At 45.2% G+C, this 144,179-nt stretch overlaps 1 protein-coding gene and 1 long non-coding RNA gene across 2 annotated transcripts; both read left to right on the forward strand.

The window, feature by feature from the left end:
• Positions 1 to 9,954: 9,954 nt before the first annotated feature.
• Positions 9,955 to 113,575, forward strand: cd109 (CD109 molecule). Its single transcript, XM_078557540.1, has 25 exons — positions 9,955 to 10,066; positions 14,717 to 14,745; positions 15,719 to 15,943; positions 19,640 to 19,765; positions 20,995 to 21,034; positions 25,317 to 25,404; positions 26,819 to 26,906; positions 37,645 to 37,821; positions 38,519 to 38,671; positions 40,831 to 40,886; positions 50,082 to 50,199; positions 53,756 to 53,869; positions 54,735 to 54,953; positions 58,247 to 58,388; positions 73,273 to 73,449; positions 77,007 to 77,088; positions 81,594 to 81,822; positions 84,112 to 84,283; positions 89,026 to 89,222; positions 90,026 to 90,181; positions 91,879 to 91,944; positions 101,463 to 101,605; positions 109,006 to 109,162; positions 109,336 to 109,438; positions 112,708 to 113,575. Exons 1-25 carry the CDS (start codon positions 9,955 to 9,957, stop codon positions 112,899 to 112,901), a joined length of 3,363 nt encoding a protein of 1,120 aa, XP_078413666.1. The 3' UTR covers positions 112,902 to 113,575.
• On the forward strand, positions 34,394 to 36,376 carry LOC144690172 (uncharacterized). The gene is made up of 3 exons (XR_013578782.1): positions 34,394 to 34,524; positions 36,118 to 36,219; positions 36,320 to 36,376. It is a non-coding gene; the product is annotated as an uncharacterized LOC144690172 (long non-coding RNA).
• Positions 113,576 to 144,179: the final 30,604 nt, after the last annotated feature.

Consider the following 144,179-nt stretch of genomic DNA (forward strand, 5'->3'; position numbering starts at 1 on the left):
CTGACTAGGCCAGCATTTATTGCTCATCCCCAATTGCCCTTGAGAAGGTGGTGGTGAGCTGCCTTCTTGAACCGCTGCAGTCCAAGTGGTGTAGGTACACCCGCAGTGCTGTTAGGGAGGGAGTGCCAGGATTTTGAACCAGCAACAGTGAAGGAACGGCGATATATTTCCAAGTCAGGATGGTGGATGGCTTAGAGAGGAACTTCGAGGTGGCTGTGTTCCCATGTGTCTGCTGCCCTTGTCCTTCTAGATGGTAGTGGTCGTGGGTTTGCAAGGTGCTGCCTAAGGAGCCTTGGTGAGTTCATGCAGTGCATCTTGTAGATGGTACACACTGCTGCCATTGTATGTTGGTGGTGGAAGTAATGAATGTTTGTGGAAAGGGTGCCAATGATGTGGGCATCTTTGTCCTGGATGTTGTCAAGAGTGTTGCTGGAGCTGCACTCATCCAGGCAAGTGGAAAGTATTCCATCACATTCCTGACTTATGCCTTGTAGATTGTGGACAGGCTTTGGTGAGTCAGGGGGTGAGTTACTCACTACAGGACTCCGAGCCTCTGACCTGCTCTTGTAGCCACAGTATTTATATGGCTAGTCCAGTTCAGTTTCTGGTCAATGGATCCCCAGGAGGTTGATAGGGGGTTTTAGCGATGGTAATGCCATTAAATGTCACTTGCCACTTGTCAGCCCAGGCCTGGATATTGCCCAGGTCATGCTGCATTTGGACATGGACTGCTTTAGAATCTGAGGAGTTGCGAATGATGCTGAACATTGTGCAATCATCAGCGAACATCCCGGCTTCTGACCTTATGATGGAAGGAGGGTCATTGATGATGCAGCTGAAGATGGTTGGGCCTAGGACACTACCCTGGGGAACTTCTGTAGTGATGTCCTAGAACTGAGATGATTGACCCACAACCATTTTCCTTTTTGCTAGGTATGACTTCAACGAGTGGAGAGTCTTCCACCAATTCCCATTGACTTCAGTTTTGCTAGGGCTCCTTGATGCCATTCTCAGTTAAATGTTGCCTTTATGTCAAGGGCAGTCACTCTCACCTCACCCCTGGAGTTCAACTCTTTTGTCCATGTTTGAAACAAGGCTGTAATGAGGTCAGGAGCTGAATGACCCTGGCAGAACCCAAACTGAGTATCAGTAAGCAGGTTATTGCTAAGTAAGTGCCACTTGATAGCAGTTGATGACCTTTTCCATTACTTTACTGAAAATCAAGAGTAGACTGATGGGCAGTAATTGGCCGGGTTGGATTCGCCCTGTATTTTTTTCTGTGTGTACAGGACATACCTGGCAATTTTCCAAATTGCTGGGTAGATGCCAGTGTTGTAGCTGTACTGGAAATCTTGGTTAGGGGCGCGGCAATTGTGGAGCACAAGTCTTAAGTACTATTGCCAGACTGTTGCCAGGGCTCATTGTCTTTGCAGTATCCAATGCCTAAAGCCATTTCTTGATATCACGTGGAGTGAATCGAATTGGCTGAAGACTGGCATCTGTGACGCTGCAGACCTCCGGAGGAGGCCGAGATGGATCATCCACTCAGCACTTCTGGCTGAAGATTGTTGCAAATGCTTCAGCCTTATCTTCTGCATTGATGTGCTGGGCTCCCCCATCATTGAGGATGGGGATATTTGTGGACTCTTCTTCTCCAATGAGTTGTTTAATTGTCCACCACCATTCACAACTGGATGTGGCAGGTCTGCACAGCTTAGATCTGATCCATTGGTTATAGACTTGTTTAGCTCTGTCTATCACTTGCTGCTTATGCTGTTTGGAATGTAAGTAATCCTGTGTTGTAGCTTCACCAGGTTGATACCTCATTTTTAGGTATGCCAGGTGCTGCTCCTGGCATACCCTCCTGCACTCTTCATTGAACCAGGGTTGATCCCCTAGCTTGGCGGTAAAGGTAGAGTGGGAGCTATGCTAGGCCATGAGGTTACAGATTATAGTCGAGTACAATTCTGCTACTGCTGATGGCCCACAGCACCTCATGGTTGCCCAGCCTAGATCTATCTATGAAATCTATCCCATTTAGCACGGTAGTAGTGCCACACAGTGCAGTATGTAGGTCACTGATTGAGACATGAGAGGCACGGGATGCTGCAAGAACAGACATTAGCCTTTGTTGAGGCATTGCTCTCTATTCACAACAGTTTACATGTTTGAATGAACAAAAATGTATTAGGAAACCGAATCTAATGAGGCTATCTCACATTCATCACAACCTATTTTATAAATAAAACCAGTGTCCTCTTTAGCTTCAGGTGAAGAAGTTGGGATGCCTTGCCTAAGTCAGTGCTCAGCAATGTTGGCGTGGCTTTAAAGAGAATGCATCAACATCCCTTTGCTTTGTTGCGTCAACCAGTATTGAAGCCCTGCTCCTGCGGAACCAAATCCAGTGGAAGGGCCATTGCGCCCAGATGCCTGAAAACTGCCTCCCTCCGCAGGTTCTCTTCTCACAGCTCTCCACTGGCCAACGCTCAAAGAGCAACCAAAGGAAAAGTATCAGGATACACTCAAGGTCCCCCTAAAGCACGGCGGCATTAACACCACTGACTGGGTGGAGAATGCTGCCCTTCGCTTGGCATGGCACCTCCTGGTGCATCAAGGCGCAAGCGACTCGACAGCGAGGCAGAACGGTGGCGTCCGAGGGAGGAGAAGGAAGCCAACCCAGGCCTGCGATTTACATCCCCCCCCTGCGCAACAACGTATCCCCACTGCAGAAGAACATGTGGATATAGAATTGGGCTCCTCGGTCATCTGAAGTCTCACCAAGCCTGACGGACATCATCCTCGATTCCGAGAGACCGCTGATGATGACGAAACTGGAAATCAAATTCAACAGGGGTCATTTTAACTTTACGCAGTGGGAATGAATGAGTGCTGTTGAGTCGGCTGCCTGCCTGTTATACACCCCACGTTACTTTCTTGCTCCCTTCCAATTCTGGCCTCTTGCACATTCTCCTGATTTTAATTTCACCACCACTGGGGATTGTGCCTTCAGCTGCCTGGGCTGTAAGCCCTGGAATTAAACCTCTCCACCTCCTTTATGTCACTGCTTAAAAACTACCCTTGACCAGGCCTTTGATCACCAGCCCTAATACCTCCTTAAGTGGCTCCATGTCAAATTTTGTCTGATAATTGCTCCTGTGAAGCACCTTGGGAGGTTTCATTGCACTAAAGGCAATATATCAATGCAAGTTGTCGCGGTGGTGTATAACAGGCAGCTAATCCAATATTATTCAACGTTCATATCCATTCCCCATCTGCCACCCAACTATCCACTTGTTTCATCCTTCCCAATTCTGTCACATTGTAAAGCAACTTTATTTCCCCTCTTGAGTAGCCTGACCGTGAGTGAATTCGCACAATTCTGGGCTGTGCAGATGCTCTTTGTTGGCAGCAACTCTTCTGGGGTTTTGATGCGTTGACTGTCAAAAGGAACAACCCTAGAACCCGGATGACAAGGGAACTGGGAGGTGCAATTGGTTAGGCACGGACCTTTTCCCTCAGTGGAACTGACTTTATATCCCTCCCTGACTAACGGGACGGAGGCCTATCTGTGGATTCACTCCTCATAACGTGCAGAATCTTCCCGGTCCCGCTGAGCGGGTTTGAAGGTTGGACCGGGAGCAAGCTGGAAGATTAGAGCATCGGATCGGCGCCCGATGTGTCTCCACCTCCAGTCTCAGGATAAGGGGCCAATTATTTAGGACTGAGATGAGCAAAAATTACTTCTCTCAAAGGGTTGTGAGTTTTTGGAATCCTTTACCCCAGAGGGTTGTGGGTGCTCCATCATTGAACACATTTAAGGCTGGGATGGGCAGATTTTTGGTCGCTCAGGGAATTAAGGGACCTGGGGAGTGGGTGGGAAAATGGAGTTGAAGCCCAAGATCAGCCATGATCATTTTAATGACGGAGCAGGCTCAATGGGCCATGTGGTCACCTCCTGCTCCTATTTCTTGTGCTCTTGTAGCCCTGCAAGCGCCCATCCAGCTTCCCTCATCACCCCTGGCTTTGTGAAAGCCTCCTTGCCTCTGAGCCAGAAGCTCATGTGTTCAAACTCAATCTCGACGACATTTAATCTAGGCGGACATTACGGTTCCAGAATGTCAGAGGTGTCATCCTTTAGAGGATGACCAGCCTGTCCTCTCAGTCGACAGGGAAGATCCCAGCAAACTAATCCAACAGGAGTTGCTGAATTCTCTCTGGTGTCTTGGCCAACATTTATCCCTTAACCAAAATCACTTGCCATTATATGAACCATTGTTTCAGTGCTGTTCGCGGGATCTGTTTGTGCATCAAACTCTGGATAATTAGGGGATGGGTAATAAATGCTGGCCCTGCCAGCGATGCCCACATCACAAGAATGAATAAGAAAAGAAGAGGGCAGTTAGCATTGCCTTGTGGGCAGGACACATGTTCTGGTTACACAGGTTCTCATTTCTTCCTCATTGTTTGTCACGCTGCATATTGACACTGAATCAGGGCAGCACCAATTCACCCGACCCCAGTGGGTGTAATTTAAGAACTCGCTCATAAACACTAGGAGGGGTCAACTGTGAAGGAAAGGGAGAGAACAAAAGTTGTACTTTGTTCTACTTTAATGTTCTTACTGTTCAAATGCGTTCATTAAAAAAAAAAATTGTTGGTAAGAACACAAGGGTGCAGAATGAGAGAAAGGTCATTCGGCCCATCAGACTCATTCAGGGCTGCTCAGGATTTGTTCTGCGCCCATCTACCTGACCCGGCCAGTCAATCCTGGAAGAAGGATTCTGCAAACTGCCTCAGCAAAAGGAAATCAAGCAGGACTGCGGAACATCTGCACCATAGAAAAGAACTTGCATTTATGTAGCACCTTTCACAGCCCCAAGACCTTGCAAAGTGCCTTACGGCCAATGGAATACCTCTCCGAAGAGTATTCGTTGTAATATGGGAAACATGGCAGCTAATTTTAAATATCTCAAAACACTTAAATGAACTTCATAAAGGATGTAAACGTATATATTTGTCACAATTTTTAGGATACATACGTGCAAGCCTTTGTTTCTAAAGGTGCATTGAGAGGAATAGATTTCCTGACAATGTAAGCTCTGTGATAAGATTCATTTCCATATAAGTCATTGATGCTTATTCCCACACTGCTCTCTGTGTGCGTTCCACTGAAAGGGGAGGAAGAAATGGTGGCCACAAGCATAATGGCCTGCACTAAAGGAAAGAAAACTACAACCCTGCACTCATCTCAATAACTTCTTAATTCACTCTGGAGACTGAAAGGCTGCAACAGAGAAGGAGAGAAAATTAGAGAGGGTGCAATAGAGGAGAGAAAGAGAGCGATTGTGCCATAGATAGTGAACGTGTTCCATAGGAAGAGAGATTGCAATAGAGAGAGAGTGAGAGCCAGAGAAAGAGAAAAATGGTGCCACAGAAGAAGGAGAGAGACAGAGAGTGCCAAACTGTATTGGAGAGAGAAACTGTACCATAGAGGGAGAGAGAGAGGGATCCAGAGAGAGAGGGAAACTGTCCCATTGAGGAAGGGAGAGAGACAGAGAGAATGAGAGAAACTGTACATTAGAGAGAGAAAGAGAGAGAGAGACTGTGCCTTAGGAGACAGACTATAGAGAAACAGGTGGTTTCATAGAGGGTGTGGCAGAGTGAGAGAGAGCCTGTGTCATGGAGTTAGAGATTGAGAGACTATGCCAGAGAGAAGGTGTGCTACAGAGATTCTCCCACAAAGTGAGACAGCCTGTACTGCAGAGTGTGCCACTGTTAGGTAGCATAACCGTGAGAGCAACACATCTCACTGAGACCTACACCATGACACCTCTTACCTGGACACTCTCAGTGTCTGTCCAGGTGCTCCTCAGTCTCCTCTCCACCTGCAATGCCAGCAGGTAAGTCCCAGCTTAAAGTGGTACTGTTTAGAATAAAGTATTGCTGCTTTTTAAAATAATGCTTATATCTGTTTAACCGTTTAAGAGTAACTCCACCCTGCTATTCATGCAGGCAGAGAATGAGGACAGAATCTGTAAGTACTTTTGCAATAACTTTTGGAAATTTCTGTTAAAATGTGTGTTGTCTACAGTTAGTGAACTGCGCAGTCAGTGTGAATATTAATTAACTCCCATCTATTCCCGAAACTGTCAGAGACTGAATGGTCACTTTGTGTTTCTCCTGGAATGTAATTATCTAAATACCTGTCTGTATGGACAGGACATTGCCTTTAATGTACAATATGAGATTTCGGAAAATGATTCAAGTGCTACTCGCACCTTTCCCCGTCTTTAGAAAGTTGTGTACTTTAAAATATTTTCTAACCATGCTTCTTGCCTACCTGTCTTGGTATTATGAAGAGATTAAGACGTGTAATGTGCCTAATTGGACACCATAAAATATATAACAACGTTTGAAATAGAATAAATGTTACAAGTTTACATAGAGAAAGACAACTTGTGGATCTATCCACCTTATTAAGGAATGTGAGATTTTGTGTGTTGTGTGTGTAATATTTATATATAGAACCATAGAACACTACAGCACAGAAAACAGGCCATTCGGCCCTTCTAGTCTGTGCCGAAATATTATTCCGCTAGTCCCATTGACCTGCACCTAGTCCATAACCCTCCAGACCTCTCCCATCCATGTATCTATCTAATTTATTCTTAAAACTTAAGAGTGAGCCCGCATTTACCACGTCCGATGGTAGCTCGTTCCACACTCTCACCACTCTCTGAGTGAAGAAGTTCCCCCTAATGTTCCCCCTAAACCTTTCCCCTTTCACCCTAAAGCCAAGTCCTCTTGTGTTTATTTCTCCTAATCTAAGTGGAAAGAGCCTACTCGCGTTTACTCTGTCTATACCCCTCACAATTTTGTAAACTTCTATCAAATCTCCCCTCATTCTTCTACGCTCCAAGGAATAAAGTCCTAACCTGTTTAATCTTTCCCTGTAACTCAACTCCTTAAAACCCGGCAACATCCTAGTAAATCTTCTCTGCACTCTCTCAATCTTACTGATATCCTTCCTGTAGTTAGGCAACCAGAACTGCACACAATACTCCAAAGTTGGCCTCACCAATGTCTTATACAACCTCACCATAACATCCCAACTCCTATACTCAATACTTTGATTTATGAAGGCCAGTATGCCAAAAGCTTTCTTTACAACCTTGTCTACCTGTGACGCCACTTTCAGGAAATTATGTATCTGAACTCCCTATATAATAGATATTAATATATATAATAATAAACTATATAATAGATCTGTTTCTGTTTTTCTCTGTTCCAATATTTTTCAATCATGAGGCTAAATTTTCCAAATCAATGCTCCATCTTTGCTGGTTTACTGCATCAACGTGAATATTACTATTTATATCACAACAAGCTCGAAAACATTCATTAACGAACACAAACTGATCAGGTAACTACTCTGACACAAACAAGCAACTGGATATGTGCTCCCATGCGGAAAGGTGGAAAATGCTATCTAGACGTCCCTACCCACCTCCCATTGCCACTGACCCTTGCCACAATCACACAAAAGCAATTGTGCGATGGAATTAAGGAGAAAAGACACCATTCCACAAATGATGCTTGCATGAAGAGACTATGAGACAACCCAATCCCCTACCATATAAAACTCATAAATAGCAAGTGAACGATTGAGAATTTAATGAACTCAACCTGCCAATGTACGATTTATGGACTTCAATACAAAACACAGAGTATACTGTGAATGAAAGAGACCTCTATTTTGCAATATATCGTAATTATTTGTATACTGAAATGTTCATAATTGTGCAATTCTTTTATTATTTTATACTTTATTTTTTAATGACTGTCTGTAGCTTTTATGAATTACGATTACTTTTTGATTTGCATTGTCATCACAATTCGGCACTTGCTGCCATAGACTCATAGAAATTTACAGCACAGTAGGAGGCCATTTGGCCCATCGTGTCCGCGCTGGTCAGCAAAGATCTTGCTACACTAATCCCATTTTCCAGCGCTTGGCCCATAGCCCTGGAGGCTATGGCAATGCAAATGAATACCTAAATACTTCTTAAATGTTGAGTTTCTGAATCAACCACCCTTTCAGGCAGTGAGTTCCAGATTCCCAATGCCCTCTGGTTGAAAAATATTCTCCTCAACTCCCCTCTAAGCCTTCTACATCTTACTTTAAATCTATGCCCCTGGTTATTGACCACTCTACCAATGGAAAAAGTGCCTTCCTATCCACCCTATCTATGCTCCTCATAATCTTACACACCCCTGTCAAGTCCCCTCTCAACCTTTGCTGCTCCAAGGAAAACAATCCCAGCCTATCCAATCTCCTCATAACTCAGACCCTCCAGCCCAGGCAGCATCCTGGTAAATCTCCTCTGTACCCTCTCCAGTGCAATCACATCCTTCCTATAATGTGTTGACCAGAACTGCATGCAGCACTCCAGTTGTGGCCTAACCAGCGTTTATACAGTTCTAGCATAACCTCCCTGCTCATATATTCTATGCCTTGGCAAATAAAGGCAAGTATCCCATATGCCTTCTTAACCACCTTAACTACCTGCTTGCTACCTTCAGGGCCCTTTGGATATGCACACCAAGATCCCTCTGATCTTCAGTACTTTCCAGGATCCTATCATTCATAGTGTTATTCTTTGCCTTGTTAGCCCTCCCCAAGTGCATTACCTCACACTTTTCCAGGTTGAATTCCATTTGCCACTGCTCTGCCCACCTGACCAGTCCATTGATATCCTCCTGCAGTTTACAGCTATCCTCCTCACTATTTACCACCCTACTAATTTTCGTGTCATCCACGAACTTCTTGATCATACCCCCTACATTTAAGTCCAAATCATTTATGTACACCACAAACAGCAAGGGACCCAGCACCGAGCCCTGCAGAAACAGACTTCCAGTCACAGACTGTACCATCACCCTCTGCCTCCTGCATCTCAGCCAATTTTGGATCCAACGTGCCACTTTGCCTTGGATCCCATGGGCTCTTACTTTCTTGACCAGTCTGCCATGAGGGACCTTATCAAAAGCCTTGCTAAGGTCCATGTAGACCACATTAAATACATTACCCTCATCAACACTTCTGGTTACCTCCTCAGAAGCAGGGGAACTAACAGTTTTCAACAAAGGAGGGAAGAACAAAATTAGCCAGGGTTCCTGCTCTTCATCATCATCATCATCTCATGACTCCTGGTGGAGAGTGTGGAAGGGAACCTTTAGATGATAAGATGGCTGCACTCAGTTCAAATGGCTCGCTCACTGACCTGTCTCACACAGACAGGGACATCAGAAGAGGTCATTCAGCCCCTTGAGTGTGGCCCGGCATTTAATTAGCTCATGGCTGATCTGCATCTTGTCTTTATCCATCCACTGTTGTTTTATGCCTCAGTACACTTGCTTCATACAAATCTCTGAATGTCCGATTTGCAATTTTCCATTGGCCCCAGTCTCAAAAGCTTTTTGAGGGAGAGGTTCCAGATTTCCAGTACCTTTTCGGTGAAGTAGTGCTCCCTGACATCACCCTTAAGTAAGCCTAGCTCTAACTTTACCCCTTGTCCTAGACTCCCTCCCACAGAGGAAGTAATTTTTCTTGCTACCCGTTCAAACCCTTTGGTCACTTCAGGCACCTCGATCTAGCATAAGTCTGCCCCTTTGGAGGAGTCTGGAAGGATGTGGGGTGGGGATGATAGGGAATAACAATCAGGTGTATGGAATTAGGTCAAAATCCTGGAACTCCCTCCCTAACAGCACTATGGGTTTATGCCTACGTCACTGGACTGTAGCAGTTCCACCTTCTCAAGGGCAATTAGGGATAGCCAATAAATGCTGATGAAAGAATAAAAAAAATTAAATGAGTAACCCTCTTTCTTTTTTATATGTTGAAGACCGACTTATATCATCACGGCGCCAAGAAGAGTTTTCCCCAGGCTTAACATGACATTCACAGTGTGTCCGCTGCAGGACAGACAGCCCCCTCTGAGAATAACAGCGCAGATCAGTAAGGACGGACAGAATCTGAGCAGCGCTGAAGGCACCTTCCCCCCAGGTAAGATAATCATTGTTAAAAGGAGGGTAAATATCCCTCCTGCATTACCAGGAGAAACGTGGCAGAGGTTTAAATTTCTTAGCATCACTCACACCTCCCTGAGACAGAAAGTCAAGAGTTTCTGTCCCGCTCCAGAGACCTGAGCACAGAATTTAGCCTGTCATTCAGGAGGTGCTGTCTTTCAGATGAAATGTCTGCCCTCATAGGTGAACATAAAGATCCCATGGTGCTATTTCAAAAAAATGGGATGGGACTTCTCCCCAGTATCCTAGCCAATACTTATCCCTCAAGCAACATCACTAAGGTAGTTTATCTATTCATTATTACAGTGATATTTGTGGGGACCTGCTGTGCATAACATTTCCTGCATTACAGCAATGAATACACTGTGGCTCAAAAGTGTTTTGGGATGTTCTGAGGTTGTGAAAGGAGCCATGTAAATGCAAGCCTTTCTTTTAAGCTGGTATCCTTTGGCATTGCTCACCACCTATCTGGAGGGGGCACGATGTTGGTCTTTGTCTGCCAACCTAATCGTGCCCTGTTAAAGCCTGTACTCAGGTTCCCCTTGTGGGGAACTGGTCAAAAGGGATCAATTAGAGTGACAGCAGTTGTCCACTATATTGGAAACTTAAGTTTCCTTTGGAGAACCAAATGGGTTTTTATGGTAATCCAGTAGGTAGATGGTCAGAATTACTGATGCTGACTTATTATCCCTGATTTATTTATGAACTGAATTTTAAATTCCCCAATGGTTATGGTGGGCTTTGAACACACATCTAGATCATTAATCTATATGGATTACAAGTCCGGTTAGAGAACCAATATGGTGCAGTTCCCTTTTGCCCTTTCCAACTTCTATTTGAACAAGGGATGTTTGCAAATCAGACTCAAGTGACATTGTAATGACTTATTATGAAATAAATAATAAAGTTACATTGAACAGAGACGGAAATGATTAACCATCAAATTGAAGCCATTTTTTTAATAGGTAAAAAGAAATTTCATGCCGGTTTGGAATTTCATCAATTCACCCAATCTGTTGATTTAAAAGATCACATAGCAACTAATTAAAAAAAAGTCTAACATAATATCACTTTCTGTTTGTTATAGTCCTTTTGAAATGAGTTTGTGACTGAAATGTATTCCATATTTATGGTCAGTCATGAATCACCTTACCAAACCAACAAAACAAAGCTTGTGTTTGCAATTCGATAACGTCTATGATTGTGTAACTTCCACTTGCCGCTCCACACAGTGCTCACCCACCTCCCATCCAGTGACAAATCAGGTATTTAATAGGTCGGTTCTTCATGTCAACTAATGGACTTGTTGCCAAATTGCATCACTTAAACTTTAGTTGCCTTGAAAACTGACCATGTCAGTGAATGGGAATAGCTTAATTTGCTTCCGCATTATTTGGTTTTGTCCAATTGTACCAATAGCAGAGGTATGATATGTTGCTATTGTGGGAACATTCCAAAAGAAAAGAAGGCTAGGAGATTGTCTGAATGGTTGGGTATTATTGGGCGTGGTCATGTGAGAGATCAAATGTTAAGAACTCGATAGTCTGATCCTCTCCCTGTTGATGGAACTGCCTTTTCTAGGTAATTTCTCAGGTGTAATTGGAGTCTTTTTATAAAAGCCATTGTAAAAAATCTAATCAACTCCCACAAATTGAGTCTGTTCTCCTCCTTCGGGGAATGGGTGGTGCACATTATCCTTTCATGGTTCAGTGCAACATTCTCACCCCTGAGACAGAAGGTTGTGGGTTCAAGTCCCACTCCAGAGACTTGAGCACATAATCCAGGCTGACTCTTCCAGTGCAGTACTGATGGAGTGCGGCATTGCTGTCTTTCAGTTGTGAGTTTAAATTGAGACCCTGTCTGGGTGTAAAAGATTCCGTGGCACTATTTCAAAGAAAGGCAGGAAAGTTCTATTCATTCCTCAACCGATATCACGAAAGAAGATTATCTGGACATGAAACCTATTATCTTAAGGATCATAAAATGCCTTTAATGAAAACCGCCCCCCCCAAGGTGATTCACAGGAGTGTAAATCAGAGAGAAATTGACACTGAGCCAAAGAAGGCGATGTTAGGCCAGGCAACTAAATGCTTGGTCAAAGAGGTAGTTGTTAATCAGACTGGAGAGAAGGTGCCCAAGGGAGGTAGAGAGAGGGAATGGAAAAACGCGATTGGAGTAATGGGCTCTGGTTCAGAGAGGTAGCCAAGATGCAAATACCAATGGGATAACTATTGACCAAGACAACTGGAAAAATCTCCCTGCTCTTCTTTGAATAGCTCCATCTGGTCATCCAGCTGAAAGGGCAGGGCAGAGCCTTTTAACGGTTTAAACAACTCATCCAGAAGACAGCACCTTCAACAGGGCAGCACTTCCTCAGTATTGCAATGAAGTTTGATCCTCAATTTCATGCTCAAATTACTGGATTGCAACTCGAACTCATAACTCTCTGACTCAGAGGCAATTGTGCTGCCCACTGACCCACAGCTGGGGACACAGTAACTCTAAGGAATTCCACAGTGAACATGTCCTGACTTGCTTTGATTAGTAGGCACAATGAGATACTTAATCACCCTGTTGTAAAACAGTTATTAATTTAACCATTGTTAAAATCATCTCAGAGAATCTGGTCTTCCTGTTTTGTATCAAACATTTATTTTGCAAATAAGAACTCTTAACACAGACACAATGGGCCAAATGGTCTACTTTTGTGTTATATCATTCTATGAATAGCTCTAAATGGCAAGTCCATCCAAACCTTGTGTGCTGCTCACCAAACCCAGAGAGGCCATCATACCACAGATGGGATGCAAGGAAGGATTTTGTCGTCTCAAAGGGCTCCCCCTCACCTATTGCCTCCAATATCAGAGCAGGATAAATCTTTGGAATTCTCTACCCCAGGGGGCTGTGAAGGCTCGGTCATTCACAGCAGATTTGATGGATTTCTATATACCAATGACATTAAGAGATACAGGGATAGTATGGGAAAATGGCATTGAGGTCGAAGATCAGCCATGAACTAGTTAAATGGAGGAGCAGGCTCAAGGGGCCGAATGGCCTACTCTTGCTCCTATGTTCCAATGTTCCTATGCTCCGAACCTCACTCTTTCACTGTTATTGTCTGTCTCTATTATCCTGAGACAATGGTCATTGCTTCTCTGAAATGTTTTGCCTTCTTCCTTCAGACCTCTGAATGCTCTCTACTTCGCGCACTTTCTCAAATCCACCTTTGCTGTCGTCACCGCTCAGGCCTCGTCCTCTGAACTCATTCATTCTCAAAACTGTGGCACTATTTACTTCCCCCAAGCCTTCTCTTCCGTTAAGAGCTTTCGGCGCTGAATAATCACTATTTCTGGATTTGATGTTTTACCATCTAGAAATTTCGACCTTATGACAGGAACCCTGTGAGCTCACGATTGAATCATTTCCTTGCCATTTTGGATGGTGATTGGCTGCAAAATAAGGGAGTTCTCTTAATATGGTCATACAATAATGGGCATTTATTTTGTGCCCTTAATGTTATAAGACATCCCAAGGTGTCTCAGAGGAGACCAATCAAACAAAATTAGACACCTCGTAGAGGAGATAATTGGGCTGCCCATTCAAATGCCAAAGAGGTAGGTTTTAAGGAAAGTCTTAAAAGAGGAAAATGAGGTGGAGAGAGGGAGAGGTTTAGAGTGAGGATTCCAGAGCTTGGGGGCCAGGTGGAGAGATGGAGAGGTTTAGAGGGAAGATTCCAGAGCTTAGGGCCCAGGCCACTCAATAGTGGAGCAATTGAACTTGGGGATGCTCAAGAGGCCAGGATTAGAGAAGCGCAGATATCTTGGAGGGCTGTGGGGATCAAAGAGATTACAGAGATAGGGAGGTGCAAGACCGTGGAGGGATTTGAAAAGAAGGATGAGAATTTTAAAATCAGGGTGGCACAGATGCATTTCAGGAGCATTGAGTACAGTATTAGTCTCCTTATTTAAGAAAGAATGTAAATGCGTTGGAAGCAGCTCAAGAAGGTTTACCCGACTAAAACCAGGAATGCGCGGTTGTCTTATGAGGAAAAGGATGGACAGGCTAGGCTTATATCCACTGGAGTTTAGAAGAGTAAGAGGTGGCTTAATTGAAACATATAAGGCCGTGAGAGGTCTGGACAGGGTGGATGTGGAGAGGATGTTTCCTCTTGTGGGAGAATCTAGAATTAGGGGGTCACAGTTTAAAAATAAGGAGTCGTTCATTTAAGACAGAGATGAGGAGAATTTTTTTCTCTCAGGAGGTTGTGAGTCTTTGGAACTCTCTTCCTGAAAAGGCGGTGGAAGCAGAGTCTTTGAATATTTTTAAGGCAAAGGTAGATAGACGTTTGATAAGCAAGGGGGTGAAAGGTTATCGGAGGGTAGGCGGGAATATAGAGTTGAGGTTAAAATCAGGTCAGCCATGATCTTATTGAATGGCAGAGCAGGCTCGAGGGGCCGAGTGACCTACTCCTGCTCCTAATTCATGTGTTCGTGTGTAGCTTCAGTTCTGCATTCAGGAGATTTCCTTTGACTGTTCAAAAAGAATGAAACAATATTATGTTTCATTCTTTATCACTTTTTTAAAGCTGCTGAATAATCAAGGTTATTCCCTGTGTTGTGTATTTCAGGTACCATAGGAACCTTGATCCTTCCAACAGTAAGTACTTTACTATAATAAAGAAGATGTTAAGATTAGGTTTAGCATAGGGCTTGATGACACATGGCTTCCTCACACTGGCTACTGAAGCAGGTTCACAATCCTGCAGGATGGTCCGAGAGTCTCCAAGAATTGTAGATTAATCTGCAGGACACAGCTGGACACAATCCTGAGGGAAAGAGTCCAGGAAATATTATGTTTTTTTTTATTCTCTTTGAACCATCATTCACTAGTTATTAAACTATCCGACATTGATTTTCTCAGAAGTTATCTGTAGCAAAGCTGCCACCAGCGAGCATTGGAAAGTTGCCCTGATGGGAGACAAGGGGCCTGATTTTAACTCCTTGCAAGCGGACGAATTTTGATCGGGTTAAAATTGGGTTTGAGGCCTTGGGTTAAACCTACTCTTCGAAGCCTTCACGCAAAAGCCAAGTGCTGCCAGATGCTGGAAACTTGAAAGAAAACCAGAAAACGCTGGGAATACTCAGCATCTGTGGAGAAGGGAACAGGGCTAATGTTTCAGGTCAATGACCTATCATCGGAACTGGAAAATGTTAGAGATTCAACCGGTTTTAAGTGAGAAGAAAAAGTGGGGCTGAGGCAGGGAGGCAAGAACCAAAGGGAACAAAAAACAGAAACAGAAATACCTGGAAAAACTCAGCAGGTCTGGCAGCATCGGCGGAGAAGAGCACAGTTGACGTTTCGTCAACTGTGCTCTTCTCCGCCGATGCTGCCAGACCTGCTGAGTTTTTCCAGGTATTTCTGTTTCTGTTTTTGTTTTGGATTTCCAGCATCCGCAGTTTTTTGTTTTTATTTTTAAGAACCAAAGGGAGGTGTGTGATAGGGTGAGAGGCTGGATTAAACGACAGAAGGGACACAAGGTAAACTTCTCGATGTATACTTCTGACCATTTCTCAGAGTAAGAACAGTTTTTGTGATTTCACGTTTTTGGTTTCTCTCTCTCAACCTCTAGGAAGGCTTGTCAGTGAGTCGCTATCAGTTGGCGGTACAGGGATATGCAGAGCAAATGTTGCTGTTTTCCAACTGGACTGATGTGGATGTTGTTACAGAAGATGTCTCCATCTTGATCCAGACAGACAAGGCTATATACAAACCAGGACAGACAGTGAAAATGCGGGCCATCTGCATTTACCCTGATCTCAAACCATACCTCGGGAAAATAAGTGTCATCATTCGTGTGAGTACTACTTAAGATTTCTTACAAGTGTCACAAGGTTGTGTTTCTTTGCTCCCTTTTCCTGCAGAATCGTAACTACAAGCCTAGAGTTTTTTTTTCATTTGTTCATGGGGTGTGAGTGTTGCTGGCTGGGCCAGCATTTGTTGCCCATCCCTAATTGCCCTTGAGAAGGTGGTGGTGAGCTGCCTCCTTGAACCGCTGTAGCCCATGTGGTGTAGGTACAACCACAGTGCTGTTGGGGAGCGAGTTCCAGGATTTTGAGCCAGTGACAGTGAAGGAACGGGCAAGATATTTGCACGTCAGAATGGTGTGTGGCTTGGAGGGCTTGCAGGTGGTGGTGCTGCCCTCATCTTTCTGGGTGGTAGAGGTCGCAGGTTTGGAAGGTGCTGTCGAAGTAGCCTTGGTGAGTTGTTGCAAATGTAGATGGTACACACTGCCACCATTTGCGTCGGTGGTGGAGGGAGCAAATGTTTAAGGTGGTGGATGGGGTGCTAATCAAACAAGCTGCTTTGTCCTGGATGGCATTGAGCTCCTTCAGTGTTGTGGGAGCTGCACTCATCCAGGCAAGTGGAGAGTATTCCATCACACTCCTGGCTTGTGCCTTGTAGATGGTGGAGAGGTTTTGGAGAGTCAGGAGGTGAGTTACTCAGCTCCACATAATTCCCAGTCTTTGACCTGCTCTTGTAGCCACAGCATTTATAGGGCTAGTCCAGCTCAGTTTCTGGTCAATGGTAACCCCCAGGATGTGGATGGTGGGGATTCAGCAATGGTAATGTCATTGAACATCAAGGGGATATGGTTAGATTCTCTCTTGCTGGAGGAGATGATCATTTCCTGGATATGACTTGCAGTGACATTAGTCTGCCCACTCTTAACTTGATAATAGGTTTGATATTTTAATCATTCCATTTTGTCTAAACTAGCAGAATGACACTGGGACTAAAAGGGTTAAATTGTGAGACCAGTTGCACAGATTGGCTTCTCTTCTCTTAAATTTAGGAAATGTAGGGGTGATTGAATTGAGGCGTTTAAGATGATTACTGGGTTTGATAGGGTAAATAGAGAGAAACTATTTCTTCTGGATGGGGGAGTCCAGAACAAGGGGATGAACTGGAGTTAGGCTGTTTAAGGGTGATGTCAGGAAGCACTTCTTCACAAAAAGGGTAGAGGAAAGCTAGAAATTTCTATCCCAAAGAGCTGTTGAGGCTGGGGGGTCAATTGAAAATTGAATGACTGTGATCAATAGATTTTTGCCAGTAAGTGTATTAGGCTTCACTTAAGGTAACTAATACGGTTAAATAATGTTTTCACTCCAATCAGCCATGATCTAACTGACTGATGTCAGATGGCCAACTGAGAAATAACAAATTAAGTTTATCTTTGAAGTGTGACACAGAAAGTTAAGTGCAGAATTTAAAGTGTGATAAACAGGAGTAGAGGAGTTGCCACATAGTAAACAAAGGACTGGCAAATTAGAGCATTAAACACGCATTATTGTTACCAAAAGGGGATTTTATTTTCTTTTGTCTCATTGATTTTTTCATGCTGCCAGGGCCTTAAACTCATGACATTCCCTCTCTGCCTCTCTACCTCTCTTTCCTCCTTTAAGATCCTTCTCAAAACCTATCTCTTTGACCAAGCTTTTGATCACCTGCCCTAATATTTCCTTAACAAAAACAAAAATACCTGGAAAAACTCAGCAGGTCTGACAGAATTTGTGGAGAGGGCTACAGTTGACGTTTCGAGTCCGTATGACCCTTCATCATACGGACTCGAAACGTCAACTGTATCCCTCTCCGCAGATGCTGTCAGGCTTGCTGAGTTTTTCCAGGTATTTTTGTTTTTCTTCTAGATTTCCAGCATCCGCAGTATTTTGCCTTTATCCTAATATTTCCTTATGTGGCTTGGTGTCAAATATTGTCTGATAATGCTCCTGTGAAGTGCCACGATGCGGTTTACTATACTATAAAGGTGTAATGCGAATGCAAGTTGTTAATGTTGAAGAAAATTTCTGATTTTCCTTCTTGAGGAACTATCCTTAAAATTCGGGATTAGTGCGTAGCATTATCAATAGAAGCTCACTATCCATAACACATCATCATGGGATTTACATGAGTGCTCTGAGTGAAATTAAATCGAGAATTTAAATTGTGAGCTTTAGGGGGGTAAGGCCACTTGAGACTGTTAATGAGCAGGGTGTTGTGTATTCCGCACCCTCACAACGCTGTGAACTGAATGAGCCTCTTTGTCTCAATTGTTGCCTGCTCAGGGACAAATTTAGAAACTAAAGCTGAAACCCAGTCCTTGGCCAGGGATTGTTTACTGGTTTCTTTACTCTCCGTGTCAACCAGCATGCCGAGTCATTCAGCTGAGGTTGTTTGCCCAATCCCGTGGCTCAGGTGGGTGTTAAAGATCCCACGGCACTTTTCATAAAAGAGAAAGGGAGTCATCTCAGCATCTTGGCCGGCACCCAAATCTCCACCACAAAACGAGACCTGATTCGATCTCACAGCTCTTTGTGAGCACTCGCTACATGGAAAGTAGCTGCCAAGAGGGCAGCAGTGTGTACACCTCTAAAATGCTTCATTGGCTGTAAAGCACTTTGAGGCATCTGATGGTTGTGTGAAGCGCTAGGTCAATGCAAGTCATTCTTTCTTTATAAGATAACGTCTTTCTTTATCTGCTTTATAAAAGTAGCTCATTTTCATGAAGCCTGTTGAGGTGTAATAGTGGACATATTTTTTTACATTTCTCACACCATTACCAAAAGAGACCCTGACCCCCAGGTCATATCCAATAGCACAATAGGGTTATCTAATAGGTGGCCACTAAAGAATGGAAGAACTTGCATTTATATAGCACCTGTTGTGACTTCAGGATGTCCCGATTAAGCAACGTTGAAGTGCATTGGAAGAAATAAGTGCACAGCAGGATCCCACAAATGGATTATGATAATAACTGGATATTCTGTGTTTATGATGTTGTTTTTTTTTATTCTTTCATGGGATGTGGGTGCCACAGGCAAGGCCAGAATTTAGTGCCCATCCCTAATTGCTCTTGAACTTAATGGCTTGCTAGGCCATTTCAGAGGGCAGTTAGGAGCCAGCTACATTACAGTGGGTCTGGAGTCACATGTAGGCCAGACCAGGTAAGGACGGCAAATTTCCTTCCCTAAAGGACATTAGTGAACCAGATGGGTTTTTACAACAAATGATTACAGTTGTCATAGTCACAATTACTGGGACTAGCTTTCAAATCCAGATTTATTAATTGAATTTACATTCCACCAGCTACAATAGTGGGATTTGAACATATGTCCGCAGAGCATTGGCCTGGGCCTCTGGGTTACTAGTCCTCTGATATTATTACTACATCACTGTATCCCCATTGAGGTATAAATATTGGTCAGGATGCTGAGGATAACTCCCCTGCTCTTCTTTCAATAGTGCCATGGGATCTTTTATGTCCAGCCATGAGGGCAGGTTATGTCTGGTGTGAAAGGCAACAGCTTTAACAGTTAACATTCCCTCAGTGCTGCACTGGAGTGTCAGTCTTGATTCTTGTGCTCAAGACTACATCAATGCAAATTGTTGGCGTGTTACCATTGAAGTCTACAGCTTCTGCATAAAACATTACAGAACCAATTGAGCTGAACAATAATTATGCTAAAATGAAATGCATATCTTATTCCAACAGAGCCCACGGAAGTCTGTGATCCAACAGTGGCTGGATTTGGAAACTACATTAGGCGTCGTTTCTAAGGAATTTCCACTGTCCCCTAACTCCCTGCTAGGCAACTGGTACATACAGGTGACATCCAATGTGAGTACTATCAATTCTACTGCACGGTTTGTTAAAACTCATCGCTGACAAAAGCAGTAAACTAAGTCGTGTAGAATGTACAGGAACAGGCTATTTGGCCCAACTGGTCCATGCTGGAGTTCAGCACCCCTTCCACCCCTCTTCATCTCACCCTATCAACATATCCTTCTATTTCTTTCTCCCTCCTGTATTTACCCCACTTCCCTTTAAATGTATCTATGCTATTCACCTGAACCATTCCCTGTGGTGGTGAGTTTCACTTTCTCAGCATTCTCTGGGTGAAAAGGTTTCTCCTGAATTCCCGATTGGAGTTATTTTGTAACTATCTTATATTTATGACCTCTAGTTTTGGTCTCTTCCCACGAGGGGAAACATTTCTCTACGTCTACCCTATTGAGCTCCTTCATAATCTTGAAGACTTCTCACCCTCAGCTTCCTCTTTTCTAAAGAGAAGAGTCCGTTCAATCTTTCCTGATTCTAATAACCTCTCAGTTCTGGTTTCACCCTTGCAAATCATTTTTGCACCTTCTCCCTTGTCTCTTTCATGTTTCTCTGGAGACCGGAGCTGTGCGGAATAAACTCACTGCTCTGCTTGAATGCTTTCATGACCTTGTTAGGACTTAATGCTGAACATCTAATTTTACACCCATGAGATGGGTTTCCACAGACAAACTTAAATGGGTTTCTGCAATCCCTAGATGTGGGTGACCATCATCTTTTCTACATGTGCTGCTCTCCCCTCCAGCCAACACAAAAATACATAGTTGCTGGGTCAAAATCCTGGAACTCCCTTCCTAAAAGCACTATGGGTACACCACATGGACTGCAATGTTCAAGAAGGTGGGCTCACCGCCTGAAAAGCAGTTTTACCAGGTTTAACCTGTACATACTGTCTCCATGTGCCAAAAGGCACACTGGTGAAACCCTAACTAAACCTCCCAGTTCTAACTGATTCAGCCCAGTCAATCAGCCTTTATCCCCGATCTCCAATATTTTTATAGCTAACAAAACCAAAGTGCTTAAAAAAACACTCTCTAAGTGCTCTGTAATAATTTTACTCCTCGGTGTAGTGTCCAAGTGTCTAGGTCAATCCTGGAGTTTTGGTAACCTTCTGTTAACAGTGGGTAAATATTATTTTGTGGTGGGAGATAGAATCTGGCATTATGTAATTTTAAGATTCTTCTGAAAAATCTCATACTGGACATGCTAACTTTGTTATTCTGTTACAGGGTCTACAGAAGGAAAAGACTTTCACTGTTGCTGAGTATGGTGAGAAACTTGTCGTCTTTTTGCGCAGAGATTGTACGGTTTACCCTATTATATGTAAAGTCTAGAAGGATGAGGTTAGCAGGCACTTGGGAACACTACCACTTGCAAATTCTCTTCCAAGTCGCACACTATCCTGACTTGGAAATATATCGGCCATTCCTTCACTGTCGCTGGGTCAAAATCCTGGAACTCCCTCCCTAACAGCACTGTGGGTGTACCTACACCACATGGACTGCAGCGGTTCAAAAAGGCAGCTCACCACCTCCTCCTCAAGGGCAACTAGGGATGGGCAATAAATGCTGGCCTTGACTGTGACGCTTCCATTAAGTGCATCTATGCTATTTGCCCCAACTACTCCATGTGGTAGTGAGTTCCAACATTCTCATCACTCTCTGGGTGGGTGCAGAGGAGGTTTTCCAGAACGGTTCCAGGGACGGGGGATCTTAGCTACAAGGTTAAGTTGGAGAAGCTGGGGTTGTCCTTGGAACAAAAGAGAATGAAGGGTGATTTGATAGAGGTGTATAAGATTATGACAGGTTTAGACAAGGTAGACAAGGGTGGTACAAGGACTAGGCAACATCAGATCTAAGGTTTGGGGCGAGATATGCAAGGGGGGAATGTGAGGAGGGAAGTCTTCACGCAGTGAGTGACAATGACCTGGAACTTGCTGCCAATGAGGGTGGTGGAGATGTTCAATTATTTCAAAAGGAAATTGGATGGGCACAGGAAGGAAATAAACTCTCAGGGCTATGAGTGGGGCAATGGAACTGACTGGGTGCTCCACAGAGAAACAACATGGACTCAATGAGCTAAATGGGCTCCTTCTGTTCCTTTAATGACTTTATGGGCGGAATTTAATTTAGGCGATGGGTGTCTTGTCCAGCTGGAGATCCCTGTGGCACCTGTTTGGGGAAGGCCCACCACATTAGGGATTTGCCCTATTAAGTGGCCACTGTCGGACCTTCCCCACGATCAAGGACCCTGGGGGTGGAAATCCTGCATCTGCCCCCACAGCTGCCAGCCAATCAGAGGTCAGCAGCTCCCTAATGCAGGCTGTGTTGCCAGGGGAGTGGTGACAGTTGCTGGTGATGGACCCAAAAGTGATCCGGGATCAGCGAGGGATCCCAGGCTACAGGTGATTGAGGGTAGGTTAGGGGTCACAGGGAGGGGGGGTCACTAGTTAGGGGATTGCAAGGGGAGGGGGTGAAGAAAGGGTCTTCAGCACCCTGCCCCCTTCCCCCGCTTCCTGATGGCAGGTCCCTCAATCATGCACTAAGTGCCTGGCAATGAGGGACCCCCCCACCATTGGCGCCTGCAAGCAAACTTGACAAGGTTTGCTTTTTGGGTTCCCGCGTGGTGATTGCTCCACCTGCATCTGAGTTACCGCCAGGGCAGTGGATTGAGGCCCATGACTGAGCATTAATTGCTCACTTCAGAGCCTCAATTGGCATTGGAGTGGGTAGACCATACATGAGGCTTCCAGCCCTGGTCTTTATTGGGGCAGAGGCAGGAAAGTGGCAGGGTTCCCACCGGGCACCCTCCCACAAGATTAAATGCGCCTTTGCCTTCAAATACACCTGAGGGGAGGTATTAAATTCTGCCCTATATGGCTCCTTGGCTAAAGAAATTTCTCCTGAATTCCCTATTGGATTTATTGGTGACTACCTTATAATCACGATCCCCAGTTTGGATTGCTCGACATGAATGATTCTTGCAGTAGTGAGCACTGTTCACCTATCCTGAAAGGTAGAATTACTGACCTTCAGTTAAAATAGTTGTTGGCCTACCCCTGCTCTGACCTTTACCCCTGTGTGAGCAGAGACGATGCATTTACACTTGGCGCGCTCACCTGTATTTGGGTACAGGTAATTGAAGTCTGTCCATGCATGATCAAACGTGGACCAAGTGCAACATGCTATACCTTAAACTAATTTCTAGCAACATAGAACAGGAGGAGGCCATTCAGCCCTCCAGGGCTATCCCATCAGTCAATTAGATCATGGCTGCTCTGTATCTTAACTCCATCTACCCGCATTGATTCAATAATCCTTAATACCTTTACCAAGTAAAAATCTATCAATAAGAATTTCAATTTACTCCCTGCCCCCCCCCAACAAGCCTTGCTAGTTTGGTTGCTAAATTGGTTGGTGGCACAAAGATGGGTAGGAAAGCAGGTTGTGAAGGGGGCATAAGAAAATTGCAAAGGGACATAGGCTAAGTGAGGAGGCAAAAATTTGGTAGATGAAATATAACATGGAAAAATGTGAACTTGTCGACTTTGGCAGTAAGAATAGAAAAGCAGCAAATTATTTAAATGGAGAGAGATTGTAGAGCCCGGCAGTACAGAGGAATGTTGGTACATGAATCACAAAAAGTTAGTATGTAGGTTCAGTAAGTCATTAGGAAGGCAAATGGAATTTTGTTGTTCATTGCAAGGGGAATGGAATATAAACGTAGGGAAGTTTTGCCTCAGAGTTACAGGGTATTGGTGAGACCACATTTGGAGCACTGTGTACAGCTTTGGTCTCCTTATTTAAGATAGGCTATATATGCGTTAGAAGCAGTACAGGAAAGGTTCCCTGCTTCCTGGGATGAAGGGGTTGAATCATGAGGAAAGGTTAGACCGGCTGAGCTTGTATCCATTGGAGTTTAGAAGAGTGAGAGGTGATCTTATTGAAACATATAAGATCCTGAGAGGACTTGACAGGATGGATGCTGAAAGGACGTTTCCCCTTGTGTGAGAGACTGGAGCTAGGGGACACAGGTTAACAATAAGGGGTCTCCCTTATTCTATGGAGGCTGGGTCATGGAATATTTTAAGGCTGATTCGAATAGACATGGGAGTCAAAGAGTATAGGGGTGGACAGGAAAGTAGAGTTGAGGCACAATCAGATCAGCCATGGTCTTATTGACTGGTGAGCAGGCTTGAGGGGCCAAAAGGCCTACTTCTGCTCCTAACTCATATGCATGTATGTTTTTTTATAATTCGTTCATGTGATGTGGGCATCGCTGGTTATGCCAGCATTTATTGCCCATCTCTAATTGCCCTTGTTCAAGAGGTCATTTTAAGAGTCAACCACACTGCTGTGGGTCAGGAATCACATATAAGTCAGGCCAGATAAGAATGGAAGATTTCCTTCCCTAAAGGGCATCAGCATTGATTTTGTGGTCATCATCAGACTTTTAATTCCAGGTTTTTATTGAATTCAAATTTCACCATCTGCTGTAGTGTGATTTGAACCTGGGGTTATATAGACTCGAAACGTTAACTCTGTTTATCTCTCCACAGGTGCTATCAGACCTCCATGTCCTCGCCCCTGCTATCAGACCTGCTGAGTTTTTCCAGCATTTTCTGTTTTTTTTTTCAGATTTCCAGCATCCGCAGTATTTTGCTTTTAACCCCAGAGCGTTACCCTGGGTCTCTGGAATACTAGTCCAGTGACAATACCACTATGCCACCCCCTCCCCCCCCAGGGAGGGAATTCCAGATCTTCATCGCTCTTTGTGTGAAAGAGGGAGGTAGAGAGGTAGAGCAGTGTAAGGTGGAATTCCAGAACTTGGGGTCTAGGCAACTGAAGGTACAGCCACCAATGATGGAGCAATTATGAATGGGGCTGCACAAGAGGCCAGGATTAGAGGAGTGCAGATATCTCGGAGTATTACGAGGCTAGAGGAGGTACAGTGATATAGAGGGGCGAGGACATGGAGGGATTGGAAAACAAGGATGAGAATGGACTGGCACTGATTTTAAGGTTCCGCCCCCCTATTCTTGACTTCTCACCAGCTGAAACATTTTCTCTCTATCCACCTGATCAACTCATTTAACCTTCTTAAACACAGCAGCTAGATCACCCCATAATCTTCTCTACTCAAGGGGATACAAGCCTAGTCTACGCAATCTGTTCTAATAACTTAACCCATTTAGCTCATTCTGGTGAATCTGCGCTGCACCTCCTCCAAGGCTAATATATCTTTCCTGAGTTAATCCAAGGAATCAGACAGCTTTTGAAGTGGAGTGACTGTTGTAATGTAGGAAACGGGGATGCCAATTTACGCACAGCAAATCCTGCGAACTGTAATGAGATAATGACCAGATAACCTGCCCTTGTGATGTCGATTGAGGGGTAAATATAAGCCATGGCGCTGGGCTGAACCCTGCTCTTCTTCTTTGAATTGTGCTGTGGGGTCCTTTGCATCCACCTCGGAGCAAGGCAGTTGCTGTTTTCCTCGGGTTTCTGTGCTAGTTGAGCTCAATTCACTGTTTGCTGATTTCCATTTTCAGTGTTGTCCCGATTTGAAGTTTTGATCAACACATCGTCTGTTTATCTTCCACTCGATCAAATGAGCATAACCGGAACTGTTACCGGACGGTGAGTCATTCAGGGTGTGAAAATGGATGCAGGAATGTTGTGTGGTAATTAAGAGATAACGTAATGAAATAATAATGGATCATTTGGCTAGGCCTAGGTCAATGGTTAGACTACAGCCATTCAAGGAGAAAGCTCACAGCATCTCCTCCTTGGAGAAACTAGGGAAGGTAATAAATGTGGCCTATTCTCCCACATTCTATACTCCATAATCTTGAGGGCATCCAAAACTCTGCTGCCCGTATCTTAACTCATGCCAAGTCCCCTTCTCCATCACCCCCTGTGCTCACTGACCTACATTGGCCCACAGAAATGCAATATCTTGATTTTAAAATTCTCATCCTTGTTTTCAAAGCCCTCCATGGCCTTGCCCCTCTCTATCTCTATCTACCTCACAACTATCTAAGATAGCTAGGCTCCTCTAACCCTGGCCTCTTGTGCATCCCCAAACATAATTGCTCCACCACTGGTGGCCGTATCTTCTGTTGCCTCGACCCCAAGTTCTGGAATTCCTGCCTTACACCTCCCTCCCTCTCTAACTCACTTTCCTCCTTTAAGACACTTCTTAAAACCTACCTCTTTGATCAAGCTTTTGGTCATCTGGCCGAATAGTTCCTTTTGTGACTCAGTGTCATTAGTTAGTTTTATACTGATCCTGTGAAGCAGCTTGGGACGTTTCATTGCATTAAAGGCACTATATAAATATAAGCTGTTGCTGTTGCTGTAGTGTCTCGCCAGCATTGCCCATGTGCTGAGAACCAATGGAAGAACAAGCCTGCATGTAGACAGTATTGTATATTTCATATACCTCAGAGCAATGCAGAGATGACACCAAGTGTGCAACAGGTTTATCTACAGGAGTTTTAAAATACGTCTGCAATCACAAAACATTTGCACTCATGCTTACAGCTCAGCTTCTAACAGCTTCTGTAGTGTCTGTTTTCTTTGCTCTAACTCCACCCCTAGGCTTAAGGAATCAAGCACAATGAGCATAGATCAGTTACCAGACTCACATAATAAAACACAGATCAATTAAACCATTGAACACCACAGAGAGCAGCGGGCTTGCTCTGTGATTGCACAGGCAGTGGGAGACCTTGCCGATACGTGCTAATAATGATTGCCTGAGCAATGCGGGGAGAGTGCTCAACAGTACCTCAGTCTGGAGGTCACACTTTAGTGAAATGGTTGGAAAAAACCTTTCACCAAAAATTACCCCTTTAATCTAAGGAGTTGTCATGGCGGAAGCTCGTTTAACAATCTGTGTGATTGTGAGCCGCTTCGACATTTTAAAAATTTGTTCTTGGGTTGTGGCATCATTGGCAAGGGCAGCATTTATTACCAATCCCTCTGATGAGTTTAGAGGTTATTCTCACAGGACTTGTGTGTGCATTCTGCATATCTTGTCTCTTTTCAGATACCTGTATGGAAAACCTGTGAAAGGAAATGTGACGGTCACCATATCCTTCCCATACATCTCATCAACGATAAACAAAACTTTTGAGGTACGTTTGGAATTTTATTACTTCCTGTCCCTCCTCCCGATGCCTTTAAATCCCTGCTCAGTCAGTTGACTCTTCATAACTTACTCAAAAAGGCATCTCAATACAAGTTGGTTTCTTTTTTAGACTCCAACAAAATGGTCATTAGAGAGAATTACATGGAATGTATAGCCCAGAAACAGGCCATTCGGCCCGGCTGCTATATGTTGGTGTTTATGCTCTACATAATTTCTCTCCCACTCTAATTCATCTCAATCTATCTGTATACCCTCGTATTCCTTTCTCCCTCATGTGTTCATCCAGCTTCCCCTTAAATGCATCTATACTATTTGCTTCAACCCCTCCATCTATAATAAAATAAGAATTGGGGGCAGGAGGAGGCCATTTGGCCCCTTGAGCCCACTCTGCCATTCAATATGATCATGGCTGATCTAATGTGGCCTTAACTCTACTTTCCTATCTACCCCTCCATAACCCTTGACCCCCTTGTCGATCAAAAATCTGTCTAACTCAGCCTTGAATATATTCAATGACCCAGCCTCCACTGCTCTCTGGGGAAGAAAATTCCAAACACTAAAGACCCTCTGAGAGAAGAAATTCCCTGCTATCTCCATCTTAAATGGACGACCCCTTATTTTTAAACTGTGCCCCCTATTTTTGGATTCTCCCACGTGGGGAAACACCCTCTCAGCATCTACCCTGTCACTCCCTCTCAGAATCTTATATGTTTCAATAAGATCGCTTCTCATTCTTCTGAACCCCAATGAGCATAGGCCCAACCTGCTCAACCTTTCATCATAAGACAACCCCTTTGTCCAAGGAATCAGCCTGGTTCCACATTCTCACCACCCTCTGGGTAAAGAAGTTTCTCCTGAATTCACTATTGGATTTATCAGTGACTATCTAACATAGTGCAGGACCCTAGGGGTGTTCTCTCCTTATCCTTCAAGTGTGAGCAGATCATCAAAAGACAGTAAACCACCTCAAAGTGATCCCTTATTCCTATAATATGCCAGCACAGCCTCATTTTCGTTATTCTTTCATGGAATGAGGGCATCACTGGCAAGACCAGCATTCATTGCCCATCCCTAGTTGCCCTTGAACTGAGTGGCTTGCTAGACCATTTCAGAGAGCAGTTAAGAGTCAACCACATTGCTCTGCAGTCATGTAGGCCAGGTAAGGATGGCAGATTTCCTCTCCTAAAGGGGCATTAGTGAACTAGGTGGGCCTTTATGACAATTGCTAATAGCTTCATGGCCACCATTACAGACACTAGCTTTCAATTCCAGATTTTATCAATTGAATTTAAATTCCATCAGGGGTTTGAACCTGTATCCCCAGCATTAGCCTGGGCTTGAAGATTACCAGTTCAGTGATGTTACCATGACACCACCATCTCCCACCCCAACGTACCTCACAATAAGGCCCATTGTGCTTGGAAAGAAACAAAGAAAGAAAGACTTGCATTTATACAGCGCCTCTCATGACCTCAGGACTTTAGGGCTGCAGCATTTCAAGAAGGCAGCTCACCACCACCTTCTCAAGGGCAATTAGGGATGGGCAATAAACGCTGGCCTAGTCAGTGACTCCCACGTCACATAAATGAATAAAAAAAGGATGTTCCAAAACACTTGACAACCGATGAAGTACTTTTGAAGTGTAGTCACTGTTGAAATGTACGAAACATAGCAGCCAATTTGTGCACAGCAAGCTCCCACACACAGCAATGAGATAATGACTAGATAACCTGTATTTTTTAGCTATTGGCCAGGGCACTAGGGAAAACTCCCCAGCTCTATTTCGGAATAGTGCCACGGGATCTTTTACATCCACATGAGGGGGCAGACCAGGTCTGGGCTTAACATCTCACCTGAAAGGCAGCACCTCGGGCAGTGCAGTACCCCCTCAGCACCAAATTGCACAAACCTGTATGGAGACCTTTCACATGCGCCGGAGAAGGCAGTCTTGGCATTGGGCAGTGGGGGTATGGAACTAATTGGATGGTTCTTGCAAAGCAACCAACACAACCACAGTGGGCCAAATGGCCTCCTTTTCTGGTGTGTGATTCTGAGATGAAAACTCTAGTGAGCTTTTGTTTTTAAGAAATTAACCTCCCCAGTGAATGTCGGAATAAATGCTGAATCTCCCCACCAACAATATCCTGGGGGTTACCTTTGGCGAGAAACTGAACTGGACCAGCCACATAAATACTGTGGCTTCAAGTGTAGATCGGAGGCTGGGAATTCTGTGGTGAGTAACTCACCTCCTGACTCCCCAAAGCCTGCCCACCATCTACAAGGCACAAGTCAGGAGTGTGATGGAATACTCCCCACTTGCCTGGGTGAGTGCAGCTCCAACAACACTCAGGAAGCTCAACACCATCCAGGACAAAGCAGCCCCGCTTGATTGGCAGCCCATCCACTCCCTCCGCCACTGACGCACAGTAGCAGCAGTGTGTACCACCTACAAGGTGCACTGCAGGAATTCACCAAGGCTCCTTAGGCAGCGCATTCCAAACCTGCAACCTCTACCACCTGGAAGGACAAGGGCAGCAGATGCATGGGAACACCACCATCTCCAAGCCACGCACCATCCTGAGTTGGAACTATATCGCTGTTCCTTCACTGTTGTTGGGTCAAAATCCTGGAACTCCCTTCTTAACAGCACTGTGGGGGTACCCGAAGCACATGGACTGCAATTAGGGATGGGCAATAATAATGTTTGCCTAGCCAGCGACACCCACATCCCATGAATGAATAAAAGTAATTGTGAATTCCCTGTGAATGATTCCCTAACTCTATTTACCAAGTAAAAATACCATGACATTTCAGCAGAGTCTAAAATGCTGTTTCATCCCAAGATGATTCGTCATTGAGTTAGTAACAAAGCGATGATGTGCAAATGTACTTCAGCGGGCATTAACTCTCTCTACATCTTCTTCCGCAGACCAATGGAACTGTCCAGTTCATCATTCCTCCCACTGAGCTTCAGGAGTTCTTTCTGAATATGTATGGAAGGTTGCTTGGGTTAAGTGATTCATTCCTGGTAAACCAGTCATTCGAATTGCTGATGAACAATACTTTTGAACCGTACAAAAATTATGCGTTCTCAATGAGAATCAAAGCTGCTGTGACAGAATCACTCACAGGTAAGGTGTGACCACCAAATGACACCATTTACTGTGTATAACCTTTGAAACCCCGTGAGGTTATTAGCTGCTTTTAACTTGGATGTCACTTGACCTCTAAGCGTGTCAGCTGAATTACTATCCAGCCACCTAGGTGACCAATGGGAACGGTAGGACTCTCCCCAACACCCAAAGGAGCACCTCTATTCCCACAAAGGTCTCAGGCTTCACTTATATTACCCAGAAAATTTAATTCTAAGTAACGGCCCAGATGAAGTGTTCCTGATCTTATTGGCCAACAGTTCTGCTCTCAGACACCTCATTTACAGGATGAAAGACCCACATTTCTCCAGTCCTTCCTACTCATCCTGCCCAGCCTTGGGTGCAGTTCATAGAATTTAACAGCATAGAAGGAGGCCATTCAGCCCATCATGCCTGTTGTCACAATCCCAGCTGATGTTAATATTGGACAAGTCAGATCCCAGAGTGAAACCTGGCTTGCTAGATCCTAACTCTTTTTTTAGAAGCCATGGAGGAATGTTACTGAACAAATTCACAGGAGTCTGCGATGAATTTTTAATACAAAGAATAAAATATTTATTAAAACAAGACAATATTACACCCGATAAAAGGGTTGGAAGGACTGCAATTCAAACACAAGAAACTAATACAAATTCCCACTTTTCCTTTACCCAGCAATACCTTTACAGACACATAAACCAGTGACGAGTTACCACTAGCTTGACCACAAACGCTTTGCGCTTGGGACCAGCACCTTGCAAATGGTTTTCCCCTGGTGAATTCCTGAGCATTCACTTGTGCTTCTCACCCAACCCATCTCTCCCTGAGACACACACAAAAAAAACGCACTCTAAACTCACTGTTTCTTCAACTTCAGAGCAAACCCATGAGCTCCCTGAACTCAGTCTTCCAGTAGCACCTCTGCTAAACTGATCACTTCTTGAGCCCTATAACTGATTATTCAGTTAACCCCTGTCCCACTAGCTTTGCAGGTTTTCTTCTCAGAGCTTCAAACCCCTGCCTTCTCTCTGACACACATACTGAACTTCCCCTCTATTCCTGTCTTTTTTCAGAGTGGGTCACTGGATCACTGTCGCTAGGCAACAGTAAAGTTTTTCTATTTTTCTCTTTTTTTCCCACTGAACATTCAACCTCTTTTAACCCATCTCTTTAACTTCAGGGGTTTTAAAACCTCATTAAAAATGTCCATACACAAACAAACCCAAAAGAGCAGAAACTCTTTAGCCACAAGTTCAGACTCTCAGGCACCAAGCTTCATAAATAAAACCTAACTGAAACTGAAACCATTTTAACCTCACAACTAATAATAAAAAATCGACTTCAAATTATACGTTGTTCATAACACTGTGCAGGCTCTTTGAATGAGTATCCGATTTAGTCCCATTCTAAGAATATATACAGTCCACCCCTACAAATTTTCTCCCTTTCAAGTATTTATCCAATTTCCTATTGAAAGCTACCATTGAATCTGTATTCATCACTTTATCAGGCAGTGAATTGAAAATTCTAATCACGTGATGCATTAATAAGTTTTTCTCCATGCCTCTGGTTCTTTTGTAATGTAGGGAAATGTGATCACAAATTTTTGCATAGCACGCAAAAACTGTACATGAGGTAGATGACCAGATAATTGGGTTACAATCTGCAACTGCACAAATCAGGCATAACTATCGAGTTGAACTTGTTCTTAGTAGTCTGATATGAAACCCCATTTTTCAGTGCATTTTGTTAACCTGTTAAAAGTAAATGGATAGATTTTAGCCTGGAGTCCCTGCGGGTTAAAGCGCTCACAATATTCAGTTGTGGATCTTGGTTTGTATCTGCCTAATGCTATGACTGAGTTGGAATGTTAATAGATATTAAACTGTTAAAGCTTTTGATTGTGCACTCATCAGGACAGATGCAAGAATGCCAAATTTCAAAGGAAGCAACAATTTATACTGCATGAGAAAACGGTGCTGATTGGTTGGCAAGTCAACACTGATTGGTTGAGGTGTTGCCATGGAGAATGCACCAGGGCACTATTGTCCCCCGAGCTTTTGTTGAACCCAGAAAAGGCGCAATGCCTGAACATGTCCCTTTTGCCTGCAGGTCCCTGTAATAAAATAAAAACCAAAAATGCTGGAAAAACTCAGCAGGTCTGACAGCATCTGTGGAGAGGGAAACAGAGTTAACATTTCAAGTCTGTATGACCCTTCTTCAGTGCTCTTCAGAGCTTCAGAGCTTTTTAGCTCTGAGGGAGGGTCATACAGACTCGAAACGTTAACTCTGTTTCTCTCTCCACAGATGCTGTCAGACCTGTTGAGTTTTTCCAGCATTTTCTGTTTTCATTTCAGGTTTCCAGCATCCTCAGCATTTTGCTTTTACCCCTGTGTAAAAATATGTGTAGCGTTGAGTGGGGAGATGGCAGTATAGTGGTAATGTCATTGTACTAGAAATCTGGCGGGCCAGAAATACGCTCTGGGTGTGTGGGTTCAAATCCCACACAGCAACTGGTGGAGTTTGAGTCCAATAAATCTGGATGAAAGCTAGTCTCAGTGATGGTGACCATTACCTCTGTCACTGAATGTTGTGAAAACACATCTGGTTCACCAACACCCTTTAGGGAAGGAAACCTGCCGTCCTTACCCGGTCTGGTCTACACGTGACTCCAGACCCATAACAATGTGTTTGACTCTTAACTGCCCTCTGGAATGGCCCAGCAAACCACTCAGTTCAAGGGCAATTAGGGATGGGCAACAAATGCTGGCCTTGCCAGTGATGCCCACATCCCATGAAAATATAAAGGAGAAAGTGTAAGTGAGCCACCAATCAGAGTCTCTTTTTTCAACAACATTCACGTTCTGTACTAACAAGCGATGGATAGATATTAAGCTGAGTGATTTCATCCCTGATCGCTGGATCAACTCAATGTTTATCTGTGAATAAAACTCCTGTTTTACAATCACAGGTGTGATGCAGTCCACAGATGTAAATGTCACTGTTTCATTCTTGAAGTACAAGCTGGAGATTCTCAACCATCAGCAAACCCTAAAGCCGCCTCTCAACTTCACGGCCAATGTAAGCCCTTACTGAGAACCGATGTAACAGCGGCAGCCCGATTCTAACCGGGCCGGAGGGGGAGGGGAGGAGCTGGTGCTGGCAGAAAGGGGAAAGGGGGTATGTGAGGGGGGAGGGGGAGGGGTGGGGTGAGGTGGAGAAGGGGAGGGTGGGTAGATGGGGAAGGGGGGAGGTGGACAGAGAGGGAGAGGGGAAGGGGAGTGTGAAGGAGAGGCAGAGATGGAGGGGGAGATGGATGGGAAAGGAGAGGGGTGGGGGAGGGAGTGCGAGGGAGAAGGGGAGGTGGAGAGGGGTGTGTGAGAGGAAGCGGAGGTCAGGTAGACAGGGATGGGGAGGAATGGGAGGTGGAGTGGAGGAGCGGGTGAGAGGCGATGGGGGAATGAGGGAATGGTGGAGGTGGGAGGTAGAGGAGAGTAAGGGTGAGGGTGCGTGACAGGAAAGAGGTTGGGAGAGGGGTTGAGCGCGGAAGGGGTGTAGGACTCTTTGCCACTTAACCTGTTCTGTTGGCTCCACTTCCTCCCACACCTTGCCCCCCCGATTCCTCATCCATAATTCCGGCTCTGTTACTGCATCGATTCACACCAAGTAACTCAGCAACAAATTGGAGATCCACCCAGATCAAACTGGTCTGTTTGGATCAATGTCACATCAGGCAGTTCTTCGAGAAAGAGCTTGGATTTTTATTTCTTGCGCCCTGGTCATCGCTGGCAAGACTGGCGCTTTTTACCCAACCCTTTACTTTCCCTGAGAAGCCTGGGCTTTATCTAGAACTTTATTGGGTTTTCAGGACATCACCGCACTTCACAGGGTTGGTTTATGTTTGACGTGCAATTACTGCTATTATGTAAGGCATTTTGTGGCAGCCATTTTGTGCACAGCAGAATTCCACAAACAGCAAATGAGATTCATGACTAGATATCTTTTGAGAAGATAAATTTAGTTTAACGTCTCACCAGGGCCATAAGATTTAATTTTAACTTGCTTTTTGTGCTTTATTGATGAAAATAATAGTGGCAAGAATTGCTAATTTTACTAAATATATTCCTCCAAATGAATCCAAGGATCCTGCTCATGTCAATTTTATTATTGCTTTGGTTTCGGTTGAATGGGCTAAATGCTTCTCTTCTTCATTTCAAGGTTCAAGTTTCTCGTATCGATCACAGAAAACTGACAGCAGAAGACAGAGAGAACACTCTGATTGTCTATGTAACACAAACCTCAAACCAGCCATCTGATCCAAAACCAGAATATGCCACTGAACTGTTAAAGTACAGCCATCTTGTTAGCAATGCCTGGGGCACCTCGTACACCATCAAGATCACTGTTCCTGAGAGTGGATTTGTTAAGATTCAGTTTCCGTTGCTGCCAAACACTGTGCGCTTATCAATGAAGGTAGATGCTAGACCTTCTTAAAGAAGCTCTCTCTCTCACACACACACACACAAGTGCTCACACACATACACAAACACACACACTCACCCTTACACACAAACACACAGGCATACACACGCACTCACCTTAAACACACATACACTTACATACACTCACATTTACACTCACTCGCATATACGCACACTCACACTTGCACACACTCACATACACGCACACATACACTCTCACACTTACACACACACTTACATACACACACACACACTCACCCTTACACACACACACTCACCCTTACACACCCTTACACACACACACACACACTTACACACGCACACACACTCACTCACCCTTTCACGCACATGCACACACACACACTTACACACACATACACACACACACCCATTCTCATACTTATACACACACAGGCACTCTGTCACACAGACACACAAATACACGCACACACACACACACACACACACTCACACTTGCACACACACACTCGCACACACACTCATACACACACACGCAAGTTCACTCACACACACACTCACGCAAACATGCCCACTCATACACACACCCACTTTCACAGAAAAATGCTTACTCACACACTTGCTCACTAACACACACAAACATGCGCATACACACATACACTCACACTCACATATATACTCACTTACACTTGCACGCTCACAGACTCACTCACACGCATGCTCACACACACACTCCCACTCACTCCCACTCACTTCCACTCACTCCCACTCACTCTCACTCACGGTCTCACTCAAAAACACACTCAGACACAAACGTACACACTCACACACGCACAACTCGTAAATACACGCTCAAACTTCCACAAGCATTCACTCCCACTTACACAGAAGTTTTCTCAATCCCTCAAACACAAAGGACGAAATTTTATGGTCCCATCATGGTGGGTCGGGACACAAAATGCGGCGAGCCGTTTAAAGGTCTATTGACTGTGGTGGGACGGGAAGATCCCACCGGCATTGGGTGGGTGGGGCGTAAAATTCCACCCGAAGACAAATGCACAGAGACACAGACAGACACACTCAGACTAATACAGTTACACAGACTGACACACAGGCAGACTGATATGTATACAGACTGACACACCTGCGCACAGACAGACACACAAACACAGTCTAACTCACACACAGGCTCAGAAACACACATATGCACACGCAATACAGCTGTGTGGAGGCACACAAGGGAGGCACAGAGCATTTCTAAATAATGTTTGCCTTTCTTAATGATTAAAGTGGATTGTAAATGAAGTTACATTCAAATTTGCAAAACTTTATCCGAATCTTCAGGTAAGAAATTACCCAAAGACACCGCACCCTCTCCTTGCTATTAATTTGAAGCTGTTAGAAGCTAACACTCTATATTGTGCATTCCTCAGTCATAAGCCAGACAATTCCAAGCCAAGGATTGTCTGATGTAATATCCTCCACGTTGGTCAGTTCATTAATTCATTCAGTAAAGAATCAAATGGCGTCAGTAGAATTTGGGGCTTTAGACACAGGTAGAACCTGTACACACTGTGACTGACTGCGGTGTTGAAATTCCCAACAGATTACATTTGAGAAAATGATGAAATATATTTCGGTGAACAGTAATGCCCAGTTGTCCAGGAGACCATTCATCCAGCTTCAGATGGAGAGTTCTCTTGTCAAGGTAATATTCCTAACCATTCATAATCATTGGAGAGAAATACTTCCAGTTAATCTCTGCATCGTAATTTTAAAGTGCGTTAATGGACTTTATTTATTTCTAGGTGGGGCTGCCATTTGAAGTTGCCATTGAAAGTTCAGAAGTATTGAACGAGACTAACTACCAGGTGATTTGATCAGTAACTTAGAATTTAAAGGGAAGGTTCATTTGTGCAGCAAGGTATCACACCTCTTAGGGAGATCTCAATAGTCAACAAATATTGTTAATGTGCACTATGTTAACAAACATGGTGACCGTTGACAATGATGTGGTAAATACCTGGATAATCTAAATTTGGTGATGTTAGTCGAAGTGTGAAAGTTAGATAACCTTTGGTTTGTTCAGAATTGTGCAGAGCATAGACCATACTCAACCAGCCCGGGCTGGAAAAACCCAAAACAAAAAGTCTACTGTTCGATGTGATCCCGCGATCGGGCAGCACTTGCTGAACAATCCTGAGTGCGCTAATAGCTACACTAACGACCAATTTAAGATATTCAGTTGAGCTAATAATGTGGTTTATTTAAGCTTCCTGGAAGTGACATACATTCACACTCAAGGACTCATTCTCTGCAAACAAAAGGAATATGTTCAAGCGCTGCAACTTTTTTGAATTACACCAGAACTTGTTCCAGGGACCCGGGTTCGATCCTGACCTCGGGTGTCTGTCTGTGTGCACGTTCTCCCCGTGTCTGGGTGGGTTTCCGTCGTCTGCTCCGGTTTCCTCCCACCATCCAAAGACATGCTGCTTAGGTGGATTGGTTACAGTTAAACTGTCCCTCTGTGTGTGTATGTGTGTGTGTGTGTGTGTGTGTGCGTGCCCTGTGATGGACTGGCATCCCGTCTTGAGTGTACCCCGCCAAGTGCCCATTGCCTATCGGATAGTCTCTGACTCCCTGCGATCATGAATTAGTTGAAGTGGTTTTGGAAAAGTCAGTGAGTGAGTGAGAGCTTGTGGAGTCAATAGTTCTATGTTGCGTTCTTCGTTAAAGGTGCTATATGAATGCAAGTTGTTGTTGCTGCACTGGGGTCTCCCTGCAGCCTGAGAATTAGCAATTCCTGATTTAGGAAATCTCTAACCCCACTCAATCCACGTTGGCTTCAGTAATGAGCCAGGTGGTAATTCTGCCCTTGAGGAAGATCCCAGAAATTGCATTGCTTTGCCCCCCGTCCCATTCATTTCCTGACCGATTTATTTCCAGGAGACAGCGGAACTCGGAGAGGAATTTCAAGGACCCCTGTTGTTTAGTGCTGAATTATAAAACATTTGGCGTGAGTTGTAAATTGGTGGAATGCAGATAAACATTTGTCAGCCCCTTTGTAATCTTGAGCCTGAAGTGTATTGGGGGTAAGCCTATCTACCTATGCTTTTCCTGCCTGCTCCCTCAGGTGGTATCAAGAGGGCAGGTGGTATTCGCAGGCAAAAGTCAGCTCACCACAGTTGAGCTGACGCCGGAACTTTCTTGGGCACCTTCGGCCAGCCTCATCGCCTACTATATTACAGAAGATGGTCAGATTGTTAGCGATGCTTTGGATCTGAATGTGGAAGGCATCTTTGCAAATAAGGTGAGACATTTGATTTATGTTTAAACTTATTCTCGGGAGCTGGACAGCAGTTATTGTCCCTCAGCTCGGCAGTGATTCCACTGTTGGTCAGTTCTCAGCTAATCTGGTCACTTCAGTTGCCTGTATCCCATCCTGCGACAAGTCACCCGGGACATTGTCTGAGCAGCACTTCACCAGCTTTGCGTTCCCCGTATCTCTGTGGGTCCAGGCTGTGAAAGATATTCCAACTGTTTCCATTCTTGGAATGTGCCTAGACCATCTCGGTTGTCTTTCTGGCATTTAATTACATTAAATACTTAGGAGACTTTGCACATCCAGAGACGCATGAGGCAGATGAAGCATGTGCTTACGATTGTTTTCATAGCTAGTTTTCCCTGGAACAGGTCACTAGACTGTTGCCAGAGGCTATCGCTTGAGAGGTGTCACTCCACATCAAGCACGACTGACCTGGAGTCTCACCCAGCCTTACTGCTGCCACAGGTGCGGAAGGATTTGCAGGTTGACAATCAACCTGTTGGCCACGTTATGAACACACCTTCCGTAGCCACAGTCCCGGAGCGGGACTCAAACCCGGAGCTTTTGGCTCAGAGGCAGGGACACTACCCACTGCAAAACAAGACCTCCATCTACATTAAAGGTGATAGATAAATGCAAATTGTTCTCTCTGATACTTTAACGATTATTTCAATCGGTACAGGTCTCATTGTCCTGGAGCAAGGATCAAGTCAAGCCAGCTGATAATGTCTCACTCAGTGTATCCACCAGTGAAGACCAGTCCTTTATCGGGGTCTTAGTGGTGGACAAGAGTGTTCAACTCCTCAAGGGAGGGAATGACCTCACAGAGGCAATGGTAAGTGCTGATTAAAATAACTTTGAGAAAGCCGTGATCTACAAATATTTGACAGAGACTAAGCAATAGCTTAGCAATAACTGTTAGCCTTTCTGCAGTCAATTTACCTGAAACAGGAAATCACTATTCACTTCTGGGTTACAGGTCAAGGATTTTCAGAATAAGTCCCATTTCCTTTTTTTTTACTGGATGGGATTCTCTTCAGTGTTTTTGGGAATCGCCTTCCACTATCCTGTTTGTTTTTCCATGAAAACCACAAAACAATGACTAGTAATTATAGAGAAACATATCTTCATCATTCCCATATCTGCAAGAGCCTTCCGCATCATCAAGTGGAAAAGAACAGGCAGTTTACAATGATTGTTGTAGGTTAATATAGGTATGCCTAAAAAGTGGAGCAAGCATTGTACCTGTACAAATGCTAAGAAGCCACACGGTATGGCATCACCATTAACACAGCCAAACGTGTTGCAAAATCTTAATATTAGAGCCAGACCATTCAAGGGTGATGTCAGGAAGCACTTCTTCACACAAAGGGGAATTTTTCTTCATTCATTCATGGGATGTGGGCTTCGCTGGCTGGGCCAGCATTTATTGCCCATCTCTAGTTGCCCTTGAGAAGGTGGTGGTGAGCTGCCTCCTTGAACCACTGCAGTCCATGTGGTGTGGGTACACCCACAGTGCTGTTAGGGAGGGAGTTCCAGGATTTTGACCCGGCGACAGTGAAGGACAGTGGGACTCTCTCCCCCAAAGAGCTGTTGAGGATGGGAGTTAATTTAAAATTGCCTAACTTGAGAGTGATAGTTTTTTCTGTTATGCACGGCCAGCAAGGGTTATAGAACGAAGATGGATAAATGGAGTTATGATACAGATCAGCCCTGATCTAACTGAATGGTGGAACAGGCTTGAGGGGCTGAATGGTCTTCTCCTGCTCTTATAATGTACAAGCGACATGGACTGAAAACAGCCGAGGGTACTTTGCAAACTACGTTATGAAAATGACTCTTGAGTGATCAAATCAGAAAGAAATTAATGCACAGCAAAGTAATTTGGAAGAACTGAAGGAAGATAGAAATGTAGGAGTTTCTAAGCCAGTGGAAGGGGAGGGGGCAGCAGGAAGAACAAAAGCGAAGCTCAGTGATAGGGCGGAGGGATTAACGAACAAAAGGCTTCATGATGCAACAGACAAAGAGAGTGGTGATGGGTATAGTAAAGAAACAAAAGGCTGTGTCCAGATGAAGTGGGGATGGCTACACAGCAGCTGCCTGAAATGCAGTTTGAAGGGACAAAGAAAGAAACAAGCCAGCAAACCCACCCCCTACCCCCCCAAAAAAAACACATAGAACAAGATGGAGGCAGATGTTATTGTCTAAAGTTGTTGAATTTTGTGTTGAGTCCGGAAGGCTGTAGAATGCCGAGACGGAAGATGAGGTATTGTTCCTCAAGCTGACATTGAGCTTCATTGGAACATTGCAGCAGGCCAAGGACAGGAAGGTCAGAGTGGGAGCAAAGTGGAGAATTCAAATGACAAGTGACAGGAAGCTCAGGGTCACGCTTGCAGACTGAACGGAGGGGGTTCCCCAAAGCGGCCGCCCAGTCTGCATTTGGTCTCTCCAATGTAGAGGAGACCACATCGTAAACAGTGAATACAGTAGACCAAATTGAAAGGGGTACAAATAAACCGCTGTTTCACCTGGAAGGAATGTTTGGGGCCTTGGACCGTGAGAAAGGAGGAGGTGAAAGTATAGGTGTTGCATCTCCTGCGTTTGCACGCAAAGATGCCATAGGGAAGGGAGCGGCTGTCGGGGGTGACTGAGGAGTGGATCGGGGTATCTGGAGGGAACACTCTCTTTGGAATTCTGAAATGGGGAGATGTGTTTGACGAGGCAAAATTACATGAGGCAAAACAGAAGGTGGGCAACATCCAAAGCTGAGATTCGGTCAACTGACCTTCGAGAATGGGATCTTCCTTTGTAGAAGGGGTCAGGATGTCAGAGTGTGTCGTCTCAGGTTGCTGTGGACCTCCTAGTGGCCAGATGGAGTATGGCTGAAGAAGATCGAAGAGCAGCTGTACGGACAGAAGGTGCAAAGTGAATTTATTCTTTAATGAGGAGTGGGCTATGATGATAATATACATCTCTGTTCCCTTTGAATTGCAGGTTATTCAGGAGTTAAAAGGTGCTGCTAAAGACAACATAGCATTTGCTAATGGATGGTATCCCGATTTCAACGTATTTCAGGTGTGGAGAGGAGTGGGGAGAGTTTCAGGGAGTGTACGGAGGTGTATAAGGAGGGTATGGAGGGACATGGAGAGGGGGATGGGGAGGACTGTGGGGAGGAGCGAGGGAGGGCTCAGAATAAGGCAGGGAGGACATGAGGAGGGTGCGAGGAGGATGTGAGAAGGGTGGGGAGAGTGGTGATGGTGGGTAGGGCGTGGGGAGAGTGTGGGGGGAGTTGGGAAGGTGGGGGGAGGGTGGAGAGGGTGTGGGGAGAGTGGGGACGTTATGGGAAGGGGTTGGGGAGAGTGGGGAGGGTGTGGAGAGGGAGGGGAGGGCATGGTGAGAGTGGGGAGGGTAGGAGGAGAGGGTGGGGGGGGGTGTATGGAAGGTGTGGAGGGTGTGGTGAGAGTATGGGGAGTGGTGGTTCGGGTGGGGAGGGTATGGAGACAGTGAGGAGGAAGTGGGGAGGGTGTAGTGGGAAGCAGGAGATGGTGAGGGTGGGAAGGCTATGGAGGATCATGGTGGATTGTGGAAACCTTGGCACCACCGAGGATGGGATCAGTGAAATTTGAGGGTTATTTTACTCTCCCAACATTCACCTTCCTTACCTTGAAGATTACAAAATTCACAACTATAAAAATGCTAACTGAAACCTTCTCTGACCTTTCATTAATAGGACAATGGTTTAATCGTGTTAACAGATGCTTCTATTCCTTACAGTGAGCTGCTCTGTAAGTATGAATATTGAAACATTTCAGAGAAAACCCAGTTTGTTGGGAAACGGAGCTTTACTTAAAAGTGTACTCAAAGATGTCCAAGAAAGGCTCTGTTGTTGCTTTACTGCACACAGCCGATCAAACTGATCTTTCATTAGTTGCTCATTTTATACTGCGCCCAATAAACACCACTGAGAAGGAAATTCCACGCTCTCCGAGAGATCTCTGCACTCCTCAAATTCTGGCCTTGTATGCATCCCCAATTTCCTTCACTCTGTCATTGGCAGCTGTGTCTAAAGCCATCAAACTCTAAGCTCTGGAATGCCCTCCCTAAGCATCTCCTCCTCTCGCTCCGCCTTTGAGATGCTCCTTAAAACCTACCTCTGCGACCCTTATCTCCTAACGGTTGCTTCTTTGGTTAATTGTCATTGTTTTTATTTTGTCTAAATGTGCTCCAGTTGTGTACGGCACAGTTAGATATGGGGCAAAATGTTCCAGTCCTGTAGATCTCAGGCATAACCTGAGATCAGCACCCACCCCAACACCTATGTGGCATTTTTCCACTGTCTGACAAACATCCCTAAGTGAGATTGACAAATTAGGAGCCGGTTTGGACTGTTGACCTATGCATCTTACCTCAGACTCTGTGTGGGTGGAACTGGTCTCCACCAATGGTCTCACTAAGAAACGTACTCATGGTGAGTTGGTTTTACTGTAACAATAGCATGTGCTTATGTAAGTGCTTTTAACAAAGACAAAATGACTCAAAGCACTTCACCAAACCAGAAGGAGATGGGCGGCATAGCGGTAATGTCAACGGGCTGGTGATCCAGAGATAAAAGCAAATACTGCGGATGCTGGAAATCTGAAATAAAAACAGGAAAATGTTGGAAAAGCTCAGCAGGTCTGGCAGCGTCTGTGGAGAGGGAAACAGAGTTAACGTTTTGAATCTGTATGAGTATTCTACAGGGCAGTAATTCAGAGGCCCAGGCTAATTCTCTGGGCAGATGGGTTCAAATTTAAATTCAATTAATAAATCTGGAGTTGAAAACTAGTTTTGGTAATGGTGACCATGACCATGATGTTTGTAAAAACCCATCTGCTTCACTAATGTCCTTTAGGGAAGGAAATCTTGCAAATGGCCTAGCAATCCACTCAGTTCAAAGGCAGTTAGGCATGGACAACAAATGCTGGCATCCCATCCCATGAAAGGCTAAAGAAAAAAAGGACTACAATTTGACTCCAAGCTACATAAAGAGATTTTAGAGGTGACCAAAGGCTTGGTCAAAGATGTTGGATTTAAGGAGTGTCTTAAATCAGGGAATCAGAGAAATGGAGGGGTTTAGCGAGGGTATGGGAGGGGGGGGGGGAAATTCCAAAACTTGGGGCCTTGAAACCTGAAGGCACGGCTGCCAATGGTGGAGAGATGGAAATCGAGCATACGCAAGAAGCCTGAGTTGGGGAAAGTGCAGCTATCTCATGAAGGAGGTTAAAGGGACAGGTCGCGGTGAGGCCATGGATGGAGTCCAACACAAGAATGGGAATTTTACATTTGTGGCATTGCTGAATTGGGAACAATATAGGTCGTCGAGCTGTGGAATGAGATCCTTCTTCTCCGGGTAGCATCTTCGATTATTTGAGGGTTGCTGAACCACAGTTTATGCCATGATTTATGCGACAGGGCAGGTTGAAGAGGCAGGCCCCAAGTCTACCTCAGCCAGAATTGGGATTGAGCTGCGTGCTGTTGACATCGTTCTGAACCACGTGCTAACTCCCTAGCTAGCTGGAGCTAACCAACCTCCATGGAATGAAATTAATTTATTCATATTTGGGTTTTATAAAGGAAGTATTTCATTTTTAAAGTAGTTCTCTTGAAGAGTTTTGGAACTTATCATTTGCATAATAAACAACTTTTATACAATGAATTCAATAAGTCAGTTTGTGGTGTTTAATTCCCTTTGCTACAGCACTGGTAAATGCATCTATCTAACAGTGTAACCTATTTTTAACAGTCATTAACCTTTTTATTTGAACGCTCTGGACAAGGAGTGGATATTAAACCTGTCTGCTTGTGTAAATAATGCGACTGAGTTGCGGAAATACAGATTCTCTCCTCATCCGAAAAAGTAATATTGAGCTTTTAAAGATAGTTGAAATATTTGGCCTTTAGATGCTTTTCTGTAGTTTCTCCCCTATGTTAGGAGAGTAAGCATAACGTAGAGGTTAGTATTGTCTGTGCATTGTGAAGGAATGAGCTGAATACAATTTTCTCGTTTCACACAGTTTCAATTTGATGATGATTTAGTTTTGTGTTTTATATTATTTGGAAAATAACTCATGGGGGAGGTTTTTCCCTTGTCAGGCCAGCTGCACCTAGATTTGACCTATTCAAACAATTTCCAGCCAGAGTGTATTTTATTGCTTTTGACTCTCCTTTTGCGCTGTCAGATTCTGTACAACATTTCAGGTGTGACGTTAGCCTGAGGTCCTCCTCTTGGCCGGACATAAAAGGTAGCATTTTGAGAGGAACAGGGGAGTTCTTCTAGTGTTCTGGCCAACAGATATATACACGAGGGAAAACGGAATAGCAGGATATGAAGCAGGGTGGGAGGAGGCACGTGTGGGACATAAATACCAGCATAGACCCGTCGGGCCGAATGGCCCGTTTCTGTGCTGAAAATACCATGAAAGTCGTCATGGGGACTGTAACAGATAATTACAAAATGCTTTTACACACTATTTGAATAAAGGGACATTTTAAATGGAGTTTGCATATTAAAATATCAGCAGGATTTCCTATGAACCAGTGAGGGAAGTTGTCGTTGATGCTACATTGTGTATCCCAGGCAACTGAGAAAAAAAAAACAGGTACTGCAGTGAGACTGCTAAAAGTGGTTGTAACATGGTCAAGGAGGTGAATTTGGTACTTGTGAGTGTAGAATAATTTTTAAAAAAATCTGAGATTGAGTTAAAGTCTGGGTGACCCAGGTGTAGCTAACGGTTTGACAGTACAAACTACAGATCTAAATGTCCACATTGTCAAGCTCATTAATGTGATATTATCACATTGCCGGCATTTCCTCTATTTTCATTCACTTGGGGTAGAATTGCACTGTGCATTGTTATTCTAATCATGAAGGTGTCCATATAGCTCAGTGGCTAAGAGTCTCACCACTGAGTCAGAAGCTCATGGGTTCCAGTCACAACTCCAGAGAGTTGAGCAATAAACCTGGATTGGCATCCCCGGCCCGGTACTGAGGGTGTGCTGCACTGCCGTGGCTGCCACCTTTTAGACGAGGCACCAAATGGATTCCGTGGCCCGAATTTTTCAGACGATGGGGGTCTCCCTCCTGAGTCCCCGCTGACTTCGAATGCCCCGCATCCATTTCGTGCTCGCTCGAGCACGCGGAACTTCCGCCCCTCACTCAGGAGGAATTCCCGTCTTAGGGAGCTGCTTGCCAATCTGATTAGTGGGCAGCTCTCTAGCCCCCGCAGGGACAAAAGAGGAGCTTCATGAAGATGTCAGAGCCTAAGTCCGGGGAGCGGAGGCCAGAGTATGTTGAAGGGGTCATAGGGCAGGGTGGATAGGAAAGGGCTGGGGGGAGGGCGCAAAGGGGGAAGATCAGGTCTCGGGGGAGAAGCGGGGGAGGACGGATAGGTCTGGAGGCCACCAGACCTTAAGGGAGGGTGGGGGAGGGCGCCCGAAGTCAGAACTCAACAGGATTAGTTTATTTGCCCACACTCAAACACGGGAGGAAGGTTGCAACGTAGCTCCCTGTGCATTCGTACAATAAAAGAGGGAGATAGAGAAAGAAAGATTTACAGGGCAAAGACTGCCTGAGATGTAACTCTGCTCTCATGGCTAAAATTTTAAAACTGGACAATGAACTTTTAAAATGACTGAAACCATGTCTACCTGTGACTTGCAAACAATAAGAGCTAATCTGGCAGTATCAAAGAAATTTGCACCTCAATACCTCTGAAGAGATGTTAATAACCCTGCGTAATGCATAATAATGTGGGCTGCAGAGCCTAAATTCAAAGGGAATTATACAAAGGCCATCGACATCCCATAAGCCAGCCCTGGCCACTGGAGTCTACTAGTCTGCTAGGATAAAGGATCCTGCAACCTTTCTTTCAACTTCTTAATAGTTGGAACATTAAAAAAAACCTTCGGAACCCAGACAAAGGAATATACACCCTTTGTCAAAGTCAAAATGGAGAAGTGGGAGCCTTGTGGCATGACCCCCCCCTCCCCCTCCCGCCAGCTGGGAGAACCAGTTTGCTGTATTGCAAATCAGTCTCCAACTTCCAACTGCCAAGCAGCAGCTTTGAAAAGAGGCTTTGTCCAGGGTTGAATGCCTGTCCCCATCTACAGTGTTTCTACTAGAATCTCTGAACCTCTGTGCCATCACCTATAAGACTGATCCATCTCTGCGTGCCTATCACATTGTGGAAGTCATCGCTACTGGATAAAGTGAATTATCCAACACCAGTTTTCACCCTGCCGACCTCAGTGAAGGAGTACACCATTGGACTTTGATTCTGGACACACCTGAAACAACAGTTCTTTATTCTGTGGTCTTAGCCCTGTAAATCTTGCTTTCTCTATCTCCCTCTTTTATGGTACGAACGCACAGGGGACTATGTTGCAACCCTCCTTCCGTGTCTGAGTGTGGGCAGATAAACTAATCCCGTGGAGTTCATCCTATTCTCAAGTCCGCTGTGGGATTATTAATAGAAATTGGATCACGTGGGAAACCGAGGGGTTGGGAAATACGCCACTGCTTACAAAGGGGGAAATCAAAATCAAAACGCCTCTCTGTTTTCAGACGGGTGGTGAGAAGAGGAATCAGGGCTATTTAAATTAACCCCCCACCCCAACCCCCCCACCCCTCCCCACCCCCCCATCCCCCCACCCCCCACTCCGGCTTCCTGACTGTAACAGGTTTTATACATAGGAATTTCGTGTTAGCGTTGCTGTACTTCATTACCGTAAATACTGAACAATGTGAGTGCTGCATTACCGTAAATACTGAACAATGTGTGTGCTGCATTACCGTAAATACTGAACAATGTGTGTGCTGCATTACCGTAAATACTGAACAATGTGTGTGCTGCATTACCGTAAATACTGAACAATGTGTGTGCTGCATTACCGTAAATACTGAACAATGTGTGTGCTGCATTACCGTAAATACTGAACAATGTGTGTGCTGCATTACCGTAAATACTGAACAATGTGTACAGTGAGCTTTGTTAACCTAATGAATCTATCTTCACAGACATACCCCAGATGATGGCCGAAGTTAACTTTAAGACCACGATCTCTTCGGCTAAGCAAAAACAAGAAGAACAGAAAGTCAGAATGTATTTTCCAGAGACCTGGATATGGTCGGACATGTTGACTGGGTAGGACTTCCAAGAACAGCACTGAGCACGATACCCTCACTACCTGACAGTAGGAAGCCGATTTAGAGAAATGTTGAATTAGACAGCCTTGGTCCAAACATGGACAAAAGAGTTGAACTCAAGAGATGAGATGAGATGAGATGGCTGCCCTTAACATCAAGGCAGCATTTGACAGACTGTGGCATCAAAGAGTCCAAGCAAAGTTGAAGTTGACGAGAATGAGATAAGGGAAAGCTCCACTGGTTGGAGTCATAATTAGCATAAATGAAGGTGGCTGTAGCTGTTGGAAGCCAAGCATCTCAGCCACAAGACATCACTGCAGGGCCTCCTGTGGGTAACGTCCAGGCTAAACCATCTTCAGCTACTTTATCAGCGACCTCCCCTCCACCGTCAGGTCAGAAGTGGAGATGTTCACTGATGATTGCACAGCATTCAGTCTCACTCACAACTCTTCAGAGACTCATGCAGTCCATGTCCATATGCAGCAAAACATGGACAACATTCAGTCTTGGACTGATAAATGGAAAATAACATTCATGCCATACAAATGCCAGGCAATGACCATCTTCAACAAGATAGAATATAACCATCTGCTCTTGACATTTAATGCCATTAACATCACTGAATTCTCCAATATCAGTATGCTAGGGGTTACCATTGACCAGAAACTGAACTGGATCTGCCATATAAATACTGTGACTGCAAGAGCAGGTCAGAGGCTGGGAACTCTGCGGCGAGTCACTCACCCCCTGACTCCCCAAAGCCTGTCCACTATCTCCAAGGCACAAGTCAGGAGTGTGATGGAATAATCTCCACTTACCTGGATGAGTGTAGCTCTAACAACACTTATGAAGTTTGACACCATCCAGGACAAAGCAGCCCATTTTATGGCACCCCAACTACCACTTTATTCCTCCACTACCAATGCACAGTGGCAGCAGTGTGTATCATCTTGTTGATGCAGTGCAGCAACTCACCAAGGCCCCTTTGACAGTAGCACCTGCAGGTACCCTTCAAGCCACACACCATCCAGACTTGGAACCATATTCCCATTCCATTACTGTTGTTGAGTCAAAATCCTGGAATTCCCTCCCTGAGAACACTGTGGGTGAACTGCAGCGGTTCAAGAAGGCATCACACCACCGACTTCTCAAGGGCAATTAGGGATGGGCAATAAATGATGCCCTTGCCAGTGATGCCTACATCCCCGGAAAGAATAAATATTTTAAAAAATATTCATTTTTCCAGCACTGAACACTCACCCCTCTGTAATGAGGGTGAAATTTACGGAAGTGAAATCTGAATTGTTTGAATGGTTGGGTAGTTTAAATTGCAGGAATACTAATCAGAATCATGTGGTTGTGAGTGGCTTGACTTGTTTAAAAAAAACTCATTCTGGGGATGTGGGCATTCTGGCAGAGTCAGCGTTTATTGTCCATGTCTAGGTGCCCTTGTGTGGATGGTGGTGAACCTTCTTGAATCGCTAGAGTCTAAGTGCAGCCACGCTCCTGTGATGGTGTTCAGGAGTTCCTGGAATTTAACCCAATGATGATGTATTTTTGGGGGAGGGGCAGAGGTATAAATGTTAATGATCAGCAACATCTAAATACAGGAAAAACCCATTTTCATTTATACCTGGAAGCCCACCTCGCAGATACAACAGTAGATGCTCAATGTCAATCGTAACAAGGTCATGAATGCTTTCAAGCGAAGTAATGAGTTCATTCTCCAGAATTCAGATCGCCACATCATAAAAAGGATGTAGAAGCAGTGGAGAAGGGGGAAAAATGATTTACAAGGATGATGCCAGGGTAGACTGAAAGGTTTGATAGGATAAACATAAAGGGGACGTTTCTGCTAGTGGTGGAATCCAAAACAGGGGTCATCAATATAAGATGGTCACTAATAAGCCCAATAGGCAATTCAAGAAAAACCTCTTTACCCAGAAAGTGGTGAGAATGTGGAACTTGCTACCACAGGGAGTACTTGAGCTGAACAGCCTTTCAGGGAAAGTAAAGAGTGGGGATACCCCCATTCTGCTGTTAGGCAGGGAGTTTTGACTCACTGATGATGAAGGGTATATGCCCAAGTCAAGATGGTGAGCGGCTTGTAGGTGGTGGTGTTCTCATGCATCTGCTGCCTTTGTCCTTCTAGGTAGAGATCACAGGTTAGGCTATTCAGGAGCAAAATAAGAAGGCACTCTTTCACCCAAAGGTTAGTAGAAGTTTGGAAAACCTTCCCTGCAGGAAGCTATGGATTCTAGGACAATTGGAGCTTTCGGGCCATATTTTCGTAGAGTCAGGGCATGGGTTGGCATGGAGGCTATGAGGGTCCATTGAGGATGGTTGGAGGGGCATGAGTTGGCATGGAAGTGGATGGGGATATGATGGGGTGTAGGCGTGAGGGCTAGAGGGATTAATGTTTAACAACACAACTGGGACGATGCCCTAGAGGACTGAGCCCACCTTTTAACCAGCCCGCCTTGACACTCGGCAGCCCCTTTGGCCGCCTCCAATCTGCATTCAGGGTCTGCCTCCAGCACACGCCCACACCGCCCCACTGGAAGGAAAATTGAGTCATCCGAGGCACTATTTCCTGAGGCAGGTGTGCCAGGATAGAAAATTTCCCGACTCCCGCTACCCACCTCAAAGGCGGAAATCCAGCCCTATAGGACTGAGATCCGTTGATTTTTATGGGTAATACCGTCAAGGAAAAATGTGGGCAAGTAGGGCTGGGGTATAAATCAGCCATGATCTAATTGGTTAGTGGAGCAGGTTCAAGGGGCTGAATAGCCTCCTCCTGTTCCTAATGCTCCTAGTTCCTGTGGGTTGGGATGCCCTGAGAGAATTGCTATATCAACATGATTTTGTTTGTTGTTTGTCTTCATTGGGGAACTACTGTCCTTGACAATAGTTCTAAAGAATAGATTGTTCACGGCTATTTTTGGTGATTAAATTATAATATTTAATGTTCTACAGGCAGTAGAATCAATACTTCCAACTGATAGGCCGGTCATATCTGCACTTTATGATCATTATTCTAATGTTCTTTTCTTTCGGTTAGTTCAAGCTCAACAGTTACCTTGCAGAGAACAGTTCCAGATTCCCTCACCACCTGGATTGCCAGTGCTTTTGCGATTTCCAAGAACCAAGGGCTTCAATTGGCCACGACACCTGCTGAGGTAAGTGTTCCCTGCCTTACAGTCTCAGGATTAGAGGCCGATCAGGGCTGAGATGAGGAGAAACTCCTTCCCTCAGAGGGTTGTGAATCTTTGGGATTTGCTACCACAGAGAGTTGTGGATGCTCCATCATTGACTCTATTTAAGGCTGAGATAGACAGATCTTTGGACTCTCGGGGAATCAAGGGATATGGGGAGTGGGTGGGAAAGTGGGAGTTGAAGCCCAAGATCAGCCATGGTCGTATTGAATGGCGGAACAGGCTCAACAGGCTGCAAGGTTTTTTTTTGCCTGTTCCTAACCCTTGTGTTTCAACAATCTATTTCAATGGCCTAGTGACAGTTATCTCAGTGCGACAGACTAGGGAAGACCCGTGCATAAACCATATAAGAGTAGAAATAGACTGGATTTGGGACCATGTCTCTTGCCAGAGAGCAGTGAGCTTTGGGAATATGTTCCCAGCTGCTGTGGTGGACGTGTTGACGCTCTGCATTGCCTTCAAGAGGGTCCACAGCAACAGTTCAATAAGACAGCCCTCCACCACCACTGCCTCCAGAGGTTGGGGGAGGAGAATAAACGCCAGCCTTGCCAGTGACTCCCACGCCCCTGAGAGTGAACAATAAAACATTAGCTAATCAAACCTTTCCCTTACATATACTATGCACAATCTGGAGGATAGATGGTGTTTGTGGAATTATATGTGAGGGCAAATCATCAAGTTAAAGACAGCATTGGAAAAGAAAGGCTGGATTCATCATTTTCCAGCTTTAAATGGCAAAATACTCAGTACTGGTGAGATTTCTAAAGAGGCTTTATACCTTATACCATAAAATTAAGAAGAAGCTTTCCATTGCAAGTACGTTGATTCTCTCTCCATTTTTATCAATGTGATCAGTTTTCCCTCTGGTTGCTAAGTGATAAAAATGTCGGCTTACATACTCCTTGTCCTACCCGCCTTATGGAAAACTCCCCTTAATCATGTACTGCTTCAGTTTTATCATTCCAAAGGAACTCGATAACCATAGGTGCTCATTCACCTTTCCACTCACTCATTTAAACATGCTCAGTGCTGTCGAACCCACTACGTTTGATCGGTGTTGCCTTGTGGTCCTCCTTGCTTCCAGTTTTGGTTATAACCTGCCCTAGAGCACTAGGTCATTTACATTAGAAAGGCACCTGGACACCAAGGGTTAACTTAAAAGGATTAAAAACTACGGTTCTTTTCCCTGGAATTTAGAAGATTAAGGGTCGCTTTGATCAAAGTTTTCAACATATTAAGGGGAAACAGATAGGATAGATAGAGAGAAAGGATTTCTGCTGGTTGGGCAATCGAGGATTAGGGGGTATTGTTATGGCAGGTGGACGGTAGATGCCAAGCTGCCCAAAACCCAGATAGAAACTTGAAGCAGCTACCACAACTATCTTTGCAATTTGTATTTATTTCGAGATGCAGGCTTCAAATTCAGTAAAAGGAAGGCCACCAAGTCTTATAGGTTCCTTACAAAACTAAATTAAACCTTTATTTATAGGAGAAATGGTTTTTAGCACATTTATAGATCTACAAATTACTACTATGTTAACTTCTAAATCTCCTGATTAATCTAAACCCCAGTTACATCACCGTTAAGGCAACAGTGAGACACTTAGGTTTTTAAAAACCCCAGGCAAAGTAACATACGATACCCTGGACAGTTGAATTCAAAGTGAGGTTTTCTCAGCTTTAGTTTCTTGTAGACAGCAGCTTGAGGCTTAGAGGCTGGAGGCATCTTTCACACTTGTTAGATCTTAGAATACCTGCCCTTACACACAGGCTTCTCTCCTTTATACACATTTTCCCCTTTGAATGCAAATTCCCATTGTTTCACTATGTCTTTGGACTTTTACCTCTCTAATAATAAAGTCTATCATAGGGCCAATTTTACCAGTAATCTTTGGGAGAAAATAAACATATGGTTTCTTAACTTCTGGTTAGGTGTAATATTTCACTCCTTCTTTTGAATTCAAGCTAGTCTGGTTTATTTAAAAATGTAAATGTTCCCTTTATGCCTATGTTTATATACTTAACATTTTAAACCGAGCTTACCTTCTGTTACATCAAAGCCTTCAGACCAGCTGCTTTTAATTCAATTCAGTCCCCCGCCATACACACACATATAGACACAGACCCCACTCTTACTCTACAATAAATTCCAATAACATTATGAAAATTATTATAATCGCCCTGACAGGTATAGTCTAAACATTAGAGCCAGATCTTTCGGAGTGAAACACTTTGAAGGCTAGTTGAAGTTTTGAACTCCTCTTCTGTCAACATCAGTTAATGCTAAGTCAGTTGTTATTTCAATTGCAAGATTGACTGATCTTTGTTAACCAAAGATATTAAGAGCTAATGGGCAAAGACAGGTATATGGAGTTAGGTCATAGGACAGTCACGATCTCAGTGAATGGTGGAATTGGCTTGAGGGGCTGTTTTCTTATGTTTAGTTTCTTATTTAAGGGCAGAATGTGAAGTTCAAAGATAACCACTAGATGGCTCCAGAGAAAAGGGTATGGAGGAAAATATCCATTCTCAAGACATTTCGCATGAACGCGTTTGTCGCATTCATTTATTTATAACACGTACAGACTTTCATTCCATTTACAGAATAAATCACAATAGCTTGGCTGTTCAAACCGTCTGCTGAGTGGGGTGAGAAAAGGAGACATTTCTTGTGGTTCTTGTTTGCTTTCAAATTGCTTCCTGGTTTGACTCAGTTGTACCCTGGAACCTTCTCCTGCCTTATATCCCTACCATGCTCTCTGTCGTCCTCTAACCCTGACGCTTCCTCATGATTGTTGACTGCTCATTCCACTGACGCACTCCTGGAGCTCTGGAGAACCGCTTAAGTTCTTGAAAGGGAAAAAAAATTGCACAGCTATGGGGAAAAGAGCAGGGGGATGGGACTATCTGGTTCACTCCACCAAAGGGCCAGTACAGGCACAATGGACCGAATGGCCAGCTGTAACCAGAAGGGGAAGACTCCCTCTGGTCTGTGTGTATTAGTGGAAAGAGACACGGCACTGTTAATGCTTGGATGGGACGCTGAGCCTCATATGTGTGGCAGTACTGAAGATATAAGATCCCATGGCATTATTAAAACCAGCAGGAAGAGTTGGTGTCCAGGCCATCATTCCTCTCTCGACCAGCATCACCAAATACAGACCATTTCACTGCTGCCTGGAAGATCATGTTGAATGCACATTGGCTATTGCTTTTCCCTATCTAGCAAGTATGGATGCAGCTCCAAAGTAATCTATTAATTTTAAAAGACCTTGGGATAGCCCAAAAGCACTAAATTAATGCACGCTATTTCATTTTTTCTAAGTCAGTGCTATTATAACTATCTCCACTAATAGAGAGAGAGAGAGACCAGAGTGAATCTCCACTCATTGACACATTGAAACTTTACATGCCTGTAAATTACTTGAAAGATGCCTTTGACAGAGTCTTTCATCACCACGTCAATGGCCCATGTCCCTGTGTCTGTGTTAACACCAGTTTGTTCTTTTTGATTTAACAGCTGGAGGTTTTCAAATCTTTCTTCCTGGAAATGAACCTCCCATACTCTATAACCAGAGGGGAACAACTCATCCTGGAAATAAATATCTTCAACTACCTGCAACAGACACTGGAGGTAGTGCTTCTTACAGTTTTGATCTCTCCCAAGATTAGCTTTAATATTTTGGAGTTGCAAAAAAAGCATGTAGGCTTTCTAATGTCTACGAAGCTTTTGGGATCATTTCAGCCTGTCTTAGTGTTATATATTAGTGACCTACACACTTCAGCAACCAGGGAGCACAGGTTGTAACCATCGGTATGAGGACAGAGTGCAGGAGATTAAAGGGGCAGAAGTCGATCATCATTCAGTCCCAACCAGGTCTGATAAACGTTCCCAGTGCCAAACCGACCTCGGATGCTTTTCGAGGAAATGGCTTGGTGGGTCTCAGAAGTCAACATTACACAAGTTTCACAGGCAGTCACCTTAAAATGGACAGTGGGTGTCCTGTAAATGCTGGGAAGGGATTAACACCATCTCTAGCTCCCCATTGATGCCCCTGATGAATTGGGTATTCTGAATGGAGCAAGTGCTAAGCCTGACCTACTCATGCCTTGAAAAACTATTCCTCCATATCTGATAAAAGCAAAATACAGCGGACACTGGAAATCTGAAATAAAAACAGAAAATGCTGGGAAAACTCAGCAGGCCTGACAGCACCTGTGAAAAGAGAGTTAATGTTTCGAGCCCACATGACTCTTCTTCAGAGCTATCTTTGGTCTTGTCCCTACTCTTCATTTAATCGTATCTCCCTCCAGTCTAGTGGTCATGTTACTGGACTATGAATCCAGAGGTCGGGATTAATATTCCTAGCAGAATGTGTGTTCAAATCCCAATGTGGTCAGTTTCAGGATTTTGGATTCAGTTTCACTGAAATAAATAAATCTGGGAATAAAAAGCCGACAGCCAGATGAATGACTACCTATTTTTTTTAAATGCACAGGTTTGGGTGACAGTTGAGTTGAACGATTTATTTGATTTCATCATCGTACCAGACGAGAAGGATGCTGCCCCCAACAAACAGAAAGGTTCGGTGTTGAGTCAAGACTCCCGTGTGTTTTATTTCCCCATTAAACTGAAGGGCCTGGGAAAGGTTCCTGTCACAGTCAAGGCCACGTCTGAAGTCGCATTCGATGCTGTCACCAAGTACATTTTAGTGAAGGTATAGTTTTGATTTGATAAGTTTTTTTTTTCTCGCTTTTACTCTTTCTACGGTAAACACAGTAGGTTAAGAAGATTAGAAATAGGGGCAGGCATAGGCCATGCATCCTCTCAAGCCTTCTCCATCATTCAACAAGTGCATCATTCAGCTTCCGCCTCAAGTCCGTTCGCCCGCCCTGTCCGCATAATCCCTTGATTCCGTTGCACAGACACAAATCTCTGAAGGTGCCGGGGACACGTGGAGAAGGCCATTAATAAACATATAGGATATTTTGTGCTTTATATGGAAAGGAACATAATGCAAAAGCGAAGAGGTTGTGCTAAACTGTTATGTAATTACTGGTTAGGCCCCAGTCGGGGTATTGTGTCCAATTCTGGGCACTGCATTTTAGGAAGGGTGTTAAGGCCTTGGAGAGAGAGTGCAGTGGTGATTTACTAGAATAGTGACCAGGGATCGAGGGTCTTCATGTGTGGAGAGACAGGAGAAGCTGGGGTTGTTCTCCTTGGAGCAGTGAACACTAAGGGGAAATTTAATAGAGGTGTTTGTAAATTAAGAGGGGTTTTGATAGGTAAGTAAAGAGAAACTTAAAAGTTGTTTGAAGATTTTCATGGTGAGAGTAGTAACAATGAGGGGGACAAATTTACGGTTCAGTTTTACACGGTATAACTGTAAATTTGTCTTCCACAATGTTAAAACTATTTCCAATGGGAAGGGGCTTGGTGACCAGAAGATACAGATTTAAGATAATTGGCAAACGAAGCCAAGGGGAGATAAGAATTTTGAAAAGAAGATATTTCTTCACTGTAACTACTGCTGTAATGTAAGGAATATAGCAGGCCATTTAAGAGCAAGCTCTCACAATTAACAGTGAGATAATGACCATCTGTTTTTGTGATGTTGGTTGAGGGCCAGGACACATGAGTGAACTCCCCTGCTCCTTTTTGAAACAGTGCTACAGGACCTATTATGTCCACAAGAGGGCAGATGGGACCACAGTTTAATGTCTCGTCGCACAGACGTCACCTCTGACAGTGCGGCATTCCCTCAGTGCTGCAGTGCCTAGATTACGTGCTCAAGTCTCAGGAGGGCTATGTGAACCCATGACCTTCCAACTCAGAGGGGATGGGACCTACCAGCTGAGCCATGAGGAACACTGAGCAACCTTCAGCTCATTGGAGCTCATTGAACCTGAAGCTCCGACCAGGATTTTGGAATTCCTGCCATTAATGCTTTGGAATTTGGATTTCCTGGCTGCACATTTAGATTCCACGGACCGTGCCGAATGCAGTACAGATCTTTGCTGCTGTATTTACCTAAAAGGGGCAACAATGAGGAGGTTGAGTTGATCCAAATTTTGCAAATGTGTTACAGATGTTGCATGGCGCAAATCCCCTAATAAACTCAGAGAGTTTCAGATAATGTAGACATAAGCCTGTTGTTTAAGTTAGAGCATGAGCGCTAGCCTAGGTCTAAATTTATAAGTAGCCTCAAGCGACCCTAGAGATTAGGGCTAATCCCTTAACCCAGACTAGTGGATATGTGGGAAAAACTGCCAGTGTAACTCTTTCAAAGCAAGACTGGATGAGCATCTGGTTATAAACCTTTTATTAAAGTTCGAAAATCCAGGTGTAAGAGCCAAAATCTGGTTTCCAGTAAAGGGGAAATATCGGAGGAAGAAAGGAGTAGAAGGATATGTTGATGGGAGGGTATGAGGAGGGCAGAGAAGGGGCTTGAATGAAGCATAAACACTGGGCCCAATGGCCTCTTTCCTTGCTGGAGACTCAATGTAAGATGGCTAAAGAGAAATAGAGGAATAAATCAGGATGTTGTGATTGAATAACAAGCAACTTGAGGTTTGAAAGCTGGAAGATTATTGGAAGACAAGGGTGGTAAGAGGCTCTACATTTCTGAGGTCAGTTACGATCTGGTTAGAAACCAGTAACTTTCTGTTTAAAGCAGACAAAGTTTGAAATTCCAGTTACCCACTAGGAGGGTAAAGCCACAAGATTCCATAGTTTCAAGTAAACATCTAATTACCAGCACAATTGCAGCTCTTTCTCAGACTACCAGCCTTACTAAGCTGACACTGCCCCTGGGCTTCTCTGAGCTCCGGTCTCCTAGCTGCACCGAGCTATTAATGGCCCCCATTCTCTTAGCCCTGCCTAGCGTGGAACCAGTCACCCACCTCCACCTTCTCAGCTCCCCTGGGCTTCTCTGAGCCCCAACTGCCTAGAACCTAATAACAGGAGTGCTTCTGTGGCACCCTGCTGTTGAATACTCTTCTAAATTGAAACCAGGGAAACTTCTTAAGCTCTGCCCATCCCATGATGATGTAACCTTTCAAGGTTCACTGAATGCTTTTGAACTAATTTAGCTCTACCTCCTGAAACAAAACATCTCTCTGGACTGCACTTCTTTGTAAGCAGTGTAGACACCATGTCTCCATCTCTTCAGCTAAGTAAGTCCACCTGCTGTTTCATGGCTCTTACCTTTCTAGCTGTTAACCCCTTAAGTCAAGATGGCCCCAACCTTTTAAATGTAATAGACTCCAAGCTGCTTTAGTTGCATTTATCCAATTTTCTACAATTAAACTTCAATCTTCCCAGATCTAAAAATTACCTCTAACATATTAACATGAACCCTGACCTCAATATTCTTCACAAACTTTAGACAGGAATGGGTTAGAGCAGGAAACAGTACCATGTACCTCGATCAGTCTTGACCTGATTTAAAGTTAAGAAGAGATTTGACAAGCCTTGTTTAAAACCATGAGTGACTTTGATAGAGTAAATAAGGAGAAACTGTTTGCAGTGGGTTGGTAGCCAGAAGAACTCAAGTTTTAAGCTCACTTGGTAAAACAACCAGTCATGGGATAAGGTCAGTATTTTTACACAGCGAGTTGTTGCAACCTGGAATGAACAGTCTGAAAAATGCGCAGGAAGCAGATTCAAACTTTCAAAAGGGAATTGGATAAATACTTGAAGAGGGAAAAAATACAGGGTGAAGGAGAAGGAGCAGATGTGGCAGTGGGAGGGGTGGTGGGGGGGTGGGTGGGGGGGTGGGGGGAGTTGTGGGCGCAGGGCCAGACAAACTGGATAACTCTACCCAAGAACTGGCACAGGCCAAACAGCCTCCTGCTGTTCTATATTGTCCTTTGCTCTATAAACATCATCGACCCTTTGATTTGCTTATTAGACCAAAAGTCTCCCTTTTCTTTATTATTCTAGATTTGCAGAGTGCAGCTTATCCTTACCTGAAAGTGTTTAACCATGCACTTCCCTGTCTGTCTCTAGGCGGAAGGAATACAGCAGTCATTCTCTCAGTCACTCTTTGTGGCCCCAAAAGCCAGTGGACAGCTTTGGTCCAAGGAGGTGGAGTTTACCTTTCCGGATAATGTGGTGGACGGCAGCGAAACTGCTCACGTCACTGTGATTGGTAAGAAGCTCTGGCTGCTTTACTTAACCAAACATCCTCTGGATCTCCTCCAGCATTGCTCACGGTGAGGCAGAGAATAAACTAGAAGTGTAACAAACTAGTGAAGGCCATTCAGCCCCTCAAGCCCATTCTGCCATTCAATCAGACCAAACCCTGATTTGTACCTCAACTCCATTTACCTGCTTTAGCTCCATATCCCTCGACACCGTTAACCAACAAAACTCTATCAATAGTAAATGCAAAACACTGCGGACGCTGGAAATCTGAAACAAAAACAGGACATGCTGGAAAAACTCAGCAGACCCGGCAGCATCTGTAGCGAGTGAAACAAATGGTGGGATTTTCCACACTTGCCAGCCACTGGGATCTTCCTGTCCCCGCCGCAAGTCAATGGGCTTCTGGCTGGGGGTGCCGCCACACCCACAACGGGTCCCGTCCGCAACGGGCCTGGAAAATCCCGCCCAACATTAACGTTTGGAGTCCAATATGACCCTTCTTCTGAAATCTATCAATCTCATTCCTGACCCCCAGCATCTCCAGTCTTTTGGTGGGGGCGGTGGGGGGGAGTTCCAGGCTCCCACTATCCTTAGTGTGGAATAAGTGCCTATTTTAAGATTATGTTCCCTTGTTCTTGATTCCCCCGCCAAAGGAAATAGTTTTTCCATCTCTACCCAATTGAACCGTTTTAACACTTTAAATACATTGATCAGATCTCCCCTCATAATTTATCTATTCACAGGTCTGGTAACATACTGGTTACTTTACTAGACTAGTGATCAAGCGCCCTGTACTATTATAATAATAATAATAAGATAAAAACAAAAATAAAAACAAAAAACTGCGGATGCTGGAAATCCAAAACAAAAACAGAAATACCTGGAAAAACTCAGCAGGTCTGGCAGCATCGGCGGAGAGGAACACAGTTGACGTTTCGAGTCCGAAGGGTCACGAGGACTCGAAACGTCAACTCTTTTCTTCTCCGCCGACGCTGCCAGACCTGCTGAGTTTTTCCAGGTATTTCTGTTTTTGCCCTGTACTATTAGTCTAGAGATGCATGTTCAAATCACACTCGGTCAGTAGGTTAATTTGAATTCAATTAATCAAGTAAACAAAAAAACAAATCTGGACTTAAAAAGCTAGCATCAGTAATAGTGAGCATGAAGCTCTCAAAGTGCTGAAAACCCAAATGGTTCTTTGGGGAAGAAAATCTGCCATCTTTATCCAGTGTGGTCAGCATTTGAGTCAGGCCCCGCACCGATGTAGCTGACTCTTGCCCTCTGAAATGACACTAGCAAGCCACTCAGATGTGCCTTTGGAGGGTCATGCTCCTGCAGGATAAAAGTGACTGAAGGTTGAGACTGGGGGTTGATTATGTACCAACCAAGGTGGACGAGAGGAGAAGCTGTTGAAAGCTGCAGAGAACTCGAAGAGGAATAATGAACCACAAATATGATTTCCATTAAGTCCAATCAAATCTATGTCAAGGGCAGAAGCCTGGTTGAGGATTCAAACACTTAAAGTTGGACCTGTGTTTTGTAAGGAGAAGTTTGGGACAGTTTTGGAGTCTTCAAGGGCAAAATAGGCTGGGGCTTTTTTTCTCTAGAAAAGAATAGATTAAGAGGTAACTGAATAGAAGTCAATAAAATTATTGAAGGTGTTTGATAGGGTAGACAGAGAGCAGTCGTTTCCATTTGCAGTGGCAGAACCAGGTCACTATAAGATAGCCATTAATAAATACAGTGCTGAATTCAGGCATAACTTTTTTACCGAGAGAGTGGTGAGAATATGGAACTTGCCACCACAGGGAGTAGTCGAGGTCAACAGAATAGAAGCATTTAAGGGGAAGCTAGATAAACACATGACAGAGAAAGGAATGGAAGGATATACTGATAGGGTCAGATAAAGTAGAATGGGAGGAGGCTCGTGTGGAGTATAAACACCAGCATAAATCAGTTGGGTTGAAAGGGCTGTTTCTGTGCCATAAATACTGTGTAACGGGTTGGGGGTAGTTTTTTGAAGAGGGAATGTCAACGGTGTTGAAAGGGAAGGTGATAATACTTATGGAGTGGGAATCTGCCACAATGCCAACTAACACCATCCATTGTTGTCCGTCCCCTGAATGGTGGGAACAGTTGAAATCAAAGCCAGCATTGTTGACAAGTTCATGACACAAAAAGAGCGTACAACAACAGAGTCAGGCATAAGAGGGAAGAGTCTCAACAGATTACTGATAGATCTAGTGTCTAATTTACTTGGCTTCATCTTCTAATCACCAGCAGCACTTCCTGTTTCAAGGAGCATGTGTTTTTCATCTGCATATCCTTCTCAAACTAACAGGTCTATTTTGGGTGAAATAATTTATTGTTACAAAGAAACATTTTTTCTTCCTTCTGAATTCAATGTTTTTGCGAGACACATCTGTGTCTAATCTATTTCATTTCAAAACAATCATTTTATTTAGACTGTGGTGGCCAGATGCAGAACATTTTTCAGTCTATTTTCTATTCATTTTGTCTGTCACTGTTCCCTGTCCTCACCTGATGGCATTGTTTCTTGCTCGGCTGCAGTTCAACGAATGGTGCTTGTCCCTCTCTAGTACTCTGCTCAAATGGCCCTTCTTTGTAATTCAACTGTGGGGGCATCACAGCAGCACCTGATCCTGATGCCTACACACGTGGGTGCAATATCCAGCAAGGGTAACTGGACAGCCAGCGGGAGTGGGAACCCTGGTCAATTTTCCCAATCCCTGGCTCAGGAATGTTGAAGCCAGTTATTGTGCCCACATCTCCACCTCGAGATCAGTTTACGCAGCACCAGGGCTTCAAGGCTTAACTCTTGTGAACAGGTTTCATGAAGTTTCCTGGCAGTCCCTTGAGTATAGAAGATTGAGGGGTGATCTGAAGGCAGTGTTAATAATTAACATGTTGAAAGGATTCGATGGGGTAGATGCAGAGAAATGTTTTCTTCTCTTAAGATGTTCAGACCAAGGTGCACAATCTTAAAATTAGAACCAGCCAGTTCGGTGGTGATGTCAGGAAGTACTTCCAAACACAAAGAATAGTAGAAACCTGGAACTTTTAAAGAATTCTTTCACAGGATGTGGGCGTTGCTAGCTGGGCCAGCATTTATTGCCCATCCCTAATTGCCCTTGAGAAGGTCTTCTTGAACCATTGCAGTCCATGTGGTGTAGGTACACCCTGAATGCTGTTAGGGAGGGAGTGCCAGGATTTTGACCCAGCGACAGTGAAGGAACGGTGATATATTTCCAAGTCAGGATGGTGTGGGGCTTGGAGGGGAACTTCCAGGTGCTGGTGTTCCTACTTGCCTGCTGCCCTTGTCCTTATAGGTGGTAGATGGCATGGGTTTGGAAGGTGCTGCCTAAGGAGCCTTGGTGAGTTGCTGCAGTGCATCTTGTAGATGCTGCCACTGTGCATTGGTGGTGGAGGGAATGGATGTTTGTGGGTGGGATGCCAATCAAGTGGGCTGCTTTGTCCTGGATGGTGTCAAGCTTCTTGAGTGTTGTTGGAGCTGCACTCATCCAGGCAAGTGGAGAGTATTCCATCACACTCCTGACTTGTGCCTTGTAGATGGTGGACAGGCTTTGGGGAGTCAGGAGATGAGTTCTCTCTGCAAAATTCCCAGCGCCTGAGCTGCTCTTATAGGCACAGTATTTATAAGGCTGGTCCAGTTCAATTTCTGATTAACAGTAGCCCTCAGGTTGTTGATAGTGGGACATCTGGTGATGGTAATGCCAATGAGTGTCAATGGGAGATTGTTAGATTCTCTTTTGTTGGAGATGCTCACCGCCTGGCACTTGAGTGGCGCAAATGTTACTCTTTCCCCCAATAGGATGCTGGGTCAATTGGAGATTTCAAGATTGAGATTTTTGCCGGGTTAGGGCATCAAAAACAGCAACAACAACTGATGTTTACATAGTGCTTCTAATGTAATAAAACATCCCAAGGGGCTTCACAGGATCAATTTTTTTAAAATGACACCGAGTCACATCAGGAGATATTGGGCCAGACTTTCACTCCTAAGGCGGGTAGCTTGAGTTGGGAAATTTCCCGGGTGCCACACCTCCCTCGGGAAAAGGTGCCCCGTCAGACCTGAATTTTGTTTGGGGGCGGGATAGAGTGGCGTTGTCATTCCCGGATGCAGATCGGAGGTAGTCGCAGGGGCTACTGAGTGATGAGGTGGGCCATTTAAAAGGCCTGCCTCAGTTCCCCGAGATCGTCCCAGTTATTTTGTTAAATATCAGGCCCACTATAGGCCTCACACCCACTCACCACCCCCCCGCCCCACCCATTTCCAATGCCATATGTGGCAATTCATGCCAAACCATGGCCATACTCACACATGGCCCTTTATAGTCACTTTACCAACTTAATGTCAATTGATGCCAATCGGTGCCCCAATCTCTATGCCCTAATAGACCCCATGCCAAATTAATGGCAACTTATGCCAACCCATATCCCAGCCACCACCCTTTACCCTTACACCTCCATGCCAACTCACCCAATAGCAGCATGGGCAGACCTCAGGAGCTATGTTGAGATGGAATAGAATAAAGGTCTAAATATCTATAACAGCCTTCGTTATAATAAAAAAAACTGCCATTCATGAAAGCCCATAAAAAATTTTAAAAAGCCACTCAAATACTTAATGCCTTATCTGAACAAACAGACTTGTATTCATAACCTCACATCAAAGACAGCTAATCATTTAACAACCTCTTTAAACTGTTAATCAAACTGTGAACTTACAACACCCTGCTGGGATAATTGTAGGTTGCGGAAATCAGCCAACTGTTAATAATGATATAATGATGGCCCTTGGGATGTCAACAAATAGCTATTGTAACTGCTAAAACAAATGTTTTCAAATCTTAGTGACACAGGCTGGCTGTTTTTATTTCAAATTTTTAAAGGGATGGGGATTGAAATAATTTGACAGCTTCACAGACTGGATGCAGGGATGATATTTCATCTGGCTGGGTGTTCTAGAACAAGGGGTCACAGACTCAGGATACGGGGTAGACCAATTAGGATTGAGATGAGGAGAAATCTCTTCACTCAGAGGGTGGTGAACCTATAGAATTCTGTACCATAGACGGCTGTGGAGGCCAAGTCACTGAATATATTTAAGAAGGAAATGGATATATTTCTGGACTTTAAATGTGTCAAGGGGTATGGAGAGAGCACGGGAGTATGGCATTGAGATAGTGGATCAGCTATGATCATATTGAATGGCGGAACAGGCTTGAGGGGCAGAATGACCTACTCCAGTTCCTATTTTCTATGTTTCTATGTTTCTCCGTACCTTATCCAACCTTCCAGATCCTTTATGTTAGCTCCATAAATTCGTGACTCCCACACTGCGGGTTAAGGCCCTTGCTCCAGTAAAATGGGGTCAGCTTGAACACAGCACTGAGGTCAGATGGCCCTGTTGAATTTGTGATTCCCTCCATGTTTGAGTCATGCACCACACCCTTTCACTCACCGGCAAAAATGGGATCTGTCAGAAACGGGCAGGGGACCTCTGGATCTGGGTCCCATCTTCCATTCAAAACCAGCCCAATAGGAAACATGACTAAAAGCTTGGTCAAAGAGGTAGGTTTAAAGCAGGAAAGAGAGCTAGAGAGGCGGAGAAGGGTAGGGAGGGAACTCCAGAACTTGGGACCCAGGCAGCTGAAGGCTTGGTCACCAATGATGGAACAATTAAAATTGGAGATGCTCAAAAGGCCAGAATGAGATGACTGTGGATACCTTGGAGGATTGTAAGGATGGGGGCAATTAAGAGATAGGGAGGGGCGAGATATGGAGGGGCTTGAAAATGAGGATGAGGATTTAAAATCAAGATGTTGCTTGACTGGGAGCTAATGGAGGTCAATGAGCACAGGAATGATATGTAAACAGGTTTTGGTAAGAGTTAAGCCACAGGTAGCACAGTCTGGATGACACCAAGTTTAGAGAGGGTGGAATGTGGGGACCAGTCAGGAGTTTGTTGGAATAGTCAAGTCTAGATCTAAGAGAGGCATGAATGAGAATTTCTGCAGCAGGGGCAAAGGTGAGCGATGTTAGGGAGGTGGAAGTAGACATCTTAGTGATGATAGGAATTTGAGGTCAGAAGCTCATTTCAGGACCAAATGTTACACTAAGGTTGCGAGCAGACTGGCTTAATGTTGCCAGGGAGAGGGATGGTGTTGGTTGTTAGGGAAGCTCATCCCAGAGTCAAATATGCAGCAAGGGATATGGAACAATGGTTGGTAAACGGATCTGAGATACAGATCAGTCCTGATCTAACTTGAATGGCGAAGCAGGCCAGAGGAGCTGGATGGTCTCCGCCTGGTTCTATGTTCAAACTAGAACTTCCAGTTCGGCGGAGCATAATTGCACATTGAGAGTGCACCTTAACCAGGCAAGCATTCCGACAATCCAGAGGAAGTCATCAGGGAATATGGGGTAAAGGCAGATATATGGAGTTAGGTGCTTAAGTAAATACTTAAACTCTGAAAGTCCAGATGGGCAGGCAGTGGTGTGGGGGTAATGTCAGAGGACTAGTAATCCAAAGGCCCAGCTAATGGTCGGGGCACATGGGTTTGAATCCCATCATGGCAGCTGGTGGAATTTAAATTCAATTAATAAATCTGGAATTCAAAGCTGGTCTAATGGTGACCATGAAACCATTGTCGATTGTCGTGAAAACCCATCGGGTTCACTAACACCCTCAGGGAAGGAAACCTGCTGTCCTCACCTGATCTGGCTTAAATGTAACTCCCACATGGTTGACTCTTTGAAATGGCCTCGCAAGCCGCTCTGTTATATCAAACCACTACAAAGTCTAAATGCAGTGAAACTGGACGGACCACCCGGCATTGACCTAGGCAGTGGAAACGACAATGGCGCACCCAACCCTATTGACCCTGCAATGTCCTCCTTTCTAACATTTGGAGGCTTGTGCCAAAATTGGGAGAGCTGTCTCAGAGACTAGTCAAGCAACAGTCTGACATAATCATACTCACAGAATCATACCTTACACACAATGGCCCAGACACCACCATCACCACCCCTGGATATGTCCTGTCCCATTGACAGGACAGACCCAACAGAGGTGGCGGCAGAGTGGTATATGGTCGGGAGGGAGTTGCCCTGGGAGTCCTCAACATCGACTCTGGACCCCATGAAGTCTCATGGCATCAGGTCAAACAGGGACAAGGAAACCTCCTGCTGATTACCACCTACCAACCCTCCCACTCAGCATCCCGTACCCAACCTCAGCTGATGAATCACTACTCCTCCATGTTGAACACCACTTGGAAGAAGCACTGAGGGTGACAAGGGTGCAGAATGTAGTCTGGGTGGGGGGACTTCAAAGTCCATCACCAAAAGTGTCTTGGTAGCACCACTGCTGGCCGAGTCCTAAAGGACATAGCTGCTAGACTGGGCCTGCGGCAGGTGGCAAGGAAACCAACAAGAGGGAAAATCTATTTGACCTTGCCCTCACCAATCTGCCCATGACAGTGTTGGTAGGAGTGACCACCGCACAGTCCTTGTGGAGACAAAATACTGTCTTCATATTGAGGATACCCTGCATCATGTTGTGTGTCACTACTAAATGGGATAGATTTCAAACAGATCAGGCAACTCAAAACAGGGCACCCATGAGGCGCTGAGGTCCATCAGCAGCAGCAGAATTGTATACAACCACAATCTTTAACCTCATGTTCCGATACATCGCCCACTCTACCATTACCATCAAGTCGGGTGATCAACCCTGGTTCAATGAAGAGTGCAGGAGGCATGCTTGGAGCAGCACCTGGCATACCTAAAAATTCTGTGTCAACCTGGTGAAGCTACAACATATAGGCAGCCACAGTGGTGGCCGAGTGCTGAGGAAAGGCTGTTTAAATGGCCTGCTTCAGTGCTCTGGGACTTTGTCTCAGTTGCAATAATAACAGTACAACAAAAAAAACCAGCCCTCTGGCCCTCACTCCTCTCACCCCCTCACCCCGCACACATCCCCCATGCCCCGTCCATGCCAACTCTTGCCCCTCTACCCACCCCATTTGTCCCTCAGATCCTCCATGCCAACCTATGCCTCCACTCAGCCCATGGCCCTTTATAACCGCTATGCCAGCTTAGTGCCAACTCATGCCAACCCTTGACTCACCACTCTCCGCCATTTGCCTTTGCATCCTTCATGCCAACTCATCCAGTATCTACCATGAGCAGACCTCAAGAGCTGCGGTGAGATAAAATAAAATCAAGTTCTAAGCATCCATTTAGGGGAAGCAGTGGTATTGTCACTGGACTGGTAATCCAGAGACCCAGGGTAATGCTCTGGGGACCTGGGTTCAAATCCCACCACGGCAGATAGTAGAATTTGAATTCAATAAAAATCTGGAATTAAAAGTCTAATGATGACCATGAAACCATTGTCGATTGTTATTAAAATCCATCTGGTTTACTAATGTCCTTTAGGGAAGGAAATCTGCTGTCCTTACCTGGTCTGGCCTACATGTGACTCCAGACCCACAGCAATGTGCTTGACCCTTAAGTGCACTCTGAGCAAGGGCAATTAGGGATGGGCAATAAATTCTGGCCTCGCCAGCGATGCCCACATCCTGTCAACGAATAAAAAAACATATATTATAAACTTCTCTATATTAAAGAAAACGCTCTTATTGATAAAAAGCCCATTCAATACATTTAAATCCCTTCAGGTACTTTATCCATTATGAAAACAAACTTTTGTATTCATAACCCCACATCAAAGACAGCTAATCTCTTTATAACCACTTGGATCTTCAGTCAAACTCTGAACTTACAGGATCTCAACTGTGATAATGATAGGTTGTGGAAGCAGTCAACCAGATATGATACAATAATGATAGAACTCAGGTTTACATCAACAAATATCTATTGAAATTGCAAGCAATTTAAGGCTAGCTGTTTGTTGTTTCAAAATTTAAAGGGCAGGGGGTTTAAATGGCAGCTTTACAGCTCCACAGACCTTATCTGCTTTTTACGCACATTCATGTCTACCCTTAAAAATCCCTAAGGGATACCTAGCTCTCCAAGAGTGTACCCTGACCTTTACAAATAGCTCCGGCAGCTTTAGACAGTTTCCTCAAATGTCAAAAGCCCAAGAGTTGTATTTTGAAAATCTGGGTAACGAAAATTGCTTCTGATTGAAGGTAGTTGCACTTTTAAGTGTGGACCATGATGTGAACCGCAGGCACGTGAAATTCCTCCTGCTCCCGTTTTGCCACCCCCACCCCCGGGAAAAGTGGCGGGTGCCGGGTTTGTGGGTGGAATCGGGGCTCCGGCACCACTTTGGTTAAGGCACACGACCCTTCCAACGTGGCGCGCATTCGGGCCAGAGTGTCATGATTGCATAAGATTTTTCTTATCTTTCCATTGATGCACAGATCTCTGTGGTAACAATGCTGTTCCGCTGACATTGTAGCTTTCTACATGAACACTAACGCAAAGCTCTTAGCAACCTCCAAGCCAAGTAATACATATAACTTAGGGAATAGGAGGAGGCCATTTAACTCTCAAGCCTGTTCCAACATTCAGTGAGATCATGGCTGACCTGAGACCTAACTCCATAAGAGCTCATGGTATTAGGATTAAATGTTAGCATGGATAGAGGACTGGTTAACTAACAGGAAGAAGAGAGTCGGGATAAATGGGTCTCTGAGTTGGCAAGCTGTAACTCGTGGAGTGCTTCAGGAATGTGTGCTGGGGCCTAAGCTATTTTACAATCTATATCAATGACTTGGAAGAAGGGACAGAATATATGGTTGTTAAATTTGCTGATGACACAAAGACAGGCAGGGAAGCAAGTTGTGAAGAGGACACAAAGGGACATAGATAGGTTAAGTGCATGAGCAAAAATTTGATAGCTGGAGTATAATGTGGGAAAATGTGAACTTGACCACTTTGGCAGGAAGAATAGAAAGACAGCTTATTATTTAAATGGAGAGAGATTGCAGAACTCTGGGTGCCCTGGTACATGAGTTACAAAAAGCTAGCATGCAAGTACAGCAAGTGATTAGGAAGGTGAATGAAATGTTGGCATTTATTGCAAGGGGAATGGAATATAAAAGTAAGGGAGTGTTGCTACAGTGAGACCACAACTGGAGTATTGTGTACAGTTATGGCCCCCTTACTTACGGAGGGATATAATTGCATTAGAAGCGGTTCAGAAAAGGTTAACTTAACTGAATCTTAGGACAAACGTGTTATGAGCAAGGTTGAGCGGGTTAGGCTTATACTCATTGAAATGTAGAAGAATGAGAAGTGATCTTATTGAAACATATTGGATTCTTCGAGTACTTCACAGGGTGGTTGCTGGGAGGATGCTTACACTCCTCAGGGAATCTAGAACTAGGGGGCACCATTTCAAAATAAGGAATCTCCCATTTTTTTTTCTCCCTGAGGGCAGTTAGGCTTTGGAATTCTCTTCCCCAGAGAGCAGAAGAGGCTGGATCATAGAATGTATTCAGGGCTGAGTTTTGTGGGTCAAGGGCTAAGGGGACAGGCAGGAAAGGGGAGCTGAGGCCACAATCTGATCTTATTGAATGGTGGAGCAGGTTCGATGGGCCGAATGGCCTACTCCTGCTTCTATTTCTTAAGTTATTACGACCTTATACCTGCCTTTACCCCATATCTCTTAATCCCTTTGGTAAACAAAAATTAATCAATCTCAGTTTAAAATGTAACAATTGATCTAGCATCACTTGCCATTCGCAAAGAGAGTTCCAAACATTTCCCCACTTTGTGTGTAGAGGTCTCTCCTAAATTCACTCCTGAAATACCTGGCTCTAATTTTTACACTATGCCCCACTCATCCTAGTCTCACTAACCAGCGGAAATAGTTACTTCCGATCTACCCTACCTGTTCCACTTAATATCTTGAAAATCTCGGTCAAGTCACCCATTGACCTTCAGAATTCCAGGGAATACAATCCTGGTTTATCACCATCTCTCTTTCTTCAGGCAGAACAGTTAAGCCATGGGAGCTGCTAACAAAGCTCTTCCTGTGCAGTAAATATTTATTGAGCATCTATCACTGACCTCAGCAGCGTTTGCCCAAACACTACGGAAGCTCTTTCTCAACAGAATCTTGTGCCTGGGTGATCGCAATGTGGAGGCTTCCAACGGAAAACAAATGACCCTGAACTACATTGTTGCATGGGACTCCATTTCCCTTTAAAGCCTAGGCTCCAACAGCCTTAAAGGCTTACCAAATGAGTTACTGACTCCCTTGGGGGCCACCACATAATTGAAATACAAATGGGCCAGGGTTCGAGCCAGGAAAATGGGATTAGCTTAGGTAACTCTAGCTGGAGAGTTCTCGTCAGCTTAGGCCCTTCCATACAGTACTTTCCACATTTTTCATCCAAGGACACTTGATTAATATCTACAGTTGAAAACTCTTTATTGCATTTTTCAGTGTCAGCCCTGGCTGAGTGGGCAGCGCTCTCGCCTCTGAGCCACAAGGTCATGGTTTCAGGAGCTGCTCCAAAAACTTGAGGGCGAAACCTCCCTTGATGCTCCCAGAGGGAGTGCTGCACTCTCGGTGTTGCTGCCTTAAACCAAGAATCCTGTCTGCTCGATAAAATATCCAGCAGCGCTATTTTGAAGGAGACCAGAGGAACCGTCCCCGTTCTCCTGGCCAGTATTTATCCCTCGCCCGATATAACTGAAATAGCTGATCTGATCATTTGTCTCATTGCTCTTTGTGGGATCTTGCTGTGTAATTGCAGCTCTATTTTAAATGACTGGGAAATTTTAGGGGCATGAAAGCAGAATTAGCCAAAGTGGGCTGGCAAACTAGGTTAAGAGGTCGGTCAGTAGAGATGCAGTGACAGACCTTTAAAGGGATATTTCAGGATACACAGAGTAGATACATTCCAATGAGAAAGAAAACTTCCAAGGAGAGGACCCGCCATCCGTGGTTAACTAAAAAAAGTTAACGACAGTATCAAACTAAAGAAAAAGCATATACTTGCGCAAAGATGGGTGGCAGGTCCGAGGATTGGACAGAATATAAAGATTAGCAAAGAATGACAAAAAGATTAATATGGAGGGAAAAGTTAGAGTGCGAGTGAAAACTAGCTGGAAATATAAAGATGAATAGTAAGAGTTCCTATAGATATTTAAATAAGAAAAGTGTTAAAGTGAGTGATGGTTCTATAGAAAGTGAGTTTGCATAATTAATAATGGAAAGTAAGATGGCAGATGAATTGTACAGGTGTTATGCATTGATCTTCACAATAGAGGATACAAGGAACCATAGAACATCCCAGAAATAGCTGTAAATCAGGAAATGGAAGGGAGGGAGGAACTCAGGAAAATTATAACCATCAGGGAAGTGGTATGGAGAAAATTGTTGGAGCTGCGGACTGACAAATCCTCAGGTTCTAATAAACTTCATCCTGGGATCTCGGAAGAAGTGACTGGTGAGATAGTCCATACCTTGGTTTTAATTTTCCAAACTCCCTCGATTCAGGGAAGGTCCCATTAGATTGGAAAATAGCAAATGTAACTCCTTTATTCCAAAAGGGAGAGAGCCAGAAAGCAGGAAACTACAGGCCAATTAGCTTAACATCTGTCATAGGGAAACTGTTAGAAGCTATTATTAAAGATGTTATGGCAGGGCACTAAGAAACAGTAAAGGCAACCAGGCAGAGTCAACATGGTTTTGTGAAACGGAAATCATCTTTAACCAATTTTCTGGGGTTCTTTAAAGGATTCACACGTGCTGTGAATAAAGGGGAACTGGTGGATGTACTGAGATTTCCAGAAGATATTTGATAAGGTGCCACATCAAAGGTTATTGTGGAAAGTAAAAGTTCAATGTGTAGATGGTAACATGTTGGCATGGATAGAAGATTGTCTAGCTAACAGGAAACAGAGGGTAGCCATAAATGGATTTTTTTCTGGTTGGTAGGGTGTAACAAGTGGTGTGCCGCAGGGAACAGCGCTGGGGGCTCAACTTTTTAACCATTTATATAAATGACTTGGTGGTATGGTTGCTAAATTTGATGATGACCCAAAGATAAGTATGAAGGTAAGTTGAGAAGAGGACTTAAGGATGCTCCAAAATGGCATAGATAGGTTAAGTGTGTGGGCAAAGTCCTGGCAATTGGAGTGTAATGTGGGCAAGTGTGAAATTGTTCATTTTGGCAGGAAGAATAAGAAGGAAGCATATTATCTAAATCATGAGAGATTGCAGAGCTCTGAGATTCAGAGGGATCTGGGTGTCCTACTGCATGAATCAGAAAAGGCTGGTAAGCAGGTACAGCAAGTAATTGGGAAAGCTAATAGAATATTATCATTTATTGCGAGGGGAATTAAATACAAAAGTAGGGAGGTTATGCTTCAGTTGTACAGGACACTGGTGAGACCACATTTGGAGTACTGTGTACAGTATTGGTCTCCTTATTTAAGGAAGGATATAAATGCATTAGAAGCAGTTCAGAGAAGATTTACTAGATGAATACCAGAATTGGATAGGTTGTCTTATGAGGAAAGGTTGGGCAGGTTGAGTTTGTAACCATTGGAATTTAGGAGAGTAAGAGGAGACTTGATTGAAACATTTCAGATCCTGAGCGGTCTTGACAGAGTGGACGTGGAGAGGATGTTTCCTCTTGTGAGAGATTCTTGAACTAGGGATAACGATTTAAAAAATAAGGGGTCGTTCATTTAAGACAGTGATGAGGAGAAATTTTTTCTCAGAGGGTCATGAGTTTTTGGAACTCTCTTCCTCAAAAGGCAGTGGATGCAGAGTCTTTGAATGTTTTTAAGGCATAGCTAGATGGATTCTTGATTAACAAGGGGGTGAAAATTTATCGAGGGTAGGCGGGAGGTTACAATCGGATAAACCATAATCTTATTGAATGGAGGAGCAGACTTGAGGGGCTGAGTGGCCTACTCCTGCTCCATCTTCATATGTTTGGATGTTTGTATATGGTGGACGCAGGTCCGTTCAAAGTATTCGAAAAGGAATTGGATTGCTATGTGAAAAGAGAGAACCTGCAAGGTTAGGAGATAAGGCAGAAGAGTAGGACTAGTCGAAAGCTCTTTCAGAGGGCCAATGCAGGCTCGATGGGCTGAATGGCCTCCTTCAGTCCTGTAAAGATTTTGTGATTCTGTGATTCTTCCACCCTCCAGTCCCCACCCTGCCAAACCCTCCCATTTTTTTTTGGCTGGAACACGTCAAGGTGAAGTTCTCCTTACACCTGGGCCCTATTATACTTGAGTCACCTGATGCCTGGACCACCATATACCTGAGTCACCTGGTGCATTGGGTCCTACACGCTTGGGTCCCCTGGTACCTGCATCCCCTGGTACCTCTGTCCCCTGATTTCACACCCGTGACCTCTATTGAGCAACGCTTGCCCTCAGAGTTGACCACCTGAAGAATGGCCACTTGAGCCAGTCACCCAGGGAAAGAAACCTGCCATTAGAGTAAATAAATCATTAAGCAGCGTGCTGGGACTTCAGAGCGTGGGCGATCAGCCTCTACCCCTCACTCCCCCAGGGGAATCATCTGCACTCTGCTCAGTGCCCTGCCTATTCAGGGAATAACCAGATGGAAATTGATCGCTAGTGGCTGGGTAACAAGGAATCTCCTGTCCATTCTATCCACTGCCTAACTTGTTATCCACATCGTGTCTGTGCACTGTAGCTTCTTCTTCATGGCTTAATTTGATACTTCAAGAGCATTTTATAAAATGTATATTTTATGTCTAGACTTGTACTTTATTTATAGCAGGATTTGCGTTTTCTGGGAACTGGGCCAACATGTGGCAATTGCAGTTCAAATAGCAACTAAATGGATTATAACAATCAATTGTTTCTTTCAGGTGATATCCTTGGACCTTCCATTAATGGTTTAGAGGACCTGCTCCAGATGCCTTATGGATGTGGCGAACAAAACATGATCAGATTTGCTCCGAATGTCTACATTTTACAATACTTCACAGCCATAAATCAAGTGAATGAAGAGATTAAGGAGAAAGCTTTGTCGTACATGATCCAAGGTGGGTTTTGCATTGTGATGATCATGACGGTGGTTCTCACTAGCCTTTTTGCTTTGAGAGCCACTTTCAGGAACATGCCAACAGTCTGCCTCAGCCTCGTACTCTGGAGCCTTTTACTCCTCAAACCCGACTCCCAGTGAAGCCCTTAAATCCAATTTCCCTCTCGCACTTGCGTGCTCCAAGGCTTTGGGGTTATGGCTCCAGATCTACCAGGCCTCCAACAGGAAGACCACACAGCTTTTTTGCAGTAGTTCATTGCTTCAGACCCAGCCCAAGCCCAACAGTGTCAGTGTTGGTTCAGTGGACAGTACTCTTACCTCTGAGTCAAAGGGTTGTGGATTCAAGTCCCCTCCTAGAGATTTGAGCGGACTCTAGGTTGACTCTCTATTGGAGTGCTGTACTGTCTGAGGTATCCCCTTTCAGGTGAGGCATTAAACTGAGGCCTCATCAGGTGGATGTAAAAGATCTATTTCAAAGAAGAGCAGGGGAGTTCTCTCCAGTGCCCTTGGCAGTCTGCTTTTGATTCAAGAATAAATATAAATAAATAATAAGAATAAACAAATGTCAGTTTATTATCTCATTGCTGTTTCTATGAGCTTGCTGTGTGCAAATTAATCACCGTGTTTTTACAACTGTGACTGTGCTTCAAGTGTGGCTGTAAAATGCCCTGAGGTTGCAAAAGGTGTTATATAAATGCAAGCTTTTCAGTCCTTTAACCCTTCCTGCGTTATCTTTCTCAGCTTACACCTTCATTGCTAGATTCCCTCATGCACCTTGAAACATCTCCTCAAAGCCTGACCTGTTCAGCCACAACACAGTCCTTGTGCCTGATTCAGTGAATGTTGGCTGCAGTCCTGGTGGCTGTTCTGGGGGAGGGGGTTGAAAAATGATAACAAAACTAACTCAGTAAATGCCTCTGTGTGATAGGCATTACATAGGAAGATGAGTGACAAAAATGGAACACTTACTGAGAGAGAGGGAGAGAAATGGGGAGACGGTGGTGTCGTGGTCATATCGCTAGACTAGTGATCCAGAAGCCCAGGCTATGGCTCTGGAAACATGGGGCAGAATCTTCAGCTTGGCAAGCGGGGGTGGGGCCCGCTCGCTGAGGTGTAATATGATGCGGGGTGACATCAGGCGTGTGCGTCCTGACGTCACCGCACGTCATTTAGGTTTTCAGTTCTGCGGGCGCGCACCCAGTTTGGCTAGTAAGGCCATGTAACTATCAACTAAAACAATAAACTGAGCTGCCCGTCCAACCTTAAGGTCGTCGGGGCAGGCGAAGAGCCCAGGCGGCCTTCGCACTTTTCATGGGACCTCATCCGCGGGCGGGATGAGGTTTCATGAAGGTTTTTAAAGGTTTGAAAAATTTTTAAATAAAATTCATAGACCTGTCCCAACTCACGTGAGAGTTTCACATCAGGGGAGCATGTCCTAAAAAAATTATTTTTCCTTTATTAAGATGTTTTAAACTTAAACTAATCTCCCTGAGGCAGCTCTGTGCCTCAGGGACATTTCTGTGCTCTTTCACACGCATGCGCGAAAGAGCGCACTCCCCAACTCAGGTAACCACCACCCCCGCCCGCACGGGGAGAGCTCAGCGCTTCCGGGCGAGCGTCACGCTGGGCAGGCCTTAATGGGCCCCGCCCACGTAAAATGGCAGCGCCCAGCCGATCGCAGGCGTCGATCGACTGCACGCACGCCCGCGCCCGCTCCCACACAACCCTCCCGACGGGTAGAAAATTCTCCCCATGGGTTCAAATCCCACTTTGGCAGCTGCTGGAATTTAAATTCAATTAATTATTAAACCTGGGACTGAAAGCTCGCCTCTGTGATGGTGACCATGAAACTGTCATCAATTATTGTAAAAACCCATTTGGTTCACTATTTACCTGGCCTAACTACATGCGACTCCAGACACATAGCAAGATAATTGACTCCTAACTGCCCGCTGAAATGGCCTAAAGGCCACTCAGCTCAAAGGCAATTAGGAATGGGTAACAAATGTGGGCCTTGCCAACAATGCCCACATCTTATGACAGAATAAAAAAAAATAGAGAAAGACTGAGCCTGAAATAGGCAAATAGCAAGCTACAACTACTTGTTTATGTAACACCTTTAACAGAGTAAAACTACCCAAAGAGCTTCACAGAAGTGTTATCAAACAAAACGTGATGCAGATTCACACCAGGAGATACTATGACAAGTGAGGATCAGAGAGGTAGACTTTAAGGAGCATCTTAAAGAGAGAGGTTTAGGGATGGGTGAAGGACATTGAGGATGTTCAACTGGTTAGCAATGGAGGAACACAGAGATCTCGGGGTGCTTATAAGATGGGAGGAAGTAAGAGATATGGGAAGGGTTAGGCTGTGAAGGAATTTGAAGATAAGAATGAAAATTGAAATTTGTGGCCTTGATGGACAGGGAGTCAATGTCAAAGAGCACATGGCTGATGGGTGAATGGGAGTTGTTGCTGAGAGTTCCCAGCACTTGCTGCTGCTCCTGGAGTTTGCTGCTTGTACTGTGTTTCTAGTGAGATGAGAAAGACAACTATGTGAAGAAGTAGTTGAAATTTCATTAGAAATGTGACTATAGAAAATCTTCCCATTCTGTTTGCCAAGGTCGCTAACAGCTAGTGAGCTGAGGGAATCTTCTATTCCCCCTAGTGTGAATGAGTGATCATGATATGGAGATAGAGAATGGAGGAAAGAAAAACGGAAGGATGGTGACAGAAAGAATTAAGTGTTGGAGAAGCAGAGACACAGTCAGAGGCAGAGATGAACGATGTTTAGTTTTAGCTTTCACCTCGAGCGATCCTCTGGAGATGAATTCATATGCACATAATAAAGTATGTGTGATAAAAAAATCATTCAACCTTTGGAAGTTTCTTTTGTGTCTGTTTAATTATTATACCTGCTCTGTCGATTTCTTTATATTGCTTTCTTACCTGCAATAGCCATAAGAACACAAGAAATAGGAGCAGGAGTAGATCACATGGTTCATTGTGCCTGCTCCACCATTTGATACGATCATGGCTGATCAACTCCATTTTCCTGCACACTGCCCATTTCTCTTGATTCCCTGAGAGACCAAAAGCCCATCTATCCCAGCCTTAAATGTATTCAACAATGGAGCATCCACAACCCCCTGGGGTAGAGAATTCCAAAGATGCACAACCCTTTGAGTGAAGTAATTTCTCCTCATCTTAGTACTAAATGATAGACCCCTTATCCTGAGACTGTGCTCCCATGTTTTAGATTCCCCAACTGATGGAAACAATCTCTCATTGTCTACCCTATGAAGCCCCTTCAGAACCTTGTATGATTCAATGAGATCACCTCTCATTCTTCTAAACTCAAGAGAATATAAATCCAATTTACTCAGTCTGTCATCATTGGACAGCCCCCTCATTCCAGGGACCAATTTAGTGAACCTTTGCTATACCACCTCCAATTCAAGTATATCATTCATATCTGACTCCCTGCCGAATCAACAATTGGATCCAATTTCTTTCTCAATGTTAAATCCAGTTCTCAAGCAACAATCTTGTTTTTCAGGTTACCAAAGGGAGTTGACATACCAAAGATCTGATGGTTCCTTCAGCGCGTTTGGAAATTCTGATTATTCTGGAAGTACTTGGTAAGAAGGTTTTTGGTGGAAAATAACTGAAGGCCCCTCCCATTTGTAACCCTGGCTACAAAGATCTCATTCTCTTGACTGTGGAGCCAACCCAACAAGCTGTTGCAAGATTTATAACTATTTTTCTTCAGTTTAATTACTGAAGAACATCGAGGGGATTACTATCAGTAGGGAATACACTAGGAAGGAATGACCAATTCACATAAATAAATATGAAGCACTTTACTTTATTTTAAATAGGAAATTTAATAGAAAGAGAAACTAGCTGCCAACTATCAATTAAAGCCCACACTTTGGATTATTGGATAGCTGAACTTTCTCTGACGTCTAACTTCCAAGTTCTCTATTTTTGTTACAACATTTTTGTCTTTTGCTCCTTCTCTCTTGCTTTCTTTCCCTGCCTCTTGTTCTCTCACTTTCTCCTGTTTCCTTCTCTTTCTCTCTGGTACTCTTGTTCTCTCACAATCTCTCTTTTGCTCTTTCATTCTCTCTCACTTTCTCTGCCTTGCTCTCGTTCTTGCTCTCTTGCCTCGCTCTTGCTGTCTCATTCTCTCTCACATGTTGATATTACTATGGTTAATACTTTTCTAAAATATCCAGTTTTGCTCTTCCTAAGCCTCAGATATTCTACCCTCCATCCGCTCAGTAGGCACTCTGCTAGAAAAGACAAACCGACTCATAATTCACGAGTAAATACAATAGCTTCTTTTGCTTCTCCTGCGGTCCTTACATAACCTCCCTCTTCCTCGAGTCTTGATAAGGCTGCTCTTTGAATTAATCAGTTGCACCTTTCAAAGAGTAGTAAACATGCAAAATGCACAATTGGAGGCTTTTGAACATGGAATACCTAATACAGTAAATGTATAACCACTTTGTTCCATTGCTCAATGATTTGAAAAAAAAAGGTTAAAGTATTTGTGCAATGGCCCAGTCACAGATAAACATTGCTCATTTTTGACTAAACTGAGCCTTTTGTGGTCAGTAATCTTGCAGGGAAGTAAGCAACATTGGAAAGCTTCCAACATTTCATATCCACTTTAAAACCGCATAACAACATCGAAATTATGTAGAGCTAACAACCTTTCACAGTCTACTGAGATCTGTTTATTGATATTATTCAGCTCTTAAGTGACTCATGTTTCAGAAACTGATCTGAGAAAGCAGGGCGTTGCCTAATGTCAAATATTTTTTTTTGCTGAGTCTCATAAAGTTTCTGACGGCATGTGAGTGCTTGGTTATTCCTAACAACTTATTAATTCATTCAAGACATGGAGTGTTTTATAAGAGCATAGTTAATTTTAGGCAGAGAGAGAAAGAAAGTCATAAATGAAGGAAGAGGGAAAACAACATAAATGAAGGAGGAGCAAAAGGAGAGACGGAGAAAAAGCCAGAAGAGAAGAGTGAGAGAGAGAGAGGAGAAAAAATGAAATGAGGGAAAACAAAGTTAGAAAGTGAAGATGAGGAGACAATAGGTCAGACTTGAAGGAGCAGGAGGGAGCAATAGGAACAAAGAGAGAGTGAAGAATGAGAAACGGAAGGACAGGCAAAAGCGTAGAAGACAAGGAAGAAAGCCAGAAAGAGGAGAGAGACAGGAATGAAGAGTGAGGCACATATGATGAGAGATAAAGAGGGAGCTGTAAAGGAGAAAGAGAGAGAGACAGGAAGGAAGGAAGAGATGGAGAGAGGGAGGGAGGAAGGGAGGGGGGTGGAGGAAAGGGAAAGGGAAGAAGGAAAGGAGGATGGGAGGAAGGAAGGGAAAAAGAGAGAAAGTGCAGGAGCAGGCCATTTGGTACCTTGAGTCTGCTCTGTCATTCAATAAAATGATGGCTGACCTGATTGTGGACTTTGTCCCACTTTCCTGATTGCAACTCCCCTCATAACCCTTGACTCCCTTATAGATAAAAATTCTGTCGAAATCAGCCTTGAATATATTCAATAACCTAGCCTCCACTGCTCTCTGGGGAAGAGAATTCCAAAGATTAATGACCCTCTGAGAGAAGAAATTCCTCCTCATCTCCATTTTAAATGGGAGACCCCTTACTTTTAAACTGTGCCCCCTATTTCTATACTCTCCCACAAGAGGAAACACCCTTCCTGCATCTACCCTGTCAAGCCCCCTCGGAATCTTATATGTTTCAATAAGTTCAGCTCTTATTCTTCTAAACTCCGATGAGTTTAGGCCTAACCTGCTCAACCTTTCCTCACAAGACAATGCCTTCATCTCAGGAATCAGCCTAGTGAACCTTCTCTGAACTGCCTCCAATGCAAGTATATTCCTCCTTAAGTCAGGAGATCAAAACTGCACACAATGTTCTCTATGTGTGATCCCACCAATGCCCTGTACTGTTGTAGCAAGACTTCCCTACTTTTATACTCCATCCATCCTTGCAATAAAGGCCAACCACCCAAATTTGATTCCTTATTACTTGCTATATCTGCATGCTAACCTTTTGTGATTCATGTACGAGGGCACCCAGATCCACAGCATTCTGCAGTCTTTCTCCATTTAAATAATATTCCGTTTTTCTATTCTTCCTGCCAAAGTGGACAATCCTATATTTTCCAACATTATACCCCAGCTGCCAAACTTTTGCCCACTCACTTAACCTATCAATATCTCTTTGGAGACTCTTTGTATCCTCCTCACAACTTGCTTTCCAACCTATATAAGTATTATCAGAAAATTTGGCTACAACAGTTGGTCCCTTCAACCAAGTCATTAATATAGATTGAAAATAGTTGAGGTCCCAGCACTAATCCCTGCAACATGTTACTAATTACAGTTTGCCAACCTGAAAATGACCCATTTATCCTGACTCTCTGTTTCCTGTTAGCCAATCATCTATCCATGCTAATATGTCACCCTCAACACCATGGACTCTTATCTTCTGTAATAACCTTTTATGTGGCACTTTATTTAATGTCTTTTGGAAATCCAAATACGCTACATCTACTAGTTTGCCTTTATCCACCCTCTTTGCTACAGCCGCAAAGAACTCTAATAAATTTGTTAAACACAATTTCCCTTTCACAAAACCATGTTGACTTTGCCTGATTGTATTATGATTTTCTAAATGTCCTTCTCCTACTTCCTTAATAATGGATTCTAGCATTTCCCCAATGTCAGATATTAGGCTAACTGGCCTATAGTTTCCTACTTTCTGTCTCCCTCCTTTCTTGAATGTTTGCGGTTTTCCAATCCACTGGGTTCTTTCAAGAATCTAGGACATTTTGGAGTATTACAACCAATACATCCACTTTCCTTGCTGCCACTTCTTTTAAGGCCCTAAGATGCAGGCCTTCAGGCCCAAGGTGTTGTCAACCTTTAGTCCCATTAGTTTTCCTAATACGTGTTCTCCAGTGATAGTGATTGTTTTAAGTTCCACCTTCCCTTTTGCCTATTGATTTTCTACTATTCTTGGGGTGCTTTTTGTGTCTTATACGTGAAAACAAGTACAACGTTCTTGTTCAAAGTCTCTGCCATTTGCTTGTTTCCCATTGTAATTCCCAATTCTCACCCTCTAAGGGACCAATGCTAACTTTAGCTACTCTCTTCCTTTATATATACTTGTAGAAGCTTTTGCAGTCTGTTTTTATATTTCTTGCTATTTTCACTCATAATCCAATTTTTCCCTCTTTTCTTTTTAGTCATCTTTTGCTCGTTTCTAAAAAATTCCCAATGTTCTGGTCTGCCACTATTCTTCATAGCATTGTACGACTTTTCTTTCAATTTGATACCATCCTTAACTTCCTTAGTTAATCACAGATAGTGCATCCTTTGCATAGGGTCTTTCTTTCTCAATGCAATATATCTTTGTTGAGAGTTATTAATTAGATCCTTAAATGTCTGCCGCTGCTTCCCTACCATCTTACCTTTTAACCTATTTTCCTGGTCCACTTTAGCCAAATTTGTCTTCATACCCTTGCAATTTCCTTTATGAAGTGAAGGAGGAGAGACAAAGATAATTGAAGGAATGGGGAGAGAGCGAGAACAAAAATGAAGGAGGAGGAATGGAGGCCAATTAGGGATGGACAATAAAACTAGTTCCCACCGTCTTTTCAGGCAGCACATCCCAGATCATAACAACTCGCTGTGTAAAGAGAATCAAAAAACTTCCCCCGTCTGTCCTCTGGCTCTTTTGCCTTTAATCTTTGTCCTCTGGGTTCTGACCTTTCAGCTATAAGAAACATTTCTGTGTTTCCCTTATTAGTGACTATCTTATATTTGTGGCCCCTAATTTTAGACTCCCCACTAGCAGATTTACCTTTACTTGTTGGACCCCTCCATAACGTTAAAGATCTCTATCATGTCACCTCTCAACCCTCTCTACCCTAGAGAAAAGAGACCCTGTCTCCTTATTGATAGTTATAATTTCTCAGTTCTGGAATTACCCTTGTAAATCTATTCTGCATTTTCTCCACTACTTCTATATCCCTTTTATGATATGTGGACCAGGACCGTGGTCTTAAATGTCATTTGAAATTTTTTTTTTTCCCTGAAAAAGGTTGTCTGCCTTTGTGCTGAGGTGTTTCTTGCAGGCTCAGAGCTTTATCTACATTGACACATCAGTGTTGGATGAAACTATTTACTGGATAATGAGACATCAGGATGAAATCGGCGAATTCTCGGAGCCTGGGCGAGTTATCCACTCGGAGCTTCAGGGAGGGCAGAGTGGACCTATATCCCTCACCGCTTACATACTGACAGCTCTTTTGGAGGATCAGAGCTACCTGGTATGTTTGGTGGTCTTTGTAATGTTTCCTAAATAAGTTATTATTCCATGAATAGGGAAACATGTTGCTGAAGCTTTTGCCTGTATATTGTGGAATACCTAATGACTTTCTGATTATTGCATGCAACAAGAATGTCTGGTTCGAGGCCTCAGGGTCAACTCAGCAATACTATTTGCAAGCCTGACAGGGACTGGGGACAGAGTAAAAAACCATATTCAACCAATATGCACTTGCAAAACCCAAAACAAAACACCTGCTGTTAGGTGTAATTAAGTGATCGGGCAGTGCTTGCTGAACAATCCTGACTGCGCTAATAGCTACACTAACAACCATTTGAAATAATCAGTTGAGCTCATAATGTGGCTCATTTATGCGTGCTAAAAGCAAAACATATTCCAATACAGGGATTTGTTCTCTGCAAACAAAAATAATGTGTTCAAGCCTTGTGCCCTTTTTTTTGAATTACCCGGGAGCCTGGAAAGCCAATAGTTCCCCAATGCTTTCTCCATGGCAATGCCTTGGCCAATCAGAGTCGACTTGCCAACAATCAGTACCCTTTTCTCCTGTGGTATAAATTGTTGTATTCATTTGAAATTTGGCATTTTTGCATTTGTCCTGATAAGTGCAAGATGAAAGACTTCGGCAACATGTTGCTCTTTTCAATAATATTCAACTTCTGTACTACCACGTGACTGTTTGTATTCCATGCTCAGTGTTAGGTACAATGCTTTGGAACCACTCCATCTCTCCCCCCATCTTGTGTCGCTGTCAAAACTTCCCCTCTTATCCGTTTCTTCTATTACCAATCCCTCAGTTCTGGCCCCACCAGGAAATTTCAATTTTGATGGATCAATACAAGAACAGAAAATGCTCAGCAGGTCTAACAGCATCTGTGGAGAGAAAGACAGAGTTAACGTTTTGAGTCTGTATGACTTTTCTTCAGAGCTAGGATCAATAGTGGATCAATATTTATTTTAAAAAACTGGTTGACGTAAACAAAGAAACTTGTACTGGCTAGGCCAGCAATTATTACCTGCTCCTAATTGCCCTTGAGATGGTGAGCTACCTTCTTAAATCGTTGCAGCCCATGTGGTGAAGGCATTCCCACTATAGAAAGTAGGGAGACCCAGAATTTTGAGCCATTGATGATGAGAGGACAGTTCATAAATGTACAAGCCAGGATAATGCGTGAGGAATTTGGAGGTTCTATGTTATGACTGCTTTGACTCTGCTCAATCATAGGGGGTTACAGGACTGTGAGGTGCTGTTGAGATAAGTGGCCTGGATGAGATGACGCAGTGCATCCAGTAGAAGGTTTCCAGTGAAGCCATGGTGTGGCAGTGGTTGAGGGAATTGACTTTGAGTGCAATTTGGCTTCCCCCTCATGGTACATTGTTGTTGATGGAATAGCCTCTTTGACCTCACTTGTGAAGCCTGGTTGTTTGATGGAAATGCCAAAAGTATTGTTGGTGCTCAGCACCAGTAAGAGGAGGAAGCAAGATAACAGGTGGAGACAGAAGGTTTATTGAAAATATTTCCCATTGCTAATCTATTATCTGAGCCTACTCTGTCATCCAGCACAATAACAGTTTGACCTTTATGAGCCTGAAGATGTAATTTTTTATATTCATTCATTTGGTGTGGGTGTCGCTTGAGAAGATGGTGGTGAGCTGCCTTCTTGACCCATGGTGATATATTTCCAGGTCAGGATGGTGAGTGGCTTGAAGGGGAACTTGGAGGTGGTGGTGTTCCCATGTGTCGGATGCCCTTGTCCTTCTAGATGATAGTGGTTGTGGGATTGGAAGGCACTGTGTATGGACCCTTGGTGAGTTCCTGCAGTGCATCTTGTAGATGGTGCACACTGCTGCCACTGTGTGTCGGTGGTGGAGTGAATGTATGTTTGTGGATGGGGTGCCAACTAAGTGGGTTGCTTTGTCCTGGATGGTGTCAAGCTTCTGGAGTGTTGTTGGAGCTGCACTCATCCAGGAAAATGTGGAGTATTCTGTCACACTCCTGACTTGTGCATTGTAGATGGTGGACAGGCTTTGGGGAGTCAGGAGGTGAGTTACTCGTCACAGGATTCCGAGCCTCTGAGCTGCTCTTGTAGACACAGTTTTTAATGGCTAATCCAGTTCAGTTTCTGGTAAATGGTAATCCCCAGGATGTTGATATGCTATCATTCCTTAAAGCACTTTACACTCCATCGATAATGTAGCACCATTTCTCTATTTCTTCTTTTCCACTTTGTTAGCCTGGCTTGACAATGCTTTTGAATACTGTTTCTTGCAGAGCAAGGTTTCAAGTCAGGTGTCAGACTCTGTAACATATCTCGAAGACAAGCTACAAAATGGAATCAGCAGCAACTACACCCTCTCCCTTGTGACGTATGCTTTAACCTTGGCCAACAGCAGCTTTGCAACACAAGCCCTCGATGAGTTAAATCGAAGAGCCGATGAGAAGGGTAAAGTAGAAAGTCAGCCATTTTGAAATAACATCTGTATATTTTATCAGTGGGTTGGAGTTGTCTTTGGTCAGACTGGACTTTGGGAATAAAACACTGAGCGTATGTTTTGACTGGGGTTGGCAGCTGATTTCCCTGAATGTTTAAGTTGTAGTCTTGGCTTGTATTCCCTTGATGGAGACAATGGACTGCGCCCAGGGTGCATGCCACTTTTGTATTGAACACGATCTGTTGTGGCTGTAGGGGCCGATGTGTGAGTGGAAATCCCTTCCACAGCTGGCACAGATGAATAGTGTTGGCCTGAGGTCACCTGATGTTTTTTTTTTCCTTCCAGTGGGTTCTCTTTTCCACCATCTGGTCATTTCTTTTGCACTCTGCTTTTTCCATGCCCTCCCTGGCCACTCGTCTCCAGGCTCTCTGGCCAACAGCAAGGATTGCCCATCTATCGACTCTGATCCCAGTCAACTTGAGGTCTCACTTGCAGACATTCTTGTATCACAGGCATGGGCTAGCCTGTTGACCTTGTGCCGATAGCAAGCTCACCAGGGAGCATGTCTTTGGGGATACGGCTGTCACCCATTCAGCTTACATTACTCAGCCAGTGGAGTCTCCATGATTCAAGAAGTACTGGGGTACTTCCATGTTCAGCCCTCTGTCCTGCCAGGAGATGCCCAATATTCACCTGGGGCAGCGGAAGTGGAAGCTGTTCAGCTGCTATTCTTGGCTTGCATAAGTTGTCCAAGCTTTGCTACTGTAAAGGAGGGTGCTGAGGATGGAAGCCTGGTATACATGGAGCTTTGTGTTTTTGTTTAGTTTGCTACTGGTCCACACTCAACTTCTCAAGAGTATAAAAGATTAGGGATGTTCTCAATGAGGTTTTTATGATGATTCAAGCAGTTGATGGAGCAGCTACAGATTATTTCCTCTGGTTGGGGAGTCCAGAACAAGGGGGCATAACTTGAAAATTAGAGCTAGGTTATGTCAGGGAGCACATCTTCACACAAAGGAATATGGAAATCTGGAACTCTCCCCCAAAAAGCTGTTGAGGCTAGGGATTAATTGAACATTTCAAAACTGAGATTGGCAATAGTACTGAAGGTTTGTGCTCCAGAACTTGCCGGGCCCCTAGCCAAGCTGTTCCAGTACAGCTACAACGCTGGCATCTACCTGGCTGTGTGGAAAATTGCCCAGGTATGTCCCGTACACAAAAAATACAACAAATCCAACCCGGCCAATTACTGCCCCATCAGTCTACTCTCGATCATCAGTAAAGATATGGAAGCGGTCATCAACAGGTCTATCAAGCGGTGCTTGTTTAGCAATAACCTGCTCACTGACGCTTAGTTTGAGTTCCGCCAGGGCCACTCAGCTCCTGACCTCTTACAGCGTTGGTTCAAAAATGGATAAAAGAGCTGAACTCCAGAGGTGAGGTGAGAGTGACTGCCCTTGACATCAAGGCAGCATTTGACCAAATGTGGCATCAAGGAGCCCTAGCAAAACTGGAGTCAATGAGAATCGGCGGAAAACTCTCTGCTGGTTGGAGTCATACCTAGCACAAAGGAAGATGGTTGTGACTGTTGGAGGTCAGTCATCTCAGCTCTAGGACATCACCACAGGATATCCTCTGGGTAGTGTCCTAGGCCCAACCATCTTCAGCTGCTCCATCAATGACCTTCCCTCCATCATAAGGTCAGAAGCTGGGATGCTCGCTGATGATTGCACAATGTTCAGCACCATTCGCAACTCCTCAGGTACTAAAGCAGTCCATGTCCAAATGCAGCAAACCTAGACATTATCCAGGCTTGGACTGACAAGTGGCAAATAACATTTGCGCCACACAAGTACCAGGCAATGGCCATCTCTAGCAAGAAAGAATATAGCCATCATCCCTTGACATCAATGACATTACCATCACTGAATCTCCCACTATCAATACCCTGGGGGTTACCATTGACCAGAAATTGAACTGGACTAGTCATACAAATACTGTGGCTACAAGAACAGGTCAGAGGCTAGGAATCCTGCGGCAAGTAACTCACCTCCTGACTCCCCAAAGCCTGTCCACCATCTACAAGGCACAAGTCAGAAGTGTGATGGAATACTCTTCTCTTGCCTGGATGAGTGCAGCTCCAACAACACTCAATAAGCTTGACACCATCCAGGGCACAGCAACCCGCTTGATTTGCACCACATCCACAAACGTTCACTCCCTCCACCACTGAAGCACAGTGGCAGCAGTGTGTAACATCTACAAGATGCACTGTAGGAACTCACCAAGGCCCCTTCGACAGCACCTTCCAAACCCACGACCACTACTATCTAGAAGGACAAGGGCAGCAGGCACATGGGAACACCACCACCTGCAAGTTCCCCTCCAAGTCACTCACCATCCTGACTTGAAATATATCCCTGTTCCTTCACTGTCACTGGGTCAAAATCCGGGAACTCCCTTCCTAACAGCACTGTGGGTGTACCTGCACCACATGGACTGCAGTGGTTCAAGAAGGCAGCTCACCACCACCTTCTCAAGGGCAATTAGGAATGGGAAATAAATGCTGGCCCAGCCAGCGACACCCACATCCCATGAATGAATTTTTGAAAAAAGATAGTTTTTTGTCTTGTAAGAGTTACAAGAACAAAGCAGGTAAATGGAGCTCCAGATACAGTTCAGCCATGATCTTTCTGAATGGCAGAATAGGTCTGAGGGATTGAATGGTCTTACCTTCCCTTTTCAGTGCTGACTGATGCATGAACCCATGATAATAGAAACTGAAGAGTGCATGGGACCTTTGCAAAGATGTGAGGAAAAATACTAGTTAGTATACCAAACCCATTTCCCTCTTCACATCCCCCCCCCTTTAAAAACCAGTAAATTCACAAAGCTTTTATTTTCTAATTCAAAGAGTCAATGGATCTCGTGGACAGAGTAGACAAACATATGTTTCATCGTTGTGATAAAGCACGTAGTCCTTGTTTTATTTCACCCCTAACATATTTATTTGTAACCGGCTAATGCCAAAGGATTGAAACTTCAGCAGCCTTGAAACGGGTGGAAATATTTCAGACATTTTTAAGTCTTTCACAAGATGAGCAAGTTGGCAAGACCAGCATTTGCTGTCCATCCCTCATTGCCATTGATGATGGACCGACTTCTTGAACCGCTGCACTCCATGTGGTGACGTTGATTGCACAATGCTGTTCAATGGGAAGCTTTAGGATTTTGAACCAGCAATAATGAGTGGATGGCCGCTATATATCCCAGCTGGGATGGTTTGTGATTTGGAGGGGATTTTGAGTTGATGCTGTTCCCATGCACCGGCTGCCTTGTCCTTCTCGGTAGTGGAGGTCATGGGTTTTAGAAGGTGCTGTTGGGGAAGCCCAATAGACCGCTGCAGTGCACCCTATAGACATTACACACTGCAGCCTCATATGCTAATGGTAAGAGGAGTGAATATTTAAGCTGTTGGATGGGGTCCTGATTGGATGAACTGATCTTGTCTTGCTTCTTGAGTGCTCTTGCCTAGTCCCAACTTCCTCCGCCTCACCGTCAGCAGCTGGACTTTCAGCTGCCTGGTCTCTAAACTCTGGAATTCCCTCCATAAACTATCCCCCCTCCCTCTTCACCTTTGAATCCCTCCTTATAACTTACCTCCTTGGCCAAGCTTTTGGTCACCTATCTTAGCATGGCTTAGTTTTGGACTGTAGTCTGATAACATTCCTAATGAAGAACCTTGGACTATTTCATTAAGTTCAAGACTCGATATAAATGAAGGTTGTTGTTATTCCAATGGCACCTATTTGAGGCAAGTGGAGAATATTTCCATAGCACCCTTGATTTTACCAAATCCCAAGGACAAATGTGCATAAGACATAGGCCAGAGTTTTATGCTCACCCCGCCAGCGGGTTCTGAGGTGGTGGGGGGAGTGTGAAATTGCATGGACAGGATTCCCTCTGGGTTCCTTCTCGCCCTGACCTGGTCCCGATTTTATGCTGGGGCAGACAGACCGAATTGCCCCAATTAAGGTCCTTAAGCAGCCACTTAATGGCCACCTAAGGACCTTTTCCCACCCGGCATTTATTTTTAGGCTGACGGGCAGATGATAGATGGTCGGGGTGAGGAGGGAACCAGAAATTGAACAAAGTTCGATCTCGGGCAGAAATCTTGAGGTGGTGGGTGGGCACCTCCATCAGAAGCCCTCTCCTGATTGGGAGCATCCTCCCCTTAGGACTAGGTGACCTCTGGACACCCCCCCCACCTTCCCCCATCTGACCTATTCCTCCGAGACCCCAATCGTACCTGCCTCACAAACCCTAGGCCTTCCCCCTACAACCCCGGACCCCTGCCTGGCACTTACCCCTCCTCCGGTTCTCAATGCTTAGTTCCAAGCAGCTAGCTGCAGTGCCCCTTCCAGCCCCTGCAGCGCTGTTCTGATTGGCCAGCAGCTCGCCAGGGCGGGACTTCCTCCCGGTGCCAGCGGAAGTCCTGCCTTGTGCCAGTCAACACTCATTAGAGGTTAGAGCGTCGGGGTTGCTGGAGCCGGTGGGATCTCTTCGGTTGGCGGGGGCCGGGCCCCGGCATCCTGAAAATTCAGGGCGTAGTGTAAATCAATCGTGCTTTATGCAGGGATCTATTCCGCACAGTTACCTCTGTGGAGCTGGTTGGGGTAAGGGAGAAAGAACTCCCTTTTAACCAACACATTTCAGAGTGAACATTCCTCACTGTCCTTCTCTCTTGACACAGATGGTGTAAAGTTCTGGTCGTCTCCCATAAAGAGAGGCTCCACATGGTGGAGTCAGCAGCCCCTTTCGTCAGACATTGAGGTTGCCGCCTATGCACTGTTGTCGCACTTGAGGCAGGGCAGGCTCCTGGAGGGGATCCCCATCATGCAGTGGCTCAGCGAGTGCAGGAACCACCTCGGAGGCTTCTCTTCAACTCAGGTATGCCGCCAATGGCGATCGTCAGTCCAGCGCCTGGCCTGAAGCAGCCTTTGTTCCTGCTTGCTTAATAATGTACGTGCTCATGTGTATGCAATAGAATTGTAGAATCATACTGCACAGCAGGAGGCCCTTCAGCCCATTATGCCTGTGCTGGCTCTTTAAAAGAACTAACAAATTAGCCCCACTCCCCCCTTACCCTTTCCTCGAATCCTGCAAATGTTTCCCTTTTCACTATTTATCCAATTCTCTTCTGAAAGTTATTACTGAATCTGCTTCCACTGCCCTTTCAGGCAGTGAGTTCCAGATCACAGCAACTCGCTGAGTGAACACAATTCTCCCCCGCTGGTTCTTTGGCAATTATCTTAAACCCGTCTCCTCTGTTTACCAACCCTCCTGCAGTTGGAAACTGTCCCTCCTTATTTACACAGTAAAACCCCTTGTTATTTTGAAAACCTCTGTAAATCTCTCCTTAACTTTCTCTGCTCTAAGGAGAGCAATCCCAGTTTCTCTCGTCCCTCTGCACAACTGGAGCCCCCTCATTGGAGGAAAAAGAAAACACATTCTTATCTGCCGGAGACGGACATTTTTTCAGCCTTGCTCTGCCTGTGTTGCAAATTGCCACATTTTACTAAGTTAGGACGTGATTGTAAAGCTCTGTTCCCAGCTTCAGGTTCACCTCTTGTTTTCGTTGCCTGTGTTTAAAATGAATGAATAGAGGGAACCCAGCCCCGCTATTCGCCATTATCCGGGAATATCTTTGCAGAACGCTCACAGGACTCTCCGATATGTTCGTTTGATTTTAGGACACGGTGGTCGCCCTCCAGGCCTTATCCCAGTTTGCAGCTCAGAGCTTCTCCCCTGCAACGAGCCTCACAGTGACGGTCAGCGGACCCGGACTACCCACCCCGGCCGTCTTCAGCATCACCTCCAAAAACGCGATTGTGCTCCAGACCCGACAGGTACCTCGCACTGTGTCATACGCAAGAGCGCCTGCGGCTAGATTAACTGAATTGTAACGTATGAATATGAAAGAAAGGAAATGGAAAGAATTTGTATTTAAGGACCGCTTTTCATAAGCTCAGGGTGTCTTGAAGCACTGCGCCAATTAAGCACTTTTAAAACGCTTAATTCATGGGATGTGGGCTCCGCTGTCTGGGCCAGCATTTAATGCCCATCCCTACTTGCCCTCGAGAAGGTGGTGGTGAGCTGCCTTCTTGAACCGCTGCAGTCCATGTGGTGTAGGTACACCCACAGCGCTGTTAGGGAGGGAGTTCCAGGGTTTTGACCCAGTGACAGTGAAGGGACGGCCGATATATTTCCAAGTCAGGATGGTGAGTGACTTGGAAGGGTATTTGCAGGTGGTGGTGTTCCCATCTGTCTGCGGCCCTTGTCCTTCTAGGTGGTAGAGTTTGTGGGTTTGGAAGGTACTGTCAAAAGAGCCTTGCTAAGTTGCTAGATGGTACACACTGCAGCCACTGTGTGTTAGTGGTGGAGAGAGTGAATGGTTAAGGTGGTGGATGGGGTGCCAGTCAAGTGGGCTGCTTTGTCCTAGATGCCGTTAAGCTTCTTGAATGTTATTGGAGCTGCACTCATCCAGAGAAGTGGAGAGTATCCTATCAAACTACTGACTTATGCTCTTTAGATGGTAGATAGTGGACAGGTTTTGGGGATTGGAAGGTGAGTTACTCACCGCAGAATACCCAGTGTAGTCACTATTGTAATATAAGAAGTGCGGCAGCCAATTTGCGCATAGCGAGCTCTCAAAAACTGCAATGAGATAATGACCAAATAATATGTTTGGAGCTGGGTAAGGGGCACATATTGCCCAGGTCACCCTGCTCTTCTTCAAAGTAGTCCCATGGGATCTTTGATGCCCACCTGAAAAGGCAGGGTCCTCGATCTAACGCTTCAACCAAGAAAATAGCACCTCTGACATGCTGCACTCCTTCACTACTGCACTGAGGGAGTCAGCCTGGGCATTACAGAGCCTCAACACTCAGCAGAAAAATAATTGCATGCTCTCTCCAACCTGAATGTCTAAGTCGATAGTGATTCAGAGGTGAGAATGTTACCCATCACCACAATGGGATTATTAGTCCAGAAATATGGAATAGAGAAGTCTGAGAGGAGATTTGACAGATGTATAAAATTGTGAAGGGCCTATAGAGAGTGGATGGGAAGGGCCTATTTACTTTAGCAGGGAGGTCAGTGACTAGGGGGCATGGATTTAATGTGATTGGTAGAAAAATTAGAGGGGAGACGAGGAAACATTTTTTCACCCAGAGGGCTGTGGGGGTCTGGGGCTCACTGCCTGAAAGGGGAGTAGAGGCAGAAACCCTCAACTCATTTAAAAGGTGTCTGGATGTGCACTTGAAGTGCTGTAACCTGCAGGGCTACAGACCAAATGCTTCAAAGCGGAATTAGACTGGGTGGTTTGTTTCTCAGCCAGCATAGACATGATGGGCCGAGTGGACCTTTCGGTGCTGTAAACTTTCTATGATTCTAATATCATTCTACCTTAAATGACTGACATAAAGGAACTCGTTATAATTCACATTATAGATCATTCAACTGAGAACTGTTTGCTCTGTTACTGACTCTGTTACTTGCAACTCTGTGCTTCAATTTATAACCTCCCTCCTCTTTTAATGTGCAGATTGGAATTCAGCAGCCCATGTTGGTCACAGTAACTGCACAGGGACAAGGACTGGCCATTTTCCAGGTACTGTAACTTTATCACTTGCAGGTAACATTGGTTTTCTGGAGTTTAGAAGAATGGGAGGCGATCTCATTGAAAGCTACAAAATTCTGAAGGGGTTTGGTGGGGTAGATGCTGGGAGATTGTTCCCGCTGGTCGGGGAATCTAAAACACAGGGGCCACAGTCTGAGGATAAGGGGCCGATCATTTAGGACTGAGATGAGGAGAAATTTCTTCACTCAAAGAGTTGTAAATCTTTGCAATTCTCTACCCCAGAGGGTTGTGGGTGCCCCATCATTGAATACATTTAAGGCTGGGATAGGCGGGTTTTTGGTCTCTCAGGGAATTAAAGGAAAAATAATTGCATGCTCTCTCCAACCTGAATGTCTAAATCAATAGTGACTCAGAGGTGAGAATGTTACCCACCGCCACAATGGGATTATTAGTCCAGAAATATGGAACAGAGAAGGCTGAGGGGAGATTTGATTGAGATGTACAAAATTGTGAAGGGCCTGGATAGAGTGGATGGGAAGGGCCTATTTACTTTAACAGGGAGGTCAGTGACTAGGGGGCATGGATTTAACGTGATCGGTAGAAAGATTAGATGGGAGATGAGGAATCTTTTTCACCCAGAGGGTTGTGGGGGTCTTGGGCTCACTGCCTGAAAGGGTAGTAGAGGCAGAAACCCTCAACTCATTTAAAAGGTGTCTGGATGTGCACCTGAAGTCCTGTAACCTGCAGGGCTACAGACCAAATGCTTCAAAGTGGGATTAGACTGGGTGGTTTTTTTTTGGGGAGTGGGAGGAAAAATGAAGTTGAAGCCCGAGATCAGCCATGATCCTATTGAAGGAGCAGGCTCAATGGGTCGTGTGGTCTAATCCTGCTCCTATTTCTCGTGTTCAAATTTTCTGATGCTGTGTGATAAGTGGTGGCCAGCATTTACAGGTACTATACATTGAGGAAAGATGTCAAGGCATTGGAGAGGTTGCAAAGGAGGTTTGTTGGATAGATATCAGGGATGGGGAGCATCAATTATGTGGAGAGACCTGGCTTTTCTCTGCTTAGAAGAGAGAAGGTTAAGGGTGGATTTAATGGAGACATTCAAAATTATCAGAGATTTTGATACAGTAAATGAGGAGAAGCCATTTCCACAGGCAGGAGGGCAGGTAACCAAGGGATACAGATTTAAGATAACTGGTAAAATAGCTAAGGGGAGAGATGAGGAGAAAATTCTCTTGTTCAGGATCATTTATTCCAGGGGCAGAATTTTTGGGACCCGCTCGCCGACACGTAAAATGACGCGGGGTGACATTGGGTGAAACTCCCGACGTCGCCCCGCGTCATTTACATTTTCAGGTTGACGGACGCGCAGCTGAGTCGACTGGGCACCCGCCGACCCGTCAACGGCCTATTCAGGCCATTAAGAAACCAGTTCAGCTCATTAATGGACCTGCCCGTCCAACCTTAAGGGCGTGGAGCCCTGACGGTCCTGTTAAAAAAAAACATGAAACCTCATCCACTGGCGGGTTGAGGTTTCATGAGGGTTTTTAAATGTTAATGAAAGGTTGCAATAAAAGTTATGGACATGTCCCAACTCATGTGACAGTGCAGGGAAAATTTTTAAACTCCTTTATTAAAAGTTTCAAAACGGAGCCGATCTCCCTGAGGCAGCACTTAGCCTCAGGGAGATCAGCGTGCTCTTTCGTGTGCATGAGTGAAAGAGCGCACTCCCAGCTGAGGGAACCCCCCTTCTGCCTGCACAGGGGGTGCATAGTGCTTCCTGGCGGACATCACACTGGGCGGGCCTTAACTGACCCGCACACGTAAAATGGCGCCGCACCCCTGACTGGGGGTGCCGATCGGGAGCCCGCCTGTTCCTGCTCTTCCACCCCACCCCCAGATGGGGGGAACATTTTCCCCCAGATTTATGATCTGTAATGCATTGCCTGAAAGGGCGGCGGAAGCAGATTCAACAGTAACTTTCAGATGAGATTTGCATACTTGAAATACTTGAAGGGGAAATAAATTACTGGACTATGGGGTAAGGGCTGGGAGTAACTCTACCATAGGCATGATGGGCCAGTTGGCCTCCTGCTGTGCTTTGTGATTCCCAAGTTTTGAGGCTGTTCTTGGAGCTAAAAGCTCTTCCCTACAAAAGCAACATCACAGCAACTTATATTTATATAGCGCTTTTAACAAAAGCAAATGCCCCTAGGCGTTTCACAGGAGCATTATAAAACAAATGATGACACTGAGTCGCATAAGGAGATATTAGATCAGGTGACCAAAAGTTTGGTCAAAGGTTGGTTTTGGAGACTGTCTTAAAGGGGGAAAGCAAGGTAGAGAGGCGGAGAGGTTTAGGGAGTGAATTGCAAAGCTCGGGGCCTCGACCACTGAACGCTGGAGCAAATTGGGAATGCACAAGGGGCCAGAATCAGAGGAGCGCAGATATCTTGGAGGCTTATGGGGCTGGGGGAAATTACAGAGATAGGGAAAGGCGAGGCCAGGAAGGGATTCAATAACAAGGATGAGCATTTTAAAATCAAGACGTTGCTTGACTGGGAGCTCATGTAGGTCAGTGAGTCACGGGGGGTGGATAGGGAAAGGGGGCTTGCTGCAAGTTAAAACACAAACAGCAGAGTTTTGTATGACCGCAAGATTATGGAGGCTAGAATGTGGGAGAGCAGCCAGGAATGCATTGGAATAGGCAAGTCCCGAGGTAACAATGTGATAGGGCTGCCTCCAAACTGTTCAAAGGGAAGTGCAATGCTTCGGGCTGCCACTGGATAATGATAGTTTATTGATTGCTATATTGATTATATTTTCTCTCAGGATTTAATTTGCCATTGTATAATTCTATCATTTAGGATGTTGAAATTCCTCCTTTAATGGAAAGCAGAAGAGTGATTGTTTGTCTTTATGATTTCTGAGCCACTACCAGAAACAAATTCTCAGAATTCCACGTGTTTTAAAGCTGCCACTTTTGTTAGTGAGACGCCTACAAAGGGAAGCAGCTGTCTTTTTCACATTTCACATATCAATGTAATCTAAATATATAAGAATTATGGTCACACAGCCTGAAAGAATGGTGGAAGCAGATTCAACTGAACTCGCAAAAGAGAATTGGATAAACACTTGACTTGGGAAACATTTACGGCGGGGAGTGGGACTGATTAGGTAGCTCTTTCAAAGAGCTGACTCAAGCTCGATGGGCTGAACGGCCTCCTTCCATGCTCTCAGTTTTATGATGCTAAATGGATTTGTTATCATAAGCCCCTCGAACAGCAAATCACAGAGTGGGTGATTACGGGAGGCCGCGTTATAATCAATGCTAAGTGCAAATGGACCGAATGGCCTGCTGTGCTGTGTGACTCCAATTTTAAGGCTGTTCTTGGAGCTGAAAGCTCTTCCCTACAACAACAACACAGCAACTTGTATTTACATAGTGCCTTTAACTTTCAAAACATAGTATGACACCGCGTCACATAAGGAGATATTAGATCAGATGGCCAAAAACTTGGTCAGAGATTTTAAGGAGCATCTTAAAGGAAAGTGAAGTAGAGAGGGGAACAGGCTTAGGGAATGAATTCCAGAGCTTAGGGCCCAGGCAAGTGAAGGCACGGCCACCAGTGCTGGAGTAATTGGAGTAATTGAGAATGCACAAGAGGCCAGAATTATATGAGACCAGACATCTCGGAGAGTTGTGGGTTTGGAGGAGATTACAGAGATAGGGAGGTGCAAAGGACTTGGAGGGATTTGAAAACAAGGGTGAGAATTTTAAAATCAAGACGTTACTTGACCAAGATCGAATGCTGCAAATGTGAGCTGGAGGATTGCCCTGTCCCCAAGCAGCCTTTCATTCAATGAAGCTGCACCACGGCAGCTTATCAATGGCATAGTCATCGTCTACATTACAACATGGCCCAAGGTCAGAAGAAAGGAGCCTAATATCCAAATTCAAATTTTACATCAAGGATGGAGAGGTGTTGAAGAGACTGCCTGAGGAGATGGTGGGGACAATCGAGATGGTTATTGGCTGATTAATGAGAAAGTTAGATAGATGTTTGGTAGAGAAAGATGCAGAGTGTGGGTTACGCTTATTGTTTTACTTTATACCTTCTACTCCAAAATAGTGAGCATCAGGCTAGAAGATGGACAAATAGAAATGTTTCAAGTGAAGAGAGGAGTACAACAAGATTGTTGCCAAAATTATACAACCTGTACACAGAACAAATATTGAGAGTCAGATGTATTTCCAGGAGTAAAAATTGGAGGCAAGAACATAACAAACTTGTGGTACACTTACGACACAGCGCTACTTGCAAAGTCAAAAGAGGCCCTACAAAATGTCATAGATCAAGTTTAGGAAATGGTTTGTTATGAACATCAAAAAAACAAGAAATGGTAGTTAGAAGGAATACATTGGAAGAAGCTGGATTGGAGATTGGAGTGGATGGTGTAACACTGGAACAAATTGATAAGTTTGTCTATTTAGGACAAATGATAACAGAAGATGGTCAATGTGATGCTGAAATTAGAAGGAGGATAGAGATGGACAGAAGTAATTTTGTGAAGATGAAGGATGTGTTAACAACAGCTTGCAACAAGGAAAAAACTCATAAGATGCGACATTCCTGTCTGCCTCAGAAACCTGGGCAATAAGTAAAGACCTGTGAAGAAAATAGAGACCTTTGAAATGTGGATGCTAAGGCGTTTGTTTAAAATTCCAAACACAGACCCAGGAGACAAAGGAAGAGGTGCTTGAAATTACAGGAACTCTAAAAAGTGACATCCAGAAAAGAAGATGTCAATATTTTGGTCATTTGATCAGAGCTGAAAAACTACAGAGATCTCTTCTGGAGGGCAAAATGGAGGGCAGCAGAAAGAGGGATTGACCTAGGTATAGTTGGATGATGGATGTCACAGAGCGGTTGCAGACAAGCTACAGAGGATGTGTGAGGATGGCACAAGATAGATGAGTGTGACAAACCATGATAGCAGATCTCCTGGTAAGGGTAGCTACAAGGACAGGAGACCCTAGATTATTTCAGCTCTTAGATTACTTTTGTGAACAAGTCCTAACATCCTAAACCTATGAATGCCTTGCCTTGAGACCTAGCTAACAAGCTGAGGAGAATGAGCAACAAACTCTTCGCAGTGGATTAACTGAGGTTATAAATGCAGGAAAATAGACTTGAGCAGGTATAACCACCATGGCCTGAATTTTTCGTTCGTCAGGCGCGCACGATCGGCCGGACCGGAAGCGGACGGGAAATGGGCCACTGATCGCGATCGGCCCCCGACCGCAATTTCACGCCGGCTGCCCAGTTAATGACCAACCAGCTAGCATGAAATGCTCACTGAGAACTGCTCCGCACTGCCGGGGTATGGGTAGGAAGAGGGTGGGCACTGACCTAACTGTGGGTGAGAGTTTCTAGTGAGCTCCCCAAAGGTAGACAGCCGCCCCAGGGAGCTGCAGACTTCCACGGAATAAAGACAATGACAAAAGTGCTGAAAAACATGTCCAGGCAACACAATCGAGCACCGCCCACTAAGGGCAAAATTCTGCCCTTCATCCCCCCGCCGGATCGAGGTTTGAGTAAAAATGTGAATGCCGCCTGGGAGAATGGCCCATAAATTTGGATGGGCCACATAAAATCACTGTTAATTGCCTCATTAATGGGCTTAGTTGCCCACTTAATTGTTGGCAGGCGCACGACTGATTCCTGCATGTGCCCGCCATGCAAAATATCACATGTCATCTCGCGCTATTCCAAACCCGTTCAGGTCAGGCGCCCACCCGCGGGACATAAAATTCTGGCCCATCAAGTTGGAGCTTTTTATTGTGTAGAAAAGAGGAGGCTGAGGAATGACCTCACACGGGCTTTAAAATGGTGAAGGAGTTTGATATTTTTAAAAATTCATTCACGGGATGTGGGCTTCGCTGGCTGGGCCAGCATTTATTCCCCATCCCCAATTATCCTTGAGAAGGCAGTGGTGAGCTGCTAATCTTGAACCGCTGCAGTCCATGAGGTGTAGGTACACCCATGGTGCTATTAGGAAGGGAGTTCCAGGATTTTGTTCCAGCAACAGTGAGGGAACGGTCGATATATTTCCAAGTCAGGATGGTGAGTGACTTGGAGGGGAACTTCCAGGTGGTGGTGTTCCCATCCATCTGCTGCCCTTGTCTTTCTAGATGTTAGTGGTCATGGGTTTGGAAGGTGCTGTCAAAGGAGGAGTCTTGGTGAATTCCTGCAGTGCATCTTGTAGATGATACACACTGCTGCTACTGTGCGTTGGTGGTGGAGGGAGTGGATGTTTGTGGATGTGGTACCAATCAAGGGACTGCTTTGTCCTGGATGGCATCAAGTTTATTGAGTGTTGTGGGAGCTGCACTCATCCAGGTAAGTGGAGAGTATTCCATCACACTCCTGACTTGTGCCTTGAAGATGGTGGAAAGGCTTTGGGAAATCAGGAGGTGAGTTACTCGTCGCAAGATTCCTAGCCCCTGACCTGCTCTTGTAGCCACAGTGTTTATATGGCTAGTCCAGTTCAGTTTCTGGTTAATGGTAACTCCCAGGATGTTGATAGTGAGGGAACCAGTGATGGTAATGCCAATGAATGTCAAGGGGTGATGGTTGGGTTCTCTCTTGTTGGAGATGATCATTGCCTGACACTTGTGTGGCATGAATGTTACTTGCCACTTGTCAGCCCAAGCCTGGATATTGTCCACTTCTTGCTGCATTTGGACAGGGACCACTTCAGTATCTGAGGAGTCGCGAATGGTGCTGAACATTGTGCAATCATCAGTGAACATCCCCACTTCTGACCTTATGATGGGAGGAAGGTCATTGATGAAGCAGCTGAAGATGGTTGGGCCTAGGACACTACCCTGAGGAACTCCTGTAGTGATGTCCTGGAGCTGGGATGACTGACTTCCAACAACCACAACTATCTTCCTTTGTGCTGGGTATGACTCCAACCAGCAGAGATTTTCCCCCTGGTTCCCATTGACTCCAGTTTTGCTGGGTCTCCATGATGCCACACTCGGTCAAATGCTGCCTTGATGTCAAGAGCAGTCACTCTCACCTCACCTCGGGAGTTCAGCTGTTTTGTCCACATTTGAACCAAGGCTGTAATGAGGTCAGGAGCTGAGTGGCCCTGGGAGAACACAAACTGGGCGTCAGTGAGCAGATTATTGCTAAGCAAACGCCATTTGATAGCACCATTGATGACCCCTTCAAAATCTTTACTGATGATCGAGAGTAGGCCAATGGGGCAGTGATTGGCCAGGTTGGATTGTCCTGCTTTTTGTGTACAGGACATACCTGGACAATTTTCCACATAGCCGGGTGGACGCCAGTGTTGTAGCTGTACTGGAACAGCTTGGCTAAGGACGTGGCATGTTCTGGAGCACAAGTCTTCAGTACTATTGCCAGAATATTGTCAGGGCCCATAGCCTTTGCAGTATCCAGTGCCTTCAGATAGGGCAGGCATAGAGAGGATTTGAACTCATTCAAAATCCATCCACTTGCGCAAAGTTAAAATCAGGCCCCAAGGATGTTTCCACTGATGGGGGGAGACCAATAGTCATCTTCTTCAGCTCTCTGCCTGAAGGCAGGTCTGAGCCACACCACCACGACCTCCACCACTGGTAGGGCAAGGAGACAGGTCCTGATTCCACCCCTGCCGGAACATGGATCGAACCCTCTGCTGTTAGCACCGGTTTGATCCTTACTGACTATCTAGCCGACTTATCTCCTCAAAGAGTTGGAGTTGCTGTGGCAATACACACTTTTACATGCACATTGTAGTCTGGAGCTATGAACAGTGATGGTAGAGGATCCAACTTTCTATCCATCACATGGCTGACCAGGAATCTCTCCCACTCTTACCTCCTGCTGGTGTACATTGGAAGTATTTACAGGTTGAAACTCAACTTGTTGGCCATTTTATAAATGCACCTTCCATGGCCCTGGTGTTGGGACATGAACCCCAAGCTTCTGGCTCAGAAGCAGGGATGCTACACACTCCACCACATGGCCTCCAAACCAATTGTAGCAGACCAAATAAATATAAGACAGTTACCAATATATTCAATAGGGAATTGAAGGAAACTTGGTTACCCAGGGAGTGGTGACAATGTGGAACTCAGTACTGCAGGGAATGTTTAAAGCGAATAGTATAGATGCATTTAAGGGGTAGCTAGATAATCACATGAGAGAGAAGAGAATAGAGGGTTATCCTAAACCAACAGGGCATCATAGCAGAGCTTATTTAAAGTTTCAAGTGAATTTCCCAAGTTAACATTGAAAAAGAGAATGACTTTGGAGCAAGAGAATACAGTTATAGAATAATTTTTATCAAAGAGTTAGAAAGGTTAGGAAAAATTGCAACTTAGAACAAGATGAATGTTTTGTAAAGGATTTTTTAAATAAACAAAGCTTCTCCTGTCCTTCAACTTGTTTTTTTGGAAACCTTGGAATGACTTCTTCGCTTTACTGAGATTTCAAAGCTGTACTTTTTGTAGCTTTTCCATTTGCTGCTGCCACGAGATTTCCCTCGTTGAACAAGCTTGTTGAATTTATATCGCACAAAAGAAATGTCGGGACCTCCCGGATTTTGAGCAGCCACAACATCTGTATCATGTTGGAAATTAGGTGATGAACTCTCTCCTAAATCTGTTATCAGAGACACAACAGTCAACTAACTTCACAGCATTGTATCAGGACACGTTTGAGGCAAATGTCTAGCATTAAGTAGTTGTTAAGCTCTTTCTGTATACAGGGAGCGTCACCACAAACCATTCTGCTACATTGGAATATTTTGATCTTTGGAACCAACAGATAGTTTTTGCCCTCCAGTCCTGTACATTCCTCTATAGAAAGAACTTGCGTTTATAACCATAAGACATTCCAAGGCACTTTACAACCAATGAGCATTGCCACATCTGTAATGTAGCAAATATTACATTTTCATATAATTGTACTGTCTGGGTGAAAATTGCATAAGTGATATGGAAACTGTGACGAAACAAAAGCAGATTACCGTGGTGACTGGAAATCTGAAATAAAAAAACAGAAAATGCTGGAAATGCTGGTGTGAATGGCAACAGCAAAATCATCACCAGCAGAATGCTGTCCGAAAAAAATGGGAGCAGTGGTTATGAACTAAAATGATTGAACTCAGTGCTAAATCTGGAAGATTGTAACATGCTTAATTGAAAAATGAGGTGCTATTCTTGGAGCTGTTAGAAATATGCGAGTGGCCAAAGACATTGAGATCAGCGTGGGAGTGGGTCAGAGAATTAAAATGTAACCAACCAGAAACTCGAGATTACACTGGCGAGCTGATTGGAAATTTTCAGGAAAGCTATCACTCAACCTGTGGTTTGGTCTCCCCAGTGTAACACCATTACGAGCAGCAAAAGCAGTATATTTAATTGAAAGGAGTACATGTAAACTGGAACATGTGTTCTAACAAGCAGGAAGAGGCAAAGTTTAACCGGAGTGTAAATTTGTTGCTGGATTTTGTTTTGCTAGCTTAATATTCTCTTCAATCTGGAAAGCAAAGTTGCATCAAAGCGGCGTCGATCTGTGGAGTCGCAGGAGGTGTTTGATTTGGATGTTGACATTTTGGATGATAAGGATGACCTGGATCACGTAACACTACATATTTGTACCAGGTAAACATAACTCAGATTTTTTTTCAATTCATCCTTTCATCCTCGGAACGTGACATGGCTGCCAAGGCGATGAATGAGCTAATTGCTTCTGCTGGTTAAGGACCCTGAGATTATCTAATAATTTATCACATGGCTGTTGGTGGGAGCTTGCTGTGAGCAAATTGGCTACCATGTTCCTTTCAGCATAACGGTGTCCGCACTTCAAAAGGACTTCATTTATTGCCCATCCCTCATCGCCCTGAGATGCTGAGAGGAGGCTTCCACTCGTGGGGGGAATCTAGAACTAGGGAGCACAGTTTCAGAAAAAGGGGTCTCCCATCTAAGATGGAGATGAGGAGGAATTTCCTCTCTCAGAGGGCTGTTAGTGTTTGGAATTAGCTCCCTCTGCGAGCAGTGGAGGGTTAGAATCATTGAATATATTCAAGGCTGAATTAGACAGATTTTTGATTGACAAGGGAGTTAAGGGTTATGGGGGGACAGGCAGGAAAGTGGAGTTAAGGCCACAATCAGATCAGCCATGATTTTATTGATTGGCAGAGCAGGCTTAATGGGCTGAATTGTCTAGCCCTGCTTCTGAATTCTTATGTTTTATCTTCTTATGTCTTCTTAGAACCACAGAAACATAGGGAAAAGTTTTCCCCCCGTTGGGGAGGGAAGGCGCGGGTAGGCACACCTATGAATGGCGACCCCGATTGGGGGTGCGCCGCCATTTTACGTGGGCGGACCAATTAATGCCCGCCCAGCATGACGTCCAATCGGAAGTGCTATGCGCTCCCTGTGCGGGCGGAGGGTGGGGGGGATTCCTTCAGCCGGGAGTGCACTCTTTCACGCACGCGCACGAAAGAGTGTACAGATCTCCCTGAGGCTTGGTGCTGCCTCAGGGAGATCAGCTTGGAATTAAAATTTTTAATAATGATAAAAAAATTTCCCTGACATGTCTCCTCATGTGACGTTGTCCCATGAGCTGGGACGTGTCCATAACTTTTATTGAAAGATTGGATAAAAATTTAACTATCCTCATGAAACCTCATCCCGCTGGTGAATGAGGTTTGATGCTTTCTCTAATTCCCGCCAGGGCTCCCAGCCTGCCTGCCAACCTTAAGGTTGGACGGGCAGGTCCATTAATGACCTTAATTAGCTTTTCAATGGCCCCAATAGGCCGTTGACAGGTCGGCGGACGCACAGCTGATTCAGCTGCGCCCCCCGCCAACCAGAAAATGGAAACGACACGGGGTGATATTGGAAGTTCCACCCGATGTCATCCCATGTCATTTTACGCGTTGGCGAGTGGGCCCCGCCCCTGCTCACCGGCCGGAAGATCCTGCCCGTTGAAAGGTTACGGCACAGAAAGTGGCCATTCAGCCCATCGTGTCTGCGCCAGCCAAAAAATAAAATAAAAAACCAGCTGCCCATTCTAATCGCACCTTGTAGTCCATAGCCTTCAGGTTACAGCACTTCAGGTGCAGATCTAGGTGTCTTTTAAATGAGTTCCGGGTTTCTGTCTCCATCACCAAACCAGGCAGTGAATTCCAGGCACCCACCACCCTCTGGATGAAGACGTTTTTCCTCACGTCCCCTTTAATCCTGCTACCAATCACCTTAAATCTATGCCACTTGGTAACTGACCTCTCCACTAGGAGAAAGAGGTCTTCCCTGTCTACTATTGAAGGCCATGGGGTGGTGGGGGGGCGTGGTGTTCGGGGGTGGGGGTGGCGCTGGTTGTGGCGATGAGGGCCTAGAGGTTGGTGGGGGTCAGATTGGGCTCATGGTGGCGATCAGAGTTCGGAGAGAGTGTGGGCCTGTGTCGGGAAGAATCCTTGTGGGGGGTGGTTGAGGGTATGGGAGGAGTCCTGTGGGAGGGATCGGAGGTGTGCCATGGGGGGTGGGGGTCGGGGGTGTGGGGGGGCTCTTGTGGGGGTAGAAGTTAGAAGAGGTTTTAATTCTTCTAACTTTTTCTGTGTAATTATTGGTGGAACCCTGGTGGAACCATCCGAAGTTTGCGATTTAAGTCGCATTTTTAGATGGTTCCCAGTGCAGGGCAATTGTCCAGAGGAAGGTTGCACTTCTGAGCCATTGCCATGCAAACCCTTACCTGGGAACTTCCGAGAGGGATTCCTTAGCACATCTTTGGGATGCCCCCAAAATCCAACCCTGGGGAGCTCGGAAGTGACGGCCCTGTTGTCGGATCATAGTTGGAAATATGGGTTCCGATCCCAATCGGAAGATCTGGGCCATTGCCTCTAATGAGTTAACTGATCTCAGTTGGGGAGGTAGTATAATAAACCTTAACATTCCTGGGAGGGGAAGGGGTGGAATCAGTTTGGGATCATGCTCCTGGTCACCATCCAGTGGATTTGGATGGACTTGAGAAATGAGAAGTGAGTTAACTGAGGTGAGGTGGAGGGAGAAATTGGCTGAAAAGAATGGAGAATAACATTGGGATATTTTTAAAAGGAGATAGTAAAGGTAAAGACTAAATATATTCAATTTTTAAAAAAAAGATGTAACTCATCATTTCAGGAAGCAATGGTTAAGAAAAGAAGTTAGAAAACAATTAGAATGGAAGAAGAAATTCTGGGAGGATCATGTGGAATTAATAGCACAAAACAAGATATTCAGTCCAACTCGCCCATGCTGACATTTATGCTGCACACAACCTTCTTACCACCCAGTAGTTCATCTCACCCTATCAGCACATCCTTCTATTCCTTTCCCCCTCATGTATTTTTAAAAATTCATTCACGGGATGTGGGCATCGCTGGCTAGGCCAGCATTTATTGCCCATCCCTAATTGCTCTTGAGAAGGTGGTGGTGAGCTGCCTCTTGAGCCGCTGCAGTCCAGGTGGTGTAGGTACACCCACAGTGCTGTTAGGGAGGGAGCTCCAGGATTTTGACCCAGTGACAGTGAAGGAACCGCGATATATTTCTAAGTCAGGATGGTGAGTGACTTGGAGGGGAACTTCCAAGTGGTGGTGTTCCCATCTATCTGCTGCCCTTGTCCTTCTAGGTGGTAGCAGATTTGGGTTTGGAAGGTGATGTCTAAGGAGCCTTGGTGAGTTCCTGCAGTGCATCTTGTAGATGGTACACACTGCTGCCACTGTGCGTCGGTGGTGAAGGGAGTGAATGTTTGTGGATGGGGTTCCAATCAAGCGGGTCACTTTGTCCTGTTTGCTTAGTTTCCCCTTAAATGTATCTACGCTATTTATTTCCGTTACTCCTTTTGGTAACAAGTTCTACATTCTGCGTTAAAGAAGTTTCTCCTGAATTCCCTATTGGATTTGTTAGTGACTATCTCATATTTCTGTCCCCAAATTCTGGTCCCCCCTTACAGATGGGACCACCTTCCCTAGGCCTACCCTGTCATAATTCTAAAGACCTCTATTAGGTCACCCATCAACCGATTCTTTTCTTGAGCGATTGTAATATTAATGAAAAAAAACTAGAGCAGGGGCTCAAAAGGTAGAGGAGGTTAATGATAGGAGAAAGGAAGAATGGTAAAGAGGGAGTATATAGGAGAAGAATTAATTAGAACATCAAATGGAACAATAGAGTGTTTCATAAGGATATCAGTACGAGGGTGTAGCGATTGAAGTTTTAGCCTTTCCTATTGCCTATCAGGGGTCACATGATTGACCTTGCGGTCTTCGTCCAATGAGCCCTAAGCACGGGTAATCCAGGGGGCGGGGCTTCTTGTCGAGGACCTGGTTCAAGCATGTAGCATCTGAAAAGCTCTCTGCAATAAAGTTATCTGTTTCAAATTGAAACCTGTCCGGTATGTCAAGTCATTACAAAGGGTTATTGTTATAAGGGCGGTGGGCCTCCTGAGCAGAAAGAACCATCAATTTCTGTGTGACAATCAAAAATTGGCAGTGTTGAGAGCTTCACCATGGTGATCAACACTTACAACAAATTGCCAGGAACAATGGCTAAGGTCCAGGCCACAGGATTGACTTGACAAACAGCTGAATAGCTGTAATAGGAACACAGTGGGGAGTTGGCTCTTTGTTGAACTTATCTTGTGATTTATCAACCGAGTCTGGTTGACGGTTCAATGGCTGTTCCTTACTAAGTTTAGCATGTGGCTGCACCATGTGTGCACAACCAAATGTTTGAGGGTTTGCTGATTAACCGGCAAGCTCCATTGTGCCCCAGTGAGATTCCTTGTGTTGAGACAGACATGGATCTTCTGCAGTCCTCCTCCTTCACTACTCTGAGTACCTGAGGAACAGCAAAAATATAGTAAAAAGCAAAAAACTGCGGATGCTGGAAATCCAAAGCAAAAACAAAAATACCTGGAAAAACTCAGCAGGTCTGACAGCATCTGCATAGAGGAACACGGTTAACGTTTCGCGTCCGTATGACTCTTCAACAGAACTATATTGGTAGATATCTCTGTGAATACAATACTTCTAAATTATTTCTGAAAGGAGAGCCATGTTGCCGAAATGTTTTCTCTTGCACTCATCAGGACAAATGCAAGAATGACAAATTTCAAATGATCACAACAATTTATGCTACAGAGGAGAAGGGCACTGGTTGGCTGGCAAGTCAGCTCTGATTGGCCAAGGCGTTGCCATGGAGAAAATGGCAGGGAACTATAGGCTCTCCAAGCCCCTGGGTAATTCATAAAAGGAAGCCCAATGCAAACTGGAGGAACAGCACCCCATCTTCCGATTAGGCACCTCACAACCTTCCGGACTTAACATTGAGTTCAACAACTTCAGACCATGAACTCTCGCCTTCATCTTGGCACTTTTTAAAAAATACAACTTTAAAAAAAAAATTATTTATTTATCTATTTGTTTATTTATTTTTATTTATTCAATTTTAAAAAATAATTCATCTTATTCTTTCATTTCTTTGTTCATTTTTTAAAATCCTTTTTTCCCCAACCACCACCCTCTCCCCACAGGGTCATCTGTCACTTGTTTTTATGTTTTGCTATCAGAGAGTGCTGACCCTTGTTCTGCGGTTAACACCCTCTGCTTACCCTTATGCCACTATCAGCATCTTCTTTAGCCTCTACCACTCCCATTAACGCTCTCTTTGTCTTGTGCCCATGACATCTTTGTCAATCTCTCCTTAGCTGTCACCTATCCCTGATTTTCTAACTTGTCTCACCTGCTCCACCCCCTCTTAAAACAGTAAAACCCATCACATTTCTACTTCGAAATGTTAACTCTGTTTCTCTCTCCACAGATGCTGTCAGACCTGCTGAGTTTTTCCAGCCTTTCCTGTTTTTATTTCAGGTTTTCCAGCATCAGCAGTACTTTTCCTTTAGGCAAGGCTTTATCATATTCCTTTTGTTTGCAGAGGACAGGCCCTTAGATATCAATGAGCGTCACCTCTAGCACACATAAATGAGCCACATTATGAGTTTGTTGCTACTTGTAAAGTATTTCATTTGCTATAAAGGTTTGGGTCATCCTGAGCTTGTGCAATGCACTATGGTTAGTATTTGGATTCACTGCCGCAGCCTAAGTTCAATTCCTAGTCAGGGTAGATGATGCTTTTTTTTCTGGACACTAAGGAGATCAAGGAGTGTTGGAAAGGGGATTTGCAATTGAAGATAAGCCATTATCTTATTGAATCGTGGAGCTGGCCTACTCCTGCTCCCAGTTCTCAAATTTGTATGCTTTTATATAAAAGCGAAGTCTCTTTTTCCTTTAAAAGTTCATGGATATGGATAGGTTGAGTGAATGGGCAAAGATTTAGCAAGTGGGGTTTAATGTGGGAAAATGTGAAGTTGTTCACTTTGGCAGGAAGAACAAAAAAGCAGAGCATTACTTAAATGGAGAATGGCTGCATAATTCTGAGGTGCAGAGGGATCGAGGTGTTCTAGTACGTGAGTCACAAAAAGTTAGTATGCAAGTACTACAATTAATTAAGAAGGCCAATGGAATGCTATCCTTTATTACAAGAGGGGTTGAACATAAAAGTAAGGATGTTGTGCTTCAGTTATACAGGGCATTGGTGCGACTGCATCTCAAATACTGTTTGCAGTTTTGGTCTTATTTAAGGAAGGATGTAAATGCATTGGAGGCAGTTCAAAGGAGGTTTACTAGATTGATACCTGGAATGAGTGGGTTGTCTTATGAGGAAGAGTTGGTCAGACTGGGCTTGTTTCCACTGGAGTTTAGAAGAGTGAGGGGGTGATTTGATTGAGGTATACAAGATCCTGAACAGCCTTGACAAGGTGGATGTAGAAAGGCTGTTTCCTCTTGTGGGTGAGTCCAGAACTGTTTTAAAATTAGGGGTTGCCCTTTTAGAAGGAGAAATTTTTTCTCTGAGGGTTGTGCGACTTTGGAACCCTCTGCCTCAGAAGGTGGTGGAGGTGGGGTCATTGAATATTTTTAAGGCAGAGGTAGATAGATTCTTATATAAAGGCAAAATGCTGCAGATGCTGGAAATCTGGAACAAAAACAAAAAAATGCTGGAAAAACTCAGCAAGTCTGACAGCATCTGTAGAGAGATGGACAGAGTTAACGTTTCGAGTCCGTATGACTCTTCTTTAGAGCTCTGAAGAAGAGTCATACGGACTCGAAACATTAACTCTGTCTTTCTCTCTCTACAGATGCTGTCAGACCTGCTGAGTTTACCAGCGTTTTCTGTAGATAAATTCTTGTTAGGCAAGGGAATCAAGGGAGTCAGGGTTAGATGGGAATGTGGAAATCGAAACACAGGAAGATCAGCCATGAGCTTATTGAATGGCGTAGCAGGCTTGAGGGGCCGAATGGTCTACTCCTGTTCCTATTTCTCATGTTCTTATGTCTGGACATGTAATGCACTCCAGCTATGTCCCATTGCATCTGTTCCTACACGCACCCTTTATTTTTAATGAGTTAACACCAGTTTAACAGATTAGCACTCCCAGGGATACATTACAAGTGTGTTACGTCCTCATATGAGAAGTTAGGTGATCCAATCTCTACCTTATAGACGTTTGGCCGTCAGTTGCTGCAAAGCTATTGAACTGCATGCATTACCTGTCCACTACAAAACACACTGCCTGCATTTTGTTGCTTAATATCATTCCCATTGAATGCTATCATGGTTTTATAGACTTTAGATGTACTTTTAATCCGACAATAAACTTTAACATAAATGTTTACTGTCAACTCAAGACCCGCAGTAATATTTATATTCAACTTTGTGTAATTCTCAGTTTGTTCATAGACCTGGAAAGAAATACCGAGGAAAATATTACCCCGTATCCAACCCCAATCCCATCCCACTGTTTTTGAGGGAGAGACAGTGAATGTTGAAAAAATAGCACTCGATATAATGTCCTTGAAATATGGTAGTTGGATGGGCAAAACACCTGGGACAGCTCTTGAAGGGGGAAGGAGAAAGGTGCGGCATACTTAAGAGCGAGTTTTGTTTTGCCTCTGTTGCTTAAGGTATCGAGGTGGTGAAAATAGTTCCAACACGGGAATGGTTCTGATGGAAGTTGGGATGCTGAGTGGCTTTGTCCCAGAAATGGAAGGTGTTCGGACCAACGACCTCATCAAAAAAGTGGAGTTTGAAGCTGGAAAAGTTAATCTGTATTTTGACTCGGTGAGTTGGAGATTTTTTTTCCATTCATTCACAGGATCTGGGCGCGACTGGTACCTTTAATGACTTCAATGTTTAAAAAAAAATTTCCCTCTGTCATTTTAGGGATGAACTTGTATAAAATGCATTCGGACACATTCACAAAGAAACATCATTTGGTCTTTTTTGCTTTCCAGTTGAACGAGACGGAAGTTTGTGTGACTATCCCAGTTATAAGGGATTCCAAAGTCGCTCATGCCCAGGATGCTGTGGTGAGCATCTTTGAGTATTATGAGCCAGGTAAGATGTTTATTCATTTGGTTGGTCTTGGGTGTGGGTCTATATCCCTGGCCAGTATAGAGATGGTTGAGCAATTTCCCTATCATACCTGGAGCCCGCACTGCAGTGGGTGACTGGGATTGATTTTATGTACGTAGCTTGTATTATGCAACTATCCTCCACACGCTGTATTGGTGAAATCAAATCATCCTGCTGTCTCTGAGAGACTCTCTTTAGTAGTTTAATCATTAACGCAAGGTCGTCAACCTGAAAGATGGGCCGGGATTTTCCCAGGACTGTCATGGTGGGGCGGAAAATTTGGTGAACCAGCAAAATGTCCATTGACTTTTGGCTGGAATTTCGGGACCAGAAAATCCCAGTCATGGACTTTATTTTTCTCTACACAGGTGCTGAGTCACAGATTCTGACCAGCTGAGCATTTCCAGCATTTTAGTTTTTCTTTCATTTTCCCAGCATTTGCAGTGTTTTGCTTCCATTTAAAAGATTCTGTTTGTTGTTTGCTATAAAATAAAATCCTTTTTTGCTTTGCAACCCACCCCTGTCTTCAACTCAATGGCTGCCACAATGGTGTTAATACACACTCCATATATTGATCCAGTTCCTTTTCTTAAAGGTTCATTTTGTCCCTTTTTGCAAACATGGTAGCCCACAGCTGTTGATGTCTTTCTATGGCTCCAGCTTAGATCCTGAGGCTGATCCACTCTCCATTGTAATGAAGGGATCTGAAATGGGACACAAGTTGCATTTGTCTAGAAGGAGACTTGAAATTATGGCCTTCATTACACCAAGAAATTCAATGCAGGCGAAATGTATAATTATTGTCCTGTGGTTCTCCACACAGAGACTGGGGGCTACTTAAAACAGAAAGTGCTCCCTCCTGATTTTCCTTTCCTTTGAGTCTGGCCAAGTCATAAAGTAAATGTGATCAATGATGCAAATAACCGAGCTGACCTCTCCCATTGCTATTCTGTAGTCTGCCTCGAGGGAGTACAGGAGTAGACTCCGGCGATGAATTGCAGACACTTTTATTTGGAATGGATGAATTGTCAAAAGCCAAATATCAAGTTTCCTAGGCCCTCCTCCAACACATGTGCCCTCACGTTTCCCCAACATAGGTGCTGGAATGACCAAAATGTGCAGCACCTGCAAGACCACTTGTGCCCCATATTCCTGGACTGAACCCATCCCAGACGCAGGCCATCCTTCTGTTAGATGACTGGGTTTGGAAATACAACTGTAGCCGCTGGCTTCAAGAGGCCTTCAACTTATCTTGCCCAATGGGATTGCAGCCTTCAAGCTTCTGCTAGAAGGCCCCAAGGTTCAAAGATCCCACAGGGAGAAGTCAAAAGGTGACTCTTGACACCTCTTCCACCTGCTCCTGGAAGCATCCAGGTTCTTCAATATGAGAAAAATTTAAGTGTAAGTGTGTATCGGGGAAGGAGGGCCTCACTATTGCCTCTGGGGTAATTGCGGCCTTCCTAACTGTTACCCAGCAACGCAGTCCCAGGTTGGCCTATTCAGAAAGGCCTCTTGGAAAAAGTAGGAAGAGCAGATCCCTGACTTAGTGGATCTCTGTCCCCTTTGTCTCTCCATAGTGCCTAGTAACTGAGGGGAACCACATCAAGCATGAAAGACAAATCCTCCTATTCTTCCCTTATTCTTTCCTGAGATCTCATAACCACAGAACAACATTAGAATTGAATTCCTTCTACAACCCATAGGCTGTGAAAGACCAGACGTCTTTATTTATCTTCTCTCTTACTTACTTTGGCTAGGATATCCTACTTTGTAGGATAATAGGAGCAGGATTTTGAGGTCGTTGGGTGTGTGCCCACCCACAGGACATAAAATTCTGCCCTAGGAATTGTTAAATAGGCCAAGCTCCATCTAGCTTTCCATTCTAGCCAAATTATTCAAAAATAATGGAGTTGCTGACTAATCTTAACAATCTCTATCAATTAGTCTACAATAGACCCAGACATGAGAAGGGAATTTTATGGAGGTGACATGGTGGGGGCTTGGACACTGGTTACAGAGCTGGCGAGAGATTCGCACAGCCTCCTCCAGGAAGGCCCTCTGATATGAAGTGCCAATCAGGCAGTTAAGGCAGTGGGCCTTCCACAGGACCAGGACCCTTCGGCAGGAAGTCCCAATCACTGAGAGCTGCAGACCAATCATAGGCCAGCAGCTCTATTGCTCAACAGCGCAACCGGGGAGGCGATGGCCGCTGCCGGAATGACACCCAGCAGAGGCCCAGAATCGCAGGGTGACCCAGGCCGGAGGTAAGTGATGACGGGAGGGGTTTCATGGAACAGGGATCGCGGGGAGAGTGGAGTGTAGGAGGGAGTTGGCAGGAAGGGCAGCGGGTGGCTCTCAGTGGATCCCCAGCTTCCCGATACCAGCTCCCTTTGAACAAGGGAAACGCCAACCACCCCCCCTGCTCCACTCCCCAGGAAACCCACAAGCAACCCTCACAGATTTGCAGGCCGTGTTTCCCGTGTGACGACAGGCCTGCCTGACGCTGGGTTCACACCAGCAGCGGCAGGAAGAGGCCCTTAGTTGGATATTAAATACTCCTTAAGGGCCTCAATTGGCAGTGGGGTGGGGAGGCCGTCCACGGGCCTACCCATCAAGGACTTAATTGGGCTGGAGGCAGGATGGTGCTGGGGTCCCCACCATCGCCCTCCTGCCCAATTAAATGCTCTTCCCTGTCATGAAACTCACTGCAGAGCAGAGCCTAAAATACCGCCTGAAGTGAGGAAACCTCCCAGCGGTGGCGAATTTTGGCAAGTCATATGTTCAAAATCACTGCTTTTCCCAAACAACACTCAACCACATGTCAAACTCCTTCAACCTCCATACGTTACCTTCCAGCGATGTCCTGCTCCAGAGGCTTTGGTTGTTCATTTTACTCTCTCGATAGAGCATTTACTATATTAATTAGTTTAAAAAATAACTCAACTCCATCCTTTTATTTTTTTTTCGTTCGCCTTGGGGTGTGGACTTTGCTGGCAAAGCCATCATTTATTGCTCGTCCCTAGGTGCCCTTGAGAAGATGGAGGGCTGCCTCCTTGAGCCGTTGGCCTCTGTGTGGTCTAGGTGCTCACATGGTGCTGTTAGGTACCAGTGATGATGAAGCAATGCGAGATGCATGTCCAAATCAGGATGGTGTGTGTGACTCAGGGGGAATCCTAGGACTGGTGATATTCTCATGCTTTTTAAAAATGGAATTTGGCACAAGTGATTGTCACATTTTGCTTTAAATACAGGGAGAAGGGCAGTAAGGACGTACAACTCGCAAGTGATGTCCGACATAGACTCATGCACCTTCTGTGGCTTTAACTGCAGCCTCTGCCGTTCACAGTTTGGCGCTGTATCAGTCCCGTCTGCAGCTCTGCCAACTCTAGCAGGGCGAATTCCATTGGCACTGTGCCTTCTTAGTATATATCTGAATTTGTCTTAATTTCACACCATCAGTGATTGTAAAACCCCTCTCTCTCTCTCTCGGTGAAATAATTATTGCTTTGATGGGAAAGGGGGAGAATGACCAGCAAGAGCACATTTGTATCAGGCTGAGAAACCACTGTAACCTAACGTGCTGCTTTTTGTAAACCCTTGCTCATTATTTTTTAATGTCCTTGTGTTGTATATTTGTGGATATAAAAGGGGTATTTTTCGTGAATGTTCCTCTCTTACCCCCCTCCCCACCCTCGCCTCCCGATATTGTAGTCGCAGCTGGTATTACTTAACCTCCCCGAGTGCTGAAATTCCAGGTTTCAAGAGAACGCGAGACTGTCGAATGTTCTGAATTTACAGCCGCTCATTGAGTTATGGTCATATTCAAACTACTGGAACAATCCTTGGATCGATCAGCTTGCTTTGTTTTGCTTCTTATCGAAACCTGACACGCTTCCACATTCACGTTGCCAGTGAAGTTCCCTGGCTTTCCCTCACGGCTCCCTTTCCTGCCTTTGCTTTGTGTGTGTCTGTGTGTGTTTTTTTTCCCTCGCAAGCCCTGCTTCGCAACGCAATTAGCGAAAAGAAAAAAAAATTGCAAAAATGTTTAATTCGTCGCTGGGCAAATCATAACCAAATTGTGTGCACGGGCTGTGAAGGGTGGGGTGCGGGGTTTCTGGCCTGGCTGAGAGATGCTGTAAAAAATCTTGATGCTATGATTATCAATAATAAACAAGAATGAAATCAGGTTTCCACTCTTGGGCCTTGGCAGTTCTTCATCAAAAAGCCGCTGTGGACATTGTCTGAGTGGAACAGTCTTATAAGTGTCTCCATTGTTCAGGCGTCTACGTACTCAAGGGCTCACCCTGGTTTTGGGCCATTAGAGTTTAGTTTTAGGTGTGTTTCATGCCCAGAAATACACAGTGAGAAGTGTGTTACCTACAGGTTAACCCAAGGCAAGGAGAACATTGCACACAGGTCAACCTGCACCCCACAAGTGTGCTACTTGTGGAATAAGCACGGTGAGAATTGCACAGTGTTACAGATTGTAGAGACTTATAGCACAAAGGGAGGTCATTCGGCCCATCGTGCCCCTGCCAGCCCTTTGAAAGAGCTATCCAATCAATCCCACTCAGCCCTGCTTTGTCCCCGTTGCCCTGCAGAGTATATATCTAATCCCATTTTCAGTTATTATTCCTTCTCCTTCCACTGCCCTTTCAGACGGTGCATTCCAGATCATTACAACTCAACTGTGTGAAATAAATTATCCTCACTTCCCTCCTCCTGTTCTTTGGCAGAACAGGACAAACATTGCCTGAAAAGAGAATAGACCAGGTTAATGTTTCAAGTTGAAACTCTTTATTGTTTACCTTTCAAATGCCATTCCGAAATTTCACTGAGGTTTATCTTTTTGTCTAGAGTAGGCGAATAGGCCATTGGCAAACCTCAGGGAGCAGCAGATTATCTGTGTCCTGTGCAAAGAATAGATGCAAAGTGCTGGGTTTGCCTTCCTCATTCCATGTGATTGTTTGAACCATTAGTTATGTCTTTCCAGCTTTACCAGCCGAGAAATATATCTGCTATTTCTTTCCCCATTCAGTCCAGGGATGTGAGCGTTGCTGGCAAGGCCATCGTTTATTGCCCACCTCTAGTTCTCCCTGAGAAGATGGTGGTGACCTGCCTTCTCTTGAACTGTTGACATCAATGGCGGATGCCACGTAGGCCACTCAGGTAGCTGGAAGTGGCCCTATGCCAACAAATTTCTATCCCACAGAATCGAACAGCACACTTATGGCTGAGGTGAGGAGAAATCTCTTCTTTAAGAGGATTATGAACCTTGGAGCTCTCTATCCCAGAGAGCCGAGGATGCTCAGTCATTGAGTACATTAGGTGGAACTTTCTGTGCCCACTGGCGTCGGACATCATGGCGGGCATGAGTGGGCAATATGGCGGAAGGCCAAACCGCTTGTCAATGGTGGGCTGTGCTTTCCACTGCCACACGTTGGGAACTTCATTGTAATACGTCTGCATATCATTATAAACCCAGCTTGTTGGATTAACCCCCAATGCTGGATCATCCGGATCACGCCAATGTGTTTCACAACAGTGTTTATAAGCCTGGCGGGCTGCATTCCAAGGGGAACTCGGAGGTGATTGCACAGTAACGTTACGCAGCCCTCACGAGGGTCGCCTGTTAGACTTCAAGGTTGAGGCGCCAATCATTCAGGTGAGGGCACAGGCAAGGCGTATTTTTCCGGCTGGCTGACAATGCGGTGCTGGGGGTAGGGCAGCACTGTGGCTGATGGTAGCGCACAAGCACATGCCGGATGGAGGGGGGAGGGAAGTGGCCACACATTAGGGAAGCCTTGTATAAATTCCTTCACAGCTGAGGCAATTCAGGCGTAGCCACATCGACATGCTTGGAGTCGGGCCTCTAGCTTATCTGCTCGCTCAAGCAACACAGAGGCCTGAAAGTGCCAACAAATGCTCCAGAGCTTTTCACCCCCTTGGGCACAGTCTGCAAACTAATGAGCATTTTAGTGGACTGCAGAACAGCTGGATGACTGCACACGTTGTACAATCTCCTTGCTAAAGCTGTCCATGGGGCAGTCACTGGTGGAGGTGCTCACAGCCCCTTTGCAATGTCATCATCCCGGTTTGGACTAGTCTCCCCCCTGGTTCAAGCTAACAGTGTAGCCGTGCAGTGTGGGTTAGGAGAATGCCTGTGCCTGAGCTGAGAGCACAGCATGCAGTCCAATGGGCAAAGCTGCCGCCAGTTGGTCAGGTGGAGTGGGGCGGAGGTGGGTGGGGTTTCGGGCAGCCATGCTGACCATCCAAGTGGTGGCCATCACTCTCTGGGGTGTGTTAAGGGGCCTCCAGGCTTAACCAAGAGAGGTTCTTAGTACACCCAAGCTGACCTGCCTGTCTTTCATCCTGTAGGAGCAGTGCATCAGGAGCATGGAGCCTGGGGCCCTAGCTGTATGTCTTGTGGCGTATAGAGAGCGGAGATGAAGGAGAAGAGAGCGACGGAGGCACCTGGCTGGGCAGAGGGAAGAGCAAAAGCCTCAGGTAGAAGGGCCGGCTGGGTCTCTTGCGCACGTCACTGAAGAGCCACAGCTGGTTGACACCTAGCGAGACCCAGGCTCTATAGACACCACTTGTCATTCCTGCAGTTGACCGAGAACCAGTGTCACTGAAGACTGCGAATGTCCAGGGAACAGGTCAGTGACATCTGCCACCTGGTGCAGGATTTGGCGTCATGGGGGGCATGGAGGGCATCAGCTGCCAGTGGCCGTGAAATTGACTGCGATGCTCAAAATCTACACCAGTGGCTCCTTTCAGGGCTCCACAGGCGACCTCCATTGGGATATCACAAGCTCCACACACAAATGCACCCAGGAGGTCACGGAGACCAGCTTCATAAAGGCACACAGCATCCTGCATTTCACCTGGGACAGGAAAACCAGGAAGCAAGAGCGTCGGGATTTGCCCAGGTCTCAGGTTTTCCACAGGTGCAGGGTACTATCAACTGCACTCACGTGATGCTTAGATCTCCATGGCAACAGGCGGTCAACTACGTCAACTGCAAGAGCTTCCGCTTGCTGAATGTTCAGCTGGGGGTGTGACCACTGTAAACGCATCCTGCAGGTCTGCACATGGTTCCCAGGGAGTGTCCACAACTCCTACATTCTCAGTAGGTCTCGGATCCCTGGTGCCTTCTAGGGCCTACAGAGTCTGCAGGGTTGGCTCCCTGGGGACAGGGGCTACCCGCAGAGGAGGTGGCTGATGACAGCAGGGTGGTGGCCTCACAGTGCAGTAGAGAAAAGGCACAGTGAGGCTCATGCTGCAACTCACACTTTGGTGGGGCAAACCATCGGGATGTTGAATTTTATTTTATTCATTAATGGACGTGGGCTTCGCTGGCTGGGCCAGCATTTATTGCCCACCCTTAGTTGTCTTTGAGAAGGTGGTGGTGAGCTGCCATCTTGAACCACTGCAGTCCATGTGGTGTAGGTACACCCACAGTGCTGTTAGGGAGGGAGTTCCAGGATTTTGACCCAGCGACAGTGAAGGAGCGGCGATATATTTCCACTCAGGATGGTGAGTGATTTGAAGGTGAACTTCCAGGTGGTGGTGTTCCCAGCTATCTGCTGCTCTTGTCCTTCTAGATGGTCATTGGTTTGGATGGTGCTGCCTAAGGAGCCTGGTTGAATTCCTGCAGTGCACCTGGTAGATGGTGCACACTGCTGCCACTGTGCATCGGTGGTGTAGGGAGTGTATGTTTGTGGATGGGATGCCAATCAAGTGGGCTGCTATGCCCTGGATGGTGTCAAGCTTCTTGAGTGTTGTGGGAGCTGCACTCATCCAGGCAAGTGGGGAGTATTCCATCACACTCCTGACTTGTGTCTTGTAGATGGTGGACAGGCTTTGGGGAGTCAGGAGGTGAGTTACGCATTGCAAGATTCCTAGCCTCTGACCTGCTCTTGTAACCACAGTATTTACATGGCTAGTCCAGTTCAGTTTCTGGTTAATAGTAACCCCCAGGATGTTGATAGTGGGGGATTCAGTGATGGTAATGCCATTGAATGTGAAGGGGTGATGGTTGGATTGTCTCTTGTTGGAGATGGTCATTGCCTGACAGCTGAGTGACACGAATTTACTTGCCACTTGTCAACCCCACAGCTGGATGTTACCCAGGTCTTGTTACATTTGGACAGGGACTGCTTCAGTATCTGAGGAGTCACAAATGGTGCTGAACATTGTGCAATCATTTGTGAAAATCCTCACTTCTGACCTTATGATGGAAGGAAGTTTATTAATGAAGCAGCTGAAGATGGTTGGGCCGAGGGCACTACCCTGAGGAACTCCTGCAGTGATGTCCTGGAACTGAGATCACTGACTTCCAACAACCACAACCATCTTCCTTTTTGTTAGGTATGATTCCAATCAATGAAGGGCTTCCCCCCTGATTCCCATTGACTCCAGTTTTGCTAGGGCTCCTTGATGCCACACTCGGTCAAATGAGGTTCTGTTGCCTGGACCTGTCTGGTGGAGCCCTGCATTATAATCCACGGAGGGTGTCACGCATCGTCATCGCCTGCTGCACCCTTCACAACCTGGCACTGCAACGGGGTGAGGAGCTGGTTGAGGAGGGGGTGTAGGAGCTGCACGTCCCCTCTCGACAAGGATGAGGGTGTGGAGGTCATCGGAGGTGAGGATGACAGCAATGAGCCCATCGCACTGGCCAGATGAGGCAGGCGCACTTGGGATGCTCTCATAGCTGCTAGATTTGTGGAGGATGATGATGACATAGACTCGTAGACTTTTACAGCACAGAAGGAGGCCATTCAGCCCATCGTGTCATGCCAGTCAACAAAGACCTGACTACTAATCCCATTTTCCAGCATTTGGCCTATAGCCTTGGAGGCTATGGCAGCATAAGTGATTATCTAAACACTCATAGCTCATACCCTCCAGCCCAGGCAGCATCCTGATAAAACTCCTCTGCATCCTCTCTAGTGCAATCACATCCTTCCTATAATGTGGTGAACAGAACTGCACACACTACTCCAGTTGTGGCCTAACCAGCGTTTTATATAGTTCCAGCATAACCTCCCTGCTCTTGTGTTCTACGCCTCGTTTAATAAAGGCAAATATCCCATATGCCTTCTTAACCACCTTATTTACCTGTCCCACACCAATCTGATCTTCAGTATTTTCCAGGGTCCTACCTGCCTTGTTAGTCCTCCCCAAGCGCATTACCTCACATTTTTCCAGGTTGAATTCCATTTGCCGCTGCTCTGCCCACCTGACCAGTCCATTGATATCCTCCTGCAGTTTACGGCTACCCTCCTCACTATTTACCACCCTACTAATTTTCGTGTCATCCGCGAACTTCTTGATCATACCCCCTACATTTAAGTCCAAGTCATTTATGTACAGCACAAACAGCAAGGGCCCCAGCACCGAGCCCTGCGGAACCCCACTGGAAACAGACTTCCAGTCACAGAAACATCCCTCCACCATCACCCGCTGCTTCCTGCCTTTCAGCCAATTTTGGATCCAACGTGCCACTTTGCCTTGGATCCCATGGGCTCTTATTTTCTTAACCAGTCTGCATTGAGGGACCTTATCAAAAGCCTTGCTAAAGTCCATGTAGACCACATCAAATGCATTACCCTCATCAACATTCCTGGTTACATCCATAAACAATTCAATCAAATTTTTCAAACATGACCTTCCCTTCACAATTCCATGCTGACTATCCCTGACTAATCCATGTCTCTCCAAGTGCAGATATATTCTGTCCCCCAGAATTCTTTCTAGTAACTTCCCCACCAGTGAGGTTAGACTGACTGGCCTGTAATTTCCTGGTCTATCCCTTCCTCCCTTTTTTAATAATGGGACAACATTAGCACTCCTCCAGTCCTCTGGCACCTCACATGTGGCCAGACAGAATTTGAAAATTACTGCCTGGTGCCCCTGATATCTCTTCCCTTGCCTCCCTCAACAGCCTGGAATACATCTCATCCGAGCCTGTGGATTTAACCACTTTTAAGGCTGCTAAACCCACCAGTACGTCCTCTCTCTCTATGTTAATTTCCTCTAATATTTCACAGTCCTCCACCCTGATGTCTATACTCGCGTTGTCCTTTTCCATTGTGAAGACTGACGCAAAGTATTCATTGAGGACTACACTCACGTCTTCTGGGTCCACACACAGATTACCTCCATGGTCCCTACATGGCCCTACTCTTTCCCTAGTTATTCTCTTGCTCTTTATATATTTTTAAACGACCCTTTACTCTACACACCAATGCTTTCTCATGCACTCTCATAGCTTTCCTAATTTCCTTTTTAAGTTCCCCCCTACATTTTTTGTACTCCTCTCGGGACTCTGCCATATTGAGCCCTCGGTATCTGCCATAAGCTTCTCTTTTTTTCTTAATCCTAATCTTTATGTCCCTTGGCATCAGTGTTCTCCGGACCTGGTCCCCACTTTGTCTTTACAGGAACATATTTGCCCTGTACTCTCACTATTACCCCTTCAAATGCCTCCCACTGCTCTGACAGTTTTATCTGCAAGTAGCTGCTCCCAGTCCACTTGGGCCAAATCGTATCTCATCTTAGTTAAATTAGCCTTTCCCCAGTTTAGAGCTTTTATTCTCAGCCCAACCTTATCCTTTTCCATAACTATCCTAAATCTAACTGATTTATGGTCACTATCTCCAAAATGCTCCCCTACTGATACACCTTCCACCTGCCCGAGCTCATTTCCTAATATTAGGTCCAGAGCTGTCCCCTCCCTTGTTGGGCTTTCTACGTACTGGCTAAAAAAGTTCTCCTGGATGCAAATTAAGAATGTTGCTCCCTCCCTACCTTGCACACTAAAACTATCCCAGTTAATATTTGGGTAGTTAAAATCCCCCACAATTACCGCCTTATTATTTTTATACTTCGCTGAAGTTTGATTACATATTTGATCCTCTATCCCTCGCTGACTGGGGGCCTATAGTACACACTCAACAGCGTGTTTGCCCCTTTTGTGTTTTTTACTTCTATCCACATGGCTTCATTTGATGATCCATCCAAGATATCATCCCTCCTCACTGCTATAATTGATTCTTTGAACAATATTGCAACCCTCCATCCTCTTCTATCCCCCTCTCTAACCCCTCTGAATACCCTATAACCAGGAATGTTGAGCAGCCAATCCTGTCCTTCTTTTGGCCAAGTCTCGGTCATAGCTATGATATCATACTCCCGTATGCCTATCTGTGCCCTCAGCTCGTCTGTCTTATTCCCCAGGCTCCTTGCATTAAAATACATTCCATTTAGCCTTCCTAAACTCACTTCTTTCTTATTAAGTCTATGTTTCCTCTGCCTTCTAGACTCACAAGCGTTTTAACTTCCATCTCAGCTTCTCTCCCCTCTGAACTACTTTTCAGGATCCCATCCCCCTTCCAATTTAGTTTAAATCCACCCTAACAGCATCAGCAAACCTCTCCGCGAGGATGTTGGTCCCATTCAGATGTAACCCGTCCAACTTGCACAGGCCCCACCTCCCCCAGAAACGGTCCCAATTCCTCAGGAATCTAAAGCCCTTCCTCCTGCACCATCTCCCAGCCACGCATTCATCTGCTCTATCCTTCCATTCCTATACTCACTACTGCGTAATCTGGAGATTGCTACCTTTGAAGTCCAGCTTTTCAATTTCCTACCTAAAGTCTGCTTGCAGGACCTCATTGCTCTTTCTTCCTATATCATTGGTCCCAACATGGACCATGACCTCTAGCTGTTCACCCTCCCCCTTCAGAATGTCCTGCAGCCGTACCGTGACATCTTTGGCCCTGACACCCGGGAGGCAACATATCATCCTGGATTCACGTGTACGGCAGCAGAAGCACCTGTCTACTCCCCTCACTTACGAATCCCCTACCACTATTGCCCTTCCACACTTCTTCCTTACACCCTGAGCAGCAGTGAGGAGACACCGTAGACCCTCACATTACATCCGTGAATGTTTGATTGTTGTCTGGCTGATGACAGTGCACATACCCTCTGTGATAAGGCCCCTTTCATGGAGACGCAGCGGATGTCCATGGTCCCTACATTGCAGGAGGATGATGACTGATGACTACATAGCTTATGTGAATGTCTGACTCCTGTCTGGCTGATGGCACCTCGCTTGCACTCTGTGAACAGGGTCATATCATAGAGATGCAGTGGGGAAACTTTAACTTCTCCTGATCCTATGGCATCCTTCATGAGCTGAGCCCTTCAGGACCCCACTGTCACCGGACACAGATGCTGATGAGATGAGGCCAGCCGCACCTCAAAGGTGCTGGGAACACACAGAGAGAATGACGGAACTCTGTGCCGCCGGCCCAGGACATTCTGGCAGCGATGATAAACCCCATCGGGGTGCAGGCAGGACTGATGTGACCAGTGACAGTGAAGGTGCATCATCAGTGTGCTGGGAATGTTGCACAAAGCACAGGGAAGAGATCCTGGACTGAGACACCTGCCTTTATCTGGTGCAGAAAGGTTTCACACCTGAATGGCATGAACACTGCTCATCAGAACATGGAGCCATAGGCAGGGAGACATTCTTGGGAGCTTATTTACAATAGTGAGCATTATATACAAGTGATTAACAACTGTGCCCAGGCTGTGCAACTACATCTTTCTAACCAAGGTGTCAGCTGTGGCTCAGTTCATAGCACCCTCGCCTTTGAATCAGAAGGTTGTGGGTTCATGTCCCACTCCCGGAAACCAAGAACTGTGATTGTACTCGAAAGAGTTACATCTTCCTAACCTTATCCCTTATTCTATTAATTTGGTTTAATCTTCCTAACCCTCCTAACCCTGCCTTGGTGCTGCCCGGGCACCCACGGTGGAGGTGGAGGCAGCCTGCTGACTGTGATGATGACCTTGGCAAGAAACCTCTGGAGGGCCGAGACCTGGATGTCCATGACCTGCTTTCGGGGTCTTGTCGTGTGGCAGTGAGGTCCACCTCAGCCTGAGAAGCTGGAGCTGCTGGGGTCACAAGAAGAGGGGGTTTGGATGGGCAGGACATTCCCGGAGTCACCTGGGTGGATGGCCCCGGGGTGTGCACCCTGCTGATCCTCCTCCCTGTGGGTGCCCGAGGGCCCCTGGCTGATTCCTTGAGGAGTAGGGGAAGCTGGAGTGAGATTGATCTGCCCTGCACCACTCTTGCGTTGACACTGTTGGAGGCCAACCATGGTGTCAGTGATGAAGTTCAGCCCGCGCAGCAGTACAGGACCAATGTCCTGGACCAAGGTCTCCATGGCAGCCGCCATCCTTGGTGCACTTGCATGCCGGCGCTATCATCTCAGAGTGAAGGCGGACGGACTCCTCCATTGTGCCTTGCAATCTGAGGGGTGCAGCGGACATCCCTTCCTGATGTTCCCGAGCTTGTCTTTGCAGCTCTAACAACTGAAGTATGACCGAGTCCAGAGGGTCCTCACCTGACTCAGACTCAGCAGATTTCTGGTCTCCAGCAGCCCTCCGAGTGCAGGAAACCTGGGAAGTCCCTGCCTCCGACTGTGTGGATCAGACAGTGCAATGTGCTCACCAGATTGTGACCCCGAGGCTACTCTAAAGTTAGGCCTCACTGAGGTGTGTGTCTCTGCGCCCCCAGAGGGTGGAGTGAGAGCTGCGACGGGTCTTCAATGGGAGGTTCAGCAGATTCCTCTTCCTCGGTGTCTTTGGGGCTTGAGTCGAGGACCTGAGTCCTGCACCCCCTCAGCTGTCTCCCAGATGTACCTGCGGAAGCAAGGAGAGATAATTGGTGCATGGCAGTGGCCTGTGAAACAGGACACATCACTCCCAGCATGGTTGGTTGTCTGATGGATGTTGCACTGCTGGATCCTCACTTGGTAGAGCACCGCTGACCTCACCGTCAGCACAGGAATGGTCCAGATCCTTGCCGGCCAGCTGAATGGCTCTGTTTTCAATGTCCATGAGGACTTTGATTTCAGGCATTCCTCCACCGGTCTGTGGCCTCTCCCTGTTGTTGTGTGCCAGCTTGTCCTGCATGAATAGAGATGGAGAGAGTGTAAACAGGCCCCTATCAGGCCTGATGATAAGTATGCCTGGCATGTGTGGGTGGTGAGTGGTGCCATGGAAGAGATGAGGACAATGAAAGTGTGTGTGAGAGAGTGGATGGTGATGTCCCTTGAGCTGGCAGTGAGTGAGATCCCTGTGGATGTGTGGTGGGTTTGTGAGTCTGAGAGTTGAGAGTGATGTGAAGAGTGTCTTACCATGGCAAGACGGAGGAGATCATTCAGCCTCTTGCGGCACTGGGTGGCTGTGTTCTCTTGCAGGGCGTTGGAACCGACCGTTGCTGCCACCGCCTCCCAAGCCAGATTGGCGGTGCTGCTCCCCCTCCGGCGGCCTGGGCGGGGGTAGAGGACATCTCGGCAGCAACCAAAAGGCATTCCAGGGAGGCATCACTGAATTGGGGAGGAGGTGGGGTGACTGCAGTCTTCTTGCCTTTCGGGGCCATGTCTTCCGTGGAAGCGCGGAGAAGTGTCCACGCGAGTACACTTTAAATATGGCGCCCGACGTGATGAGAGCCTGCCCGCCATCAAAACAGCGTGTTTCCCGGGACTGCATAGTTAATGCAGCAGAATCGGGGCGATACAGCGTGAGAAGCCGCCATTGCGGCCGAGTGGGTAAAACTGCCCACTACCGCACTTAGTGCAAACCTGGGGCGAGTCCGCCCAGAGAGTGTTCGATATTTGGACCCTAATGGAATCCAGGGATATAGGGAAAGAGAAAAAAGTGGAGTTGAGGTGGATCAGCCAATCTTATTGATTGATGGAGCAGGCTCAAAGGGCCATATGGCCTTTTCCTGTCCCTATGTCTTATGTTCTTATGTGAAAATAGTCCATCCCTATCTATCCAAGGATAAATGCGATTCTTTTCTTTATCTGTAGCTCAGCTCACCCACTGGCACAATGAGCAACCTCCAACCATTATCATGTGTCTTTCCTTTACACAAAGTATTGAAAGGATAAATCACCAAACTACATTAGCCATACCGGGGGTTATCTTGACATTTATTGCTCTCTCTCTCTCTCTCTCTCTCTGTCTCTCAGCTCTTTCCCCTCCACAGAGAGGGTTAAAATACTGAATGTTATTAGAATAAGAACAGAAATGATTGAATTTTGCTGAAAAGAGAGGCACATTGCTGAAGCTTTTCATCTTGCACTCATGAGGACAAACACAAGAATACCAAATGTCAAACGCTCACAATAATTTTTACTGCAGGAGGGTGCTGATTGGCTGGCAAGACAACTCTGATTGGCTGAGGCTTTGTCATGGAGAAAGCAACAAGGAAATGATTGGATGTCATCTGGAACATCATTGTTCTCAAGTTGGGGGATCTTCAAAAGATCATATATATCAGAATGAACATGCATTTATATAGCACTTTTCAAATCCTCATGGCATCCCAAACCTCTTCGCAGTCAATGAAATACTTTTGTGAATAGTGGCCACTGTTACAATATAAAGAATGCAGCAGCCAATTTGTACACAGCAAGTTCCCATAAGAGCAATGATGTGAATTAATAATTAACCTATTTTGGGGTTGAGGGATTTCATTAGCCAGCAAGAATTCAACTATTTTCTTAGAAAAGTGCTGTGGGATCTTTTATGTCCACCAGAGACGGCCTTCGTTTGACGTCTTGTCAAAAAGAAATATAGTCAAGGAGGCAGATCTAAGAGCTGATAATGATTCCAGAGTCTTCTTTTAGGTTTTGGGGCAGGGACAGATGAGGAGAAATTGTTTCGCTCAAAGGGTTGTGAAACTTTGGACAAAGGGGTTTGATAGGGTGGACACTGAGAGATTGTTTCCAGTGGCTGGAGAATCTAAAACACAGGGGCACAGTCTCAGGATAAGGGGCCAATCATTTAGGACTGAGATGAGGAGAAATTACTTCACTGTGAAACTTTGGAATTCTCTACCCCAGAGGGTTGTGGGTGCTCCGTCGCCGAATACGCTTAAGGCTGGGATAGACAGATGTTTGGTCTCTCGGGGAATGAAGGGATTTGGGGAGCGGGGAGGAAAGTGGAGTTAAACCCAAGATCAGCCATGATCGCACTGAATGGTGGAGCGGGCTTGACAGTCCACGTGGTCTACTCCCGCTTCTATTTCTTGTGTTCTTGTGAGGCTGTGCTGGAGAGGTTTAGGGAGGGAATTCTAGAGCTTCGGGCCCACACAGCTGGAGGCACAGCCACCAGTGATGAAGTGATTAAACTAGGAGATAGTCAAGAGGTCAGAATTCATGGAGAACAGAGATCTCAGAGGGTTAAAAGCAAAAAAACTGCGGATGCTGGAAATCCAAAACAAAAACAAAAATACCTGGATAAACTCAGCAGGTCTGACAGCATCTGCGGAGAGGAACACAGTTAACGTTTCGAGTCCGAATGACCCTTCAACAGAACTAAGTAAAAATAGAAGAGAAGTGAAATATAAGCTGGTTTAAGGCGGTGGGGGGGCGGTGGGACAAGTAGAGCTGGATAGAGGGCCAGTGATAGGTGGAGATAACCAAAAGATGTCACAGACAAAAGGACAAAGAGGTGTTGAAGGTGGTGATATTATCTAAGGAATGTGCTAATTAAGGGTAGAAAGCAGGATGAGCAAGGTACAGATAGCCCTAGTGGGAGTGGGGTGGGGTGAAGGAATCAAAAAAGGCTAAAAGGTAGAGATAAAACAATGGATGGAAATACATTTAAAAATAATGGAAGTAGGTGGGAAAAGAAAAATCTATATAAATTATTGGAAAAAAAAAGGGGGGGGGAATCGGAAAGGGGGTGGGGATGGAGGAGAGAGTTCATGATCTAAAATTGTTGAACTCAATATTCAGTCCGGAAGGCTGTAAAGTGCCTAGTCGGAAGATGAGGTGCTGTTCCTCCAGTTTGCGTTGAGCTTCACTAGAACAATGCAGCAAGCCAAGGACGGACATGTGGGCATGAGAGCAGGGTGGAGTGTTGAAATGGCAAGCGACAGGGAGGTCTGGGTAATGCTTGTGGACAGACCGAAGGTGTTCTGCAAAGCAGTCACCCAGTCTGCGTTTGGTCTCTCCAATGTAGAGGAAACTGCATTGGGAACAACGAATGCAGTAGACTAAATTGAGGGAAGTGCAAGTGAAATGCTGCTTCATTTGAAAGGAGTGTTTGGGCCCTTGGATGGTGAGGAGGGGGGAAGTAAAGGGGCAGGTGTTGCACCTTCTGCGGTTGCATGGAAAGGTGCCATGGGAGGGGGTTGAGGTGTAGGCGGTGATGGAGGAGTGGACCAGGGTGTCCCAGAGGGAACGATCCCTGCGGAATGCCACCAGGGAGGGTGAAGGGAAGATGTGTTTGGTGGTGGCATCATGCTGGAGTTGGCGGAAATGGGGGATGATGATCCTTTGAATGCGGAGGCTGGTGGGGTGATAAGTGAGGACAAGGGGGACCCTATCATGTTTCTGGGAGGGAGAAGAAGGTGTGAGGGCGGATGCACGGGAGATGGGCCGGACACGGTTGAGGGCCCTGTCAACCGCCGTGGGTGGAAAACCTCGGTTAAGGAAGAAGGAAGACATGTCAGAGGAACTGTTTTTGAAAGTGGCATCATTGGAACAGATGCGACGGAGGCGAAGGAACTGAGAGAATGGGATGGAGTCCTTACAGGAAGCGGGGTGTGAGGAGCTGTAGTCAAGGTAGCTGTGGGAGTCAGTGGGCTTGTAATGGATATTGGTGGACAGTCTATCACTAGAAATTGAGACAGAGAGGTCAAGGAAGGGAAGGGAGGTGTCAGAGATGGACCATGTGAAAATGACGGAGGGGTGGAAATTGGAAGCAAAATTAATAAATTTTTCCAGGTCCTGACGAGAGCATGAAGCAGCACCGAAGAAATCATCGATGTACCGGAGAAAGAGTTGTGGGAGGGGGCCGGAGTAGGACTGGAACAAGGAATGTTTCACATACCTCATAAAGAGACAGGCATAGCTGGGGCCCATGCGGGTACCCATAGCCACACCTTTTATTTGGAGGAAGTGAGAGGAGTTTAAGGAGAAATTGTTCAGTGTGAGAACAAGTTCAGCCAGACGGAGGAGAGTAGTGGTGAATGGGGATTGTTCGGGCCTCTGTTCGAGGAAGAAGCGGAGAGCCAACAGACCATCTCGGTGGGGGATGGAGGTGTAGAGGGATTGGACGTCCATGGTGAAGAGGAGGCAGTTGGGGCCAGGGAACTGGAAATTGTTGATATGATGTAGGGTGTCAGAGGAATCACGGATGTAGGTGGGAACGGACTGGACAAGGGGAGAGAGAATGGAGTCAAGATAGCAAGAAATGAGTTCCATGGGGCAGGAACAGGCTGATACGATCGGTCTGCCAGGACAGTTCTGTTTGTGGATTTTGGGTAGGAGGTAGAAGCGGGCCGTCCGAGGTTGGGAGACTATCAGGTTGGAAGCTGTGGGAGGAAGATCTCCAGAGGAGATGAGGTCAGTGACAGTCCTTGAAACAATGGCTTGATGTTCAGTGGTGGGGTCATGGTCCAGGGAGAGGTAGGAGGAAGTGTCTGCGAGTTGACGCTCAGCCTCTGCGAGGTAGAGGTCAATGCGCCAGACAGCAACAGCACCACCCTTGTCAGCGGGTTTGATGACAATGTCAGGGTTGGACCTGAGAGAATGGAGTGCAGCAAGTTCAGAGAGAGACAGGTTAGAGTGGGTGAGAGGAGCAGAGAAATTGAGACGGCTAATGTCACGCCGACAGTTCTCAATGAAAAGATCAAGAGAAGGTAAGAATCCAGAGGGAGGGGTCCAGGTGGAGGGAGAATATTGGAGGTGGGTAAAAGGATCCATTGAACGGGGAGGGGACTCCTGCCCAAAGAAGTGAGCACGGAGACGAAGGTGGCGGAAGAAGAGTTCAGCATCGTGCCGAGCCCGAAATTCATTGAGATGAGGGTGTAAAGCTATGCTGAGCACTGAACGTTCAGCATCGGAGAGGGGAAGGTCAGGGGGTATAGTGAATATACGGCCGGGGCTGGGATTGGAAGATGGGATGGGGACAGAGGGACAGGCAGGAGTGGAGGGTCCTGGATGGGTGTTGGTGTCGATGAGTTGTTGGAGCTTGCGTTCCTTTGCACCTGAAAGAAAGAAACAAAGTTTCTTGTTGAAGCGTCGGATGAGATGAAGAATAAAATGAAACTGGGGGCACGCGCAGCTTTGAAAAAGGGTGCGGCGGTGCTGCCGGAGGGAAGGTCGAGTGTGTTCATATGGCAACGCATGGCACTGAGTGTGGATCTCAGAATGCGATGAAAACAGCAGTCCGAGGAGCGTTGTATGTCCCGGAGATACCTGTAATCCTGGGTGGGTTTGAAACATGAGGGATGGAATTTCAGTTGGAATCCAAGTGGGGTAAGTCGGAGACGGAAACAGTTACTGAGGAAGGAAATATGGCTGTGAAAGCGGGTTTTAGTAAACACCTTGTCAAACACCAGGAGAGAAATGGAAAGCAATGAAGGTGAACAAGGCAAAAGAGAGATACGGGAATCCTGTCGGAGAGAAGAGCAATACTTCTTCAAGGTAGGCATTCCTTGAAGAGAAGAGAAAAAATCTCAGAGGGTTGTAGGGCTGAAGCTGGTTAAAGACATCAGGAGGAGAGAGGCCATAGAAGGACTAAAAGTGAAGATGAGAATGTTAAAACTGAGGTGATAAATGCAAAATACTACCGGTGCTGGGAAATCTGAAATAAAAACAGAAAGTGCTGAAAAAAAAGATTCAACAGGCCTGGCAGCTTCTGTGGGGAGAGAAACAGAGTTAATGTTTCGAGTCTGTTATGATCCCAGCTGAGATTACCCCTGGACAAGGCTGAACCCAGGTGGAACCCAGCTTGATAGATCCTAACTTTTATTTGTCTGTTTAAATATGTGGAGAGTGGCTACTGAACAGAGTCACATGAATCAGCTGATGAACTTTTAATGAAACATTTATTAAACAAGAAAAATGAACTATATGACAATAATCCTTCATCCACAACTACACCTTTACAGATATATACAGGTTTGTAAGGATAACACAAGTTACAAAAATCATCTTATGCTTTCATGTTTATAGTGAGTACACAGTCCATGTGCTAATAGGCACCTTGTAGTCAGACACACCACACTCTGAAACCAAGTGACAGATGCCACCTCAACCAGATGCTATGGATCTCTCCTCAAATACCCCCAGATGCTTGTCACACCATGAACCAACCATCTTTGATATGAGGGTTTCCAATGTCCACTTTCCAAGACCTCACCTTGCAATCTTCTCCCAGACCGATGCTTTCTCTCAGGCGCCTTCCGCAACGGTTCACCTCAAAGGTTTCAAACTCTACTTCTAATGTTCCTCTTCCCTGGGTCACCGCATGCATCCAAGCTGTCTCCCATGCACTCTCTCTCTCACCGACTCAACTGACAACACTACACCACTGCTTCACATGCCCATAATAAAGAGCTACAGACCTTCAGCCATCTCTTTGGACATGCTTGCCTCTTACAAGCTGTTCTTGCTTTAAATCTTCTTTCTGCAGCTTTTGTTTTTTTAAACCTGAAGCTTGGGGCCTTTCTCTCTGCCCCTTACTCTTAACTTCACTTAACAGTACCTTTTCCAGGTTCCTGTGCTTCCTTTGACTAGGATGTCTTCTTGGGACTTTCCCCTGTTTCCGTCTCACTCCTTTGGCCTTGGTACCTTTTGGGAAATCTGCAGCTCCCTCTCCCAGCGTCAGTCTCTCTGGGATCCTGGCTTCAAGCTGAACTTGAAACTGCTGTTTCTTTAGTTTTTCTGTGTGTCTGTGGGAGGGACCTGCCTCTCTGGACCCCTGTTGCTAGGCAAGAGCCCAATACTTCTACCCTTGTTTGTTTACCTTAGCTTAAGTTATAAAATTCCTCATTATAAATGCAAGCACCCTTTTAAAGTGAAACTAAAACTCAATTTGACCTTTCTTAACGCACAGATGCAGAAATGCAAATCAAACTTAAACTTTAATGCTAAAACTCATTCCTAACATCCACAAATACCAATATAACTTACTCAAACTATCTCTATTTCCTAACAAGTCCAATATGACTGTTCTTTATGTTGTGGTATAAAGATGACACCACCCAGAAGGAAATACCAGTTAAATTTGGGAAATGACTTGTACTGGTCCGAATGGATCTTTTATACCTTAAAATGGAACTCCAGTTTGGACCAGTGCCAATCATTTCCAAGTTTTACTGGTTTTTCCTTCACTCAAGTCTATGAGTTTCCAGTAAGCAAAGGTTGTATTCAAGCACATGCTGAGGGGACACAGCCTGGTTGTACAGTGTGTCTCTCTGTCATAAAGGCTGTGTAGCATGTTTATATATTTTATTTATCACATCTCACAATACTGCCTTGCACAACCTCCAGTTACATACCTAATGAGCAGAATTATTCAGGTTGCAGATGTCTCTGCTTTCTCACTAGGAGGCTGGGAAATGCCTCGGTTCTAATGCCTCCCAGTCTGTGCTCTTGTCGCTCTAACATTTGTTTACCCATCCTGTGAAGGTCACTAAGTTTTATGACTTGTGATTGTTAGTTGGGTTCCCACAGTACCATATCCACCATGCCTATGTGTTGGCTATATTTCCCACAATGCTTAGAAAGAGCTCTCACAACTATACTTAAAGCTAATAAAGGTCATAGCTACATTTGTCTACTTTTAAAGCTGCTAATGCACACCTTAATATCAGTTTTAATATCGGATTATTCCAATTATCCCACGTCATTTGGAACTGAAGAGAGGTGGAAATGCGATGCGTTTTATGCTGTTGAAAGGCTGTAAAGTTCCTAATTGGAATATTCCTCAAGCCTGCATTGAGCTTCACTGGAACATAGCATCAGGCCAAGGATAGAAATGTGAACATGAAAGCAAGGCGGTGAATCAAAATGGCAAGCAACCAGAAAGTAGGGATCATGCTTGTGGACTGAGTGAAGATATTCCGCAAAGCAGTCAACAGTCTATGTTTGGACTCCCCAGTGTAGAGGAGACCACATTGGGGGCAGCGAATACAGTAGACTAAATTGAAAGGAATACAAGTAAATCGCTGCTTCACCTGGAAGTAGTATTTGGGGCCTTGGATGGTGAGGAAGGAGGAGCTAAAGGGGCAGGTGTTACACTTCCTGAAATTGCATGGGAAGGTGACATGGGAAGGGGATGAGGTGTTGAGCATGATAGAAGAGTGGACCAGAGTGTCCCAGAAGGAATGATCCCTTTGGAATACTGACAGGAGAGATAAGGAGAAAATATGTTTGATAATGGCATCATGCTAGAGGTGCCAGAAATGGTGGAGGATGATCCTTTGGATGTGCAGGCTGGTGGGGTGGAAAATGAGGACAAGGAGCACACTATCATAGACCTGGGAGGGAGGGGAAGGGGTCAGTGCAGTTTATTTATATTAAAACTGAGGCTTTTACTGACTGGGAGCCAATGTAGCTCAGTAAAAACTGAGCGATGAATGAATAAGATTTGGTACAAGATATGAAACGGGCAGCAGAGTTTTGGATGAGCTCAAGTTTATGGAGGGTGGGAGGTGGGAGGCCGGACAGGGATGGATTGGAATAGTCAAGCCTAGAGGCAACAAACACAACTCTTTCCCCTTAGTTATGGGTATTTACCACCAGGGAGCACTGTTGCTCCATGAAAAATGTCCAATCCAACAGATACCTTAATAAAAGCAAAATACTGCGGATGCTGGAAATCTGAAATACAAAATCTGAAATAAAAACAGAAAATGCTGGAAAAGCTCAGCTGGTCTGACAGCACCTGTGGAGAGGGAAACAGAGTTAATGTTTCGAGTCCGTATGACCCTCCTTCAGAGCTAAAGAGTAGAAATGTGATGAAATTTATACTGTCTAAGGGAGGGTGGAGCAGGTGAAACTCGATATAAGGCCAGCGATATGTGGGGGTTAAGGAGAGATTGACAAAGACACAAGGCAAAGGGAGTTTTAACGATAGGGATAAGCGCTAAAGAAGGCGCTGATAGTGGCAGAAAGGTACGAAAGCAGAAGTTTGAGTAGCAGAACAAGGGTCAGCGTTTTGTGAAAGAACAACATGGAATGAGTAACAGATGGGGGTGGGGTCAGGGGAGGGGGGAGTGGTTGGGGAAAAAGGATAGAAAAAGGAATAAAAAAGTTAATAAATGAATAAAAATAGAAATAAAAATAAGTAGATTAAAAAAAAAGATACATTTTATAAAAGGGATTTAAAAAGGGGCAGAGATAGAGGAGAAAGTTCATGATCTGAAGTGGTTGAACTCAATGTTAAGTCCGGAAGGCTGTAAAGTGCCCAATCGGAAGATGAGGTGCTGTTCCTCCAGTTTGCGTTGAGCTTCACTGGAACATTACAACAGGCCAAGGACAGACATGTGGGCATGAGAGCAGGGTGGAGTGTTGAAATGGCAAGCGACAGGGAAGACTGGGTCCTTCTGAAAAGCAGTCACCCAAAACTTAGTAAGATATTTTCCCAATACCACTCAATTATTTATCTCCGCAGGAACAAATGCACTATACTTACCAAATTTATGATATTTCCTTCTTAAGGGGAGCCTAAATATAAGTGATATTTCTGTAAGAAATAATACCATATGTCTTTAAAATCTAATCTTCTCTTGTAATAAGTTCCTGCAGTGCATAAAATGGCTGATTTCTGTATATTACAGGGTTGATAAAATAACCTGATCATTAAACAGTAAATTCTATTAAATAAATAGTCAAAGGGATTCCACTGCTGCATGGATCAGTAGCAAGGGAACCTTAAGTCAGGATTCTAAAAAAAGCTTTGCATTTATCTAGCACTGGTCACAATCTTAAAATGTCCCAAAGTGCTTCCAGTCAACAAAATGCTTCTTAAGTGTAACTATTTCATAAGGAAACATAGCAGACATTTAGACAGCAAGATCCAAGAAACAGCAATTGATAATGATCAGATCATCTTTTTTATTGAGTTAAGCATCGGCCAGGACAAGAGCAACTCCCCTGTTCTTCTTTAAATAGTTCCATGTGACCTTTACAGCCACCTGAAAATGAGGAGTGTACTCTTTCTGTACTGCATTGGAGTGTCAGTCTGCTGTCTCAGGCATGCGACTTGAAGATGTTATCGACTGACTAAGAAGCGAGAGTGCTACTGTCAACGCTGGTAGTGACATTGATAGGAATAAGAAGAGGCCATTCAGCCCCTTGTGCCCAGTCCATCCTTCAATTAGATCATGGCTGATCCGTGCTTCAGTCCCATTTACCTGCAATACCTCCATATCCCTTAATACCCTGACCCAAAGAAAGCAAACAATCTCAACCGTAAAAGTTCCAATGGCCGTCCAGCCTTTGGGCCAGATAAATTACAGAATTTTACTACTGCGTGAAAATGTGTTGTCTGAATTTCCTCCTAAATGGCCTGGGCTCCAATGTTAAGATACTGTTTCCTCATTCTTGACACCCTCCACAAGAGGGAGCAGTGCCTAAATTTTGATCTTCATTCTCTGGAGTGGGACATCAACACCCTCCAGCCTTCAAGGCTTTGGGGTGAAAGTGCTACCACTGGGTCAAGGTTGCCAGCAACATTAGGCGGTTAGATTATTTTTATGTGCAGGGAATTTGCAGGATATGTTGATGGGCTAAGATAAATAGAGCTGGGTGAAGATTGATATGGAGCTTAAACACTAGCATGGACCAGTCATACCATTATTACTTCGTAATACTTTATGATATATGATGGGGACAAGAGGAATTGAGGTAATCACGGTATAGAAAAGGAAATTAGATAAACATTTGAAGAAGGGTTGAGGGAAGAGTGGGGAATTGGAATTAGAGTAGGAAGCTTAAAAAAAAAGCTTTCACCATGAGCAAATGCAATGGATTCCTTCAGAAGCCAAATTTCAATGGTTCCAATTTCCAATGGGTTATAGGTGCTGGGACAAACCTCTCAATATTCTTGATTTGCTGGCCAGCTGAAGACAGAAATCCTTTAAAGGATATTATTATTATTATTGGCATGCCGAGGGTGAGGGAAGGGTGAGCCCTGAGCCCAACCACATGTAAAACACCAAGGACAGATGACCTCTGCTCTGCAGAAGGCAGTGGTCACTCTTCTACTGCTGATCATTCTACTGAGCGACTGCCTTAAGCACCATTGCCACCCAGGACTGTTGCTCCAAAAACACTGCATGCATAGACGCCCACCTGTAATACAGTGTAAAACACTGCAGGAGAGAGCTTCTGCACTTGCCTAGGTTGGAAAGCTCTCTATTCTCCATTTTCTGAGTGCCAGACTTCCACTGTATGAATTACTTGCAAAGGAAGAGACCATTTTTCCCAATATCCCATCTTGCACATGAATGGAAGTGTTCACTTTAATGTAGGCTACAATAATGGTTATGTTATTGGACAAGAGACCCATAGGTCTGCATTAATAATCCAGTCAGGGCATGAAATCAAATTTCACCCTGGCAATTGGAGAATTTGAATTGAGTTCAATTTAAATCATCTGGAAATAAAAATCTGCCATTAAAACTGAACTGGTTCGCTAACGTCCTTTAGAGGCAAAGGCTCGATCTAAACGTGAATCCAATCCTACACTAACTCATACCTGCCATCTGAAGTGGCCCAGCAAACCACTCAAGTGGCCTAACAAGCTAAAAGGTTCATCATAACCTTCTCAGGCCCACTAGGGATGGACAATAAATGACAGCAACGCCCACACCCTGAGAATGGATATCATATCCCTCAACGCCCTTCAATCTCTGGAATCACATCTAGTTAAATGCCCAGGTGACCTGGCTCTCCATATTGTACAATCTCTACCAGCTTCCCTTTTTCAGTTCTAATGCCCATCATTTTAACTGCATCCCAAGATGTAATCCTGGGCGTTTACCATTGGAAAGAAACTGAATTGGACTAGCCATATAAGCACTGCGGCTACAAGAGCAGGTCAGATGCTGGGAATTCTGCGGTGAGTAACTAAAACCCTGATTCCCCAAAGCCTGTCCGCCATCTATAATGCACAAGTCCGGAGTGTGATGGAACACTCCCCACTTGCCTGGATAAGTGCAGCTCTAATAACACTCTGGGCAGAATTATCCCCCCAACAGGTTATCCTCCCCTGAACAGAAGTTCAGGAGTGGGTGCGTGCAGGCGCGCCTCCGATCGGCACCCCCGATTGAGGGTGGGGGGGTGGGGGGGTGTGCCGCCATGTATTGTGGGCGGGCCAAATAAGGCCCACCCAGCGTGATGTCCGCCAGGAAGTGCGATGCGCTCCCTGTGCGGGCGGGGAGGGGGATTCCCTCAGCCAAGGCTAAATGCTACCTCAGGGAGATCGGCGCCAAATTCAGAAATGTTAAATATAGAAAAATAAAATTTCCCTGAAGCGTCCCCTCATGTGACACTGTTGCATGAGTTGGGACATGTCCAGCACTTTTAATTAAACTTTTGTTAAATTTTAAAAACCCTCAGAAACCTCACTCCGCCCGTGGATGAGGTTTCATGCTTTCTCTGAAACCCACCAACCTTTAAGGTTGGACGGGCAGGTCCTTTAACGAGTTCAATTACTTTTTAAACGGCCTCAATTGGCCGTTGACAGGTCGGCGGGGGCACAGCTGATTCGGCTGCACCCTCCGCCAACCTGAAAATGGAAATGCCGCAGGGTGATGTCGGGAGATCCGCCCGGTGTCACCCTGCGTCCTTTCAGGCGTCGTCGCCCACCGCTCGCCGACCTCAATGTCCTGTCCTTTGACATGAACTCCAGTCGTGAATACGGAAGTTTAACTTGATTCTGAACCGGTCTTCCAATGTAGTCCATATCTTTTGGGGATCCTTCAACTCTTCTGATGTTAATCCTGACATGTTCAGCATGTGTAGGCCTTCGTTCCCAATTGCTAGGTGATTTTTTTATGGCTTGCTTGTCTGGTTCAGACAAACCCAAATGGAGAAACCGTAGCTTTGTGTGCTGTTTAAACATTTTGGATTCGCTTAGGAGGCCAGCTGCATCCCAATTCAAACTGGGGAATTTAGTGGACGTTCTGACAATATCCCTTTGAGCTCCCTTCTCCTATTGCACCCTGGGATGTGTAGCTGCCTTTGCCCACTTTTCCAAAACTCCGCCTGTTATAATTGCAACCTTCTCTGGCCTGATTTTTATGACTTTTTTTTGTTTGTTTTAGTTTTTTGTTTGACTCTCCCTCCGCTCACTATCGACCCAGCCCACACCCCGGTCACTCACCTTTCCCGACCGAGCAAACCCGGCGCTGGTCCTCTCGTCGCGCTGTCCCACTCTCAGAACTGACAGGCTACATACTGCAATCTCGCCGTGAGGGATCTGTCTGCTAACCAGCCCTTTACTTGTCCGCAAAGCTTCTCTGCAGTTAGCATGCCACGTTCTCAACACTCACTGATACTGTGACTCTGATGTGGTCTGATCATAATGTCAAGGGTCATCTTATGCCATATAGAATGACCTAAGGCTGTTCACCATGTTGTACCTGTATTTAATCTTGCTGGCAGGCTGTTTGACCACCGCTGAACACCGTGCTGTGTTGTTACACTGGTATAAAGGCAACAATCACTCAAAAGGGATAAAAGGGATTGGGTTCGTTTATTTGGACTAGGCATGTGAGAACGGATATATATGGGTAGAAAGCCTGAAGTTATCAGAGCTGTGCAATGTTCTGCTGACAGGCAAAAGTGAAATTAAAACTGGATAGCATGACATACTTCCCTTCTACTAATATCATGCTGCTACGTCTTAAAGACACATTACAACAATGGTCAAAAATAGCTGGAAAAACTCAGCAGGTCTGACAGCATCTGTGGAGAGGAAGACAGAATTAACATTTCGAGTCCATATAACTCTTCATCAGAACAGGTTTTGTGTTCTGATGAAGAGTCATATGGACTCGAGACGTTAACCCTGTCTTCCTCTCCACAGATGCTGTCAGACCTGCTGAGTTTTTCCAGCTATTTTTGTTTTTGTTTCCGATTTCCAGCATCCACAGTATTTTGCTTTTACAACAATGGTCATTGCTTGGCACTTGAGTGATGTGAATGTTACTTGCCACTTCTAAGCCTAGTCTGAATGTCATCCACGTCATGCTGCATGTGGGCTACAGGCTGCTTCAGTGCCTCAGGAGTCATCTTCATGTAGAAGGCAAGTGTCATTATAGATTATACTTTGCCTATGAAATCACCTGGACTGGTTTTAATCATCTGAGGAAATTGGAGAGGAAGTTTGGAGAACATTTTTCTCTGTATTAGCCCCAGTTACACATCTGGTGTTTTGCATATGGCAATAGATGCTGGAGTGTGTGGGCAGGAAGGTCCAGTCACAATGCTCTGACTATCATGAGGATTGGGCCAGGTTGATGGATCAGTTGATCACTCCCTACCGTCCATTTGGTATGTTCGCACCACAGGCAGCCGCCTTGCTTAACCCATTTGTACCAGGTAGAACTCCAGAGGCAGAGTGAGATCAGAGAGTACGCACATTCACACTACTTCCTAATTCCAAACAGCTGTGGATTCCAGACAGCTGGTTAACAGTGGGAGTTAAGCTCCTTCCTCAATACACTTGAAGTTATTAAAGTTCCCTGGGGCCCCTCACTTGTGTGGAGGTGGAATTGATTACAGCTCATTCTAGCCCGAAAGCCAGAGCGCCCTGGTGTGGAAAGATGTTCCATATGCCACATGCTTGGGCAGGGCAAGGAGGCCTGGACTGATTTAAGAGGCTTTCGGATCTGGAACGGTGCTATTCCGTTCCCCGGACATTGTGTACTTTTGTTTAAGCTTTCAGCTGGTGCAGGAACCAGTTGTGCATGGGGCAGATTCCAGTGCCAGGGCTTTCTTTGGCAACACTGCCCAAGGCGGAAACCTCCTCTAGCTTGAAGGATAAGAGCGTTCAGGTGCATGGAGACGGCACCAAGCTCCCCTCCGACATACACAATTTAGGAACTATATCTCCGCCCCTTCACTGTCATTGGGTCAAAATCCTGGAACTCCCTCCCTCGCAGCACATGCACTGCAGCAGTTCAGAAATGTAGCTTGTCACCACCTTCTCAAAGGGAGGGGTTACAAATGCTGGCCTTTCCAGTGATGCTCACAACCTGAGAATGATTAAAACAAGGTTTCTGGAATGCAAGAGAATCCAAGCCTCGGGGGTAAGAAAGTTCAGCAAATCACATTTCAGGACATAACCAGTGTTGAGTCTACACTGTTGCCTCTGGCCCTGATTTTTGTACAAAAGAGGCAATCGTTCAGCCCCCACATACACACCAGTAAAGCAGCATTGCTTTTTAATCCTACCTAGATGTCAGTCATGGTTAGACCTCTTGCCTATTACTTTGAATTTTGCGGGTTTAAGTTCCCCTTGGAGATTTCACTAGCTACTCCACTGCCCGTACTGAGAATGCTGGTGCTGTCTCTCCTAAAATGTTAAACTGAGGGCCTGGCACTAGTTCATACAAGAGCAGGGAAGACCTCCCCTGTCACCTGGCCAATATTTATCCCACAACAAATACCTAAAACATATTATCTGGTCATTATCACATTGCTATTTTGTGGGAGCTTGCTGTGCACAAATTAGCACCCATGGTACTGTCAGGGGACTAAGACCTCACGCTATATATTTTTATAAAACATAAATATATATATATATATATATACCCACGGCTAATTTCTAAAATTTTAAAAACTGGACAATAATGTTCTAAAATGACTGAAGCTCTGTGACCCTGAACAAAAGAGACTATTTGACAATATCGAAAAAAAATTGTACCTCGTTATCTCTGAAGAGGCCTTGTTGACTCCCTGTGGGCTGCAGGGAGCTATATAAACATCTACATTTCATTAGCCAGGTCTGGCCAACATTCATCTGCTGGAGCCAAGGACCCCAAAACCTCCCTTTAAGACTTAATGATTGGAACATTAACAGTCTCAGGGACCCAGGCAAAGGGATACACACCTCTTGTCAAATCCAGAGTGGAGAGGTGGGAGTCATGTGACATCAGCCCCTAGCTGGGGGAACCAATAACTTGGAGCTGCAGAACAGAAAAGGGGCTCTGTCCAGGTTTGAATATTTGGCCCCATCTACCGTTTCGACTGGGATTTTTGTACCATCGCCTACAAGACTGATTCATCTGTACTTGCCTATCTCATTGTGGAAGTCAATCTGACTGGAAAAGTGAATTATCCAGCACCAGTTCAGCCTGCTGGCCTCTGTGAAGGAGTACACCATTGGACTTTGATTCTGGATTCACGTGAAACAATAATTATTTATTCTGTGGTCTCTATCCCTTTTTACTGTATGAATGCACAGAGGGCTACATAGTGACCCCCCTCCCGCGTTTTGAGCGCGTGCAAATAAACTAACCCTCAGAGTTCATTCTATCCCGAGTTTGCTGTGGGGTTATTTATAGAAAAATTGGATCACACCAAAACTGAGGGGTTGGAAAACACACCACCGCTTATGAGGGGGGAAGCAAATAAAGACACCTTTCTGTTTACAGATAGGTGGTGAGAGGAGAAATCAGGGCTGTTTAAACTAACCTCCCCTCCTGTTTGTAATAGTATCTACATTATGAGTAACTACACTTCAAAAGTGGCTGCAAAATAATTTGGGATGTCCTGATGTTGTGGGAAATGTTCCGAAGCACTTTGGGGCATTGTGCAGGTGTAAAAGTTGCTATAGAAATGCAACACCTTTATTTCTGATTTAACGTTAAGTTCTAGAACCTAACGGAACTTCGGACGTAAGTTGGCAAACAGAAATACTCCTTCGCTTCAGTGCTGCATCCCCAACCTTTTCAGTTGCAAAGATAAATGGTTAAGACGCTTATTTATTCAGAACATTTCTATAGGTTCAGTAACACTGCCAAAGTCAATTCAGTCTCATGCAGAAGTTAGGGGGGAAAGAGAGTGCCAGATAGTTTAATAGAAAATTCAACCTGTAATAAACTAACAAATACAACCCCATTTCTGTGCTGGGATTGAAATATGTTTCTTAGTGTAAATGTTCCATACACTTACACACCTGATTGAATTAACTCTAACCTGTTTTCTGACTAAAAGGTGAATAAAAATAACACGGGCCTGAATCTTCGACTCAGCGAGAGGGGGCTGCTCGCCGAGGTGTAAAATGATGCAGGGTGACATCGGGCGTGCATCCCCACATCACCGTGTGTCATTTAGATTTCCAGCGGAGTCGGCTGCGCGCCCGCCGAACTGTCAAAGGCCTATCAAGGCCGTTTAAAAAGGCAATTAAGCAATTACCTGAGCTGCCTGTTCAACCTTAAGGTTGGCGGGGGGGCAGGTGAAGATCCCAGGCGGCTTTCGCACTTTTCAAGGAACCTCATCCACGGGCGGGATGAGGTTTCATGAAGGTTTTTAAATTTTCACACAAATTTTTATTATAATTAATGCAGACGTCCCAGCTCATTCGGCAGTTTCACATGAGGGGACATGTCATGAAAATTATTTCTCCACCGTATTAACCTTTTAACACTTATCTACCCGAGGCACCTCTGTGCCTCAGGGAGATTTCTGCAGCGCACTCCCGACTCAGGCAACTGCCCCCCCCACCCCTGGCCGCACAGCGAGCGTTCAGCGCTTCTTAATTGGCTCGCCCACGTAAAATGGTGGCGCGGACCCAACCGGGGGTGCCAATCGGGTCTGCGCCCACCCGCGCCCACCCCTCCCATGGCTTTCTTCGGGGGGAAACGGCTACATTGCAGAATTAGAAGAGATAAATGGTAGATTCTCTGTCAAAGCGACATCTGCACATCTACCCACCTGAACGACTATCAACCTGCACACTTTCACGCTCACCCATATGCCAACCTACACCTTCCCGCTCACCCATCTACCCTGCTGCACACCTACATATATACCGATCTAGAGAACCAGGAACTTACCCGTCTACCCACTTACCACCCACTTACCCACTGCACACATACACAGCTTCACACTGCCACGCCAACACACCTACACCCCGCACACTGCCACACCTACCCAACTATACGCCTGTTACACATACACACCCATTACATTTAAATGCCTGTTACACCTACACACCTGTTACACTGACATGCATGTTACACTTACACACCTGTTACACCTACACACCTGTTACACTTATACACCTGTACATTTACATACCTATTACACTGACACACCTGTTACACTAACACGCATATTACACTCGCTCACCTGTACACCTACACAGCTGTTACACTTACACACCTATTACACTTACACATCCAGACACCTACACACCTGTAAACCTACACACCAGTTACACTTACACACCTGTTATACTTACACACTTGCTATACCTACATACCCATTACACTTACACACCTGTTACACCTACACACCTGTACACCTACACAGCTGTTACACTTACACACCTGCTACACCTACACACCTGTACACCTACACACAGCAAACACAATCACTGAATTCACAATGGATGATGTGATGCTTTTATTTCGGCTTTGCTGCCCTTTAAACCGGGATCGGGGTGCTCGCCTTAAACCCTGAAGACAGGATTGGTCTCCCCTCCTTACGATGGTGTCCTGTGCTGAGATACAATTCTATTGCTCCTGACCAGCCGCCCATGGCCATTCGACACGGATGAATCTTGTTACTGAGCAGTGGTGAATTGCTAATGAACACGTGACAGCGAAGGGATGGAGCATCAGACCTGTCCAATTTTGTTTTCCCCGAGAGGGCAGACCGGGGCTTGGGTCATAGTCTCAGATGAAAGACTGCACCGCTGACAGTGCAGCACTCCCCCAGCACAGCACAGGGGGTCGGCCTTGTCTCTGGACTGGGATTCCTTACTTCTTTCAATCTACTGGCCAATAAAATGAATGCTTTGCATCACCAAGCAACACTTCATTTGTTTACTTCCTTGTTTTTTACATGTTTCTTTCACTCTTGCTGGTGTCTGTTGTGTTTAACCCTTCAGTTGGGTTTTTGATTAAAGGAAAATTACCGCCCTTTCTCAGGTAGCCCATGTCATGTTTTGGTAGGGATCATTATAATTAATACTACAAGCATATTGGTGACTGGCAAAACGAAGATGATAAATGAACTAGCCTCCACAAATACCAGATTATCTATTTCTTTTATTTGTTCACGGGATGTGGGTGTTGCTGGCTGGGCCAGCATTTATTGTCCATCCCTAGTTGCCCTTGAGAAGGTGGTGGTGAGCTGCCTTCTTGAACCACTGTAGTCCACATGGTGTAGGTACACCCACAGTGCTGTTAGGGAGGGAGTTCCAGGATTTTGATCCAGTGACAGTGAAGGAACGGCGATATATTTCCAAGTCAGGATGGTGAGTGGCTTGGAGGGGAACTTCCAGGAGAGATTAAATGACAAAGATGTCATGAAGTGCAAGACGAAGGGAAAGGTGGTGTTCCTATGTGTCTGCTGCCCTTGTCCTTCTAGATGGTAGTGGTCGTGGGTTTGGACGATGCTGTCTAAAGATCATTGGTGGGTTCCTGCAGTGCATCTTGTAGGTGGTGCACACTGCTGCTATTGCGCATCGGTGGCGGAGGGAGTGAATTTTTGTGGATGGGGTGCCAATCAACCAGACTGTTTTGTCCTGGATAGTGTCAAGCTTCTTGAGTATTGTTGGAGCTGCACTCATCCAGGCAAGTGGAGGTTATCCCATCACACTCCTGACTTGTGCCTTGTACATGGTGGACAGGCTTTGGGGAGTCAGGAAGTGAGTTACTCACCACAGGATTCCTAGCCTCTGACCTGCTCTTGTAGCCGCAGTATTTATGTGGTTAGTCCATTGAAAATACAGCAGAGATTCCAATAATGTAAATGCACCTTGAATAATCACATCTCGAATATTAATCCTAGACTTCAGATTATGACACTTGGATCTAATGTTGGATCTAATGTTGGATCAAGTAGCAATAAGATGCAGCTGAATGATGTTAAGGGGGCCATGTGAATTTGAGACTGTTGGTCACCTAAGAAGGAGAATGACTTAATCCCTTAATATCCTTGCCTAACAAAAATGTATCAATATAAAAGCAAAATACTGCAGTTGCTATAAGTCTGAGGTAAAAACAGGAATGCGGGGAAAACTAATCAGGTCTGGCAGCATTTTGGCGAGAGAAACAGAGTTAACGCTTCGGGTCTAATGTGACTCTTCATCAGAGCTGGGGAGAGATAGGAATGTGATGAGTTTTATGCTGTTGTAAAAGTGGAGAGGGGCAGGTGGAGCAAAATAGAAGGTCAGGGATAGGGTTAGGGGTCAGGAGAGATGAAATGACAAGGATGTCATGAAGTGCAAGATGAAGGGAGCGGTAATGATAGTATTAAAGGCGAAAGCAGGTGTCTATAGCGGAATAAAGGTCAGCACTGTCTGAAAGCAAAATAGCAGAATGTGTTAATAGCAGAATAAAGGATACTCTTTCTGAAAGACAAACCTGAGAAAAAGATACCGACTGGCACTTGGAGGGTGGTGTTGGAGGGGGAAGGGAATCAAAATGGAGCAGAGAGTTCATGGCCTGAAGTTGTTGAACTCAATGCTGAGTCCAGAAGTCTGGAAAGTGCCTAATCTATCGATATTAGTTCTGAAATGGGAAATTGTACCTCAGCTTTCTAGCAGGGGGAACTCATGTTTTATTGTCAGCCATGGCTCAGTTAGTGGCACTGTCTCTTTTGAATCAGAAGGTTGTGAGTTTAAGTCCCTCTTCAGAGAG

Source organism: Cetorhinus maximus, chromosome 14 (assembly GCF_964194155.1).
Source record: "Cetorhinus maximus chromosome 14, sCetMax3.hap1.1, whole genome shotgun sequence".
NCBI lineage: Eukaryota > Metazoa > Chordata > Chondrichthyes > Lamniformes > Cetorhinidae > Cetorhinus > Cetorhinus maximus.

What these genes read in the sequence shown, in the direction of transcription:
- cd109 (XM_078557540.1), top strand. Translation starts at nt 9,955, where the DNA reads ATGACATTCACAGTGTGTCCGCTGCAGGACAGACAGCCCCCTCTGAGA. An exon ending in GAGGCTTCTCTTCAACTCAG is followed by an intron (nt 89,223 to 90,025) that starts GTATGCCGCCAA and finishes GTTTGATTTTAG; the next exon opens with GACACGGTGGTCGCCCTCCA. An exon ending in TTAATCTGTATTTTGACTCG is followed by an intron (nt 109,163 to 109,335) that starts GTGAGTTGGAGA and finishes TTTGCTTTCCAG; the next exon opens with TTGAACGAGACGGAAGTTTG.